This window comes from Corvus cornix, chromosome 4A (genome assembly GCF_000738735.6).
Source record: "Corvus cornix cornix isolate S_Up_H32 chromosome 4A, ASM73873v5, whole genome shotgun sequence".
Classification (NCBI taxonomy): Eukaryota; Metazoa; Chordata; class Aves; order Passeriformes; family Corvidae; genus Corvus; species Corvus cornix.
In genome coordinates, this window is record NC_047058.1 from 17,125,633 (window position 1) to 17,259,759 (window position 134,127).

A 134,127-nucleotide genomic window follows, 5' to 3' on the forward strand; every position below is an offset into this window, starting at 1 on the left:
AGTGTCCCTCTGCAGGCAAAGTGACTGTAAGATGGCATTTTCGTGTATCTGGGACTTTTTCTTTTCAAGCTGAGCTATGGACAGTTCCTTCTTCAAGTTGTTGCTTTTCAGTCGATTTAGAGCTACAGTCTCTCCTGTTCCAGCCCCGCAACCTCCCCAGCAAGGTAAGGAGCAAAGGCAGGGGGCTAAACCCTACCTGCAGATCTGCACAGGTTCTCTGCCCACATGGCTGTCCCAGCTGGGCATCTGAGAAGACTTTGGCTTTGTTTTGGAGGGATGGGGAAGTTCCATTTCCCCACACCCGTGCTAACACCCCGCAGAAAGCTGGCAGCACCTCTAACCCGGTCACTGATGGAGAAAAGGCTCCATCACAAAGAGCTTTATCCCTGCAGCTCCCAACCAGACCCAGGCAGCAACTCTGCACCAAGCTTAGGCTACCACAGGCACACCACGGGCTCACTGCAAGAGGCTCCTTGCTCTCCTCAGGCTCACCCTGCCCCACAGGCAGCAGGGCTCATGGAACTGGGGTCAGTCCCCTGCCCTCAGGGCCACCCCCACACCCTCTCGGGTCCTATCCCTCTGTTTGCACCTATTTTAAGCCACAGAGGCACAAGCCCTGCACCAGCCATACCCTGCTGTAAGCTCTGGAGGGGCCCCATAAAACCGTGGGATTTGCTTTTCTTCCCCACTAGAACTCCTTGGCCACTCACAGCTTTTGGGTTGAAAAGCCTTGGTTTCATCTCCAAAAGGAAGATCGTTTTTTAAGGACTGTTCAGCCAAAGCGTGACATAACAGGGTATCTATTTCTTGAACAGATTTGTTTCCCTGCATTTGTTTGAAGTCTGACCTGATTATTCCTGCAATTGTATTTTTAATGCTCATCAGGTACCCTTAGAGAAAATGGAGAGTCACTTTTTTTAGATCATGCATATGTAATCAGACAAACAAAATATAGCTCACCTGCCCCGTTCTTCCCCTCTACAGCAAAAAGCACATCCTTAACCATTGCTCCAGAGAAAGCAGCAGCTATTCAGATGGGACAGAGCACCAGTTTCTGACCTGCCTTGGGCACTTCTGGTGCCATCTGTCTTCGTTGTAGGGACAAATGCTGCCCTCATACTGGAATAACCGAGTCAGTCGCTCCCCTGTCACCCCTGCAGTCGCCCTGCTCATTTCATGCATACAGTGCCTTCCTCCAGTATTGCTCTCACATATTTGTGCAGGTTTAATCTAGGTTTTTAAGGCAGCAAGTTCAGCTCCATGGGCACTTGGAGTCCTGTTTATACAGTTTGATAATCACTGCCCGGCCCAGGCGGAGGCAGGGAGCATCACTCGTGGCTGGCACTTTGCAGTGGTGACCTTGCCACGAACGTGCTGCTGAGAGGAGAGGGGCACTCACTCAGCAGATGATGCAGCAGCAGGTCAGCACTTTGTGTGCTGGGCCAGCCCCTCCCTCAGGCAATTTGCTGACAAAAGCTCAGCTCAGTGTGAACCTGGGACATCGGCTCCCACCTGTGAGCACTCGACAAGTCCCTCTGGGCCGAGGCTGGGCGTGTGTCACAGTTCCAGGGCACACAAGAGCCCCTGACATCAGGAAATGCCCCCTTCCTGCTCAGCCCCAGCCCTCTGTGAGGTTTCATCTCCCAGCTTGGCTCTGGAGCAGCTGCTCCACCACAGATCAACATCCTCACCCCGCTCCTGCCGCAGCACTCCCTTCCCTGCTGTGAAACCTCCCAGCCAGGCAGGGCTGGGGTCAGCCTCAGCAAGCCTGGGCTGCAGGGCAGCTGCACACGCCCATCTCAGCAGCAAGGGCCACAGAAACCCCCTGCAGACCCCAGTCAGAGGCAGAAGGTTCGAGCTGCCATAAGCAGAAACCATGGACACGGGCAGTGTCTGCACCTCATCAATCATCAGGAGGGGGCAGAGAACCAGTCAGCACTTCATCAGTTAATTACAACTGTTAATCATATTTTCATTAACCTGAAATGAAGCTGCCAGCATTGCCCCTCTTTTCATCCCATGCCCCAAGACCCATTTCTCAGGGAGCAATTCCCTTCCAGGCGGGACACTCTGTCCTTCACATCACACATCTGGCCAGCAATTTCCAGACCCTGTTATCTTGCCTCTCTTCCACATCTCCAGCCCTTCCTCGGCCTCGATAGGCATCCACACTGCCTTTGCCGTGTAGGAAATGGGTTTAGACCCCTCGCACTCTCCCAAACCTGCTCAGGATGAGTTCCTAAGGTCCTGCAAGGTTCTGTGCTCTTGACTGCCAGACTTGCTGCCACACTGAGCATGTTGCTATAATAACATGCTCCATTTCCCCCTATTTTTTAAGATGACCTGGTCTATAAGCCTGCTCCTGTAAAGCATTTTTATCTCTCCATGTATACCTGTAAACAGAGCTGTTGATGCCAGATCTTCCATGGGACAGACAGGAGGGGCAGGAAAACCTCAGCTCTCCACAGGGCAGAAGGTCACAGTGCTCAGTGCCCCGGGGGCAGCTCTGCTCCTGCTCCCCCCATCAGCTTCCACTCCTGGCTCTCCGTGAGGAGAACGGGTGTTGATTGGTGTTAATTGAAGACTTCGGATGCTACAACTTCCCCCAGGGTACAGAGAAACAACGAGCAGCGTGATATTTGAGGTCTCCTTTGCCTCTGCTGTTGCAGGCAGGGCTGAGGGGACAGCTCACCTCTGGGGTGAGATGGGCATTCAGCATTCCCAGGCGTTATCTGCTCTCCTTCCCTGCTCCAGGCCTAGAGACCCCCTTTTCCAGGCTGAGGCATCACACCCCTCCTGTCTTTCTGTTCTTGGGACAGCGGGCCCTGAGCAGAGCCATCCCCAAGGCTGCCAGGCGCAGGGCACCAGATCCATGGAACAGCATTTACCAGAGGGTGAGGAGAGGAAGGACAGGAGAGCAAGCACCAATCTCGGTCCTTCCTGCTCATCTTGCTCTGGTTCAGCCTTGGCCCATCAGGGTCACTCCCGTTCTGAACTAGGTGGCTCAAGAGAGAGTGGTGACCACCCTGGTCCAAGCCAAGCCCTACAGGGGGAAGGAGAGCACTTCCTCAGCCTCCAGAGCTGTCCCAGACTCCTCGGCTGGAGAGGTTGCACCTCTTCCTCCATTTGCTTCAGCCCTTCATCCACTCCTAACATTCCAGAGCGAATTCAGCTCCCTGCCGGCAGCACTCCCTGCAGGTCTGGGAGGATGTCACAAAGCCAGCCAGGACCAGAGGCTTCAGGCTCTGCAGTTGCTTCTGCCTCCCTCTCCTCTCTCCCCCACCCTCCAGGAGCCTCAGATGTGCTAAGCAGCCTGTAAAGGTGTTAATGGGGAATGGATCACCCCTGCCACAATTGTGATGCACCATGGCACCCAGGACAGAAATGAGATATAAAGTATGTACTTACTCTCCCAGTGTGAAAACTGCTGGGTTAAATATAACCCAGGCTCGCTGGCTCCAGGAAGCGTGGCTGATCTCTTCATTTGATGGCAGAGTGCTTGCTTTGCCAAACAGCCCTCAATCCCCACGGAGCCAGCAATTCCCTGTGCTAAATGCGGATTTACATTGCAAGGTACGATAGAGGTGCATAAACTGCCTTCTTTCTCTGCATTTCCTTGTAAAGTGTCACAACCCAGCCTCCCACCAGCCAAGCCCGGCTTTTGTTTTGTGTCCAATTAGGTTTTTGATGGGGCAAAAGCCACACTGCTTTCTGCAGATGCAGAATTGAGTGAAGGAGGTGCAAAGAGGGGCCAAGAAACCTTCGGCACCTCCCTGGCAGCCTCAGGACAGCACAAAGCAAACAAGACATGGGATTGTTACTGGTTAGGACCTGTGGCAGCCTCGAGAATTAGCATCTGCCTTCCAGTTAGACTTTTAGCCAGATTTCCTCTCCCTTTTGTGACCTGTTGGGCCCCAGACAGAGTCTTGGAGTGATGATAAACTGCATTTGTAATACAGCATCTCCCTGACAGCACGGGCTGCTTGGCATTCACCCCAGGCCTTCCACGGGGATCATTTGTAATCCCCTGGAGTGGAGGGACAACTCTGGGCATCCTCACCAGCTCCCAGTGAGAGCTTAAATGCCAAATGAACACTCGAGGAGCTACAGACCTGCTCGCCCAGCTAAGCAACTCCCACACCTTGTGCCCCTGGTAGGACACTGCAGGTGCTCACACCATTAAAAATGAAGCTGCAAATGCAAAGCCCTCTAAATTCAGCATAAAGCTGGGTTAGTCTGACCATGGGGGATGAGAGGGGAAGAAGGTGAGAAACAAGTCTTGCTTGGAGGATGGAGAAACACTTCTCTGCCAGAAGTGACCTTCAGAGTTTGAAGTTAGCTAGGGGAAAAAAGTCACAAACCACACGTTTTTAATGGCAGGGGTAATTAAATATTGCATTGGCTGCTACTGCATTCCATGTCTGTTTGCATGGGATCTTCTGTTTACAAGAGCTCTATAAATCAAAATACAGCCCTTCTAATAAGCTGGCCAAACACCTCCTCTGCCTTCATCCAGCTGGAGTTACTGGCCTCATCAACTGAAGTGTCAACCAGCTGAAACTTCAGGATACACTAGACAGAGAAAAAAAGACTTATTCAGATTATCCCTTCTGGCCTCAAACTCCAAGAGCTCAAACCTTCTTTGAACCCTTATCAAAAGTGAAGCCATTTCTTGTACCAGCCAAGCTAACTGCCAGCAACACTGGAGCACGCCACTCACCTTAAAAAAAAAGTCAGCATTAATATTTACTAACTGAATGCAGGCTGCATAACAGCTCTTATCTGTGCTGTTTAATTGTGCCAGCTTTAAGAGCAGCCCAATAAAGGCATGTCAGCAAGGCTTCTTTTTTTAAAGAGGATGCCAAGGGATCTTGTTGTAAGTGAAGATCTTGGAGAAAAGCGAGGAGATTCATTGCATTAAGTGCACAGTCTAAAAGTGGGTTAGACAGAACTGCTCTCCCTGGGGGCCTGGCTCTGCCAGTCACCTGGGGAGAAGGATCTTTTAGACAAAAGCCAAACAGTCCTCAGTGCTATCCAATGAATTTAAGATCGTGGCCCTTTGCCAGCCCAATTTTCCTCCTCAGCAGGGAGTGCGGGGTGGGTGGGTGGGTGGCATCCTCAGCCCCCTCTGTTTTTATCACAGCTGGGTGAGGACATTCCACAATAAAAAGCTACTGTCAAGGAAGCTTTGCCATCTGACCCTTCAGATGCCACTCCTGGGGTCACATTTGCACCACCACTGTCACTGCTGGAAGCAAAGTCCCTTCCCAGGTTCCTCGTTTGACTCCTTACAGCCCACACTCTCACTGCCAGACAGTATTTTCTTGCTCACTCCACTCTGGGTTTCCCATAGCAGAGTCTCAGACATCTGGTTCCTTTAAGTGTTTTAATTGTGGCACAGCAACATAACAGCTCAACACAGGGAGGGACCCCAACAAAGCAACCCCTGGGCTTGTCTGCCCTGGCAGTCTGTGCACCCATTCCTACACACCCGTCACGTCCCATACACCTTCCTCTTGGTCCAATGGGGATATTTGGTCTGGGGTCTTCTCTGGGTTCTCCAGAGTCTCTGGGTGACTGCCACTCTCCTCAACCCCCTGGCACTACAGCTTCAGCATCACCTGCCCTCCAGCTCATCCAGGTCACGGTCTGGAGAAACCCTGAAGAGCAGCTTCTGGTACATCCCAGCCTGTTTGGACAGCAAGGCCACACAGGGAATTTCCCAGCTTTCTCATATCCATGGTGTTTTTATTTTCATTTTTTCACCCAGCACTGAGGCACGGAGCAGAGCTGGCTGCAACATCGTGCCCGTGCTGGCAGCAGCATCCCAGAGCCTGCAGACTCGCTGCTGGGAGAACTGGGAAGCAACAGAGGCTGATTAGCCTTGTTTCTCCAGGCTGAAAGAAGAGCTTTGAAGATGCAGGCAACAAAGGGGAAAGTTTCGACTCACCTGAAGCGTTTTGCTAAAAATAGCTGCTCTAGCCCCGTCACAAGCTCGCATTAGGCTGCTGTAGTATTTCAAAAGGAAGGTTATACATACAGCCTCCTCCTCGTGCCTCACTGAGTCTCTGAGCAGCAGCTGCAGCACATGCACACACACACACACTACAGCATGCACAGCACCCTGGCAACCAGGCTGCTCTCAGGGCTCAGCAAGTATTAGGTCCAGCTCAAAAGGCAAAACCCAGCATGTTTGGGGCAGTAATTGCTCAAATCCCCTCAGCACTTTGCAAAGGAATCACAAAACTCAGCAGCTCACTGCAGAAGGAAGAAGGCTAAAATAAGAGGCAGGAGCAAGAAACAATACCTAATTACATCAAAAATGAAAAAAACCCCAGGCTCTGCAGTGCCTTAGACCCATCTCTGAGGGCTGCTGACACTGAGTCCCTCATCATGGTCCAGGTAACTCTGCCCCACAGTTCCGCTGCCGGGATTGACCCAGCCCAGCCTGTGAGAGCTCCCACAGAGGCACAGCACCTATCAATCAGTAAATACACTGACTGTGTGTGCAGGTGATTACTTGCAGGTTATTTTACTGCAGTCTGTGGGGTGGATGCAGAGGCTCCCTCCAGTACCACAGGTGGCTGCTGGAGAGGAGATGGATGCTGGCAGCAGTGCCAAAGTTGCTGCTCCCAGGCCCAGATTTTGTTCCTTCTCAGGCTGGGAGTGCCCTGGGTGAGCACAGCGCTTCACCAAGGTATTCAGGGCTTAGAATAATCCCTCAGCAAACACCCCACCTGGAGAGCAAAGCCTTCCTCTCTCATGCTCTGGGAAACAAGATGTTTTTGCAGGAGGGTTTTAAAGTCATCCAGTCTGCTACAGATCACCAGTGGGAGATGATGTTTGGGCTAATGCTCAACTACATCTCTTAGGGCAAAGGCCAGTGAGAAATACTGCAGGAGAGAGGAGGAGGGAGGGAGAGGAATTCCCTGAGCAGAAATTATTTTGAGCACAGCTGCAGAGCAGCGTGGAGCGAGGCAGAAGAAATTCAGGAGAGAGAGGTGGTTGTGCTGGGGGAGACAGAAGAACAGAGGAGAGGGAAGCTCAGAAGATTGCTCTGGGGGGGGATGGAGGGGAGATGCTGCTCAGGGGGGCTGCGTGGAGGATCCCTGTCAGGAGCTGGCTGGGCTCAGCAGAGCTGCTGCCTGCAGAGGGATTCCCTGTGCCGCCCGCGATTGGCGCTGGCGCAGTGACGAGCTGCTGGAGCGGATTCCTCTTCCCTGCACACGAACCAGAGCTATGGGAAAACAGCAGCCCCATCCCCCTCCAGAGATGGGGGATTCCTCCCTCTGCCATCAGCAGCAGCAGTGCTGAGCTCTCACACAAAACCATACAACCTCTCTCCAAGGAAATCCAGGGGGATTTGTGCCTCTCTGCAAGGGTCAGGGGGAAGGTGGCTGTACCAGCAGAGCACTGAGGAAAGGACTCAAAACTCAGTCCCTGGTGAGAGCCAACACGTCAGCTGCTGTCACTGAGACAACCCCTGAGCCATGGGAAGGTCCTGTCTGTCCCCACAGATGGAGACACCCGGCCACCAGCCAGGCTTGCAGAGCAGTTGTGCTCCTGTGTGTGCAGGATGCCCAAGTGAGGCAGCCCAGGAGATGCGGGGACCTGGGTTCTTCCCACTGACCAAGTTCTTTCTGCCTTTTCAACCTCATGAGAAAAGGACACAACTGTCTCCTCTTTCAGATCACGCTCAACCACATCTGAGTGCAAAACATCAGACCCTAAACCCCTGTCTGGAGCTCACGGTGTGTTCTGGTGACAAAACTCTGATCTCTGGCATCAACCTCCATGGTGACCTCAGGACATTTCTTGTCCCTCTTGCCAAGGGAAAGGTCACCTTCACTCCTACCTTGAGGAGGGATTAGGAGCAGGAACTGGCTCATGTTCTGCCCAGCTGGGAAGCATTACAATAGAAATTGCACTGTAGGGGACTCAACTGGTACCTTCTTTCCAGAAATACCTCTGCTGGCTGCCTTCCCTCTTGGATATGAGCTGCAGGAGGATCCACAGAGAAGCAGCCCTCCTCTGTGCTGGGGAAGATATAGGTGGATATCCCATCCCCCAGGTGGGGCTGGTTGGGGCAGGTGGGGCCTGGTGATGCTCTCAGGGCTGTCACACAGCTGTAACAAAGGAAAAACTCTTCAGGGGCGGGTGCCCTGAGTGTTTCCAGGTGTCACAGGTGACACAGAGTCACTTCTCACTTTAGGCTGGTTCCTGTGGCTTGGGGAGGAGCAGCACACAGAGCCCTAGTGTGGAGCATGAGGCTCACAGAACCACTGCAGAGCTGGATGCTGCTGGAGGGGAGCCTCGGTGAGCCCCTTCATGAGACCTGAAATGCAGCCTGGAGCAATCTGCAGCCCTGGCCAGGGAGAAACTGGAACCACAGTGAAACCTCCCCTTGACATCATGCCCAGACCAAAAGCAGCAGGATGTTTGTCCTGGCAGTAGCCAGACCCGTGGGACACCGTGTGGTTGTCACACTGTCCCAAATTATGTGCAGGAGGGTAACCTGTGCCTGCCTGCTGCAGTGGGGGACAAACTCCTTTGGGTTGGGACGTCACCCCTGGAGTGAGAGCAGGGACTTCCGCAGTTGTCATTTGTGCAGGGAGTCCTGGTGTCTTCTCCAGCATCCCAGAGATCCCCTGTGGAAGCAGTGAAGGTTTTGGTCATGCAGACAAATCTGCTTTTTTAACCCCTCTGCCTCTTCACTCCCCTATGCTCCCTAAGGAACATTCTGCATGAATTCTAATGGTGAACAAGAATTACCTAATGCTTGAAAAGCCCTGGATCTTAAACCATTTTAAAAATAAAAGAGGTAACTCAGAGTTGCCCTCTCTATCCTGCAGTGGGAAGGGTAAAGTAGTCCAGAGTGTTGATGAGAAATATGGGATATCAGGGCACAAACAGAGCCTGAACCTCCTGCTGGAACCCCAGATCCCTGTCCACCGCCTGCCTTTGCCTCCACAGGGAGAGATACCGGCAGAAAATGGGGAAAAAAGTCAGGAAAAAAAGTGGTTCAACCCTCCCTGCCCCTCTCCCTGGCAGCCAGGGTACAGACCCTGCCGTTTTTCTCCCACCACAGTAACGCCGTTATTCAACTTGGCAGCACAAGGTGGAGTGAGTGAGTGAGGGAGGAGGGAGGGAAGGAGACGACGAGAGTGTGTGAGGTTGGTGTTTTTTAAATCTATCAAACATTTCTCCGCGTTGCCGACTGCAAACTCCCGCCCAGCGGTCCCTGCTCCGGCATCCCGCGTTGCCATGCCAACAGCAGCCTGCCAGCCCCTGTGTCGTGAGGGGCCACTCTGCTTTCCTGGGGGCCACGGGCTCCTGGCAGAGGAGTATGACAGAGGGATGGCTGATTCTGACTCCTAACAAGTGCATTCTTTGGTGATTTTCCCCCAGAACTTCCGGTGCTGGGAGGTGATTTACCTCTCTTCCTTGCTTTTAAGATGCCATCATCGGTGCTTGACTTAATCAGGACATCTTGGCATGAAAAACAGCCTCCTCCTGACCCCTGCACTTCCACTGCGAATTAAATTTAATAAGGCAAAGAGCCTTTGCAGTGCCCTTAAAGCCTCAAGAGTTGTGGGTGTAAATGTGAGTGGCACCACCAGCACACAACAGACGCCCTCAGGGTGTTGGCTGACTCCGTGGACAGGGGAGCAGCAGATCTGCCTGGTCCTGAGGTCACACCTTGTGCCTGGGGCAAAAAGGTGGCAGTGTGGCATCGTGGGGACGTGGCACAGGGCTTGTGCTGGGAGAGAAAACAGGAGCACATCAACCAGCACCTACCCGAGCCTGGGAAAACAGGAATCCCCTTGGATCAGGCCTGTCCCGTGCTGCTGGATGGCTCACGGTGTGAGGGGAGGTTGGGCTGGATCCCCAGAGCTCTCTTGCCACCAGTGTTTCTGGGATTAACGCCTGGGCATCACCGATTTGTTGGTTCGGTTTTCTCTGCAAGCTGGGCAGCTGCTGCTGGAAGAAATTGTGTTGGCAGTCTGGGCAACAGCTTCACAGCCAGGGGCTGGGATGGGGGACTGGGAAGCAGGCTTGGAAGCTCTTCCTTCTGCTGGGTGGTTGCTGGCTAAGGCACCTCAGGTGCAGGTTCCCCTGGGGACACAGGCATCCAGCTCTGTCTTTGCCCCTGGCCTTGCTTCTGGAGCCTGTCCCTTATGGTTTTGTCTCCCAAGTGCTTTGTCCTCTCCAAGCGTGGAAGAAAAGCCTCCCCTGCTCCAGGGAGCAGAGACTGGAGCAAGGGAACAGCAGAAATACAGGTCAGCTCACTCCAGTGAGGATGGTGGTGTGCTGCGTCCTCCTTTAAAGACGACCCAAGAAGCTGCGAAGGCCTAAATTGAGCTTGAGCTGTGGGGTTTTTAGGCTCGGCAGCTGGCTTCCCTTGGGACCCCAGGGAAGGCAGCGGGGGGGGATTTGCTTTTATTCAGTTAGAGAAACGAGCAAAAATGCATCACTGATGTCTGCAAGCCCACTGTGAGTAGCTGCTGGCTGTGGAAGACCATGACCAGCCAAACGTGTAACTCAGCCCGTGGTGTGATTCTGTGGGGCCACACTGTGCCTGCCTTTTAGCCCAGCCCCTGCTCATCTCCTACAGCATTTTGGGTTGCGGATGAGGGCCAGAAACACCAAAGCAAGCAAAGAAAAAGGTGGCGTTCCCAGGAACTGGGAGTTTAGGGTTTGCTGGGTCCCAGCACAGCCCAGCCCAGAGGTGCGAGCCCCTCCCTGCACATCCCACCGGAAAGCTGAGCGCTGTGGCCATTCCTGCTGTCCGTTCATGAGGGAAGCTGCCTTCCCGTCCTGGAGGAGGTTTGCACCCAGCAGCTTTGCAGGAGTGCTTTACACTTCTCCCTCCAGTTGCTTTGTTCTCTCGCCTCCCTGCTATTTCCTTGGAAAAGTTAATTTCCCCTATGGACTTTCTCTAGATGGAAACATTCCCCTCAATGGATTTGGTGAGCACAGAAAACATCAGTTTTGAGCCTGAACAGAAATAATTAGAAGCACCTTTTGGTGAGGAAAAAAGAGGCATGCCCTGAGAAATCTTGCACCCCTATATCCACACCTGGGGTCACTCTGTGTGAGATGTGGCCTGGATTTAGGGCAACAGCTTCCCAAAATCTCCTGTTCCAGCTTCAACTCACTCCCCACCACCTTCTGCAGCAGCTGGCACCGGCAAAAAGCAAATGTAGCATGTTAGTGAAGTGTTATGTCTCTTTATTCCCTCACTTTAGGCTGGTGCTAGCTGCAGCAGGAGGTGTTGGGTGGTGGAAAATCAGATGTTTCAGCTATTGCTTCAATTACAGATAGCTCTGCCTGGGAAAAGGCAGTGGACTGAGTGGGACAGCAGCCTGCTACGGGCATGGCTGGGAGAGGATTCACAGGGAACACGCTGCAACCTTCCTCTGTCCAGATTTTGTGAGTGTTACTCTTTAAAAGAAAACTTGATTTTCCTTGGGAAGCTGAGGCAAGGACAGCCGTGGTCAGCAGTGCAGCTGACACAGAGCCAGTGTGACCAGAGCACGTCCTGGGCTCCAGCTGCTTCACCCTGCAAGGAGCACCATCTCCCAGGAAGGAGAGCTCACCGGCTGCTCCCAGGTGCTGTGCTGAGCCTGAATTTTTAAAGAGAGAGCAAGAGAATTAATTTTCTCGGAAAACACGGTACAAAGTGGAGATGTTCTGCAGAGAGAGAATTATTTTTTCCCTCCGTACTCATGACAGAAAATTGTAATAGGCTTTGTTCTGATGAGTGTTGCAGTACTTATCAGGGTAAATTTAGTATTGCCTCCCATTATAAATGACAAGGAAGGTACAGCTAAAACAAAACTTTATCCTGACATTTCAGGAGCAGCTGTGCTTAGATAAAGTATTTTTTGCTCGTCTTTTCAAATTGGGATGAATTAACTGCTGTATTTGGAGTTTCCTGCCAGGTCAAAGTCCTGTTACAGCAGTGTTTATAGTCAGACGGGGTGAAAAAACACCAAAATGGAAAGTACCGAGGTAAAAGTTCTAATTATGAAGACTCTCGAGCTCAGCACGGGGAAATCACAGTCCATCACAACCCCACTGCTCCCTCACCGTGTGAGTGTGAACAGAATACCCTGGGTTTTGTGTCCCAGAGGAAACAGGGAAGAATTCCTCCTCCTGAGGACACTGTGGGACGGTGTGGGTAGGCTCAAACAGCAAAAGGGGAAGCCAGAGGGTGGCCAAAGGGATGGAGATGTCATTTTCTGCGATGTGCTCTGTGCAGGGGCAGTTTTGGTGCAGGGGAGTGGTGTGGAGGGTTGAGCTCAGCCTCCACCCTGATTTAGTGATGAAAATGAGCTGAAATGTGAGCAGAGAGGTCTGGGGAAACCTTGTGTGTGGGGCAAAACAGCACTTCAATAAATTTCTTGGGGATGTCTGGCAGGGGGTCCCCTCTGCTCTGGATGCAAATGCAAGGACAGATGTACAGGGAGATCTGTGGCTCTGAGAGGGATTTTGAGACCAAAAGTATTTAGTATGGATGGAAACCACCTGCTTTGCATGTCATTTGCCCTGTTCCTTCCTTCCTTCCTTCCTTCCTTCCTTCCTTCCTTCCTTCCTTCCTTCCTTCCTTCCTTCCTTCCTTCCTTCCTTCCTTCCTTCCTTCCTTCCTTCCTTCCTTCCTTCCTTCCTTCCTTCCTTCTCTTTCTCTCTCTTTTAATTTTCTTTCTTGTTTTAAAAATTCTTATTATTATTTCCAAACCACTATTATTATTTCCAGGGAAAGGAAATTAAGCTTAGATTCACAATCTCTGTGCTGACCCTGCCTGACCCCTTAGCCCAAGTTCCCCCTCAAAACAGTTTAACTGGGAGTGGGACCCTCCCAGGGATTTCTCTGGGAGCTGGTGCCATTCCCAGTGCAGCCTTGTGTGGATGATCACTGCTCAGAACAGTTCCCTCAGCCCAAATCAGTGCACTCCTCTTCCAGACTTGTCTGAGGTTGTGAGGGCAGCAGGACTGTGGGAATGAATCCCTCAGAGGTGAAGAGTCACTACAGGTGCTCAGAGGAGAACTGCATTTTCCTGCAGTTCTTTTGTCAAAGCTGGGACACACCTGAGGAGAGACAGCAGCTGTCCCTGGGAGGTGACAGCCAGGAGTCTTTGCAGCTCCTTGAGTGGCCAGATGTCCTCTCTGGGCTCTCCTTTCCCCTCCCTGACTTCTCTCTTTCTTCCTCCCCTCAGTTAGACTTCTATCTCCCTCTTGGTTCTCCGTATGTTTCTGTGACCGTGTCTTCACTCCAAGTCCCTCTCCCCCTTCCCTCAGCTCCCTGCACATGCACAGGCAGCCACCGTGCCTGGAGCTGCTGCTCCCCAGCCTGGAGAAGACCTGCCCCGTGCTCCATCACTCTCGGCCTGTTGCCAGGCAACGCAGCATCACATGGATTGCACTCCCAAGCTCCCAAACAAACTGCAGATACAGGGGATTTTTCTCCTACTCTTCCAGAGAGGGACCTCACCTGCCTCGCTGGCAGGTCTGAGGGGTCTCCAGCAGTCACTGGAGGAGCTGCAGCTCCTCTCTTCACCTCCCCATCTGCCAGTTTGGCACTTGGGAAGTCACACACTGAGTTTTGTTGGAAAGCAGTGGCTCCCTCCGGGCACAGCCCCACTTGGAGTGGTGGGAAACCCTGGTATGATCCTTGTCTCCTACAGGGAATTGTTGAACAGCTGTCCCACCCTCAGGCTGCACAGGGCTGTGTAATTACACAGGAGTTCTGTTTTCCCAGCTCCAAATGCTGAACTGGCTCCAGAAGTTGAGGCATGACCCGAGATTGCTCATTGTCAGCGGGCTGATGGACTGTCAGATCCATCTCAGGAGCAGGACACATCTCACTGTCTCCCAACCCATAATGTACAAACTGCGTTTCATGACAGCCATATAACACTCCTGAGAGCAAATTTTGGCACAATTATCACCCTTTTCAGGTCATAAAAGTCACTCAGCGCTCAGCCACCTGTTTAGAGCTGTCAGCCAAAGCCTCCTGCAACCACTGCAGTGGTTAAGCACCGTGGAAAAGCCCATGTGAATTATCCCACATGAAAAGCTGAGCTAAGGAGGGGCTGGTGTTCCCAGTGGGAATGTGTTGCAAATGCCCTGTCCTGGGCAGGAGGAGTGCTAGAGGAAGGAAGCACACCTCTCCCAGAGCTGGACATGCCTTCAGAAGGCACATTTTGCATGTGTCCTCCTGCATCTCCACACTGAAAGCTGGACTCAGCAGTGCCTCCACCACAGAAAGAAGCCTGCAAGTTGGCTTAGGTGTCCAGTCAAAACTGAGAGAGACCAAATTTGGGAAGACAGAAACCTCCCAGCTGGGAATGGGGCACTACCAGTGGGGACCTATTGATCCAGAACATGGTTAAGGGGGTCCTGATCTGCTCCAGGGAAGCAACTGAGCAGAGCAGCTCCCTGGCACCATGTGACACTGGAAGGGTATAGATTGACAGGTTAGGGGTTCCTCTTGCACCCTTTATTGGAAACGTTCATGCTCCATTAGCTCTCTGAAATGCCTGTGCACCAATGCACATGGCATGGGGGATAAACAAGAAGATTTAGAGATCTCTGTGTGGTCACAGAGCCATAATCTCATCACAGTTACAGGTCAGGGGGAACAGGAGAGGTACCTGAGGCCTGGAGAAAAGCCCAGTCACTCCAGTCCTCAAAAAGGGCACGGAGGAGGACCCAGGGAACTACAGGCCAGTCAGGCTCAGCTCCATCCCTGGAAAGGTTATGGAACAGCTCATCCTGAATGTCATCTCCACGCATGTGGAGGAAGAGAAGGTTACCAGGAGTAGTCAACATGGGTTCAGCAAGGGGAAATCATGCTTGACCAATCTGATAGCCTTCGGGGATGGAATGGCTGGGTGGATGAGGGGAGAGCAGTGGTTCCTGTCTGCCCTGACTTCAGCAGAATTTCTGACACTCTCCCACAAGATCCTCGTAGTGAGGGTGGGGAGATCGAGGGGTTGAGATTGGGCAGTGGGTTGAGAACTGGCTGAGTGGCAGAGCTCAGAGGGTTCTGATGGTGGCACAGAGTCCAGCTGGAGGCCTGTAACTGGTGCTGTTCCCCAGGGGTCACTACTGGCCCCAGTCCCGTCCAATTTAATCCATCCGTGACCTGGAGGAAGGGGCATTGCCTGTGCAGGACACACCATGAGCTTTGTCACGGGATAAACACACAGGAGGACTCCAGGAGATCTGGGCCTGACCCCCAGAGGCTGACAGAAGAATGGAGTGCAGGTGTCCCCAGGGACCCTCTCTTGTCACCTTTGCAGTGTCCCCTGGCGCAGGTGGTGGATGCTGCAGGGCTTTTGGAGGAGGCAGGTGGCACCTGCTCTGGGAACACATTGTCCCTGCAGCCAGCAGGGACCAGCAGCTGGGCTTCTCAGCTCCTCCTGCCTCCTGGGTGCTGGTGCTGAGCCCTGGCCCTCCTCGGGAGGGGAGAGCTGTGGGGACAGAGGGAGAAAGAGGAGCTGAAACCATCCTCACCTCCATGTGGTGGTCAGGAGTGGAATTTTTTACCTAGATCCTTGTAATCCATTCCGCTGCTGCTTCCAGATGTTTTTGTTGTAGCTCCATGACTCAGACCAGGAGCTCTGACTCAGAATGGGACTCTCTGCTGGCACAGGTGGGAAGGAGCATCCCTAGGAGTGAGAGGTGCTGCACCCTCTGAGATGGGAAGGCCTAATGGGGCACATGGGCCCAGCCCTCAGTGCCAGAGCAGATCCCATCACTAACAGTGATGAGCAGGGAGGCGTCTTTTGGCACTTCTTAACTGTCTGCAGGGGCCAAAGGGCCTTTTCCTTGCCTTGTGCCCTTCACACTGCCGGTCATAACATGATCAGAAGTGCCAGTCCCAAGGAGCATCACTGCTCCTCCTGAGCACCACCATGGAAGCACAAAGAGAAAATCAGCCAGGGGACCTACAGACAGACACGGATTCACAGGGCTGGGGCTCTGCATCCCTCAACCCCCAGGGGATGGATTCACACCTCAGCCCTGAGGCTGCCTTCCCCATGGCCCGCCTCGGGTGTGGCTGCAGCAGGCTGTCCTCCTGCCCCAGGCTCAGCACGGTGTCACTGTCACCCTGCAGGCTGCCTGTGCATGGCAGGAGGAGGCTGTGGCGTTGGGAGTGATGTTCTCTCATTGTAGGCACGAGAGCTAATCCTCAGCAACCACAGCTATCAACAACCACAGCCAGCACAGCACTTCTGCACTCTCAGAACCAAAGCACCTTTGCTCGGCCAGAGCACTCCTCGAGTGAAGGAAAACCCAACCTAAACATTGTCTGCAGCCTCCTAAGCTTAAAGACAGGCTGGAATGGGAGGTGGTGCATGAACTCACCTCCATGGACAATCCTTTCTCCTTTCCCACCACCCTTTCCCTGCTCCACTTAAAGAGATTTGAGCGCACAGGACACACAGGACTGCAGGCAAATTCTGCTCATCATTTCCTCCATTCACAGTTCCTAAGAATGGTCAACATTTCCTCTTCCTCTGGACCAGTCTGCACTACCTTGCAAAGTGGTGAAGGATCTTTAACTCAACAAAGACCCTGTGAGTGCACTCTGAGGCATTTCCTCAGGAATATGTAACGTCCAGCACATGGTGTGTCCAAGCAGAGAGGCATTTGTGAATCAGAGGATGCAGAGTCTCCAAAACAGGAGTCACAGCTGCCCAAGCCATTGCTGGTAGCTGTCAGCCCCACCAGTCCATGAGGGCTGTGACCTGTGGTCTTTCCTTGCCAGCACCTGGGGGAGTTTAGATGGCACTGTGGTTGATGATGGAGCGCTTGTCCTGTAGGACAACTTGAGGGAAACCTTTCCTGCAGGAACCTGGGACTGGAATTGCAAAGGCTCTTTGACCTGGTGAGCTCAGTCCTGGATGCAGCTGCAGCAGGAGACAGAGGCTGTGTGCTAGGCCAGGTGACAAAACTCCCCTGGCCTCTGCTTGTCTCTATTTCCACCTCATGAGGTGCACTTCATTTACTTTCAGGCTGTTTTCTACCTTCTACACCAAAATGCCAGCTCTAAGGCAGTATTTTCTCCTTTTCTGCAGGACTTTCATTACATCTCTGGTTTAACAAAAGTTCTTTTGCTTTCTCCACTCTTGTCCTTTTCCTGCTTTAGAAGAACAACCATCTTGTGCTGGGAATTGTTGGCTGGACAGAAGAGCCAGCTCTCCAGCTGGCTGGGAGAGGGGATGAGGGAGATTTTTCACCTTGATGGCAAGCCCTTGAGAAAAGCAGGACTTGGGGCTTGGAGTCAGCAGTGGCCACAGGATAAGAAGGGACACCAGGGTGTGGAGGTTGTGCAGCAGAGCAACAAGTAAGAGAAGAGTGAAAAGGAGTGATTTCATAGTGAAGGACAGCAAATGGCCATGAACACGATGCTCTGTGGCCTCTGCAGGGTGGTTACAGCCACAGCATGGCATCTCCAGCAGCCTCTCACAGACATTTGCAGGCTCAGAACGTGAACTTCTGAAAAACCCATCACTGGGCCCTCACTGGAGAGCAGAGAGCCCCCAGCAGGGAAGGGAGACACAGCATTTGGGGTGCTGAGATGGGCTTGAGGATGTCCATCTTCTGGGAGGCAAGGAACAATCCCCTCAGTGAGCATGGTCATGCACCACTGTGATCAGCCTTCCTGAGACCCAGCAGAGAGGGGTGACTAACTCCAGAGCAGTCCTTTATTCCAGAACGTGGCTCCAGGTGGGTTATTGAGGAGCATACAACAGCTCCTTTGGATGCATTCCCTGCCAAGCAGTCAGCTTTTCCAAAGTTTCCCGTTGTGGCTGAGTGGTCAGATAATTCGTGTGACACGGTTTCTGCTCCCGACTGGGTGAACTTGCAAGCACAAATGTCACCATTTGTGAGCATAATTTTTCCTCTTCATGTATGCCTCTGACATTTGCTTTCCACTTACCTTTCCTGCCAGTAACATCATGCAATCATAGCTGGTGGGAGGGAGCAGAGCAAAGGGGCCAGAATGGAAAGGGACCAGGCAGGGCTAAACGGGGCCTCTGGTGCCAGGAGGCAAATGCTTCTCATCTCCCCAAGAGCTCCTGCCTGGTGCCCAGCAGCTTCAATCAGAAAAAGTGCTTCAGAAAGTCACTGCTGTCGGGAGCTCTGTGGGCTGGCAGCAGCACAGGAGGTAAATGCTGGACCTGTACAACAGCCAGCACCTGATGGCACCAGGCAGCTCACCCTGGGCTCAGGGATCCTGGTGCTGCATGGGCACACGGGGACATCTTGCAGGTCCAGATCTGCTGGGCTGGTTCCTGTTCTTCAACAGGATTTTGGAGAAACTCTATTGCTTTGGCTCACCTCCCATGGACCTCTCAGCCACAGGAATCAGGGAGCCACAAACTCCTGGGGGGGGGCTGGCAAAGCATGAATTGCTTGTGACATCGGGCGTGTGGAAGCCCAGGAGCAACCTGAGGGCACAGTGGTCGGGCAGCACTGGGAGCCCAGGCAGACAGGCTCGTTCTGGGCTGTGATGCAGTGAAATACCACCAGCCACAGCTGGGTGTCCTGGTGGAGTCCCCACACCCTGGATTCCCTGTGGGAGGCCACAGTGAGTGGCCTGCAGTGAAAGTCCACACGGGCAGACACATTCACTGGCATGTGACAAGTGCCACTTACCTGCTTTGGGCTTTGACAAGGCAGTGGAGATCACTGCTCTGAGCTTAATTTGCTTAAGTCTGGACAAGCAGGGGTGGTCTGGACGCTAAACCAAGCAGAGAACCTTTTCCACCAGCCTCAGCAGCAGGTGGGAAGATCTTATCCCCTCCCATTGTAGCACAGCCTCATTGTAGATGTTAAACCTTCCCTGAGCCTTCCTTTTTCCCCACAAGCCCCACATGTTCACTGCCCCCAGGACCTCCCTGCAGCGACACCAGGACAGGACAGCACACCACTCAGCTTTTCCTTGGTTTAATGTCTCTGCAGTGCAACAGCCCAGCCTGGCCTGCAAGGGGGAAGCTCTTCAGAAAGGTCACTCGCCACCGCGCTTTTTGGGAGAAGGAGATTGGGAGCACACGATCTGTGGCGTGCCTCTGATGAGGAAACCATGTAGAGCCAAGCCAAGCATGAGGGAAAGGAGCATTAGGAGCTCCAGAGACAAGGATTCTCCCAGGCTGGGCTGGGCAGATCTCTCTGCAGGGAAGGGCAGGACAGAGGAGCTGCTCGGTGGCCGCTGGACATTGCCCTGTGCCCCTTCAGAGGCATTCTGGACCTGGTCCTGCCCAGCTGCAGTGACACATTCTGCTCCCTTGTCCCAGAGGGCTTTGGAGACACAGGTGCAAACCAGGACTTATCTGCTCAGAGGGGCTGCTCTGCGCTGCCAGGCAGCTGCAGAGGAGATCGCATCCAGGGTGGTGAGAGCTTGGATGTTTCCTCCTGGAGCCATGGCTTCTGCTCTGCATTCAAAATGCTGCTGGATCTCTTCTTTTTCCTAGGAAAAAAAAAAATCCTTCATGGTAGTACATTACTGCATGCCTGATGTCGAGTTCCTTAATTATATTACTTTTTTAAGGCCAAGATCAGAGGCTGGTGCACAGGAGACTGTGAGGATTTCAATGGCTGTTGCCATTCCAGCAGGCAAAGCCCCAGCACCAGCAGCATTTCTGGAAGTTCAGGCTCCCTTTTCCCACAAACTCCATTGTATGCATAATGCAGCATCCTTCAGGGAGAGCTAAGCATCCCTCCTGGACTGGGCTTCCCCAGCCTGGGGAAGTCTCCAGCCCCACCAGAGCCTCCAGATCTTCCCCAGCGCCCCAGGAGGAGGCCACCAGGCCACTCTGCTCTGTGGCATGGAGACATTCTGAGTAAATCCCCTTATTTTTTATCTCAGTGGCTGCAGGGGGAAGCTCAGCCTGTGCTGATGACAGTGTTTCAGGCAACCACAGCACCCATCAGCGCTCGCAGCTGAGCCACCCTTGCCCAGGCACAGCCCCTGGCTTGCCAAAATGCCATCACCTTTCCCATCATCTCCCCCCCGCCCACCTCCCTGGGGGAAAAACCCCAAAAATCCACCACAGCAAAAACGCTCATCCATCCCCTCTGCAAGCCAGCAGGGGTTAATGTTGTCAGCCATGACGTCAGGATCCCAATTTGTCCGGAGAGTCCCCCTCCCCAGCCACAAACTCCCTCTCTCCTCCCCTCCTCTTGTGACTTTGCAATGAGCAGCAAAACTCCACAGGAGCTGCGGCAACAGCGCTAGGGAGGCATCCAGCCCTCCCTGCGAGAGCAGCGCTTTCGGCAGACAGGGATTTATTTATTTGCTACACATGCATATATGTATTTTTTTGTATTATTATTTACCGGGCTGCATTTGGTTTTCCCTATTTTTTTTTTTTCAGCCTTTTCACAAAAAGCCCCAAACCTCCCAAGTGACAAGCCTGAGATTTCCCTAAAATAAAATACCTGCACAGTGGGGCTGCGTGGCTTCCCTTTCCCCCCTCGGAAAATAAAGAGGAAGGGGGAGCAAGTAGGTAAAATCCAGAATAAAACCATATTGCTCGAAAACTCACACGTCCTCCCTCTCTCTCTCTCTCTCTCTCACACACACACACACACACACACACACGCGCGCTCTTTCTCCTCCTCCTCCTCGCTGAAGGTGGGTAGCAGGAGCCATGCAACATCTGCAGAACCGGATGGCAAAAGAGCAGGAGGAAAAATAATCCAAGTGGAGTGCTCAGGGGACACTGAGTTGGTTTTTTTTCTTTTTCTTTTCTCTTTTTTTTTTTTTTTGTAATTTTTTCCTTCTTCTTCTTCTTCTTCTGCCGCGTACCTGTGAGATTCGATTTCACATTTTGCTGAGCCCATTTTGGGGGCATTTTATTTTTCTTTCTCTTGGGATTTTCTCCATTGCCAGAGGATGTCTCTTGTTGAGAGGATGCTGAAAGGAAGAAGAAACGAATTCTTTGACTGGCACTGAAGGAGTGGGGGGGTATTTTTCCCCCTCATTTTTTAGTTTTTTGTCATTATTCTTTTTCCCTAGGAAATCATTAACTGGGGGGGGGGTTGGTTTCTTTTTTCCCTCCCCCCCTTTTTTTGGAGGGGGATTTCAGAAGATCCATCTTTCCTTCCCCTCCCCTCCAAAGATTTTTTTTTTCATCCTTCGTCTTTGTGGAAATGTGGACATTTCAGGCAGACAGATTGAGTGGAATTGTCTCTGCTTTAGCAGCTCTTTGTCTCGCCTGCTGTGCGCAAAGGTAAGGATTGCGATCCCAGGCTGCAGGGACAGGGGGGCTGGCACAGCGCTTGCTTGTCTTGTTTGGGGTTTTCTCCATCGATCTGGATGTGGGAAAGGGGAGGGGGTTCTTTCCCCAAATCGCTTCCCCTGCCGTCTGCTATTGTTATTCCCCAGCTCCTGTCCTTCAGGGGGGAGGAGGGATGCTCATACATGAGATACGGAGCAGACTCTGCGGACGGAGCCCACCTCGCAGCGCGCGCGTGTGTGTGTCCCCCTCCCCAACCCAGGGGAAAATGGCCAAACGAAGGGTTTTGCTGGGGAACATGGTGCCCGCAGGAGCCGCCGGAGCCCCGGAGCTGCGCTACGCACCCGGCACAGGCTGCCTTGGCCATGCCCGAGCCTGCACACGCAGCCACGCTCTCATCCGAGCGAGCTGCGCTGTGCCACAGCCCTGGCTCTGCGGAGCTCCGGGGGCGATGCCCACGGCCGTGCCTCCGCGCAGATTTATGGCACGCAACACCCTCCTCCGTGGGTGCCATCCATCCGGATCCGTCCCTGCGTGTGCGCAGCCATCCGTGCCCGCCCGGGCGCGCCCGCCCGCGGGTCACTCCGCACCGACAGCGCGCAGCTTCACCTGCCCTGCGGGGCACCGGGGCACTGCTGGCACCCATCCCCTGCCTGCTCAGGCTGCAGCTGTTCCTGGGCCATGCCCGGAGCACTCGCAGCGCTCCGGAGGTGCGGGCGCCCATCCAGCCTGGCCAAGGTGTGCGGAGCACACCTGTTTGCTCGCTCCTCCGCTGCTCTCCCACACGGGAGCAGCGCTGCCTGCCGTGCTCGCCCTCCCTCCCTCCCTCCGCACACCTGCGGGCAGGTGCGCCTGTCCGTGCGCGCTGGCGGGGGGGAGCTGCGGCGTCTCCCTGCTCAGCCATGCACGGGGAGCAGCGCGCTCCCGACGCACACATGCAGGTCCTTGCAGGGCTGTGGATGCCCAGATTTGTGTTCCCATAGTTATAAACACGCACACGCGCAGGCGCGCGCCCACCTTGCCCACACCATTCATGCGTGGTCCCGCTGTGTGGGGACACACACGCAGGCAGCTCGGGAGGCACTGCCCAAGCAAATGTGTGACATTTAAAGCCCACGGCAACCCCCTTTGCTCAGACGTGTGCCCTTGCATGTGTGTTTGTGTGTCCAGGACTGATTTTCACCCGTAGTCTGCGTGTGGATCCGTGCACAGCTTGGAGACAAAACACTCTCCATGTGCACGAGCCTCCAGCTACTCCTACACACCCCAGCCAGCAGCACGGGGTGCTGGTATGGAGATGTTTGGCTGCAAGTGTACGTGGATATGCAAAGCACATGCCCACTGACACAGAATCAGGGACACAGCACTCCGGAATTCAGTTCACAGGCTGGCTGTACGTGCTCCCTGAGCGGATGCAGACCCACATTTGCCAGGAATAGCACTGACATGCAGCTGCTCGCCCACAGCTGGGCAAATGCACGGCTCGCCTCCTCAGTGGGAGGGATGCGGCTTTTTGGATCAAAGGGAGCACTGGGAAGCAAAAGACCTTGTCCTTAATCATGATGTCGGTTTATTCCCTCACTAGGCCAACTTGTAGCTGATGAGGAGGAAAGAGTCCCCATAGCCCTCTTCCCACTCTGCCCCTTCCTGCAGGGCCCCTGACACATTGTTTGCTGTCTCTACTTCAATTTCCCTGCCTATATTAAGGGGGTAACGCAGATTCCTGAGTTTATGCCCTGTAGGAAGCCAAACAGAGGTGTCTAAATCCCTTGAGAAATGCACAGTGTCCATATTACGACTACGGAAATCTGTGTACCTAGGAATGGCTGTCTAGAGGTGAACAAATGCTGGTGCACACTCTCAGTCCTCAGTGACAGGACTGTGTTTTGCATGCTGCAAAACCTCACACACCTGCAAGGAAATCCTCAGGCGCAAGCGGACCTTGCAAGCCTGGACACGGTGTTGTGAAAATGCCCACCTGCACACACCTCTCTGGCCTTTTCCCAGTGATCAAAGCCGTGCAAGGAGGAGCTGTACCACTCTCAGCAGCATGCTCAGGACTGGAGCTCAGCCCCCTTCCCCTGCCAGCACAAGGGCTCGTTGGTTGTCCATGCACCAGAGCCGGGCCTGAGTGCTGTCTCACATCTGCACATCCTTGTCCTGTTGAGAAATCCCTGCACATCCAGAGCCCTGAGACATGCCCAGGCTCCCAGGTGGTCCTACACACCTCCACCCACACCCCTAGGGAGAGTCTGGGCACCGGGGAACCCAGCCTCAGGCACCCACAAACGCTCACTTCTGTGTTCCTCATAAATCGTGTCCACAGCCCAGTGCCTCATCACAACCCAGCAGAGCAAGGTCTGCACCCACCATCACCTCCAGTCACCTCCAGTCACCTCCAGCCCCTGGCTGGGATGTGGTCACACACATCTGTGCACGTTCTGTAGCTGCACCCAGCGCTCTCCCGTGTCTGTGTGTCTGTGTGCACCGGCAGGGAGTCCCTACACCCTCCGTGCAGCCAGGAGAGCACGCCTGTCTGTCTGTCTGTCTCTGTGTGCAGACACACGGACATGCCAGCCCCGCTGTCCGGCCAGGCAGAGGCAGTGCCGTGGTGCAGCTTTCCAGGTTGACTTGGATGGATGTGGGAGGCGGTGTTGACAGGGAGACATGCTGTTGTGGTGGGTGACTGCAAAGAGCAGCAGTTGTCAGCGGCAGGGTCTGCATTCTCATGCAAAGCAGGGGACGAGGGTGGCACAGAGGCTGGCTATTCAGGCAGAAAACCTGATCTACCCCGCGGCACTGAATAGGTCCAATGTTTTTAGCATGCCCTGCTTTCTGGTTTCCCACCTTCAGTTTTGGTTTGGCTCTTGGGCTGATTTTAGAAGGAACTCCCTTCTCGCTGTGATGGCTGGATTGGTGTCAGGGAGGACATCTGCCCCCCTCTGTGTGCAGGTTAAAGGGTTGGGAGGGAAAGGATTGCTGCTCTGGCACACAGAGGGGAAGATGGACTCCCCTTCCCTGTCTCTGCCTCTTGATCTGCGTTGCTAAGAAGTCACGGTGATGCTGAGTGACAGAAACTGAATTTTTACACGGCAAAGATCAGCTGTATATTGAGGCCACAGGAAAAAAAGGAGCATTGTTTCCTCGTTTGCTTCAATAATCTGAAGAAACCCCTGGGTGCAGTGAGAAGCAGAGGCACTGGGGTGTGTGACAGTGCAGGGTGCCTGCTGGGGGCCCCTTGTGTAGTGGGGACCTTGGGACATGCCAGGTCTGTGCTGGGTGATGTAAGACCCAGAGCAAGAGCCCAGTGTGGCTGAGGAAGGGGAGTGAGACCTGCAAGAGAGAGGCTGCAGCTGCCCCATACACAGCCCAGGGGGACAGAAAGGACAATTTCTGCCTGTGCGTGTCTGTGCACCCCTCTGTGGGCAGGGCACAGTGAAGCCCCCCAGGTGTGTGGGTCAGTGGCCAGAGAGAGTGTGCTCATTGAGGGGGGCAGCAGGCGGACCCCTGGGGTGCCTACACCAGAGGGAGTAGCAAGGGATGGGGCTTGGGGTAGCCTGGAGTCGGGGTGAGCTGCAGAAGAGGAGCCAGAACACTGTCGACACTTCTGAGTCACCTCCCAGGATGGCTTAGGGGCCCTGGTAGGGGCCTGTGTGGGGCTTGTGGGAAGCTGGGGGGCTGAGAGCTGTGCCAAGGACAGAAAACACGAGTGAGAGAGAAAGCAGAGAGGCTCTGCCCATGGCTGAGGTGCTCTGAAGGATGCTGAGGTGCCTGGTGCCATACGGGATGACGAGGACTCTCTTCTTTTGTCTTTCAGCCCCTCCACTGGAAATATTTCTGTGGTGAAAGAGATTGTGGACAAACTGCTGAAGGGCTATGACGTCCGCCTCAGGCCTGACTTTGGAGGTACGGAGAGGGCTGGCCGCGGGCAGCGGGGCAGGGGCTGCTCTTGTGTGTCTGTGCTGGCACCTCGGCCACTCACAGCACGCACAGACCCCAGGGAGTGCTCCCACCAGACCTCTTCAACCCCAGCCCTCACGTCCTTGTTGCCTTCTCCCTCCCAGTTCTTTCACCCCTCCTGCTTTTCCTTCTCCCCTCACTGGCTCCTCTCCTTCCAGCATCACCCATCTCTGCAGACAGCTCGGGTGTCCGTGGTGTGACATTTCTGGGGATATTTTGCCACAGCAGAGACACTCAGCTCTTCCTTGACTCCAAGCTTTCCTCCATCACAGCCAACAAGTCATCCTTCCTCCATTTCTGCTCCCAATGCCACATATTTTGGCTCTTTTCCCTGCAGAGGGTCCAGGTGATTGCTGGTGGGGCTGTTGGTTGGCCTGCAAGGCTGCCCCCTCAGCAACAGTGTGGGATAAAATATTCCCTGGGGAGCTGGTGGCCTGACTGCCATTCCGTAGGAGGTGCAAGGATCTGCAATTCCTCTCTTGGCTCCTGTGAGCAAACAGGAGAACCACAAAGGCCTGGTGGAGATGAAACGTGGAAAACCTTTGGGTACTGCCATGTTCCCAGGTCTGGTTGAGGTCCATTTCTTCAGTGGAGAGGCACAGCTGACTGCACAGGGAGGGGGATTGAGGACTTCTGATCTCAACCTGCCAAGCTTGGCTGTTTTAGGTAGTTTTTGGGCAATGCTATTTCCTCCTCGTGAGGAGATGGGTGGGGTTGAGGGATGTTCGGCCCACAGGAGGACAGCTGCACACCGAGGTGTCCCTCTCCATAGGACTGATGGGAAACAGGCTCGTGCCTCTAGGAGAAGAGAGGCCAAATATTTGGTGGTTCAAAGGAGGACTTTTCACCCAACAGGGCTGATCCATAGCTCCTAGAAGCTGGGAGTGGAGGAACAGCCTCACTGATTTCATCAGGTTTTGGATGCACCCCAGTGTACTGCAGTTTCCCATGAATAAATCCACCTATCCTTGAAACCTCTGATTTCCCTGTACCTCCCCCAGACCTGCCCCATGCACTGACCACCCCGTACCCTTCAGCAGAGACTCCCTTCCATCCCCACAAACACCGTCCCCACTGTCCTCATCTCCTTGTTCTACCCTGTGGTGGAACAGGGGTTTTCAGGTGGCAGCACCAAGCACTGCCTGGGGGCACCAGGGAGGGCTCTGGGCTGGGGGAGATGATGCCCATCTCTCCGTGGTGCTCAGGAGCACCTGGAAGGTCACCCCACTGCAGTGGGGAGACACTTTGGGTGCAGCATTCTGCAGGCAAACAGGGGTTCCCCCTCTTCCCTCTCTCCTTTGAACATGGGATATGGCTGGCTTTGATTTAAAGGCTCTGAAATGTCCCTACTACCTGGCCAGCCCTGATCACAGAAATTGGTGCAGTCACATTTTATGAGGGGGAGAACTGTGGAGATGACATAAAACTGGAAGAGAACCACGGTGTAAAGCCACGGCGCTGATTATGATACAGTGAAGCAGGAGGTGAGCTGGCTCCGCAGAGCCACGGAGCAGAGGGGAGCGCTGGGCTGGGGGTCCAGCAGGTTCTGTTCCCTGATTCCAGGTCCCCAGGGCATCCAGGACAGGGCCCAGCCCTTCCTTCAGTGCGGGGCTCGGCGCAGGCGGCTCTGCTGACCCTGCCAGGTCTGTGCGGTGCTCGGGCTGGGCTCGGCAGGCGCCACGTCCTCCCGGGCTGCAGAACGGATGGGGCTGGGCAACCGTGGCGTTTTGATTTTACTCTGAATTCCCAAAGCACAAGCTGCATTTCTCCTCACTCAAGCAAAGAGACAGAATTATGACCATAAATCCCTTCCCTGTAATGGCCTCGCTGTTGCCCTTCACCCTTTCTTGTCTTTCCCTTTGCTCACGAGAGCAAGGTCCTGGTGGGGAGCACCTTTGGTGCTTGTGGTGCAGGGATGCCCAAACTATCAGCATTCCTGGCTCCCTCCCCCGGAGGACAAGCTTATCCAGGCAAAATTCCTGCAGCATTTCCAGCTGGGCTGACACAAGGGTTTGGAAGCTGGAGATCATTGGTGTTATTAGCCCAGGGGAAAGGGGTGGAAGTTTCCTTGTACCACTGCTGTACCCAGAGCTCACCAGCTCTCTGGAATTTTGGATCAAACCCATTTCTAGGAGAAATCCAGTGGGATCATGCCAGGAGGTGTCTGTGTGGCTCTCAGTTCATCCATAGTCCTGCTGTGGAGAGGGTGAAGTTCTCCCCAGTAAACTGTGTGCAGCTGGCACAGCGCTAGGACCCACAGGAACAGCCTGAGCTGTGTCAGGGGAGGCTTGGCTTGGATATTAGGAAAAGGTCCTTCCCCCAGAGGGTGACTGGGACCTGGAACAGCCTCCCCAGGAAATGGGCATGGTCCCAAGGGTGCCAGAGCTCCAGGAGCACTTGGACAACGCTCTCAAGGACAGGGTGGGATTGTTGGGTGTCCTGGGCAAGGACAGGAGTTGGATGATCCTTGTGGGTCCCTTCCAGCTCAGGATGCTCTGTGATTCTATGGAAGAGGCACGGTTTGGGCAAAGCCCTGGAACCTGTGTGTGTGCAGCCCTGCTGTCTCCCAGGGACGTGTGGGACTGGGCTGAGCTCCAGTTCCAGTATCCAGTTCTCCAGCCTTGTGCTCCACCTGGACTGTCCTGCCACCCCTCCTCTGCCTTCCAGCTGGGCAAAATGTGTGTAAGCCCTCTCTGCTGGGGGAGACAATCCCACCACCCACCTGTGCTCCCGTCCTGGGAACACCAGTTAGCACGAGCTGGGAATAGCCAAGGCAGCACCTCGGAAGGGGGGCAGGTCCTGCTGGGAGCCGTGTGCCCTGGAGGAATGTCACAGAGCTGTCTCAGGGCTGGCCAGCAGTGACCAGAGGGTCTGGCTGGACAGGCAGCTGTCTGCCCGAGTGGAGGGGACTGGAACAAAGCAGCTGCCACTCAGCTGCCCGTGAGCCAGGGTGAGCTGTGCCTCTAATGCAGAGCCTTCAGCTCTCTGTGGCTCAAGGATGAGGTGCTGGGGACAGGAAGGTCACAGCAGCCAGTGCTGGGCTCCCCAGAGGTGTGGGCACAGCAGGGTCCTTCCCAGACAGATTCCCACATGAGAAATGCAACCCACAAAAGCAATAAATCAGTCTGGCTTCTCTTCCTCCCTTCCCTGCTCTTTCCTGCTTGCTTTCCCCGTGTTTTCCTCCTGCAGCAGTGTTGTTTCCTTCTTGCCATCCTGCCCCACATCAGTGGCAGCCACCCTGCTCTGTGCCCACCCTGCCAGCCTTGAGCACAGCGTCCCACCTGCCCGTCCTGGGGCGCCTCCTCCATTCACCCGTGGCTGCTGCCTGTAGAGCAGGAGGAACTGGGTGCCTTTGGATGGGAAGGCATGTGGAAAAGCCTGTTCCCATGCACCCTTTGCCATGGTGAGGCAGTTCTTGTCCCTCACACTCTTCCTAAGAGAGCCCCAAGGCCCATCCCAGCACCCCCACCCAGCCCAGGATGCTTCCACAGCTCCAAACACAACTCATGGCTCCCCAGTCCTCTTTCTTTTTTTTTTTTTTTTTTTTTGAGAAAGAGAACTCTGCCTAATGCCAAAAGGAGGACAGACCTGCTGGGGATTGCAGTTCACTTTTTAATTTTGAGATGCCTCGTTAGCTCTGGGCTGAGCTGAGTGGCTGAGAAGCATCAGCCACTCGCTCTCCTCCCTCTCCCCCACCCCCTTGGAAACCCATTAGGCCGATGAGCAGGTCGGCTCTCGGGGGTGGTGCCGTGGCAATGAGTGCCGTGTGCTCACCTGGGGAGCTGGGCTCAGTGGGGGGACACCAAAGCGGAAAGCTGGAGCTGCATGGAGATGATGGAGAAATCTGGGAGCAACTCCAGCAGAAAGCTACCCTGGTTAGGTGGGAGCAGCCTGAGGGACAGGCCTCTCTCAGGTTTCTACATTCCCCAAGCCCTGAGTGTCACACCACGCTGGAGAGATGTGGGACGGTGCCAGGGTGGGACATGCAGGGACCACAGGGCTGATACAGGAGAGGGCCTGGGACTGAAGGGACAGGACAGAGTCATGGCAAAGCAAGTCCACAGGGTCTGGCCAGGGTTGTGGCAGGGATCTGGAACATCCTCCAGGAGGGATTTGCAGGGAGGAGCACGATGCAGCCAGGCCTCCAAGAGGGAGATCTTTGTCCTGGTACTGCAAGAGCAGCAACAACGCAGAGAGAGGCCTTTTGGTCTTTGGGACAGGACAACGTTCTGACATGAAATCACAGGTGGGAGCCATCCAGATGGCCCTGAGGGATGGACAGTCTGGGGGGTGATTTGTGTAGCACGCTAATTGCACCACGAGGCAAGCAGGATGCTCATGATTTAGGGCTGGGTGAGCAGGGGATGCTGCAGATAATGTCTGGGAATCATTGCAGAGCCACGGGTAGGGGAGGCGGGGAGCTTTCAGAGCAGCGCCCTGGCTCTTGTAAGTGCTCTTAGGCACTCACTTTCAGAAGCATTAGTTCCATAGGAGAAAAAAAGGAAGGAAAAAAAAAGCAAAAGAAAGCAAACTAAGATCATATTGCCCCAGGGTAGAGAAGGCAGTGAAGGAATGGCAGGAAGATCCCACTTGAGCTCGTGACTCAGCTGCTCGCTGTTGGTGCAACATTTCCAGCCCGAAACTTTGCAAGAGTTTCAAGCAGATGTTTCTTTATGGTTTTCCAGCATCATTTGCAGATCTTGGTAGCCAAAAGCAAGGTGAGGGCATTCTCTGCTCCGTGCTGCCAGCCCTCCTGGAGTGCAGGGTTCCTGGTGTTTCTCCTGGGGGGGTGCAAGTGTCTGGAAATGCCTGGTGAAAACAGAATGACCGTGAAGCCCTTGGGATTGCACAGTAAATCCTGGGTTTTCATGCCTGTGGGGCCAGCAGCTTTCCCTGCCCCATTTTTAATTCAAACTTCCCTAAAGAAAATTAGCACTTGAGGGGTCTTGGGTTGAAATGAGCCTGTGTCCTGCTCCTCATCGGCTCTGGTCATGGACCTGGCTTCCCAGCTCTCATCGCCCTCATTTGGGACATCCAAAACCCTCCTTAGCTGCAACATCTTGGCTTTCCTCCTTCCTGTCCCCTGCCCCTCCTGCTCTCAGCTCCTCCCTGCTCCATCACACCTCCACCCTCCTCGGGACCCAGCCCTGCTCCCATGTCCTGTTTATTCCCCAGTATTCCTCCCTCAAAGGTCACTTCAAATTCAGTGGAGCTGGGGGTGAAATCCTTAGCCTTTCCCTGTGTAACAGCATCACTTGAAATGCAGAACTGTAAAAATAAATGATTGCTGATGCATAAAGTGTTGCAGTGAAGCATCGTCAGTGGTTCAGGGCTCCAAAACTGGCGGGGCTGCGCCGGCTGGCACGGATGCAGCAGGGGATGGGGGGGCTTGTGTTATTTCCCTGGCCCACCAGCCCTGTGTGCCTGGGAAACAGCTGCTCTTAGTGGTCCTGTGCTGGAAGGAAAGGGAATTTGGTGTCTTCCATGGTCAAGGCGGGTGGTATTGGTAAAGTCTTCCCGAAAACGTCCCTGTTTCCCACTGGGTGTCGGGTGGTGGTTTTTTCCAGGCAGCTAGCTTGCTTTGGACTTTGGAAGGGGAGGGGGGGAAATCTCAGGAAAAATGATTCAGAAATTTCTGAGAACAAGCCAAGGCGTGTACATGCTGGGGTTTTTTTTTTTCCTGTCCTAAAATGTTGGAGGATGAAACTGGCGGCGCCTACAGCAGGGCTGGCCCCTGTGCATGTGGAGCAGGTGGGTCGCTGGGCCACCAGACCTGGCACAAGGGCTGCTCTGGGGTGTGAAGCAGCACCCCAGAGCAGTGATGCTGCTGCAGGAGGACCAGGGTGTGGGGCTGGAAGAGGGCAGTGGGGGCTGGTCCTGGGCTGCCTGTCTGGGGTGCCACAGGAGCTGCTCACCTGCCTTTCTAGGCTCTAGTTCTCAGCTTTCCAGCCCTCTTCCCCTCCTCTTCTGTGGCAAAAAAAAATGTTTAAATCTCAGAGCAGCCAGATTCAATTTTCCTTTTGCTTCTGAGATGCCTTGAGCCAGCTCTTTTGGGGCAGGGAATTGAGATTTAGCAGGAAAGGCTCTTGTCCTACCAGGGACAGCTCCTTCCCTACCCAAAGCTGGGCACGGGGTGAACCTGAAATGCTGCACTTCACAGAGCCTGACTCCACCAGGAAATGTCGCCCTTCTGCCCCCATAACGTGGCTGGGCAGAAGAGCAGCTCTGGGTTTGAAAGCAGAGGGGTAATCATGGATCAGGCTCGGGAAAGGATTTAATTGGAGAAGGAGAGACAGAAGCTGTCTGGAAAGTCTGTAAACCCCAGTGTCACTCAAGGCCAAAGGGAAGGTGGATACCTGCTAGGGCTGTCAGCAGTCCCCCTTTCCTTCCTGAGTAAAGAATATTGAGAAAAGGCCATTCTTGGTCAGTAAAACTGGCTGCAGCTGTGCAGCCCTCATTCCTGCCCAGTTTATGTGACTTCTGGCTCCAGACCATGGGTCACGTCCTCTCTAGGGCTAATCCAGAAGGAAGATGACAACCTCCTGCTGTTGTGTCTTACTTCATTAACTGAAGTGGCAGGAAATGAAAGGATCCCGTCCTTCTTGGGACATATGTGGATGTTAACACATTGCCACATGACGGAATTTCTATTTTTTTCACTTTGCTCTTTTTATACCAAATACATTCTGTGAAAAGGACTTGGAGGCTGTAAAGTCAGACACACAAGGCTTCAGAAAAGCCAGGACTGGGGTTTCTCCAGGGATCTGTATTTGTGAGGGTGCATCAGGAGGCAAGGTCCAACAGTTGCTTCCTCCTGAGCAGCCCTACAGAGCACATCAGAGATGCCATTTACACATGGAGCTGGTGTTTCTCATTCCCTTCATTCCAGAGGGGGACAGGCTGGGAGCATGGCAGTGGGGACAGCTGAGGTGGCCACAGCAGGTGATTAGGGTGGGTTGAGGTGATTGTCTGATGCAAACCTGTGACTGAGCAGCCAAAATCTGTCTTGGACTTGTGCTTTGCTGGCTGCTCTGTGCTCAGACCTGCTGTCCACACAGCATCAGCTGCTTTTATAACTGCTGTGAAGCACACCAGTACAGCAGGAGCATGTTCACACCTCCCCCCCAAGAAGACAAAGGTATCTCCTGCTGAGGGCTGCCCAGTGAAAATGTGATTTTCCAGGATGCTTGGCAGCACTGGAGCCAGGCTCTGCCTGGTCAAAGCACCGCTCCTGTTGATTTCAGCCACAGCTGTGAGCGCTCAGCCCCAGCTCCCCAAGAGAGACACACAGAGTTCACCGAAATCTGTGACCTTTGGGTGACTCGGGGAGGATGGAGCACACAGGAACCCTGTGACACATCCAGTCCTGAAGAACAGGGCTCAGCCACAAAAACATCTTCCCTTTCCTGTGGGCTTCCCCCTGGCTCACTGCAGGGCAGGCAGGGACCCCACTGTCAGCACTGCCCTGCTGCAAATCCAGCCTCTATCAATCAAGGGAAGAGAATGAGCAGGGATGCTGTGGACAGTTTAATTAAGAACTGGCTCCACAACATCCATTCAGCAGTGGGCATCCTTCCACCTAACCTTCATCCATTTTGTTTTCTTCACAATTTGGTTCTTGAGGGCACTAAAGTTTTAGGATATTAGACAAGTCCCTTCCTCCCGTGTGACAGAGCTTGTGAACCTCTTGCTGCACGTTGGACACACTTGTGCATTCGTGTGTGGCCACACTTATTATCCTCCTTCCGAGACAGGAATCTCTGGCACAGAGCAGTGGAGGCAGTTTTGGGAGAAGACAGCAACGGAGATGAGCTCCCCTGAGTCTCAGCCCAGAGTCAAATTGGCCTTGGGTTACTGGGCAAGCTGCGTGCCTGCCACAGAGCTCTGCCTGGTTTTCAGCATTTGGTGTTCAGTGGGGAACATGAAGTTTTGCTGTCATCCATTCCAATGTCCTTCCACTGCAACTGGAGATGTTGATTCTCATGCTTATGTCCACGCCTGTGTGGGATAAATGCATCTGGTTGCCCTTCTGCTTCCTTTTCCCCCTTGGCTGGTGCAGTGTCTCCCTGCAGCTCTGCTCAGGCCCTGACACAGCTGCTTTCCAGCCCTGCTGGAGCAGTCCATGGCAAAGATCTCTCTTAAAACCAAGATGTCATCATCGTTTTAACTAAGCTTTTATTCCAGGAATTTTGCCTCTACCCTTAGTCATAATTTTTTACAGCAAGATGCAATGCATTCGAGTAACTGATTAGACAGAATAATTCCAATACTTCTTAATTAATTAACTGCCTAAAAGCAGATTGTTATTTACAGCCAGTCTGGAGGATGTTTGCCACATCACCTGGACCCATCTTCCTCGTTGACAAACATCAACGTAACACTCACCATTTCTGAGATTACTCCTGCCAGGAAACTTGCCTTCGAGGGGCTGCCACTGAAAGCAAGATGTGAAAGGAGTGTAAAATCCATTAGTAGAAGTCCTTTTGGTTACTCAAAATATATTTCCACTGCCCTGGAGCTGTTCATCAGAGCAGCTTTACATACCTGCATCGTTCATTTCCTAAGACTCCCAGTATCCCAGTTAGGCAGAGAAATATTTTTAATCCATATAACACGAAATATAAAAGCCAAGGAACGTGCTGTAGTTTTACTGCTGTGTGAAAGAGACTCTGTGTGTGCACGTCACTTTTCTCACCTATGTCTGGTTCAAAGAAAAAAAAGTTGGAGGCTGCTACAGTGTCAGGCTGTCTGGATGTAAGAGGGTTTTTTTTGGTGGTACTGACAGTGCTTGGTTTGTAAAACCCATTCTTGCAGAGAGCTCTTGCTGGAGGTTTTTACGTCTTGATATTTCATGTGAAATATCATGCACTTGTTAAAGCATGACCAGAAAGGTGGACAAGACAAACGAGGTGCTTAATGAAGGCACAAGGTCCTTCACAGGAATTCACATCACGTGGGTGAGAAAGGGCAGTGGTGGATGGTGGAGCCCTGGAGGATGAACACAACGGTCAGCTGAACAGGTTTTCTGGAGATCCAGGGATTGATCCTGTTCCCACAAAAGGGAAGGAAGCAGAGCTCTTGTCCCTTCCCCTTGGGATGTTTGCTCTGAGCAGAGTGGGAATGTCAGGCTGGGCTGGGAAGCACTGATCCTGCTGTTCCTATAGGCTGTTTTTCTGGCTGTGGCATTTATCCTTGCTTCTGTGTCACAGCTAAAAACTCTTTTTCTCCTCTTATCTTTCCCCCCTCCCCTTCCTGTTTCTCCTGTTCTTTGCAGTCCTGCAGGAATGCTGCTGTTAAATAATTGTGCTCTCAGAGATGTCCATGCTTGTGACAGGGGTGAGCCCAACCTACCGTGTCCAGAATTCCCCTCCCTAGACCTCGGGACCTCTTAGTTCAGCTCTGGGATAGCTCCGAGTGTAGTTCTAGTAGGAAGAGAGACTCTGTAAAATTACATCTTGTTGTTCCATATTTATTCTCCCTCAGTGGTTTCCATGTCAAACTTGCTCAGTTTACCAGTCAAAACAAGATATTTCTACCTGCCAGCTCTGCCAGCTCAGCCTGGGCTCTGCAAATCAAGCTGTGCTCTCTGTGCCCTGGACATCATCACTCGCCAAAAAGGAATCTCAAATCAGGGCTGAGCGGGATGGGATGTTGATTATGCACAAATATAATTTGTTCTTGGGTGGTATTAGGGGCTCTGTGCGACAGATAGCAGCAAGGCTCCTGTGCTGTGCAAATATTGACTAACAAATCTTCCCCACCACCTGGGGGAGGATGGGCCACCACTGGGGCCATTTTACACCTCGGGGACACCAAGAGGGGGCATTTTTTTGGGAGTGATGGCAAAAACCCACAGCATGGCACTGGGAAGCTCTGCTTCCTGCTATTCTCTTTACTTGTGAGAACAGACCTAAGCACCTTCAGAGCTCTGGTCCTTTGCTTGGTCACCAAGGTGTGCCCTTTCCTGCAATGTGGTGTCCTGTGGAATCCCCACAGGGAACAGGCAGGTGAGCCCACTTGTTGGTGTGGAGAAATGCCATGGTATAGACATAGGAAAGGCTCTTAATTAATGGGCGTTAATCTTGGCCACAAATAGCTCCCCTTCTGATGGGTGAAGCAGAAGGACTTTCCTCAACACCCTCTCCCAGAACACCTGAAATTTTGTGACTTTGATCATTGGCAGAATGTTTAAAGAACCCCTTTATGTATGTGGCAGAAAATATATTTACTGTGTGTGATCATGTCATAGAGCAGGAAAACCAGGAAGGGTGCCCTGGCTATTGCACTGCTTTCAGCTTTACTCTTGTGCTCCTCTAGTGAATCCCCCACGGGCTGTCAGCAGGAAGGGACACCAGAGCCTTCCCTGTCCCCACGTGAGGCTCCACTCTGAGCCTGCAGAGCCATTTCAGCCACTAAAAGCCACGGTGGGCTTTTATCTGTGGCACAGCCCAAGAGCAGTGGAAGATGTAGGGTGACTGCCTTGGTTCCTGTGACACTTGGTCACCCCGTGCTCGCCTTTGGGACAGTCAGCTGAGCTGGGAGAGCACCAAAGTGTCCCTTCCTCTTCCACAGCTCTGTGCTGCAGAGCCAGGATGGGTTTTTCTGGCCAGCAGATCTTTCCAAGCGCATCCCCTCAGCTACCTGGAGTACTTCTTACTCTTCTCTTGCTCACAGTGAGACAATTCCCACCTCTTGAGACCACAGCAGGTGACATCTCCAGGCTGGGGGAGCCTTGTGCCATGGGAAAAGCCACGCCCAAGGGCTGCACTGGGCAGTTCAATGGGTGATGCATAAAAAGGGGCTGCCCATGGCAGTGGCAAAGCTCTGGGTGAAACATCAGAAGCTGTCAGGCCAGGAGAGGAGGCCACCCAGGTCACAGATGTCACCTGGAGAAGGAAAATCCCACTCTCCTGGCCCCTGGGGAAGGATCTCAGCTTGGCAGGAAATTTTTGGAAGTGAGGGAGAGGGAAGGCTATGAGCTGAATTTTTCCTCTTATCCTCCTTTCACAGCAAAAATAGAACATTTATCACAAGTTCCCCTACATGTTTTTCTTCCCTATTGCACACTAGCTCCTTGCTAGTATTTGACGCTCCAGAAAAAAAGGAATTGATGAGTACTCAAGTTAATAATGTGTGCTTATTGTGTTGATGAATTGCTGGAGATGAATATATATGTAAAAGCTCTGCAAGATTCGCTCATCCATGCATCCTGAGTGAAAGCAATTATTTTGGTGAGCAAATGGGACTCTAGTTTTATGTTTTAATAAAGAGGTTCTGGGGTAAAAGGCAACTTTTGTCCCAGATATTATTGCAGATCAACTCTTGCTGAAATAATGGAAACACCAGCACAGGGGGCAATCTTTCCAAAGCGGGTATCTTAGAATTATTTTTCCTACTAAACTCTTGCAATTCTTGGTCACCACTGAATTTCATAAGACCTTCCCTGTCTTCAGACAGTGGAGAAAGGGCAGGACCACCTGAACAAAGCCCATCCAAGAGCCTCAGAAACGAAGGGATGGAAAGTTATCATCCCATGGATAACATTTGGAAAGAGGGAGGCTTGTTTTTGTGTGTGTGCTTTGTTTCTTGTGATTCCAAACTCAGAGAAGAATTTACTGTGAATGTAATGATATTTTCAGGCCTGATTCACTCCATTTTTTCAATACTTGCCCTGTAAATTGTCCTGACTGCCCCTGAGTGTAAACCTTGGGCATTGTGCAAGTTTAGCCTGTCCCAACCTGGCCATCGTGTTCCTTTTGTTTTTTCCCCACATGCTGGGCATGTCCAGCTGGATTCAATCCAGGAGTTCCATGCTGTGGTATCCTTTAAAGACAACAGTCTGTAAACAGTGATGAGGAAGTGTGACTAACCCATAAAAAAAATTTGAAAACAGGGAAGAAAAAAAGAGAAAACACCTTGTTGTTGTCACTTTGATAAAAATGACAAGTCCAGGTATTTCGTTGTTGTTACAAACACTTCCAAGACAGAGAAATGGATTTGATGTGAACAGAGCAGCTTGTGTTAACCCATTTGAATTAATTTGGCTCAGCTCATTTGCAGCTAAGGGGATTAGATGGCTCAGGATTGGGTAAGGTGTGAGAGTGTTTTCCCAGACAGGTCACTCCCCATAGTCCAGGCCAGGTCTGCAGTTGCTTTGGGGGAGAATATTTCTGGTGCACATCAGAGAGAGGCTCCTCCATGGGGAAAACATTTATTGCCAGAAAAGCCCCAGCACTGAAAAGCTGGGTCAGCACCTTCGTGCCCTGAGTGGGCAGGTGAGAAGTGAGACATTCCAGTGGGCAGCTCGGGAGGAACTTCCCCAGCTGCCAGGCAGGGAAAACTGCTGAATGACCTCACCTGTGGGCCATTGTAGCCATCCCACCTCAGGGGGTGGAGTGAGGGATTGCATTATAAAGAGTGTTTTTGAGGCTGTGATGAGTCCTGGGGGTTGGTCTGCTCTGAGCTGGGGAAGCTGCCTGTGGTGAGTGTGTTCTGGTACATGGTTAAATACCCTGCTTCCTTTTGCACCCAGGGGTTCCTCCACCTGTGGAGGGAGGTGGTGGCTGCATCCTGTGGGATGTGATGGGATGGGTGTCCCACATATAGCAGCACCACCCCTGCCCGTGGGGGTGGTTTGGCTGTGAAGAGGAGGGTGGTGCTGTGGTTTCCCAGGTATTCTGCTGCACTCCTACCTCCTGGCTCTGCAAGGAGCGTCATGGTGCTGGGGGAGGGATCCCAGCGCTTTGGATTCAGCCTTAATCCTGCTTAGAAACCGGTGTGCCTCTGTTGGCCTTGTAGCACCAGAACTGGTACAGAAATTGAATGTTTTGCATTGTAAAGAGTGTTCTTGAGGCTGTGATGAGTCCTGGGGGTTGGTCTGCTCTGAGCTGAGGGTGGGGAAGCTGCCTGTGGTGAGTGTGTTCTGGTACATGGTTAAATACCCTGCTTCCTTTTGCACCCAGGGGTTCAATACTTGCACCAAGTATTTTGTGTCTGTGTGCAATCCTTTCTGAAGATCTGCCCCCTTCCAAAGCAGGGTGGCAGGCAGTGAGCTGGGGAAGGAGGAGCAGCAGGGTGCCAAAGGCTTCCGAGCCTGCCCCAGCTGGAGGAGCAGAGGCTCTGGCAGAGCCCTGGCTGGCTCTAGCCAGGGGCAAACACGAGCTCTGAGGGGCTGAGTGAAAGCAAAAGGACTGGACTGTTCCTGAGTCCACCACAGCTTCCCAGGCAGGCAGAGCTGTGCCCCAGGGCTGCACTGGCAGAGCCCCTGGGGAGATGCAGTTGCCTGCCAGGATCCTGACAGAGGTAGGAGGGAAGTCTTCTCAGGTGGAGAGGTGTGGGGGTGGCTGATCAGCGTGGGCACAATGCTTCACGCTGCTGCTGGGGAGAAGAAGCCTGGCTTGTGTTGCTTTTCTGTCAGTCTACGACAGGCACTTGTTTGGCAAGCCCTGCTGTCCTCCTGCTACTACTCTTGGTGGAGGAGAGCTGGAGGGACCTGGGATGCTCAGTGCCTCTGCTTTCCTGGGGTTTGCTCAGTGTAAACACGGGGAAACGTGGCACTTCACAATGCCTGCCCTGCAGAGGGGGATGGAACAGGGGAAAACACCAAGTGTGTGCCCTGCAGAGCCTCGGAGCTGCTCTGTGTGGGTGTCCCTGGGAGGGCAGGGCAGGTGACCCTTCCTCCAGGAGGCTGGAGCACTGCCTTCATCTCCCAAGGATCTGGTCTGGATCCACCTTCTGCGATGTCCCTGCTCCAACAAAGAATCCAAGGGCAGTGACATCCCTGCAAAGCAAGCTGGCTGTTGTCTCAGCTGGGCACTGCCAGCTCTAAGGGATGGATGGGAGCTGGCACTCCCACCTCTCAGTGAAGTTGGTCTTAAAGGGTTGATTGCTTGGACCCACTGGTCAGTGCCAAGCTGATGATGGTCAGTTCTGGTGAGGTGATGGAGTTGTGTGGCTGTAAATGAGAGCTTGGGAACTTGTTTTCCTCTTGCTTTGCTTTAACCTTACCAAGTGTGCATCACCTGGGCAAGAGATCCACAAGCAGAAGCCCTTGCAAGACTGTCTTCATCACTGAGGATGAAACAGCTTTAAAATCCATCTCCTGAATGTTGACCTAGGCCTCTTCCAAGAACAGATGAGGTTCTGAGTAGCCAGTAACTTTTTTTTTATGCTGAAAGCCCTGTGTGTGTGTACAGGTGCTCTGCTGGACTGGGTCCACTGGCAGTCCAGATGCTGTCAGGCTTGGTGTCTACTCTCTTGTTCCATTTTTAAGCCTGTACATTTGAGACCTTGTTTTTATTCAGCTTGGCTAGCTGTCTACTGACATCTTTTAAAATCAACCTTGATTTAGCTTCCTCTGTAATCCTTCAATCCCTCTGGGACAACCTTTACACTGTTTTTGCAGCCAGCTGATTGTTCTCTCTCACTTCCAAATTTCCATGGGATATTTGCAAGATCCCACTCTAATACCTACTAATCCATTAAAAATACCCATGAGATAGATTAGGTAATCCACTGTGCCTCACAGGTTGTGTTCCTTAATTCTCTGCCTCCCCTGGAACAGTCACAGAACGGGTGCTACATCTGCCCTGGGAAAGCACTGTTCCTCCAGAAGGATCCCTCAGCACTGGCTCAGGAGCAGGCACAGTTTGCTCGAGAAAATGTTCTGTGACTGTTCAGGTCCATGGGGAGAGCTTCATGTGACAACAGGCTGGGACTGTGGCTGCTGTTATCCAGGTTAACCTGTGTGTTTGCACAGAGCATCCCAGGGAGCAGTGCTGGCAGGAACAGAGGTCAGCTCTGCCTGCTCTGCAAGTGCTGTGGCTCCTGGCTCCTCGCTGAACAGGAGCCTCATTGCTTGCTTGCACCATGTTCACGTTTGGATCTTCCAAAAGTCTGCTCAAGAGCTGTGCTCTGCTTGTACCCTCCCTTAGATGTTCCATCCTGCCTGTGTCCTGTCCATGATACCACCATCCTGGTGAGAGCTTGCTCCCACTTGGCGTTTTCCTTGGGAAGTCCCAAGTATTGCCCTTTCTTAAATGAAGATTGCAAGTTCAGCCGTCTGACTGGATGAGGTGACAATGCCAGGATGCCAGGAGAGGAGAATGGCACAGGCTGGAAATCCTCATTATCCTCCTTGCACAAGGTGGTGCTGTGCCTGGTGTGGTGTAGATGGGTGGAAACCATACCAGGGTTAGGCAAAATCTCTTTCTGTGCATGGACTCAGTGGTGTAGAAAGAGGCAGGCACTGCCTAAAGGAGTGTGGGAAAATGTTGGAAACCTGTCATACCCAAGAAACCGTTTTCTGCCAGACCTACTTGGAGAGCAGCTGCAATCTCCATGGGAACTAGTGGTGGTAGATATCCTTCCTGCCCCTGCAGAACCATGAATCCTTGGGGAAGGAGCAGGCATTGGCATCCCCAGATACCCTGGAGGCCAGGGGCCCATCTTTTAGCTCCACAACCCCACTGAGAGATTCCTCAGCAGTGGCAAGTCCCTCATAAACCCTGTTTCCCCCGCCCCCCCCCCAGACAAATGCCAGATTTGCTGACTTGCCTTGAGACCATCTCTCCTTTTGGTGATGCATAACAGTGCCCAGAAGTGTAAAGCCATGGTGTGCTTTGCCCTTTTAAATCCAAGGGATTCCATGGGGTGACCTGCTGGGAGCAGAGGGAGAGCTTCAATATCAGCCTCTGAACATGTTTGATGTTTCTGGCTGTTGTGCTGAGCCTGGCAAAAGAAATGCACAACATTGGCTGTGGGTGGGGGAGGCATTGTGGAAATAGGAGTAAAAAAAAAAAAAACCAAAACCATGTGGGAAAAGGATTGGAAAGTGTTAAATGGATGTTTAAACCTAGATTTTATGGGAAAAGTTTAAGTAGGTTCTTAAGGGACCCTGCTGAACTCGGTGCTTCGAGATGTCACTGCAAATCAGAGATGCTGGATGAAAGCTGCTCCCAGAACATTTTTGCTTTCATGATACGTGGTCAACTTTTCTTGTTCCTCAAGCAATGTTAACACTAAACTGAGTTTGTGCTTGATGCTGTACATAAGTTAAAATAAAAGGAAAGGAACAGGGAAATCAGTGTTGGGAAACTTTTTTGTGATTTGGCTTGTGTAGCCTGCTGGGATGGCATCTTTTAGACATCCTCTCACTGCTGTAGCAGAGCCTGGATCCTGAGATCTGTAAGCACAGCTATTATGCAGACAGCAATTTGTGAGCTCCTCTTGCAATCTTCCTGTGTGCTGAAAAGCCAGGAGCATTTCCATTCTGCCTGCACTGGAGTGTAGTAAATTTGAATGTCCTGACAGCAGACTGGCCTCTGAGTTATCTTTTGGGTGGTTTCAAAAAAACCATGGCACAGGACTAATTAGTCCATCAGCCAAAAATGATTCAAGGCTATCTGTTTTGGGAGGGCCAGAGGGAGATTTATGCAGAGGATGAATGTTTTCATCCAGACAGCAGCTTCTCAAGCCCAGCACTGGATGTGCCTCCTTCTGCACCTCCAATTACCTGGGAGCTCTTGGCTCCTCACTAACCACGTCTGTCAGGCCTTGTGTAACCAACTCGTGGCCGCACGTAGCCGTGACGTGGGCCCTGGCTCTGAGCTGTAAACACAAAGCCAGGCTGCCCCGAGGTTCAGTGCTGGCAACAAAGCAGAGGCAGCGGCCTGGGCGAGCCATCTTCCACAGAAGGAGCGGGTAGATGCTGAACACTTTGGCCTTGTTCAGGAGCCTGGAGTGGAGGCTGAAGGGAAAAGTCCTGGCAGTGGAATGACAGGCTGTGTGCTGGTTGTGCCTGTGGCGACACTGAGAGTGTCCCAGTGCTGATCCTGTTGGGTGGGGAGTCATTGAAAATGCAAGAGCAGTCTCATGGTCCTTTATCAGCAAACCTGGCCCTTTCCATGCCTGCCTTTATCACCCTGTGTGTGCAGAAACACTTCTACCAGACAGGGCAGGGCAACCTTGCCTGGGACTGGCTGTTTTGGGGCTGGACTTCAGCTTCGGGAGGGCTGGGATTGAGGAGTAGGGTTTTGCATAGATGGATTCTCATGCCTATGGGTATTTACCATTGCAGGGTAAGGCACAGACCTGTTCTATATGTAGGTTTAGTAACTGAAGCCTCTAATTTTCTCTGGTTGGCTTTGTTTACTCAGCAGAAGACCTAAAAGCAGCTTTCCTGCTGCTGCAGGGATCTCGGAGACTGGTGATGCCACAGGCAGGGTGCAAGCTGAGGAACGCTGAGGCTCATGCACAAAGCTGTCTTGAATAATTTCTCCTCTTGTCCAGAAGAGCCAGGGCTGGGCTCCCTCCTCCTGCACATGTGATGCACTCGAATGGCAGGAGCTCAGCTGCCCCTTTGCCATCTCTAACCTCCTACACAGAGTGAGCAGCTCCCAGGATGGCTGCAGTGGGTTTGGACATGTTTCAGGAGGATTCTGTATAGGGGAGGTTGCTTTTTCTTTTGTCCGTACGAGTGTGTCATTGCTTCAGTGGCTGGTTTGTGGATACCAGGCTTGAAAATAGAGATGTAGACAAATTGGAGAAGGGCCAGAGGAGAGCAGCACTAATTGTCAGAGCTCTAGAAAACATAACCTCTGAGGAGAGGTTGGAGAAATCAGGTGCATTTAATCTAGACAAGGCAGTATTGGTGGGGGAGGGAGGGGGATGTCATGCATTCTCAGAATATAAAAGCTGTTGTTAAGGAAGGATGATTGATTTATTCTTTCACTGTTGTGGAGGGGGGGAATGACGAGACTAAACTACATTTAAACTGCAGAGAAGATTTGGTTTGGGTATCTAGGAAAAGCTTTCCCTCTGTTCAGGGAAGCTGTGAAATTTCTGACACCCTGTTAATGCCTTTGTTCCTGTAGTTCAGACTAAAGGGTAACTTTAAGGCTGATCCCTGTCCCTCAGCAGCTGCAAACCTTGGCTCTGCCAGCAGTGCCAAGTCCACGTGGTCAGGAATGCAGGAACCAGGAACCTTGAAGCCCTGGCTGTAGTTTGTGAAAATGATGTGGCTTCAGTGGATCATAAATGGAGCTCTGTTCACCTGCCCACTGGTTTGGACTCTTTTTGGCTGTGTCTGTGTTGCAGTTGGAGATCTGAAGGCACAGGAACCCAAGCTTGCTCTAGTGGTAGCTTTCTTGGGTAGAGTGAAGAGGGGAAAACTTGGCCCTTACCTCAGGGCAGTTGCCTGAGTAACCATCCCCCTGCTTCACTGAATTCTGTGCTACTGCCTTCAGTGAGCTCTGCAGGCTCAGAACCAGGCTGAGTTCTGGGAAAGATGTCCCAGTCCAGGCTGCCATCACCTCTGGCTGGAGTACAGGCACACACAGGCTCGGAAACCCAACCTTTCCTCTACACTTGCGCCATCTGAGTTATTTCTGTAGCAACGTGACTCCAGGTGCTGGGGTTTTATGCATTATGAAATAAAATGGGAAAGTAATAACTGGTTTCTGGGAAAATATTGCAGATTAGCACAACTTGTTCTCTAGCTTGACTGTGTTTATATTTGACAAGTATCACTTGCAGAAAAACTCTTTTTTATAACTCTTTTGTCTGCTTCCCTTCCAACTTCCTGAATGCATCATTCACAGGCGTCAAACTACTTTCAGAACAAAATGTTGGTGAACTCTCCAGTGGTGGTGAGAAACAGGGATGTGTGAGGGTGCCATTCACTGGTAAAAGTGGCAGAATTTCTCACACTCCCTCACTTGTGATCTTGCCTACAAATCTTTTCCAAGAAGCAGCTTTTTCTTTAAGGGGAGAAAGTCTAGTTCTTTGTACCCATTGGCAAGGCACAGCTAAAAGCACAGGCCTTTAATACCAGCTTTGCTTCTTTTGCCCTGTCTCGGATCCACAAACTCAGAGTTCTGTCTCTTCTGGACCAATTTACAGATGACATTATCCCATATTTGAAATACCCTACTTTTGCATCCCTCTTGCCTGGAGCTATTAACATTGGCAGAATTGATGTCCTTTGTTTATTTTTCTGTACTACTTAAAGTCTGCATGTTGGGCACCAGCTGGCCTGGTTTTCCATTGGGCTGCACCGAGAGTCAGGACATATTTTTGTGTTGTCTGCGTGCACGCTCCTGAACCCCTGTCCTGGGCAGACTGGGAGCCAGCCCTCACAGCAGGGCTGGAGAAGGTGAAATGGCTTCAAGATAAGAGCAGGTTAAAGGCAGGACTTGCCTGCCTTCATCTTTCATTTTCTGTAGGACAATCACACACGTAGGGTTGCACACCTCAGGGCTTGCAGGTGGGCGGTGGAGCCTCCCAAATTCCGTGAGAGATGGGGCGTGGAGGAGTTGGCAGTGCCAAGAGGAGCCCTGCTGACTCTGCAGGGAGCTGGGGGCAGCATGGCTGATCCCTCCACCCCAGAGCTGCTCCTGGAGCCGGGAGTGGGGAGGTCTGGAGCTCATCCATGGCTCTGACACTGAGTCACTGCATGACCTGGGGCGCTGGGATACCGTGGTGATGAACACAGCACAAATGTCTGGACGGATAGAATGGATTGGATGGGCTCTGGGTTTGACAAATATTCGTGTATCCCCACTGTCAGTGCTCCCCTGCTCTAAACCACCCAGCCTGCTGCTTTCAGTGGGGGACAGAACTGTGCTGGGGAAGGAGGGGATGCACAGCCACAGTGACACCAGCACCGGTGGGGACAGGCTGGAAGCCAAGCAGGCAGTGGGGCACTCTTGGAGGCAGCAGCACTGCATGGCAGGAAGGCTCTGGAGTGGGAATCTGGCTTCTCCCAGGCTCTGCTGCAGTCCTGTGCATGGCCCTGGCTCTCCTCCTGTAACTAATTAGCCTGCAAGATCCTCAGGGCAGCGCCGGCTTCCTCCTCCTGCTACAGCTTCTATCACAAGGCCCTGATTTCAGGGGAAAAAAAGACAGACTATCAAAGTGAGACTTCCTTAAAAGCTTTGCTGTGCCTCTGTCAGCCTCTGGCACAAAGGAGGCTGCAGGAGAATCATGTCTCCCTCGTGTGACTGTTGGTTATTTTCCCACCTGGCTCCCTTGTGAAGGATGAAGGTACAAGCACAGCAAAGACGTGTCTGGGAGTGTGTCTGTGGGGGGATCTTCAGAGGCTCCATGAGGTCTCCTGAGCACCCCTGCCTCGGGCACCCTGTCAGAGAGCCCGGGGTGCTGGAGCCTGCGCTGCCTCTTTAAGGAGATTTGCATAGCAGGGCCTAATTACAGTTGTTGATTCTGATGTTTTCAGTGTTGTTCATATTCCATTAAAGGATAATGCCGCTTAATTTGCAGCGGAGGGTCTCGGTGAACAGCACACCCAATCACAAGGCGCCCCTAATGACACTACTTCCCTACTTCTAGTAACACATAATTAAAAAATCACTTCATTTCCAGTTGTGTGGTTCTCCCCTCTCCCCCAATCTCCTAATTACTTTCTAAGCCATTTCATGATTATCTGTAAATATTTCAGCACTTAGATCTGTTAATGAGTACAGGGAAGAGTTAATACCTTGAGTGGCACAACTGCTTGCCTTTCCCTTTCTAGTGATGCATTGCAAGGGGTTGATTTTCCACCTTGCCTGTGTGAGGAAAGGGGCTTTTCTTGGGGTGGGTTTGGGTTTGTGCTCTGCCTTTGGGGCTGTGGGCCTGAACAGGGGAGGGGTAACATGCAAAAAGCCCATCTCCAGCTACAGGAGGGTTTTTGCTGGGTTTGCCAGTGGATGTGTATCTTGCTGTAAATTGTTTTAGGTAGCCTAAGCTCCACTGAAAGGACGGTCCTGTTCTCTAATCTGAGCTCTGCTCTGAAAAGCCACTGTACAAATGCTGCTTTTTCCCTTCATAGATCTGTTTCCTGTACTTGTCTGGTGTCTTGGGTATTAAAACTCACTTGGCATTTTCAGACTGAGTGCTCAGAGCTGACAGAGTGCTGGGGGAGTGAGCTGGAGCATCTTTCCTGCCCGTGGCTTGCATGGGCTTGGGTGCTGTGTACTTTGTGTGGTCAATCAGGACCACCTCATGCAAGCCCACTGGGAGCCTGCTGATGCTCTCTGAAGGCATTATTTGGAATAACCAGAGATAATTATGTTACTAGGGGGTAATTAACTTCCAGGAATTAAAAAAAAAAAAAAATGAAGCTTAGGCTGCACTACTCCTTGGGGTGAGTCTGGGAGTCAGAGAAATCTCATCATTTGAGCACACTCAACTCCGTGATAGTCAGGGAATGTGGGGATGCTTAAAATCAAATCCATGCACTTCTAGGCAATTCTTGTATTGCAGACAAGAGAGGAGGCCTTGAATATGGTCCTAACCCAGCCTGTTTGTGTTTCAGGTAACCCTGTCACAGTGGGAATGAGCATCCACATCTCCAGCATTGACCAGATCTCTGAAGTCAACATGGTAAGTTTGGAAAGAAAGAGGGAAAAGAAAAAGAAAGAAAGAGGAAAAAAAGCCTGATAAACTGTCATTCCATTTTCTGGTTGAGATTTACTTCCAAGGCAATGGCTCCTTGGAGGCATCTGGATCTCTGCTGGCACCTCTGGAACCTGTGGCATCTCATCCAGAGTAGATTCTCACCCCTTCTGTGCTGGTTGCACAGCCACCTCCCCAAGTCAGTAAAGCTTATGCCTTAAAGGAGTAGATGTGAATTGTATTTTCTGGTTGATACAAAGGTGGCTTTATGGTCAGCCTATCCCTGCCAAGTTAAAAGCAGTGTGTTTTCCTTCGCTGGGGGTAATTCACCATCTCCTTGGACATCTGTGCTGGAAAGAGAGGCATCTAATGGAGATCTGGTTTTGGGTGGCATTGATAGACCGGAGCTTTTCATACCACTATGAACAACAACAAAAAAATTATCTGCTCGGGTAGCAATGGTTTGGGGTGAAATCTGTGAAATTTGTTGATTACTTTGCTCATGGTTTGGGTTCACATCCAGGACTGTCCCTCAGAAGCCCTCAGCACCCAGCAGAGGACATGGATTGTGTTGTCACTGCCTAAACTTGCCTTCCTCCCTCCTGTCCAGAGGCTTTTCCTCCGGACTCTTCTCCTTTCCCAGAGGCTGAGTGGAGTGGGAGGCTGGTGGGAACCTCCTGGCAGTTCCTATCCCGTTACTCATTTCCTGACCCATGCAGGAGAATCCTGGGCCAGTTTAGAGCTCTTGCAGTTCAAGTCAATTAAAACCTTGGTCTCCCTCTGCTCCTGTCCCACTTCTCTGTCTCTGGCCTCTCCTGCCCTGTTTCCCTGGCCCACCAGCTCTTCTGCTGCTGCGTGCAGACCAGGTGACCCAACCTGACCAGTGGATTTCGTTTCCAAACTGCCTGAAAAGCCTGAATCCATGTTGGAATGGCCCAGGGGGAAGAGCCAGCCATGAACCTTCAGGTTCCTCTACGAAAGTTTCTTTTGCTGTCTCTCTGCTACCGTCCCACCATCACCTGAACTCTCTGCGTGACCTCAGCCCAGTGACACTGGGCAGTGGATGTGGCCCTAGATTCGGGTGCAGAGCTGTCTCCATGGCACTGGGTAGCTGTGCTTGAGGTTAGGCTCAGCTTAGCAGGGCCAGATGGCTTAACCTAGTTCCATCTGTCTTGCCTGTCAGGCCATAACTCAACTTTGAGTCATCATCTCCCCCGGTCTCAGCTTGGACCTGGATGTTCTGGGGTGCTGGACCAGATGTCACCCTCCTGCTAGAGCCAGCATGGACAGTTTGGGGTCTGGGCTTGTGGCTTAGGACCCCAGCTTGCACAAACAGAGCTGGGAGGAGGTAAAGGGGTTGGTTCCCAGCTTACCTGTCACAACTGCCCCTGTGAGCCTGAGCAGACCTGTCCCCAGCACAGGAAGGACAGGGACACATTGGAGCGAGTCCAGAGGAGGCACCAAGATGATCAGAGGGATGGAGCAGCTCTGCTGGGAGGAAAGGCGGAGAGAATTGGGGTTGTTCAGCCTGGAAAAGAGCCAGCTTAGGGCTGGCCTTCCAGTACCTGAAGGTGGAGAGAGACTTTTTACAAGGGCCTGGAGTGACAGGACAAGGGGGAATGGATTCAGACTAAGAGAGTAGGTTCAGATTGGATCTTAGGAAAAAATTCTTCCCTGTGAGGGTGGTGAGGCCCTGGCACAGGGTGCCCAGAGAAGCTGTGGCTGCCCCTGGATCCCTGGCATCATCCAAGGCCAGGCTGGATGGAACTCTGAGCAACCTGGGATAGTGGTGGAAGGCATCCCTGCTCATGAAACAGGATGACCTTTAAGGTCCTTTTCCACCCAAACCATTGTGTGGAGGCAGCTGAGCCCTGCAGAGGCTGATGCAGCATGAACCTCCTGCTGGAGATGTGTCCATGGGCTGAAGGGGCTGATCAAATTCTTTGTCCAGCAGGTGTGAGCAGCTGTGGCCAGGCACGCTGTGCCCCAGCCCAGTAGCCATTCTCCCAGCTGCACTTCCCAACCCTTGCCATGTAAATGTGGTGCTCTCCCCTCTCCAGTGAGCCCCTGCTTCTCTCTGCCACAGAACTGTGGGAGAAACAGCAACAATAATCCCTCTGCACAGAGATTTTCTGGCACAGACCTTCATCCCCGTGCTGCTCTGGATCCTGCAGAATTTGAGCAGCACTGTGATGGACACTGAGTGTTTTGATGGAGGTGGCAGGGCTGTGGTCAGGCTGGGCACCACTGTCCTGTGGATGTGAAGGAATGTCACTTCTGGGCTTTGGATTATCCCTCCTGGCTCTCTGTTTGACAGGAGTAATCTCCAGACTATCTTTCCTACATATATTGGGGCAGGGGGAGAGGGTGTGGAAAGGTTTGGGGATGGGAGATGAGGTGGCTGTAGGTGAGAATTCATCCAGGATCGAGATCTCTGAGCACCCATGGTGAGGCAGCTTCAAAAAGGGGTTAAAAATCAGAATCATCTTCAAGAACAAACATTCAGGAAGCAGAAGAGTTCTCATGTGATGTAAGTTTCCAGGCTGAAGGGATTTTATGTGCATCATTCTTCTGTGTGACAGATGCCCTGGGGAAAGGGCTGTGTTTTACCCCTGCTCTGGACATGGATACTGGCAAGAAAAACAAGGCATTTTTTTTGGCATCATGTGTGCTTGGGAAAGGAACTGTGCAATGAATAAATTAAAGGCACACAAGTGAAGCTGCGTTGTCATGGCGACCAAATAGCTTCTATTGTTCCACAAGGAGTGTTATTACTTACTGCCCCTTGTAGGATAATTAATTAATCCTCAGACGTCCTTTTGGGAACAATGGCCCTGGTGCTGGGATGGGGCAGGCTGAGGAGAGCCCCCGGCTCTCCCAGGCCTTTCCCTGGGACTCCTGGCGCCTGCTGGCTTCGTGGTGGTGGGGAACAAGTGCTGTCAGTGACCAGACATTGCATGCTTCCAAAAGTTGTTTTCCACAGGAGCCCAGCTGGTTGTGGTACTGTGGAGCGATCCTGCTCCATCCATGAGTGCTCCTTGCCCTCACTCCCGTGGGAACCGTGTTCCCAAAATGAAGATGTGGTGACATTTCAGTCCTGGAGGACGCAGGGCTCTCCAAAAAGGCAGCACAGTAATGTCTTTGTGCTGGGTGTTCCCAGACACTCCGACACACAGAATGCTTTGCAGCTGCCTGTAGAGGCCATGGGTGTTCTGATACCCAAGGCTGATGCACCTCCACCTCCCTGAGGGCCATGCCCAGCTCCTGTGCCACGGCAGAGTCATGCCAGGCTGCAGGGTGTTCACAGGTAACCATCTCCCAGTGATGAGAGACCAAAACTGCAGCCCTCATTTTAAAAAGTGTCACCTCCTGGTTCGTGGCAGCTGCTGCCTGTGTGTGGTCAGCCATATTTTCAAGCTCACTTTCTGGAGTGATGCTTTATTGCTGTGTGCTCCCCTTAGCATGGCTGAGCAATGCTGAGCTGCAGCCTCTGTTCTTGTCAGCGATTAGAGGGATTATTTGCTGAGCCAAGATCAATGACATCAATTGAAATGTCTGGGGAAGGAAGCCAGGGGCCAGGCCAAATAGGTGTTGGGGAGGGCACATCTGAGTGGCAGACCCTCTGGGAAGTGCTGATCCAGGAAGATGAAAGGCCTTGCTGGGGTCTTTTCATCTCCTGTACAAATTTGGGGATTTGGAGGGTGGCTGAGAGGAGGAATGTTTCCATACTGCTGTTGAGTAGCTCAGATGACCCATAAAGGACAGAAGGACAGTATCTCCTGGATAACCCACCCAGCCTTTGAGGTGACCTGGGATATGCCTTTTGGCTGCAGGTGGTTGAGTTGCAGTGAGCAGGGAACAACCTGCAGGTGTTTGTGGACTCTTGTTGGTGTGCAGGGGCACTGGGGCAGGGACATGGTCAGATCTCTTGGTGTGCTAGCAGGTTACTGAGGAGTCCAGCAGCATTTCTGAGCTGGGGAACAAAGAGCTCTGGCAGTGTGGAGCTCATGTCACGCTCAGCTGGGGCAGACTGTGGGTGTCTGTGCTTGTGCTACGTGGCCTGAACGCTGCCCTGAGTCACTCACCTTAAGGGTCTGGTTCAGGCAAGTTGCCCTGGTGGTGCAATTATGATGGTGTCCAGTACCCACAGCTTCAGAAAGAGCTGCAAGTCTTCCCCCGCTCCTGGGTGTCCCTTCAGCAGCCAGCTGAGGACTGGCCTGTTTGGGGTGTGCTGTATATTCCTGCATGGTGGGACTAGAGAAGGACTAATCCTCCCAACGTTGCCTTTTCCGTCTCTAGGTGATCTCTGGGGACGTATTTTTCTAGCACCAGGCAGTTCAGACTCCCTTGAAGTATTAATGAACTATTTCAATAAGGAAAACTACCAGAAGTTTTGTATGCATCTGAAATAAGAGGAGGTTACCCTTCATAACGCTTCAATTTTCCTGCCCCGTGATCTGTGCAGTCCTAAACCTGCTCCCTCCTGTGTCTGCACACCGTAGACAGCTCGAAGCATCCAGCCATTATAGTCATGATTTCTTTGTGGCTCCTATAATTTATTCATCCCAAGATGCTCTCCTACATCTGCAATAACATCATTTCAGTTTGTTATAGCACCAGCTTTAAAGTTTTATAAACCTGGTGACAAGTTGAAAAGTTACGAGAGGGTTGTTGCAGAGGGCTAGTGTAAGAAACAAGGCTTGCAGATAGAAATGTTTGCAGGAATGGGGCTGTGACGGGAAGGATGCCTGTGGGATTGCCAATCCCTTTTGCTGGGGGACAGCCTGCAGTGGGGATGGGTTAGGGGTTGGGGCAGAATGCTTGGCAGAGCTTTGCTTGATGCTTTGCTTCAGAGAATCCCAGAATGGTCTGGGTTGGAAGGGATTTAAAGATCATCTCATTCCATAGGCAGGGACATCTTCCACTATCCCAGGTTGCTCCAAGCCCCATCCAACCTGGTCTTGGACACTTCCAGGGATCCAGGGGCAGCCACAGCTTCTCTGGGCAACCTCTTCCAGTGCATCATTGCTCCCCAGCCCTGTGCCACTGCTGCCAGGCTGTGCCTTGTTGGAGTGACTGCTCTGGCGCTGGCACGCTGCACTGGATCTCTCAGAGGTTATGGCAGGAAGCACCGTGGCTGTTATTTCCCAACTTCTTGAAGCTTGCTTGAAAAACAAGCTGTCTGGTTTGGCAGATTTCCCTGTTCCAGAGAGATGTAAAGCATGTCTCAAGGCAACCATGAGCTGCAAGGGTTTTTAATTGGCTTTTAACCCAAGATGAAGTGGACCAGGTTTTGTGTAAGGGTGTTCTTGACCAGGACAGTTCATCCTACAACCACTTATGCCATCGTCAGTGGGGCATCACTCATTGCATCAAATTTTCCATCTCTTGGGCATCCTTGGAATAGACTTTGTGGTGGAATCTGTCCTGAGCAGGCTTTGCAGTTCTGTTTTCACTGGAATATATGTATACCTGCAGTACTGGACAAACCCGACTTTGCAGCAATATGCCCTTGAAAAGGATTTTCCATTGGTGGAGATGTCTTGAGCTTTAAAAAAGACTTTTAAGAAGAAAATTCTACTACTATGCTGTGCCTTTTAGCACCATCTACTCTCTTCAAATGTATCAATGTTTCCCTTATTCTAAATTGAAAATGTTCTGTTTTGTTGCTGTCTCTTTTCAATGCAGAAATGACACACAGACACTTCTCAGTCAGCCTCTATGTCCTTGGGTATCCAAATGCTTTTAAAAAGCAAAGGTTAAAGCACTTAAATCCCACAGTTGGAGTTTTCTGGAGTTATGTGCTGTGAGATACAAGCGTGACATGACACACCAGTGCTGCAAACGTTTCTCTGTAGCCTTGGGTATCCCCAGCCCTGTGACACTGTGGTATCTAAGCTCTCTGTGTGTGTGTGTGTGTGTGTGTACACATTACATCTTGCTATTCAAGGCTGCTGAATATGTAGGACTGCCAAAATATGGGAAAAACTAGGAGGCAGCTTTGGTGCTGAGCTGCAGATGGTGCCCTGTCATGGTGCTGCAGGGGATATAGTCCTGATGGATTGCTGGAGGCTCCTGGGATGGAAGTGGTGTAGGTAACAGAAGGTGCTGCGAAGCCTTGGTGGTGGAGAAGGACTCAAGGGGGGTTCATGTTGGATACCAGGAAAAATTTCTTGACTGAATGAGTGGTTGAGGATTTGAACAGGCTGCCCGGGGAAGTGATAAAGTCACCATCCCTGGAAGTGCTCAAAAACTGAGCAGATGTGGCATTTTGTGGTACGGTTTGGTGGTATTTGGTCAAAGGTTGGGCTGGATGACCTTGGAGGTCTTTTCCAACCCTTAGGATTCTGCAAGACTTGATCTGCTCATGGTAAGGATGGTAGATCCCTAACCTGGGGTGAGATATCCCTACAGGCACGGGCAGGTGGGGGTTATGTGCTTTTTTTATACACAAGGGGCTTCTGTGTGCTGTGATTGAAACCAGGGTATTGCAACAGGCAGCTGGGATGAAAGGTTTCTTCAGGGCTGGCAAGTGCCTGTGCTTTCCTCTGCTGGTGGTGCCTCAGCACAGCTGGGGTCACGCAGCTCTTGTTGCCTCAGCTCCTGCTGCGTGGGGCTGCAGTGCACGGGATGCCTGGAAATCCAACAGTGCTGGTTCTGTACACGTGAACCAGCATTTTCCTGAAGGAGACAGTGACCAGAGAGCCAAAGGTCCATGTGCACATTGCCATTACTCCCACAGTCACCCTGGGGACCTGCTCGCTTTGCTTCTCCAGTAGGAAGCAGGGCACACACGACCACTTGGCTGGCTGAGGGAAAGCAGCAGCACACTGATGCTTTTTCCTGCTGCTAGAGGGATGTTTGGAGGAATAAAAGATGGCTGTGGCAGGGTGGAGAGCAACCTCCAAACCACTCTGGACTTGGCAGCTTTGAGATGCTCTTGTTTGCATGCAGGAGGGAGAACTGCCTGTTCTGTGGCTTGTCTGGAGAGAGGGCAAGAGTGGAAATCCACTGAGCTCTAGAGACACCTCTGCAAAGCTGATGTCAGGGACCCACCTCACCTGCCATCATTAGATTTGTGGTGAGGATTTTTTTTCATCCTTGCAGCAGCAATATCCTGGGAGTGCTGACGCTCAGGATGACTTTCACCAGCACTGATACTGCCTAGAAAGTCAAGGATCAGAGGTGGATACCTGCTCACACCACACGATGCCTTTCTTTAGCAGAATTCCCACCGCTTGTGCTGAAAGACCCCTTGGACTGAGGTAGTGTGTGAGGACAAGGAAAGCATCTGGCATCAGGGGTGCTCTGCAGGGTGGTGGTGGGGGGATTGGGTGCTCAGGCTTAAAGAAGGAGTGGTCCCCTATCTTCCTGAAAGACAGGGATGGTTCTCCCACAAGGGGTTGCATAAAATAGTCAAGAACAAAGTGAACTCGTGAAGGGGCCTGAAGTGCTCCCCATTCATTGCTTCTGAAATCAGTTGCACAGAGATTGTCCTGGCTTAAAAGCTAGAAAATAGGTCAGTGTGACTCATATGTCAATATTTACTGCATTTATGGCAACTTGTAGAAGGGAAAAATCTTGCCTGCCTTCCATAATACTTCACAAGTTATCCCATTCCCGTGACAGAGCTCTCCCCGTGCCCTTGGTCCTGGTACTGCTTCGACTGCAGTGACAGCCCAGTAAATTCGCTACTACTTAGAGTCCAGTTGCTAAGTAACAAGCCAAAGATCACCATGCAGTCTCTTCCAAATGCCGTGGCCAGCTGGAAGCTGGATCTGCACAAAGCCCCAGGAATTCCTTTGGAGACAGAGGTCTCAAGGACTCAGTGCCTGTGGAGCAGCAGTCCTGCCACCAGACAGCCTGAGGCTCTCCTCGTGTGAGGGCACAGCTCCATTGCTTCCTCAAAAAGGGTCCCCTGTTCTTGTGCTGGTGGGCTTTGATTTCTTCAACGTTAACGATGGCCCTGAATTGCGGGAGGTCTGTGTGTCTTTGTTCCTCATTGCTACATTGAATTAACAATTTTGTTGGCCAAATGGCATGATTCTGCCCAAAGTAGGAGGTGAACTGTGGGAACCTTGCTGGAGCAAGCTCTCCATTGAGGAAGGACTGAACTGCTGGACAAGGGAATGATTCTCTCTTGCCCCTGAATCTTCCTATTCTACTCTGCTTGTTTCTTCCTGGGGATCTTTCAGCCTTCACCTGATATCTTAATGGGAGAGTGTGCAGAAGGCTCTTTGTCTGCATAATGGGAAATTCTGGGTTATGGGAATGCTGTGGGGTGAGCTGGCCGATTCCCAGCCCAGACCTCGGGGTTTGCCGCACAAATAAAACCTGGTGGCACCGCTTGTTGTGAGCGATGCCCCACTGTGCATCTTTCCACGGTGCTGGTCTCCCTGAGGAGCAGCTCCACGAGTCCTCCAGTACAAGTTCAAGCCTCAGGAGGGCTGAGTCAATCCTGCCCCAGCGCTCAGAACCAGAGCTGGCATGTTTTGCTCACTAGGCAGTTTCCCAAACGGGGCCGTTTGGGTGCACTCCCAGAAAAGGCCAAGTTCACTGTGCACTTGGGAGGTGACTCCACCCCACGCCGGGAGAGGAGTCGTGTTGGGGAGGAGGAGAGGCTGTGGCTGGATGGTTTGCAGCGTGCTTTCAGCTGAACAGGGCTATGCATTGCAGTGCTCCATCTGTTCCTGTAGCAGCCGAGTTATCTTTAGCTCTGAACATGTCAGTGTTGTATGGTGCTGGTATGAACCACTTCAGCTTGCACCCCAGCATTCCTGTAGTAGTTAGAATCCCTACTGCAGAAAACTGCCTGGGATAACTACTTTTTTTTCCCCCCTGCCTGCTTAAATTTTTATTCATGTTTTTACATGGGCAAAACTCCCGCAGCATGCATATATATATATATATATATATATATATTCTATATGTATTGAGAAGCTGGCTGTGTTTGAGAGCAATGTTCCAAACTGCCACCTGTTTCAACAGCAATGTTGCAGCACTGGAGAGGATTACTGCAGAATGCTAAAGTAGCTTTCCCCCCAAGTGAAAGCTTCATCTGATTTGATTGAAAACCAAATTAGACCTTGAGAATCTGACCCTCTGACATCCTGTCATATATACATTTAAAGCACCCAGCAACAGAGAATGTATTTGTGCAAGAGTGCCAGTACCTCAATATAGAACCTAAATCCAAATACAAGTGCTTGCGTGTCGTGCTGCTATTTGAATATGTAAATAAATGGAGCTATAAATAGCTCTACATGTTATGTACATGTTAAGTGAAGGTGGCAGATCCGACAGCTGAATGGCTCTGCCGTTTCTGAATGCTGGGAGAAGCTCTCTGCACGCTCCCCACATCTCTCATGTTTGCTCCTACCCCTCTCAGCCTCTCTGCTATCACATTTTTTGGGCCTCTGGAGAAGATTGTGTGTGGGGACAGGAGCTGTTAATATTCTGAGTCTGTGCTGAGTTGCTAGGCTACAGAGAAAAAGGAACATTCAAGGAAAAGGGATGGTAGAAGGAAGAGGATCTGCTGAGCCGTTTGGAGATCCAGAAAGGTCCTCTAGTCAGAGGAAGAGATCATTTTGGGGAAGGAGGGTGTGCACGCATGTGGGATGAGCTGTGGGTAGTCCCTGCTGCCCTGGCACAAACAGAATCTCAAGCCAGCCCCAGATAGGAAAAAAAATGGCAGAGGAGGGAGTAAAAGGCAAGATCCACTGGCCCCTTCCATGTCACTGCTTGCCAGGTGTGCACAGCTGGTCTCCTCCTGCCTGTGCCAGGCTGTGCTGGGTCACCAGGCTGATCGTGCCATTTCATACATCCTTGCCTGTGTTTCCCAAGGTGTGCTGAGCTCCCATCTGAGGCTCTGGTGAAGAGGGAAGCAAACCCAAAACATGCTCACTACTTACAGGTTGGATCTCACCTCCTTTTCCCTCTACAGACACCCCAGTGTCTCCTGTAACTTCAGCGTGGCTGCAGGGGAAGGCAGCCTGTGGCTTGTATGGCCCTGACCGCCCCCTTTGATGCTTTCCTGGGTCACTGACACACGAAGCATTGACCCTTTTATCCACCAAGGATTTGGAGCTAGGATTGCAGGGGACTTGAGGTTTTACAATACAGAAGCTCCTGTCTGAGCCTCGTTATCCTGAGTCCCAGCTGCTACCCCCAAAAAAGAGTGTCAGGTATTTAGCTGTACCAGCTGTGAGCCATCAGACCTTTCAGGCTCTGTGTTCCACTCTTCTGGAGGGTTGGGTTTGCCCTGCACTTCTCTCTGTATCAGATCCCTCAGAAAAAAAATCGAACAGTGCTTTTGGGTATTTTTATTATCTGGATACTTTATTTACTGAGCTCACGTGGGCTCCCTGCCAGCTCTGCAAATAGAGCTCCTTGGCTCCAGGACTGTTGGTCCTGGTGCTGCAGCAAGCACTCAGCGTGGACAGGGACTGCAGCTTGTTCTCCCCATCCAGTTGGCTGTGAAGGCAAAGTCTGCTCTGCTTGTGGACCTCCAAAGCCTGCTGAAACCTCTTCTTTTGTTTTTCCTTCATGCATCCTGTGATAAGCTTGACGTGTTCAGCAGAATCAGGAGTGTTTGGCACAGCTGCAGTGTGAATGCTGTTTTCAGTGTTGCCAGTACCCACTCATCAGGTCTGTGATCCTGCAGCCAGGATTTGGATGGATGCAGTGGGAGAGGGGCAGCGGGGTCCATGTGGTGGGCACTGCTGCTGGCCTCAGCCTGGGCTGCTTCCCTTGGCTTGAGCCTGGAATAACCATGGGCAGACCAGCCCATGGCTGGAGGAGGAGGTATCTGTCATCAATCCATCATGATTGCTGCTTTCAGTAACCTTGGCAGTAGAAATCCTTTCCTAGAACAGATCCATTGATACCCCTGCCCTTCCTTGCTGTCCCAGCATGACTGGGCAGTGCTCTGTCCACTCTTCAGCTGATAAAGCTGATTGCTGGCCCTTTTCTCCAACAACTCCCCCTCTCACTGAGCTTGCCACCTGAGGGGCCACAGATAGAGAATATTCATGTGCAGAAAGTCACCCCAGATACAGAGCTGGGTCTCTGGGTGCAGGAGTCTTGAGGTTTGCAAGTGAAATTGTTTGAATCCACTTTGCTTGGGCCCGTTGAAAGGCAGGCCTTGTTTTTCCAACCCCAGGGCTGCCATCTTCTGTGCTGAGGAGCCTGGCCTAGCTGAACCCCCCTGCCAGAAATATGTTCTGCTCTTCACCATCCACGCTGCTGACTCCCAGTCATCCTTCCTGTGCGATCAAACTTTGCTTTCTACAGGAAACAAACACCATTCTAAGTTTTTGGTCAAGCCAATCTGTTCTAGCCTAGCTGAGGTGATAGTTTCACTCAGGAGGTGCTAGTTGTCTTAAATGATTTAATGATTTGTTTGCCTCTGGCTAACTCCTGGGAGATGACATCTTTCTGGCAATTTTCAGAACCTGGAGCAGGAAACCTTCCTTCCCTAAGTTAAAACAATGTCTTGAAAGCCCTCGTGGTTTCACTGCTCAGAGCTGGATATAAAGCATTTTATTTTGCCATGTAAAGTAATAATATTGTTTTATTTATAACATTAATCCCTACCTCTGCAGCCCCAATCTGCACTGGTGGTCTTGACTACACAGGGAATTATAAGATCTAATTTTTTTCCTCAGGGAGGAAAAAATAATTTCTGTGTTTACACACTTAGCACTTGCCCAGAGATGTGGGGGAAAGGTTTAGGAAGCATCACTCATCTTCCAGCATCAACTTTCCCTTGACATAATCCAGTTTTCTTCCTCGGTCCTTCTGAGAGCTTTAGAAACTGATATCTTCACTAGTCACCGCTCGAACGTCTCACTCAGATTTAATTTACTCTAATAGGCTGGTTGTTGCATGTTTAATTAAATAGGAAGTGATTATTAAAAGCGTTTTTGAGCTTTCATGGCTGTGTATTAGATGTGCCAATATGTGTGTACAGGAGGACACTGGCAGCGCAGGCTGTGAGGCAGGAAAGGCAGTGCCAGGAGGGTGAGGAGAGGAGAGAGGTGGGATGCAGCACCAGCACTGTGGAAGGCTGTGGTACAGAGGGCTGGATGAGTGCAGGCCAACACTGGAAGATGAAGATGGCCCTGAAAAGCACCAGTTCTTCTGTGGTGGTTCAGCATAATCCGTTCTAAATCACCAAGAACTTCAAACCAAAAAGTATCTTGTAATAAAAGCAGGTCCTTGGACTCCCTTTCCCAGCTCTGCAATGCCTGATCATAATTCTTCTCTGAGATAGGGCATTAGTGCTTGTGTGGCCCACACTGTGGGAATGGGTGGCCTTGTGCACGTCTAGGGAGAGGTTAAGAGAGTTAACAAAAGGGGCTAAGTTAAGATTTTGTGCGTAAGTAAATATGGTAAGGGGAAGAAGGGATTTGGGAAGGCTCGGGGCAGCCATTTGGAGACATCTGACGCTCCAGCAAAACACAAATATGAGTTCCCTATCAGCTCCCAGCCCAACCAAGACTAGAAGACAGTGTTAACAGCTTCCCCTTCTGCCCCAAAAATGGTCAAATTCATTCACTGCCTTTCCTGAACTTCATGTATGGCCTTGCTCCTCTGCCCTTAGGTGGGTGTCTGGCCAAAGCTTGCCCTGCTGTGCTGGTTTGCCATGGGAAGCTAGAGGAAACAAAAATGTGTTTGACCTTTTCTCGTTAAGTGGCTACTCTCTGGAAGGACAATATCTCAGGCTATGGTGGGTTTTGAGAGCAAGCTGGCTGGTGGTGCAGAAACAGGACAACTGGGGGTAGAAAGGGCTCTGGGTTTTGCCTGGCTGCTGGCACCTGGGGGCCAGAGTGAGGAGAGCAGCCTAGCAGGAATGGTGTGCATCAGCTCACAGATTTCATGGCTCAAGGATAGAAAGTGCCTGGCGTTGTTTCCAGAGCGCTTGCCTGAGGAAGATGTTGTGCCGCAGGTGGTGATTTTGGGATTGCTGCCTGTAACTCTGAGCGAGTTTGCAGTTCTGCCTGTGCTCACAGAGCAGGTGACACTCGTCCCCGTGCCCATCAGTTCTGGCTCTTTCCTCTTGACCTCTTCCTTCCAGCAGGACTGGGGCTGTTCAGCAGGCGACACGTGCTGCTGCCTCCTGCTCAGACAAGGCACTGAGCTACAGGCTCAGGACTCTGAAGGCCTTGTCACAGCAGATCCCTTTGGCTCAGGACCCAGCTATGTCCTCTAGCTGACACCTGCAGGGCCAGCACCATTCCAGGTGCTGCAGGGATAGGGCCAGGCAGGAGAGAAATAGGGCAACAAAGCCACGCTTTCCCCGCACACCCTGAGTTGTTGAGGATATTGCCGACACCTGTCCCAGTTTCTGGTCGTGCATTCAGCAATTAAACACATGCAAATTACTACAAAAGTAGATCAGATTAGTGAGGGGAAGGTATCCATGCAAAGTACTTCTCGGGTTCTGAAGAAAATGAGTTCAAGAGCACACAGACCTGCAGCACAGAAGGGCATAGAATATATCCTAGAAGCCAACCCTTCCTTGCACTTCTGGCAGAGAGGGTGCAGGTGGGAAGTGCTCTTCCTGGTTCCCAGTCAGTGCTGACATCTGGCTATTCAAAAAGAGGGAAAGAGGAAAAAGATTGTCTCTTTCCTACCTGCTGAGCTGAAGTCTAGGGAGAAGGGCAGTATCTGAAGTATTTGTCACTTTATGTATAACAGCTGTCATGCAGAACTTCAGACTTGTAAGCTGGGCTTACACTGGGCACTGGCACTTGCACCAAAAGAGAAATTAAAAGCAGCATTTTGGCAGGATGCTCTCCCCATGGAAAGTACAGCAAGTACAAAAGCTGCTGCCTCCTGCCTCAAGCAAAGGTGAGAGTCTGAACAGACTCTGTGCTGTCTCAGGGCTGCAAAGGCTGCTGGCAGGTATTTACTTGTGGCAGTTAAATGGTGCACGTTGAGGTCTGGGATGTCTTGATTTATCTGTTTGGAGACGGACAATCCCCTGGGAGGGCAAAGTAGTTTTCTTTGACAAGCTTGCTGAGGAAGGACTGTGGCCATTGTGCTCTGTCCTTCTTGTATATTCCTGTACATTTTACACTGTTCCAATTCCTTGCAACTGACTGCAGGCAGATCCTGTCTTCTCCCCTTCAAAACAATTCCTCTTATTTCTCCTATGCCCTCCTTCAAATGAAACATATTTGAGGACTACTTTGTCCTTTAATTTCTTTCCCAAGAATGACAGGAACAGGAGCCGGTGTTTAATCATCAAAGAAGTTGAAGCCAGCAAACTGTTCATTAGTCTCTGGCAGTGGCAGCTTGGTTTTTACTAAGTCAGATGTTCCATTTTTCTCCCTCTTTCTGGAGCATCTTGGCTTTCCTAATGTTCTTTTGTGATCTTGGACAAGGAGACCATATGTCATTTGCTTATATAGGGAAGGACTTTTATTTGGTTGCTTCTCCAAAAGGAGGTTCTTTATCAAAGTCAGGGGGGGAAAAAGTCAAGCGGTACAGCCAGAGCTAGAGGTGAGTTGCAAAACCTCCTTTATCCCTCATGCCCAGAGCCCTGCAGCAGCAGAAGAGCAGTGCATTCTCTCCCCTGCAGAAAAGTTATTGCTCCCAGTACCTTACAAGTGCTTGGTGGAACAGCCTCCAGTAGCAGCCTGGAATAGCCACCCTTACTTTCAAAGCCCCACTGAAAGGTATCCAACCCATTTGTCACCCACAGAAATGGACCGGGCACAGGCAGCGTCCGTCTTGCCAGAAGTGCTGAATTCTGAGCAAATATTTGACCTTTTCACACACATTATTCTTTCAGTTTCTGATCCTGGTGCCTGAGTCTAGTGGAGCCCCTAAAGAGCCTGCACGCTTGTGCCTCTGGACTAGTTCAGTGCTGGGGGTTCTCTAGGTCCCAGCACGAAGGAAAATGATCTAACCCAGCCTGCCCATGGCCCACATCTCTTAGGAGCTGTGCCAGGGGTTTAGGGAGCAGCTGTCTGGGAGTTCTGTTCAAATATGGAAGCAGTTGGAAGATGGAGCCTTGCAACAGCAGGCTCAGCATCCTTGAGCTGTTCTTTCCTGTGAGTTCCTTTCTGTAACAACTTGAATTTATTTTCCATATTAATTCCTAGACCTTCCAAAATACTCTTACGCTCCCGACTTCGTGCTTTTGTAACATTTAATTGCACCAGATCTGTGGAAAGTTATTTCCATTACCTTGCCTTCAGCCTATTCTTGTGCAACAACCCATTGCTGAACGTCAGACACTGCCATCCTCCAGCTCTGCTCTGCGCTTAACCCGTGCAACAGCTCTCCCTGCCTTGCTGCCTCCTGCCTCTATCAGAGCCTCTCAACTACTTCTGAGAGTGTTCACAGCTGTTTGTGCTCTGATGAGTAACCCTGAAGTGTCTAAAAGGAGGTGGGACCCCGTGAGCCTGAGAGCACAAGGTTGTGGTTGTTTACTGGCTTAATACAAGCACTACAGGGAGATGGAGAAGAGCAAACCTGGCTTGTACCTGTTTTAAGGTGACGTGCAGATAGTGAAGAACTCAGCTGTGGAACTCATGGCCACAAGATTGCAGGTTCCTAAGGTTGAATATTCTGAGAAGTAAGATAAGCTCTCCTAAGAGAAACTGAGTATCTTCAATTAAGAAGGTACCAGCTCTGAGTGAGATCCTTAAATCTTGAAAAGCTGCAGGATTAAGTATCACAACAAAAACCTTTTTTTACTTATACTTTTCCCTGCTATTCTCTTTCCTGTTACTGAAGACAGGATCACAGAATCACAGAATGAACTGGGTTGGAAAAGACCTTTGAGATCATCAAGTCCAACCTATGACTTAACCCAACACCTCCTCATCAACTAAACCATGGCACTGAGTGCCACATCCAGTCTTTTCTTAAACACATCCAGGGATGGTGACTCCATCACCACCCTGGGCAGACAATTCCAGTGCCCAGTGACTCTTTCAGTGAAGAATTTTTTTTTAGTGAAGAATTTTTTCCTGATATCTAAAGGATACGACTGTATAAAGCCTTTTGGTCTGACACAGTACGCTTCTGTCTCCAAAACCAGCACAAACACATTTGTAGAACTCCGCTTGGGACCCAGGCCATGTTTGTGTTCTGCATGCTGAGTGAGACTGCAGGAGAAGAGGAGCTCCTTAATTTTGTATCCCTCCTCTCACTGCAGTGACAGAAAGGGACACACAGTGCCCTGTGGTGCCTTAACTACTCCTGCTCCACCCCTTGCTGGTCTTGGATCCCTTGCCAAGGGAGTTCAGGTTCCCACCCTGAGCTGACTCCCTGAAGTGCTGTGTCCCTTGGTGGTCTGGGCACATCCCTGCACACCATTCAAGGGCCATGGCTGGCCCACAGCCAACTGTTCTGTGTCCTCACTGAGTTGTGGTGGGTTCAGATAATATCTGCTACCTCCAAGCTTCAGCTTCCTGCTGCCCTCCAGTCTGTTGCTGCTTCAGCAGCAACCAGCCTGTGCTCCCTGCAGCAGGAGTGGCTCCTCTGCTGTATTAGTCCCCTCCCCTGGATTCACAACTCCTCTCCCTGCCTTGGCCCCCCAAACTTTGCCTTCCTCTGCACAAGTGTGTTCGTTCCTATGCTCACATCTGGCATCCTAACCTGGGACACTTCTCCAAGGGGCAGCATTGCTCTCATGTGACAGTGGGTTCATTTCTGCTCCCAGGATGCACTGAGCCAGCACAAGTGGGGAGGGGTCCAGGGCAAGTCCAGGTTTGCTTCTTAAGGAGCATTGAGCTCCCAAAAGGGGCTCTGTGAAGTGGAGGAGGAGAAGCAGCTTATAGGATAGATGTTAATAAAGGTGTTTGGAATATGAGCCAGTGGAAATTCATTCTTGAATTCATACCAATAGTGCCAGCTTATTTCCCTTTTTGCTGTGCCTCAGCTGCTGTTCCCTTAGACTTCTCTGCCCTGTCCTCTGAGAGTCTGGGGAATCCCTGTGCATGCTTGGCTGAGTTTGTTGCCTCTGGGGTTTTGCAGGAAATACCTTCCTCCATTCATGCCCCTGCCGTGTCAACATTCCAGCCGTTCACAGTGTACACCATCTTTGGTCTCGGGGTCTCAGCTGAGCCTCAGGAAAGGCTGTAATTATCAGTAAGCTCTCATCTGGAGATGGATTTTAGCACCCCTGTCCTCAGCAGCTGACAGGACACCCCATCATTCCAACACGTGGGGCAATGCAAGTAGCCTTCTCTTCCTTTTGCAGCATTTTTGTGTCCCTTTGTGGATGAACTCTGCACCGTGAGTGTCTGCCAGCTCTCGCCTCTGCCTTGTGTGCAGGAAGGAGGAGAGAGGAAGAGAGCAAAGCCTTTGGACAGCCTTGGGCAAACCTTTGGCGCTTTGGGGGGCTGGTGCTGGCAGCTCGCACGGAGCTGCTCAGTGGAGCACACCGAGCCAGGCATGTGCAGGGGTCCCTCAGGGACGGCCAGCCTCAGCAGTTCTCCAGCTTTCCAACAGGCTCAGGTGCCATCCGAGCTCCGGGAGGGGCTGGAGGGGAGCTGTGGTGCCCAGAGCCATCCCACACACAGCTGGGACGGGAGGGCAGCTCAGGGATGCTGCTGAGGGGGCTTCAAGGGCCGGGAGCATTGCTGGAGCTCTGCAGGTTGTGAGCCACTGGGGACCAGATTTCGGGGACAAACCGAGGGGTCTGGCCACTGCTGGGCTGGCAGAGATGGAGAAGAGGCTTGTTTTGAAACATGCAAGCCCTTTTAGCACAGGGGGCCTCGGCAGGGCTGAAACAGCTTTCCCCTGGTCAGAGCTGTTGACTGTGGCATTTCAGTCTCCCACAGTGGGATGCTGGTCAGGGCAGGGACAGCAGGGACATGGCCAGTTGAGCTCTGGTAGCAAAGCCCAGCTGGACAGAGTTTGCAGGTGTCTTTGTTTTTCCTTGGGATGGAAAAAGGGAGAACAAGTGGGAACACGCCATTTCTGGTCATATCCACCCCTCAAAAGCCCCCTTTGCTTTGTCTCAGCCTTTGTTTTTTTAAAAACCGAATTCCAGGTTCATGCTGAACAGTTTCCAAAGTGTGGTGCAACCTGCACGGAGTTTCTGATGAGGAGTGGTATCTCTCTTCCTCCAGCCTCGTCCCTCCTCCCCCAGGAGCCACCAGATGCAGCAGGAGGCTGCCCAGGGTGGTTTGGTACACGTGTGCTCCCTCCAGTGTGGGCCCTGCCTTCTATCCCAGTGCAGCAGGTGAATTTGGCAGGGCGAGCTGGGAGCTCCCCACAACGCTCCTCCATCCTTGCCCCAGCTCTGATGGCCATGGCCAGACTCTGGCCCTGCCTGAGCATTTTATGGTGCTCCACAAAGACCCAGTGGGACCCATCATTTGGAAGTGCTTTTGTGGCTGCTGGAGCTGCACTGGTGCAGGATGGAGAGGGTCCAGGCTGCCGGTTTAGAGGCAAGTGGAAAATCAGATTTGCCTGCACCTCTCGTTTGCTCCTCCAGCAGCACCCATGGAGAACTCTGCTTACTGGGTGTGTGTGCAGAGGGAAAACCCCTCACTTATGCCTTGCACAGGCAGCAGGGAAATCCAGCTGCGTTGTCTCACCAAAGCACCTCATTGGCGAGGTGGAAGGAAGAGCTGGAGGGGTGTGTGGGCTCCAGGTGTGTTTGAATTCAAAGTTCTTCACTGAACCTGGTAAATTGGCCAACTTCCTGTCAGCTGGTGATTCTAGGAAAGCCAGCTTGTGTAATATCTGTGGCATCAGCAGGCTTGTGAGTGTCATGGATTAGTGGGAGGTTTGGGAAAGCCTCATATTAGCCCAATGACAGATAAAACCCCACAACAAAGGCATCGTCATCCAAGGCTTGGAGGAGAATCAGGCTCATTACTTCTGATTCCTGAACCTATGAACCACTGCATGCCTTGGCTCCATCTGGTCGTCCTGCTGCTGCAGAACACTGTCACCCTTGGCCATTATTGCATGTGCCTTTGAAAGAAAGGCCGTGATTAAGATCTCAGCAGCTCTGGAGCCTGGCCAGGATGTGGTGTGAGGGTGGCACATGGATACTTCATAACTGCCTGACCAGGACAGGGGGTATGAAGGGGAAAGCAAGCTCACAGCTTGTTCTTCTGGGTTCTGGCCCCTCTCACTTGCTGTATCAGTGCTGCCTCCAGCCCATGCTCTGTGCCTGCCCTATCCCTCTTCCCATAGCTTGGTTCTGCGCCCATCCTATGCCAGTGGCACTTGTCCTCCCAGGGAGACTGACCTCTGTGGGGTGGACACCTGCCCTGCTCTTCCTTCTGCCCAAAAATCCTCCCTGCTGTTCAACAATGTGATGAGAGCAGCAGAACAAGAAGTGGAGCACAGGAATCAGCAGAGAGAGAGGCTGAGGGAAACCTGAGGCACTGCATGAACCGTGATTATCAAGTGCTCAACACCTCCGTGATGCTGCCCAAAGAAATCTGTTGTGCCAAGAAACCCGGGAAGGTTGGAGAACAGAGCTCAGCCTTGGGCTGGGCTGGTTTTCTTCCCCTCTGCACCTGAAGAACATCATCGAGCTGATGGCTAGGGCGTGGGCTTTTCTTTCTGCACCCCTCCAAGTTTGTTCCCATCAATCCTGGGAATACAGAGGATGTGTTTAGAAGGTGCATTGTTCACTTTGTAAGCAACTTGCCCTTTTTTGTCTTCTGGAGATCAGTGACACCTCTTGCCTGCTGCTGCCTGAAGGCTGGCAGGAGCCTGCAGTGACAGCAGGGTGGCCTGGTTAGGGGTGAGGTGTTGCAGGGCTCTGTCAAGGATCAGGAAAACGCAGGTCAGTGAAGCAGCTTGCCGAGATGCGTGGGTGGAGCTCTCAAAGGGGGGAATAGAAATGATGCCTCTGTAGCCAAGTGTCCCACAGGAAGGGGATGAGTCTGTTTCTAACAGGAGTAAGAGGCTCTAGGAATTTGGGTGCCCTGCTCCGCTGTGCTCTCACTGCAGTGCAGCCCCAGGCATCCTGGGAGGGGTTCTGGGGACAGCACCTTCCTTTGCAGGGTCCTGCCCAAAATGAGAATGTTTGTGCCTCTGAGAGATGGACTGTGAGGTTTCTGAGGCAGTCCTTTCAAAAGCAAAGTGCATCAGTTCCTTGGCCAGAAGGCTGTCACTGTGTTTTTGTTCTTTTCAAGGCAGCACAGACAGTGACAGATACAGCTCTGTATCTGCTGTACACCGCGGAGTTACTCCGTGACCTTTCGGACATGCATGTGGGTCTGGATTTCTGAATCGTAGTTAGATACCCAAAAGCTGGCATTATTGGTGATGTGGGGTTATTTGAGCTTGTTTTCAGAGGTGTAATCAAACCTGGCTTTGAATGAAGTCTGTGGGAGAAGACAGGCAGGCAGATGCCTCAGTGCTCAGCCCAGATGTCGGTGCATGAGCAAGCTCCTCTCCAGCCCCTCGCACAGAGCTGGGATTTGCAGAGCAGAAACTCTCATCCTGCAAATCCCTGGGGTCAGGAGGATTCCTGTGGCACTGTAGGTACTGCTTGGGAAGTGACAATGTGTCTGTGATGCCACCTGTTCTAGATCATTTGCAAAAATGCTTTTTATTTAAGGACTTGGGGAAAAATCTCTGACTTCTGTTAGGTCACTGTCAACAGGACTTGTGCCCATTTCCTAATCAACATCCTATTATTTTAATGCTATCTAGTTTACCCCAAAAATCTCGTCTCCCAGCCTATTTAAGACCTGTTGTGAGAATGTTTCCTGAGAATGTTTCCTGTCATTGGTGTGTACAAGACTCCTTCCTGTACTGCTTGTTTACCTGAGAAGAAGAAACTGTTCCTCTATTATGTGGCACCATACCGTGCCCCTGAACAGGCTGATCGGAGGCCTCTGGATGTCCCCTGGATGTGCCCAGCAATGAGTGTGGTTTCTGCAGAGCTGCAGCCACCAAGCAGCTCACGCTCCCTTCCATAAAACTCTTGTGTTAGCAACAGTTTTAAGTGTCAGCTTTTCACCATTGGACAGGAGGGGAGCAGGAGATGTATGGTGCTGTGCTAGCTGGGGATGGTTTGGGAATCACAGAATTACTTAGGCTGGAAAAGACCTCCAGGACTGAGTTCCACCTGTGACTGACCTCTGCTCTGTCAGCCAGACCACGGCATGAGTGCCATGTCCAGTCGTCCCTTGGACACCTCCAGGGATGGAGACTCCACCGCCTTCCTAGGCACTGCATTCCTGTGTTTAACAACCCTTTCCATGAAGAAATTCCTCCTGATGTCCAAATTTATGGGGAATTTTTCAGTAAACTGCCCCTTTTCCAGTGGATCATGCTCCACTGATGACAGATTTCCTCCCCATATGTCCCTTCCTGAGAACCAGGATGAAATCCCAACTTAGCTCCTATAACGAGGCAAGTGCTGAGATCTTGTCACAGCTGGCCTGGCTCAACCTTGAAACCTTGGCCTCGAGGTGAGGTTCTCCCTGTACCCTTTGGAATGGCCTCAGCTTCTGCTGAAAACAGAATTGGCTTTTACCAACTGCGTGGTAACGAGCAGTGCCTGGACATGGGTGGATGGTGTTTGTGTCACATTTGTGTGATCAGTGGGAGAACAACCCTGGAAGTCTTTGCTGTGTAGCCACTGTTGGTTGACACCCTTTAGCCTGAACTGCTGCCGGTTGTGACAAGCTCTCAGCAGGCTGGGACAGCAGGAGTGGGATGCAGTTTTGCTTGACTGGAGTCAAGCATTTTGGCATTTTGTCCCCTGTAAATCTCAGGCTCACTCCCATTTTCACAGAACAAATCATGGCACACATCCCTCAAAAAAACAAAAACGAAAAAAACAACCAAAAAAACAAAAACAAAAAAAACCCAACACCCAAGTGTTGGAGGTGTGGACACAAACATTTGGGTGCCAAGGAATTCGGAGAGGTGTCGGCAGTGGCCCCACACTGACGCGTGCCCGTTTCTCTCCCAGGATTACACCATCACCATGTACTTCCAGCAGAGCTGGCGGGACAAACGCCTGGCCTACAATGACCTTCCCCTCAACCTGACCCTGGACAACCGGGTGGCTGACCAGCTGTGGCTGCCTGACACCTACTTCCTGAACGACAAGAAGTCCTTTCTGCACGGGGTGACGGTGAAGAACCGCATGATTCGGCTCCATCCTGACGGGACCGTCCTGTATGGCCTGAGGTGAGCCCAAGGGTTTGCTTTTATGAGTTGCTGTTGAAAATGACACCTCATTTAAACTTCTCCCATTTCCAAAAATGTTCTGGCGAGGCGAGGATACTCAAGATACTCAAGTGTTACAGGGCTTTGTGTCTCTGTTCTTTCTCCAAGCTGGAAATGGCTGTTTCTTTCAGGCCTCCAACATTTCCTGTGCTGCTATAGATGGATGTTGGAGAGGGGAATAGTCTGCTCTGGGCGTTTCAGGTCACTGTCATTCATGTTGCATAACACTTCCATTTGAAACACTCATTTTCAGTTGCTTATAATTTTCTGCAAGTTTGGGCTATGGAGATGAGCCTTTGTTGCTTTGGTATCTAAGGCTGAATTTCTGGAGCCTTTGAGTCAATCCACTCCAGTCATTTTTTCGCGTTCAAGATAGGTTTTTGCACAGCTATAAAAATGTCTGTTTACTAGAACAATTCTGAAGATTGAGGCTTGAAAATTGATATCTGGTAGGAGAATGGTCATCAGTGAGGACACTTTTTGTGGTGTCTGGAACAAATTGACACAGGCAAGTCCAAGGCCTTTGAAATTGCTGTACTTGTGTGAAGTGGAGGGAGAAAAGGTTGATCTTACTGTGCTATCTGGGTATGTGAAGGGGCCAGGGTAGGTAATAAAGTTGAGTGGAGAGGCAGAGGGCTAAAAGGCAAATTTGCAGCTGCAGGATGCTGTAGCTGAAATCAAGGCAACAATTTTTCCAACCCTGTATTTGTTCGCTTCATTCCTAGTATTTGTTTTTTTTTTTGGTTGGGGTTGTTGTTGTTGTTGTTGTTGAGTTTGTTTGGTGAGGGGTTTTTATTTTTCTTGTGGGTTTGTTTCCCTTTTCAATTACCAAAATTCAGAGCTGGCTCTTTTGACCTGCCTCCACAAATATCTGTGATAGCATCTCTGGGCTTATATCCCAGTGCAGCAAAGAGGGAGGAAAGACCTTTACCCTTCTGATTTGCAGTATCAACTGTCATTCTGTGTCATGTTTTGTGGCAAAGTGTGACTTGTAGGATTACTTTACACCTCTCTGAGCAGCAGGGCTGTTTGAGGGAGGGTAGGGCTGGGTGTAGGCATGGTAAAGCAAGAGGCCGCCCAGAACATCATCCTGCCAAGGCAGCAAGGTGGTTGTGCCCTATGCTCTCCCTACAGCAGAGTCCTGGGGTCCCTGGGGTCATGTCTGTGCTGGTTTTTCCTTTCAGTTAATGAACATCTTCTGCTCCAGGTTCAAAGACTGCAAAAGGTGCAACAAACCCAGCTTTGTGACCCTGTTCCTGTTGTGCCTCTCCCTTCCCAGGACAGGTACATCCACCCCTCTCCCTTGGGCCAGTGATGTTGTTTGGCTGAAACTGTCAGAGAGCCCTGAGCTGGCTTTACTGACCCACCAGAAAGACTGCAGCAGTCCCCAGTTGACTCCCCCAGATTTTCTCATTGTATTAAAACAGGAGTGAAGGCCAGGCAAGAAGATGCTTTGGCTTGGGGCAAGTAGGAGTATAAATTCAGGAAGGAGGGGGCAGAGTGCTGCTGAGCTCAGGCTGCTCTTTGCTGCTGAGCCAGCCCACCTGAGCGCAGAGCTGCCTCCCCCAGGCTGGTGGGCAATCTCTGCACACACCTGCACAGCAGAAGCACAAGTGCTGGTGTATTTTTATCAGCTGCCATTTAGTCAGCGCAAAGAACGAGCAGCGTGGACCCAGCAGCACTGGTGCCAGGCAGTGGAAGTCCTTGGAGGATTTGCACTCGAGCTGGCTGGACACTGTGCCAGCTCCTCGTGCACTGTCCCTTCCCTTCCCCTCCCATGGGGAAGGGAGCTCAGCTCCCTGGAATGACCTGTGCAAACGGGAGAGAGAAGGAAAATTGCAGCCAGGCCAATGAAAGAAGACGACAGCTGTCTGCCTGCCATTTCCAGGGCCTCAGAAAGAGCTGCCTGTGTTGGTTTAATTTTTGGCTGGTTTTCCTGGAAGCTGCTCCCTTGACCCCAGAGAAAATGACAGCTGCAAAAGTGAAGCTCTGAGCCACGGCAGCCCCTGCTCCCCAGCTGTACCTCAGGTCAGGATGGCTGGCTGAAAGCACTGGGGGTACAAGCCAGGTGCCCTGAATGCTTGAAGTCCCTCTAGCTTCGCTCACAGTGGTATGAAAAAGGATTTCTTTAGGGCTGCTTTCTATAGTGACTCCTGCACCTGCAATTTTGCTGAAAACAGGAGCACTAGGTCCAGTTTTGCAGGTGCAAATAACAGTGATACTACTCAAAAACACACAGCCGGTGTAAGCAAGCAAGAAAAAGCCCCTGAATATTCACCTGTGTTCCCCTCCCCTCTGTAAACGTGCAGCCAGGCTTGCCCTGCCAACAGGAGGGGATGTACAAGTCCACCCTGGGTTTTGAAGCCTGTTCTTGTCTTGTGTCGTATTTTGTGGAAGAATTTATGAAATGGAGTCGCCCTGATGGCAGAAGGCCAAAGGAGGCAATACCTGCTTCTTGTCCTTTGTTAGCCTGTTTTCCTCCGAGCGAGATCCCACATCCCCGCTCCTCTCCTGCCACCTTCTCGCCAGTTGCTTCCCCCTCCTCTGAGCTGATCCTGTAGCAAAGTGACTCAATCATGCTATTTGTGGCACAACAGTCATTTTTTCTCCAGCAGGCTCTGATGTCAGAGAGCAGGGAAGGATGACATCCTGGCAGGCCTCTGTCTTTAGCAAGTGCTCCAGCAACCAGCAGGACCAGGCTCAATCCCCAGACCAGACCCCAGGGTCCAAGTTAAGGCACACCCAAGTCACGAGTAGTTTCTGACCTCAGTGAGAACAAGACCAGGCTCCAGATAACTTGTTTGCACGAGTAAATGAAGCCCTGCAATCCACTGTGAAAGCTGGGTGTCAGAAAAGCACATTCTTCTTGTTTTTGGTGGAATTAGCAAATTAACGGATGAAGGGAGCGCGGTGCAGCTCCATCTCAGGGAAGCGTTCGATACAAAAGCTTACTCCAAAATTAATTCCCATCGGGCTCAGATTAAAAGCTGGTTGCCAGGTCTCCAACAAAAGGAATGAATAAACAGCAGCAGCAATGCTGGGATGCAGGACTGGTGCTCCCTACCCCCATCCCCAACCAGTTACCAGATGGCACAAATCCCAGAAGGCCAAATAGAGCCCCGAGCCAGCCCAGAGGGCACTCTCAGCTCGGCAAACACCCAGTGGCATGGGAGGATGCAGGAGGTGTAACCTGGCACGGTGGTTCCTGGACTCACCTGGCCCCTGAACACCTTGCTGGAGTGAAAAGTGCCTGTGAAGCACAGGAGGGGTGTTCACCCACGGCATGAAACAGGGGAGTGCTGAAACGATGTGGAAATTCTGCGCCAGAAAGGGAGGCTTGAAGGTGCTACCCACAAAGACAAAGCTGCTGGGTGGTGGAAGGAGGTTGATAACACAGTGAGGAAAAGCTGGATAGCACTGGCTGAATTTAATATATTTTTCCACCTAATGCCTTTTTTTTTGGTCAGAAATTGCATTGGTTTTGTCAAATTTTAAACAAAAAAAATTAGGGAGAAATTTTTTCATTTCAGAAAAACCCTTTCAGAGAATGTTGATGTTTCACTTAGGTCGATATTTCCCTCACTCTTTCAAGCTGCTTTACAACCACTATTGATGTTTGAGTAACAGAATTACCAAGGCTTTCTCTGGACCTCCAGACGCTGTCTGGAGCCCTGCCCCAACATTCAATAAGCTTTACATTATCACACATTCAAGCCATACATTGGTCTGAGATTTTTATTTCCTTTCGCAGCTCATGCAGCATCCATTTGGTAGTGAAACAAGTCGACACTTGTCAAGTGCTGATGTCACCAGCATTTTGCTGTCTGTTTTCAGAGACCTAAAAATAGCTACCACTGTAACAATGCTGAAATTCTCGTACGGTAATTGGGGAATCGTATTTGAAACCAGCTTTAAAACATCCTTCAAGGAAATCTTGAGGCTGTTTGGTTTCATTCTAATTAGAGACAGAACTGGATTTTGGCAGCACAGGTGATTTGGGGAGGCCAGGCTGCATCCCTGGACTCGTGGGGGATCTGGGATGTTGGGAAGCAGGCAAGGAGCAGCGTGGACAAGCGAGCGGGATGCGATGCCTGGCTGGCGAGGAGCCCAGGCAGTGTAAACTGAGCAACTGGAGAACTGCAGAGGAATTTGGTGGCGGAGGCTAAATCCTGTGCGGAGGGAAGGAGGGATCTCCTCCTGAGAAGGTGGGAGTGGTGGTGGGGAACGTGTGCATGTGTGAGGTGGGGGTTTTTATTCCTGGCCGTGGTGATGTAAGGAGGTGTGTTTGAGGGATGAGTCAGTTCAGGAGCACGCAGAGGTGCCAAGGCATGGTGGAGCTCCCAGCCCAGGGAATGCTCTCCTGGGGAGGCAGAACCCTCTCATCAGTGTACAAAATCCCTTAAAGCAAGAGGGAGAGGATTGCTGTGCTTCAAACGTCTCGAAATTTGCGTGTTTGAGCTGAGAGGTGCTGGGTGTGTCTGCTTCGGCACCACTTCGTTTCTGCTTTCTGTGGTGAGTTCTCACTGGTCAGCTGCTCCTGGGGGACACCAGCCCTCTCATTTCTGACCCAGCTGTGGACCAGACCTCGCTGCTGGACAAGGCAGCAGTCAGAACAATCCCTTCTGGCTCAGCTGGCACAGGGGAGCAGTGCAGGTGATGTCAAACACCCCGTCTGATGGCCCATGCAGCCTTGGTGACAGTCAGAGCCCCTCATGCCACCCCAGAGCCTGCCCTGCCTGCTCCCCATGGCTGGGGCTCCTCCTGGGGGCTTCTCCATAGCCCCCATCCCCAACCTGCCCCTTGATCAGGATCCAGCCCTGTCAGTGTTACATTCCCCAGGTCCCAGGCTGGGATTATTTAGCTCTTCAGCCAACAGAAAGGTTTCTTCTGCTCGTGTCTCCCTTGGACCCTGCTGTCTGCAGCCATATCCATGTTTTCTCCATGGGTGTTCGTTGATTTTCTGCAGAAAATATGGCCTGATGGGTTAAGACAGGAGTTTTTAACACTGAGGAGCTTTTTTCTGTACAGAGACCACTGAGCAATTTTCTTCTCCCATCTCACAGGCCAGAAGGGAAGAAATCCACTATTTTTGCTTCCCTTTCCCTCCCTGAGAGAGGTTTCTCTGGAAATGTGAGAGATGATTCAGGCTTTACCCTGTCTCTGGGAGCTCTGCCTGCTCCCTCCGCAGGTTAGGCAAAGGCAACAGAAATCTCTCCCGTGGCAGCTTGGGTGCAGAAATCTGGACTCCTCTCCATCCATCCACCCCCTTGGAGCTGGTCCTGAAGCCTTGTCCTGCTCCCACCCCCAGGCTCTGCCTTCGGCCAGCTCCTTAGCACGAAGATGTGGAGGTTGGAGAAGAGTTCGTTAGGTGGGTGAGGGGAAATCGGGGTTAATGAAGAGCTCAGCTCCCCATTTGAGGTTAAGGATAGATCCTCTCCTGCATTTTTGCCTCCTAGGGTTGGGACGATGGATTTAAGAGGAAACACTTGAAGAAAGTTTAATACTATGAAATTTCTCAGTAATCTTAAAAGCCATGGAAGAAACTGGAGCTCACTCAAACAGGACAAAGCGGCAAAGCCAGAGCTGCTTTTCCATCCTTAATGTTCCGAGAACAAAGGCAAGCACCATCCTGGCTGGAATTGCTGCTTGTGCTACACCTCCTATGAGTCTGACTTGTTCATCAGCAGAAACAGAGGTCAAGGAGCAACCACTGTCTCTGACAGATCCCTGAGGCACCTGGTGTGCCCTGAACCCCCAGCTCACCCTGGCAGCACCTCTTCATCTTCCTGCTTGTCCTCTCCCAGCCACCGCTCTTGAGCCTGTCCCTGGGCTTTGCCTGTTCTTTGCCACCTCTTGCAGGTTTGTAATGCTGGTTTTTTAATGCAACTCGTGCCAGCCTGATGCTCTTGAAGGGAGACACCTCTGTTAAGTGCAGGTCACTGATATCTGAACCCACTGCACCAAAAGAACCTTTTTAAAGGTGTTCCACCACTCCCTTGTCCCCCAGTTCACCTGGCCAAATGCACGAGGCATTTGGGATAGAATAAAGGGGCAGAAAAACCAAACCTTGCAGTCAAGGCAGCCCAGCTTTCTACTCTCCCAGGGTGGAAAAATGGCTGGTTAAGATGAGTGGTACCCCGTGTGCTGGTTTAGAAGAGCTTCCTTTTCCTCTCCCATCTGAGTGCAGCGCACACTGTTATTTATCAAAGGATGCCTATGAAAGCACAGATGCTTTTGGAAACAGAGTGACCTTAGAAGGATTGTGCCAAGGCTTGTGGAGTCAGTTTTAGGCAAAGAGACACAAGGGGGAAATATTCCATATCCTTGCCTTGCTCTTGGTTCAGTTGTGACCTCCAGGAGTTTGCAAAGATCAGACTGTGTTAAAAGAATGGCAAAATTCACCACGGGTTTATAAATCCCTCCAGGCCCTTGGAAGTTTGTGCTTACTGCCAGGCAGAAGGTGACATTTGCCAGCATGTTTTTATGACTGACTTTGAGAATGTACAGAATAAGAACTCAGTTTTGGTTTTATTCCCATGTTTAGCAAAACAGCAATTTTGCCTCTCTTTCTACTCTTAGTCACCAGAATTCCCGTAGGAGTCTGACTTGCCCCGTGGGGCGAGCCTGAATAAGTCCTGCAGAACCTGAGCTTCCATCCCTTCTTATTGCTGCAAACTGTCGTGAGCTTTGGGAGTCTGCATCCCGAGGGGACGGGAGCATCTTGAGCTTCTCGGGAGATCTGGAACCCAAAAATTTGCAACCGGCAACTTAAATGTTTGTCTTTGGATGTGAGAGTGTTTGTGTTAGTCCCTGCATAATGGCACTTCATCCATAGCTGGGGAACACGGTGAGGTGCTCGCTGGCTGTGTCTCCCCTGGGATTAGAAAGGCTTTGGTGGGGGGATTTGTGCTGTTGCCCTCCTGTTCTCAGCTGAGTTTTAGTCAGCGTCCTTTCCAAGCCAAAGGTGGCAGGGAATATTCCTGGACACTTTGCATCAGTGTCCTCTGCAGTCAGTTTGTTTCCTGGCTTTGCTCTGTGTCCATAAACAGTCCCTTGGGCATTCCCCAGCTAGAGCCCAGCAGAGGCTGGTGCCCGTTCCCAACAGGCTTTTTGCATGCAGCCAGACCTGTTTCTGTGGGGTGAGAATCAAGTGTAGACCAAGGCTGTTCCATGCCAGTTGACACTGGCCTCAGAAACCAGTGCCAGGCATTTTTAATTTGCTGGGACAGACACAGTCGTGATGCTGAAGTTTATTTTGTGAGGGTGAGCTTTAAGGGGAAAGGCCCCCCACTCACTTTAGGAATGTCTCAAAGGTAACAGTCTTCTCCTCTCTCCCACTCAATCCTCCTTAGGAAGCCTGGACTTGCCCCTTTTGCAACCAGGCCGCATTTTGGGGAAGTAATCTTTTACCCCTCACTCTTGTGGCTGGTGAGCTCAGCTCTCCCAACACACTGGAGATGATGCAGAGGATGGATGGGTGGCCAAGGGCTTTCAGAGCCTGCAGGAGAGGGAGATCTGGCTGGGGCAGGAGCTGAATGGGCAGATATCCTGATGGTGGCCAGCACCAGGGTAAGGACGAGGTGGAAAGGAGACACTGGATCAGGGTTTCATGGCAGGTTGGAGCTCTATGCTGCTCTATGCCTGTGCACTTATATAATCACTCTAAATAAGACAGAAGAAGCCATTAATAAGTAAACAGTGATGAGGAGGATCAGAGGGGGAATGAAATGGCTGGTGGTGTTGTTGTCAGAGAACTGAAATATTTGTGGAGAACTGATGGTTCGCAGCAACCTGAGTGTTCCCTTTTGAGCTGCAGCTGTGGTGGGGCCGTGCTCTGCTGCTGCCAGGCTCGGTGCAGAGCAGGCAGCGGTGCAGGGGCAGCAGTCGAGGCTGCACCACCCTGCCCATGCCAGCATCTGCTTTGGCCATACAAGCTTCAAGTGGGCAAAGCTTTCCTCATTGTAACAGAGAGCCAGCACCAACCCTTGTGGGACTTAGAGCTCCATGGATGTTTTTCTATAGGTGGTCTCTACCTCTCCTGGGGATGAGGGCCCTCTCCAGGGCGAGGTATCCATGTTGCTTTGGTTTCTGCTTGATCCACTCGATGCTGGCAGAGAAGGGGATCTCCATCAGCCAACAGCCTGCCCGAGCTGCTCAACATTTCATCCATGTCCTTTTTTATCTGTTTTCCTTTTTGCTCTGTGAGATGCATGGTGCTTTCTCCATAGCACAGGCTCCCCCCAGATGAACTGTGTTTGCCTGCCAGCTGTGCAGTGGAGTAGCAGGGCACCGAGGCCCTGGCTACTTTGATCACACAACTGCCTACAGACTTCAGGAGAAACAATTAGGGGCAAGGGCATGAATGCCTTTTTTTTTTTGTGGGGAAGGAGCTGTTAAGGTTGTGAACGTGAGGGGCTGAGCCAGAGGCCTGTGAGGTGGGCAGGGATTGAGGGAGGAAAGGGGAGCTGGAGGGTGGTGGTGGTGGTGGCCGGGCTCGGTGTGGAAGGCGCCGGACGCTTCATTGAGCGCACGGCGCGGGAGAGCCGCTCCCCTCCACGGGCAGTGTCTCTGTGAATCGCCGTCAAAGCAGATGAAATTTCACACCACACAAATTTCTGAATTTAAAAGGGGAGGGAGGTGGGTAGAGAAGCGGGAGAGGAGGAGGGGGAGGGAGAAGATGCAGGCTGGCCGGGCGCCAGCGCCTCATGCTAACGCCACGGGGAAGGTGGCATCCTTCCCTGGCGTTCCCTCTGGTCCCCGCGCTCCCTGCTTCCTTTCACTGTGCTCGCATCTTCTGGAGGCAGTGTGCTCTGTCTAGAGCTGTTTACAGGATGGTGGTTTGTTCCCTGTCTCCTCATCTCCCTGCTCACAGAGTGAGTATCCGCTCCTTTGCTTTCCCTCTTTTAACCTCTCCTTCTCCTCCATCTCTCCCTCCCCAGGCTGCTTTACCTGATCCCCCTCCTCTCTTCCTTTACCCTGCTGGTCTGTCCTGTACTCTCTGCTCTCCTTTCTGTCATCTCCACTCCTGCCTTCCCTAGTTGTGCTCATGCCATCATCTCTCCTCATTTTTCCACCTCTTACTTTCCTTCCACCTTGATTTTCTCTTAAGTCTCTTGAGACAGGAGCTCCTGGGTGTCCATCCCCACCTCCATCTCCCCATCCAGTCCTCCCCATGCAGTCTGCCATGTGCCAAGCAAACCCATCTCTTCACACAAAGCCCAGAACGTATCAAGGTAATACATTTATACCCATAAGAATGATGCAAAGGTTGGTCCTGTGGCCTTCTGGACAACCATAGGTGGCATGTGCTGTGACCCCAAAAGGTCACTGGGGTGACTGAATTTTGTTTATGTTCCCCTTTGACTGCGAGAGGTGCATGAAGCCTCTCCTCCCTCCATGAGTCCCACCTGCACATAGCACACAGCCACCAAAGCAGCTGGAGAAATCTCTCCTTGGCCCTTCTAGGAGCAGGTGAATGTTGAGTCTTCAAGCAGGGTGTATCAAAGGGAAATTGGTGTCCAGGATATTTCTTAAGATATGAAATCTAAACAATTACACACCCCCATCCTCTCTGGGATACATCACTTACTTTATCCCAAGTTGGGTTGGTTTATCAGGGTTTAGGAAGCCCAGAGGCAGGACCTGAGCTGGACCTGGTGCCCCAGACCAGCTGCCTCTTGAATCTTGTTCCACGTCAGGCCCCCACATCTGGGTGCTCCTGTGGTGCTGGTGTCCCTGGGCTGGCCAGGCACTGCAGATGAAACACGCTGGACGAGCAGGTGGCTACAGCTGTGGATGGCTGTGCCACCTCTGCTCAAAAACTACAACAAAACCTGACATGATTCCAATTTTACCTGCCCAAACATCAGTACGTGGGCAGATCACCCGGAATTTGGGATCTGCATCTAACTGCGCTATCTCTGGAGGATGCTGAGCTACACAGTGTGGATATATACCTGCCCTTTAATTGGAGGGAAAGGGAAATTATCTGGCTTTTTGAGGACAAATGTCCTCTCAGTCTTGTTTTTCTCCTTTCTGTCCTACCTGTCCCTTCCTTTTGAATCAACAGGGCTAAATTCTGCCCTGATGTAAATCTCTGCTGATACAAATCGGTGTGATCTTGCAAAAATCATCGGAGTGGCTGTGGATTTACGCCAGCTGCCAGCGTGAGCAGGCTTTGGTGCATGGAGTGTGGTAGCCATATCTCACTGTGTCACGCTCTGCATTTCCAACCAGCACTGCAGGTGATAAGCAAATCCTGGCGAGAGGGTCCCTCTCGGAGCAGAGCAGGCGGGAGCTGGATGTCCTTTGCGCAGCCGACTCAGCCAGCCAGGCTGCGATTTTGGGATGGACCCTGTGCAAAGGTTTTAGCCCGCGGGGCTCCACAAATGGGGTGGAAAATTTTCATTTAATACAGTTTTTTTGCATCTCACACTTTAGGGAAAACAGGAAAGCGCATTTGTAGCCGCGATTTCCCAGGGGTGCAGTATAATCCGGAGAGTGGATGCTGTGTGCGGCGCAGGGGGATGAGTCATCCCCGTGCACGACTCCTTGGTCCCAGCGCCCAGCCACGATGGACTCTGCACCTCCCACCTTGGCCTTTCCTGCCGAGGTTGCAGCTCCCCTTTTTATTCGCCCCCAGCACCACCACTACAATGCCCAGTTACCCCAGTGCAGGAGGATTAGGGTGGGGCAGGCGTTGTGTCTCCAGCTTGCCCTGCCAAGCTGGGAGGCTGTAAAAGCAATCCGTGCAATGGCAAAGCCGTGGTGGTAATTTTTTAAGCGGTTCCTGTCCTGTTGTCCTTCTCTCCCCTCTGGTCTTTCTCCTCCACCCCAAGTGTATTACAGATAAAAGGGTTAAGAGCTCGCCTGGGCCCCCTGCTCGGAGAGAGGGCAGTTGCAGTGTTGTATCTAGACCCAGTGAGGATATATATAAATTCCCTTCGTCTCTTCGGATCTATTTATAGCACGGCAGGCAGTGGCAAAGGCTCTCCTCAAGGCTTCATCTCCTACAAACAGACTTCACAGACAGCAGAGAGGATAAATTTAGCACACGAGATTTCTTAAAGAGCCAGCAGCTCTGCGGGGCTGCCAGCCTGCCCTGCCACAGCCCCTGCCCTGATACCCCCACTGGGGCAGCCCTCTTCCATGGGTGCTTATCCCCCCATCTTCTTCCCCCCTCTTCCCCATTTCCAATTTTATGTCCAGCTTCACCCATAATCTCCCCTTTTCTGGTCTCTTTTTCTACCATTGATGGTTTTTTACTTTTTTTTTTCCTTCTCTTTCACTGCTTCGCCATCTCATCCTCCCTGCTTTCTTGTTTTCCTTTTTTTTCCTCGCCTTTCTCTCTCCCAGGCCACAGGGCTCAGAAGAAAAAGCTTTCTAGTTAACAGTTCACTGGTTATGCCTACATAGTAAAAAAAAAAAAAAAAAGTGTAGCTTGATTAATGCCTTCCAGATGGTTAATTGAAAAAATAGGGGGAGAATGCAGCAATCTCCCCCCCGCCCCTCCAGCACTCTGCACACATCCATCGCACGGGAAGAAGACTGCATTAAAGGGTGAGGGGAGCAATATATTTGAGAAATAGGGGCAGCGCTGTTGCCATGCTGAGGTGTTAACTCAATCCCTGCCTCATGCCCTCATCTATCCCACCCCAAAATCCCCCACCCCAGAGATGTAAAATGTTCCTTACAACGTGTAACACACGCAGACCCCGCTGGCAGCCTCAGCTGAACCTCAGCACGGGCACCGCGCTGCTTCGAGTCCTCCCCGTGCTCCAACACCCCCAAAGCAGCACCCACTCTCATCCTCTCCCCATGTTCACTTTTTGGGGGATGTACACGCTCCCACACACACGCCCCACGTGTCTTCGATGACCACGCAATCATTTGCGCACGAGTGACTCCGTTACCGGGGCCGGGGAGCGGGAGGGCTCTGCCAGAGGGGTTTGGGCTTTTGGGTTTGGCCAAAGTGGGCAAGATGGAGGGGCATGAGGATGGGGGGGCTGTAATTAGGGGATTCGAAGCAACTCGTGAGGGGAGGGGGGTGATAACGTGGTCAGCAATAGGTCACTGCTGGGTGATTGGATCAATCCATCCTCGGCCTCATGGACACGTGCGGGCTGTCTCCCTGTTCCACGCTGCAGCCTCTCCTCTTCCCCCCCAAGCCGGAGCTGTGCCCGGGTTCTTTGTCTCTCTGAAGGGAGACAGAGGAGGAACGCAGCTCGCTCCCCACCCCGTTAATAGAGATGCTGCCTTGCTGACGTGAGTCACGGAGGGTTTGTGCCGTGCCAGTGGGGGTGAGCCGCATCAGCCCCCCGCCCTGCACACCTCCCACCCCGGATCTCCCTGGTTTCCAGGGAAACAGCGGCCCCAAATGCTGCCTGACTTTCACTTCTGCCTTTCATTTCTCCGTTTTTTTTTTTTTTTTTTTTTTTTTTTTTTTGGGTAAGAGAAAAGCAGACACAACTGATTTTTTTAAACTACTGTTTTTTCTTTTGTCTCTCTTCCCCTTTCAGGATCACCACCACGGCCGCCTGCATGATGGACCTGCGGAGGTACCCCCTGGACCAGCAGAACTGCACGCTGGAGATTGAGAGCTGTGCGTATGCCTCGGGCACATCGCCTGCCACGCGGTGCCACCTGATGCCACCCGCCCCGGCCACAGCTTCCCGCTCGTGGGATGCCTCCCAGGGCTGCTACAGCACCAGGCTCCATCACCCTGAGGGCACCTCACGGGGGAAATTCCCAGGAAAACAGAGCTCTAGCAGCAGGCTGGGCATTAAGATCAGTCTCAGGAGGGTGGTGGAAGGCTCCCTTAGCCTTAAGGAAGCCCTGGGAAGCTGTCCTCACTCGTGGCTGACTCCACTCTGTGTGGGAGGTGGCACCCAAGCCCTCCCACCGTCCTTCCCCGCCTGGATGTTCCCTGGATTCCTATGGAAATCCTCTTCCAGCTGTGCTGGCAGAGGAGGTCCGGCTCTCCCTCATAAAAATGCACTGCAGTGTCCCTCTGGGGCTGGGCCAGAGCAGCAGAGCTCCCAGCAGAGCTGATGCAGCCTCGCTGGTGATTATCAGGGAATTGCTCTTTCCATCAGGGAGCACCCATGGCTGGGGAGCTGCTGTCCCCATCCCGCCTGGGTCCCGGGATGTGCGGGGTAACAGGATGGGAATGAGGTCCTGCTGGAGGCACGAATGGCAGATTGTCATTCTTCTGCCACTCCTCAGCAGTTTGAGAATAGTTTACAGTAGAACCAAGGAAACAGAAGGCAGGGAATTACCCACAGTTCCCCGTGTTGTGATTTTGCTCTTAATGGGTCATGCCAAGCCAATTTGTTCATCAGAGCTACATTTCTTCACAATATTCCAAAGACCCAGGCAGAGATGAAGAGATCCAATTGTTTCCTTCCTCAGAGCTTTTGTCTTTCACGCGCTTGTATGGTTGAAATCTGCAGGGCTCCATTTTCTTTGCTTCCACACGACTCTGGAATATCAGTCCTTTTAGGGCTGGATTATAGAACCAAAGTATTTTAAAGCACAAAATCAAGCCAAACCTCAGAGAGAAAAAGCCCTTTTCTGATGCAGGAGTGCTGGGTTTGGGAAACAGCAGAAGGCATATGGGGTCCCCTGCCCCACAGCAGCTCGGGGCTCTTACCTGTGTGAGATAAGCACTGCCTGTTGATCCCATCCCTTCACCCCAAAAATAACCCTCCCCACGTATACCCCTGCCTGTCTGTGTGCCAGGATCCAACAAAAACCTGATGAGGCAGGCTACAAACAGGCTGCTAATCTGACATTTTAAGACGTCACATCAATACTTTTCGATATTTCAGATGGAAATGAGTTGCCTTTGTGAAAGTTTGTTTACTTTTTAGAAGTAAAATGGAAATTTGGTTTTCTCTTTAAAGCTAGAAATCAAAGCAAAGCATTTATTTTTAGACCAAGCAACCTTTCCCTTTAGAAACACTTTTAAAAAATGGCTTCATGAAAAGCATGCTCGATTTCATATTGCATAATGCCATGATAAAAAAATAAAAATACAAAAATTGGTACCCAACACCAGCAGGTCATAGAATAAATGGAATAGAACTAGTTAACTGTGAGATCTCCTAAAATTAGTTACCGTAATTTGACATTTTCATTGCTGATCAGGAAGTAAATTTGAAGTCACTGCTGTTAAATTTGTGGATGATGAAGATAGCAGCGTGCGGAGCTTTGCTCGCTACGCATTTGAATCCTTCCCAATCTGAATCCATCCGGAAGGGGTTTGAAAACAGCCAAATGCAGAGCTCTGTGCCTGTGTGTGGGATTGCAGGGCCATCCCGAGGGGCCTGGACCCACACGGGGAGGTGAGGAAGGGGTGGCAGCCCCGGGCACGGCAGCTGGAGGTTCTGTGGCTCTGACAGAATGGGCTGGAGCGAGCCCTGTTATATAAACCAGGGGAGCCGTGAGTCAGAGCTCGGAATTGATCGGCCTCTGAACATGTCACTGAGATGGGGAAAGGGGCTCTGTCTATGTTTGGGTTCCAAAATTTAGGGAGGATGCTGAGGAATTGGAAGAGGCTGAGGAAAGATGCTAAAAAGCAGTTCAAGGGCTGGGGCAGATGTGCAGTGAGAAACCTCAATAGCTCAGTCTGGTTTGTTTACTGCAAAGGAGGTGGAGAGGTGAATTGTTTACAGGCTGGGTGCACCTCTGCAGAGGGGGAGCACTGGGGGTAAAGGGCTCAGGAACCTCCTGGAGACATTGGGAACAGCCACGGGAGCCTGGGAGTCTGAGCCAGATGAATTCAAATGTGAAATCGTTCACAATGTTTCTGAGCCGTGAGGGCGTTGGAGCTGCTGGAACCAGCTACCAGCAGGAGTGGGGGGGACTTGGATGTTTCTTACATCCAAGAACGTGGAGTTCCAGCGCCGCGGCTGAGTGATGCAAACACCAGGTCCTGTGCACGAAGCTGGGGCGTGAGGAGGATGACCCAAGGGTCCTGAAGCCCTCTGGGCTCGAAGGTGTGAGGGCTTTACCACTCTGGGAGCAGGAATATGCCAGCTGGGGGAGGAGGTGGAGCCCTGGCTTAGCTGATTTCCATCAGAAGCAGATGTGGCATGGCATTTGGAAGAATGGGTTTATATGTTAGCACCCATAAACAAGCACAGTAATGACTGAGAGTGCAGGATGTGGGCTCAGAGACTGCACAGTCATCAAATAATTCAGTTTGGGAAGAGACCTCGGGGTGTCTCTAGTCCAGCCTGCAGCTCAAAGCAGGGTCAGCTGTGAGATCAGACCAGACTGCTGAGCCCTTTGTCCACTCAGCAGCTTCAGGATGACGCTGGCCTCAAAGGTTCATCTCTGCTCTGGGGTAACCCTTAGCCACCAAAGCAGGAGGAGAAGAATTTCTCCTCCGTCGTGCATTCAACAGCTCTTCATTGCCCTGATCCCACTGATGCCCTGGTGCTGGGTTTGGTGGCACTCTCCTGAGTGGCTGTGAGCCTTGCATGGAAAACCAGCTGCCTGTGCTGCGAGGGTGGGTGCCTAAGCCAGGCTGCTGTGCTGCAGTGCAGGTGCTGAGCACGAGCTGTCTGTGGGCACAGGTGAGGCTCACGCTCTCAAGGCAGCCTTGCCCCGAGCTGTACCAAAGCCTGGCCATATCTTACTGCTCCTGTGAAGCTTTACTTAGACTCTGAGGCCACCCTTGTGCAGCAACAGCCAAAGGGCTTCAAAACACGCAAGCACTGTTAATTTTCAAGGTGTGATGAATCCTTGCCACAAGGGAAGGGCAGGGCAGGGCTGTGAACGTCGCAGTGGTGGGTGAGGGATTTCGTGGTTTCATCCCCTGGGCCTCATTCCCCACGAGTCCAGAGCACTTGGGGGTCTCATTTGCAGCCCGTGCAGCTCTGTCTGTCTGGGGTTAAAGCAAGAAGCTTCACCCTTGGCTGAGTTAACAAGCCCATTACCCTGAAATGTGAGGGATGAATATTTGTTATGAGTCTGCTTCCTTTTCCCCTCTTCTCTCATTACTGCTCTTCTCAGCCAGTGCTTGGTAAAAGCAGCCCCCAGCCTCAGAGACTCTGTTCACTTCTTGGATCTGAATTTTGACTGAGAGTACTTAGAAAAGGGAGGTGCTCTGGTTGTCAAAGTTCTTTTCAACTGCTCCTGGAGATCTTTTCCTCTCTGGGAATTTTTAATACTCAGCTGCCCTGTTTACCCAGTCCCACCAGTCTGCACTGTGTGGTCTCCCCCTCCTGGTAAAAGGAGGCAGTTTTTGAAAAGCAAAATGCTGTGTTTGGTGCATTTGACAGAGGCTTCTGGTGCACAAGTCCCTGTCATGTCAGCCATGGAGATTACGTAGTGCAAGTCAAGGCTAGATGGGCCACACCTCGCCTTTTTCTCCTGAATTCTAGCCAGAAGTGGGAGTTCTGGCCAATTTTTCCTCTTCTCCTGGGGACTGTACTGCCAAGCTCAGCTGAAGAAGGAAAGTACCTCAGCAGAGAGAGGCTTGGCTCGGTGTGGGCTTTCCTTTGGGTCCTTTTCCAGATCACCTTAGTGCAAATGGAGGTGTCACCTGGTCCAGTTTGTCAGCTCAGCTCTCCCTGTGTGCTCCTTCCTCCCTGCAGATGGTTACACGGTGGATGACATTGTCTTCTTCTGGCAAGGGAACGACTCGGCTGTCACGGGGATGGAGGTGCTGGAGCTGCCCCAGTTCACCATCATCGAGCAGAGGCTGGTCAGCAGGGAGGTGGTCTTCACCACTGGTGAGTCTGGTGAAGGGCTGCGTGCAATGGGCAAAGCTGCTGCTGATCCATTGGCTGTCCCTCTGATTCACATGCTGGGGCACTAACTTAGGATCTAGGCTTCAGCTTGGGGTTCCTCTAAGAAAAAGGTGAAAGGTGTCTTCTGCACCCACCAGCTTTGCTTTTTTTATTTTTTATTTTTTTTTGTCTGCTTCTCTTCAGAGACTTTCAGGATCATTTTCTTTGCTGCAATTATTTCTGTTTCTTAGTCAAAATAATGACTGAGCTCAGAACCTCTTTAGAAGGTTCTCAGCCTTCATCTAATTTTTATGTGGTTCACATCTGGGTCTCAAAGCTAATGTAGGTGCAATAGTAAGGAGAAAATATATCCACTGAGAAGCAAGTGGGCTATGAAATGATGCCAACCCACCTGCACATGGTAATAAGAAGATTTGCAGAGAATACCTGGGACCACTCAGATGCTGCCAGCTGGAAAGTTGGAGGGGGTTGGATTTTGGTTGCTGTCTTCACTTTGATCTGAGGTGGAGGTCACTGCCAAAACAGCACAGCACACACCTGTCAAAAATAGACTGGTGAAATACTGTGTTCAAGCCATAAAAGTGGCCCACAGTGGTGAGGGAACAATCCCTCCTTTATCCCAGTCTACATCCTTGATGGCTAAAAACTGTTCTTTTCTTGTTACTTACCTGCCAGCCAGGATTACACCCATGTTTCAGGCTCCTGTGCTGCCTCAGGGACAGAGGTGGGAAGGAGGAATGACTTGGACTTTGTCCCACAGCAATGAAAGAGGCACTGCTTTGTCCCTGTCAAAATTAGCCTGCTCCAGTGGAAGGACTGTAAAAGTACTTATTGTCCTCACTATCCTCATTAGGTTTGCTAAAAGATTAGGAGGAAGTTGCAATAACTTGAAAATAATAAAAAAGAGACCTTCAGATTAACTAACAGTACTCTATTTGCATATGAATTTGCCCAGTCTGACCATAACCCATTTTTAGAACAGCATGGGAAAAATATGATTCAGATCTTCATTGCTGTTTGGAGGCAGAGCTGGCACAGGAAACATTGGAAAATCATCTCATGGCACCCAGATATAGGGTTAAAGTCTCCTGTGTAAGCCTCCATCATATTGGCTGGCACCGTAATAGCAATTCCAGCACTGAACAGCCATTCTCCCACGATGGCTGATATAATAATGTGACTTATGTAGAGTTTCCATTCTTCTTAATACTCTGGGACAACTGAGCAGATTCTGAAGAGACCCCTTTCAAAATCCGATGAGTCTGCAAAACCAGCTGCAGAAAACAGGGGAGTTCTCATTATTCCTGCCTCTCGAGAACATTTTCCAAGTAAAATTTCAGTTCCTGACCTAAGCTCCTAGCACAAATGCAGCCTTGCCCTCCTCTCAAACCCCATCCTCTTTTAATGTCTCACTGGCAGGTTCGTATCTGCGCCTATCCCTGAGTTTCCGGATTAAGAGGAACATTGGTTACTTCATCCTGCAGACCTACATGCCATCCATCCTCATCACCATCCTGTCCTGGGTCTCCTTCTGGATCAATTACGATGCTTCTGCTGCACGAGTGGCACTGGGTATGGAACTTCTTCATTGTATTTTGGAGGTGTTTTCTTGAGGGAGATCAGCTGTAACGAGGAAAATCCCTTTTCTTTATGAGGTAGTAATTAAGCAAGTCTGTCAAAATTGTCATCCCAAATGGACATTACTTTGTTTCTGAGAACAAACTTTAAATTCTCAGTCAGAACAGTTACATTTTTTTGGTTGGTTGGTTGGTTATTAGTACTTCCCAGACTGGAGTCTGTTTTATTTGAATCAGTAAAAGTCCTACCAAAAATTTTCTGGGTGTGAGTTTAAACTCTCTAAACAAAAATGTAAATATTCTCAGGTACGTGAGACCCTGACATGCCATGAGTTCCTCCATTCTGGTTTGCACTGGTTTTCTTAAGAAGAGATATCTGGGCACCTCTTGGTCAACAGGTGTGCCAGGAGGGGTCAGCTGGGTGATAAATTCCGAGGCTGAGTGGCCAAAGAGTTGTATGGGAATGGTTAAAAGCTGAAAGAAATAAAGGAAGGGGCATTGCACATTTTCCTGATAGTTCAGGTCCCATACAGACACTCTCTGCAGCTTCATGGCCAAGGCAAATGTGGGACAGTAGTTAAAGCCCAAGTTCTTCTTTGGCTCATGCTCCCTTAAATAGGAATGTTTTCCTATAAGAGGGGGAAAAAATGAGGTCTTTTAAGCAACAGAAGGGAAGTGGGGGTGGATGGCAGATGAGGGTTTTGAAGGAGGAACACGAGAAAGGGGGGATGGCTGGCGTATGAGAATGGGGCTGTGCAACATGAGGGAAATTTCAGAGGCAATAGGAGAGGTAAGGAGAGAGCAGGGTTGGATCTGTGAGTGAGACAAGGCTCAGAGAGGCAGTGCAGCTGGATCTGACAGCAAAGGTTGGGGGCTCCAAGTAGCTCTAGGAGAAAGAACTTGAGAAGACTCAGAGGAGGGGTGGGTTGAACAAAGATATAAAAGAGGTAATTTGGCTGTGCTTGCTTGAGGAGGCTGGAGCAGAGAGACAGGGAGGGAAGGAGAAGAACTTGGTAAATTAAAAGGTTAAGTTGCATTGACAGGAGCCATAATCAGAGAGAGGAGAATAAGAAACATTGTGAAAGCCCAAGCAAAAGGGTGGAGGTGAGATGCACAGCTGTTGAATTTCTGCTGACATCTGGACTCAAAGGAGAAAAGAGAAGAAAAACACTCTAGATCAGAACTGCAACAGCTCTCCCTAAACTATTCCTGACAGTTCTCTAACTTATCCTTAAAAAGCTCCAAAAAAATAAACTCCACAGCCTCCTCTGGTCACTTTATATCCAGATTTACCTGCTCATACAGTCAAAAAGGTCCTCTTTGCCTCTGCCCAAAGACTCTATTGCAATTTGTCCAGTTCTTAATGGAGACATGGAGAACATTCTATTCTCCCTTTCTTTGCCTCAGATTTCTGTATATTTAGACTACTGCCTAAATATAGACCATATTGTGTGTACCTAAACATATCTCCCTTCTGTTTACCCAACTGAAGGCTAATAGTTCTTTCAGTCTTTTATCAGGAATGACACTAAAGACACAGCGAGGGTGAAGGGGAAGCAGGACAAGCAAAGGTTCAGGGTGCACAGAGAGCTTTGAGAGCCATCGCTGTAGAGGTGGGGCTGAAACCACAGGAGAAAATTAAGGTCATGGAGATTATTAGAGCTGCCACCAGAGAGATAAGGAGGAAAAAGAAGAAAAGAAGATCAGCAAGGCAGTAAGAACAGCTAGAGAAGCAAAGGAAGAGTAGGTTGAAGAGGAAGAGTTACCACCCCCAAAAGAAGTATGAAGGTTCATTGCCATCTTTTTGGAGCTGGCAGAAGACTGTCAAAGAGGCAGGTCTGAGGCCACTCTGACAGTCCAGAGAAGGGAAGAGTCTGAGAAGAAGCTGAAGAAGAGATCTGAAGCTGTGAGAGTAATCATAGTGAATCAGGCTTCTGGAACTGAGTAGATGGGGACAAAAGTGTTCACAAAATGCTTATTTAAGATGCAAGAAATGTGAGGAGGCCTAAAAAGGAGAGTGTGAGAACCATGGGAGGAATGTGTACAAGTGATAATTGATGTAATGAATGGTAAAGCTGGTGAGAGGAAGGTGGGAACTGATAGGGTCAAGGACAGAAGCCTACGAGGCAGGCAAAAAAAAGAGAGTGCCATGAAGAGGAAATCTCTTCGCTCTTTCTCCACTTCATGGCATTGGGAAGACATGGCAGGTTATACACTCATGCCAAGATGCTGAGGCATTCAGTAGCACACAGTGAAGCCTGATGAGTTCATGAAGGAGAAAAAAGGGAGGTGAAGAGGGTAAAAAAGACAGAGCAAAACTGAATATTTCCTACCACAATGAGAGAAAGAGGGAAGATCAGCGGGACTTAAAGAAACAAAGTCCAGAGGATGCTGATCCCCATCATGCTGATGATACTTAGACATTTTCTCCCACTGTTTGCTGCTGGTTCATTTTCTTCACCAATATGTACTGGGCATGCAGGCTTAGAAAAATGACAGTTTCCTTCCCAGTTGCACTGCTCCCATCCCTCCTGAGGCTGTCCAGCTGGAAGGAGGGATGTGGGAGCCGAGAATGGCATCTCAGAAAACCATCCCACATTGGTAACAGAGCACCTGCCCTCTCCTGACAGGGGTCACCACGGTGCTTACCATGACAACCATCAACACCCACCTGCGGGAGACTCTCCCCAAGATCCCCTACGTCAAGGCTATTGATGTTTATCTCATGGGCTGCTTCGTCTTCGTGTTCCTGGCACTCCTGGAATATGCTTTTGTCAACTACATATTCTTCGGGCGAGGGCCCCGGCAGCAGAAGAAGCAGAGCGAGCGCATCAGCAAGGCCAACAACGAGCGCCACCGCTACGAGGAGAAGAGGGTGAGAGAGCAGGTTTGTCCTCTCCTTTCGTTGTGGCAGGAGGATTCAGGCTCTCCACTGGGTGAGCTGAGGAGCAGCCTTTGTGCTCATCACGAGAGGTGAACCCCAGTTTCCCTTGTGTGGTGATTACTGGGAATTTTTCCTCCTTGTTCATTTTGTCATCATCCTCTAACCAGTCTCATCAGAAATCTCTTGTGTGGGGTAGGTGTACCCAAAAGTCCCTCAGTGGCCTTTGGTCCTCCTGTGTTGGCAGAATCACACTTCCCCCACTCAAATTTTGCTGCAAGCACAGGTGGCTGCTCCTTCTACCCCAGCAGCAGTGGGCAACCCTCAAATGCAGCATGTTCAGAGCTCACAAATGACCCCATCATGGGTATTGTCACCAAACTCTGGGGAAGAAAAGAAACTCTCCAACACCATCTTTTAGGTATTAACAAGTCAGGCATTACTTTATTCTGGCCAGGATGTGCAGTGGAAATCATTTCAACCACATGTGATTCTTTACTGGAATATGGAATATTCACATATTTATATATTAAAAAAACCAAATTTTCATTCATTGGTTCTGCATTACACAATTCTTAATATTTGATCTCCTATTTGTTATTGATCCCTTCACCTTCAATGCTATTTTTGGTCCTTGTTCTTTGGCTCTCTTATCAATCTTTTCCCAGACTGGGTATCTCCAACCCTGCTGGGGGGTTAATATCTGTCAACATCTGTTTATCTCCTCTGTATCTTCTGGCCACTCCCAATCTGTAGATGCTCAGCTCTCAGAGTTTAGGAATCTTCTTTTTGTTGATTGAGGCCTCACCCAGTGAAACTCAAACCCTCAGTGGACAGAATCTTTTAAAGGGAAACCTCCATTCCCCTCCTCCTTGGCAAAGGCGAACCAACCCATGACTAAAGTCACTTTAAACATTCCAGAAGTTATATAATTCCCAACAGCACTGTTACTCAGAAGTCCCTTCAGAACCACCCCCGATGGTGTGTGCATCCTGCCCAGAACACCCCACTACCTCTGTGTCTGTGTTCCCCGTTCCAGGTTGACCCTTACGGTAACATCCTCCTCAGCACTCTGGAGATGAACAACGAGCTGCTGGCCACGGACATGATGAGCAGCGTGGGCGACTCTCGAAACTCTGTCATGTCCTTCGAAGGCTCAGGAATCCAGTTCCGCAAGCCGCTGGCCTCTCGGGATGGCTTTGGCCACCACCCCACCCTGGACCGCCACGTCCCGCTGACCCACCACGCTGCCGCCCGCAACCGCGCCAACTGCCGCCTGCGCCGGCGGTCGTCCAAGCTGAAGCTCAAAATCCCAGACCTGACAGACGTCAGCACCATTGACAAGTGGTCACGGATCATTTTTCCAATCACTTTTGGATTCTTCAACCTTGTTTACTGGTTGTACTATGTAAATTGATGCCTGCGGCCTCTGAGAGAGATAATAGGGACAGACACTCAGACAATGACAACACAGGAGTGTTGTGGTCTTTTGGGTTTGGGTTTTACTCTTTACTATCATTGTCATTTATTCCTATGGTTCATTAGATTTATTCTAAGCTTACTCTTCTCTTTTCAGCACATGTAGAACCACGGAGTGTGGGGTGGGGTAAAGGGAGAGAAAGGTACGGGAGGGGGTTTGGTTTCAGGGAGGGATGTGTTCGTCCTGATTTTGGTTTCCTGCTGAAGGACTTAAACCATTGTAAAAAAACAAAAAACCAAAAAAACTGACAAAAAACAACAAAAACCAAAAAAAAAAAAGAAAGAAAAAACAGAAAAAAAGACGGGAAAAAAAAGAAAAAACACACAAAAAAACCCCAAAACTGAGAAAAGTTTAAAAAAAAAAAAAAGAGGGGGGAGATTTAGAGAAATTGAGTCAACAACTGGTGGGGGCGATAGGTTACTTTGGCTGTGCTCACTAATGCTCTATCCTCACTTCCATTTCACTACTGAATTTCATCTTTCACTTTTCAGTCTTATTATATATATTTTTAATCTTTCTTCTGTCACTGCTCTTAACCCCTTCATGTTTATTCTTTCATGGATTCATGAGATGATGGGGTTTCATTCTCACACTATGAGATTTTTCTTTTCTTTTTCTCTCTCTCCCTCTCTCTTGCTTACAAGCCTAAAAGAATCTTTTAAACCAACAAATAAAAAGAATATTTATTTTGGAAGAGCTGGGAAGGGGGGGGAGGACGAGGCAATTATTTGGGAGGGAAGGGGCAACGTGGGGTTATGGGAGGGGGGGAGGAGGGAACTTATCAAAACCAAGGCACATTTGCAAGATGCCTTTTTCCACCTTCAGGAGTTTGCAAGCTGTTTTTCCTGTGTGAATGTGCGTGTGTGGAGCATCTGTGTGTGTGTGTGGGCACGTGTGTCCATGGATGTGTGTGTGCAAGCATGTTTTCTGGGGAGGGGGGCCGGGGAGGGGGGTTTTGTAATATCTTTTGTAGAAAGAGAACACAGATGACATTTAACTGGCAGTGTGTTTGGGGGGGGGGGGGAATAGCAGGGGTTTGTTTGCTCATTGCAGCTTCACCAGGTTGGAGGTCGGGGTCCCAGCTCCAGAGGCAGAGCTGGGGAGGCAGAGTGTGCAAATTGGCACTTGCTGAGGGAAGAGAGGGATTTGGGGATCAGCAATAGGACAGTGCTGCTGTTCACTATTGGCATCTGATCTCGAGGAGACTAAGTTGATTCAGTCCTTAAAGGAGGGGTTGTTCCTAGTTATTCCCACCCTGCATCTTCCTTACGGAGTCTGGAGATAAAAGCAGTTGCAGGACTCTAGAAACTTAATCCTTCCCCCCTCTCCTTGTTCCTTGTGCCAGACAATGGATCCACACTCCAGCCCTCTGAGTGACCACAGCCTACATCAAGGTGCAGGAAAGGCTGGATGTCATTTAACTTTGTTTCAGGATGAAAAAAATAGGGAAATGATAATGATCCCCTTTCCTAATGGTGGGCTGGCAGGCTCTGATCTGTACTGCTTCTACCAGGCCTTGCTTTATGTCTATTAAGACAAACAGAGGGTAGAGGAAAGCACCCTGTGCCCTTCCTTGCAGATGATGAAGCTGAGGATGAGGTAGAGTTCCATGGAGCATCATCCCTCTGGAAGATGATGGTCTCCAAAGGCTGGGCAGGGTGAAGGTTGCAATCTAAATGCTGAGCTTGGTGCTTGTGGAAGCCCCTGAGTCTCCAGCAGCTTCCATCCACAGGCATTCCTTAGGAAGGTACAGAAGGGGAACTTGGCCTTGGACAGCAAGGTCAGCCTTTTCCAAAGGAGCCAGTGATGTTCAGGAAAATCACTGAATTATTGGCCTCTTTGGCAATCACAGATGATTGATAATCTCCCTGATAATATTAATAAAAGCCATGAAAATGTTAAATTCACAAGTGCAAAACTTTAACCCCAGGGTCATTCTGCCATTCCTGGAGTAATGATGAGAACCTTGTCCTTACCTGATGGAGTTTTTTTCCTGTCAGACCCACAGACACCCACATTGCCCTTTATCCAACCATCCTTTTATTTCCCTGCTAGCATTCTCCTCCCTTTTCCTTGATTCCCATTGCTTGGGAGAACAGAGTGATCCTCTGAGACCAGGGAAACTCCTGTTTTTCAGATGGCAGATGAACCTGATGCACATCTTTCATTCACTAATTTATGTCTGTACAGTACTATGAAAATGTGAATCACTACAGGCCTGACCTAGTAACACTGAAGTCAGGGAAAGTTTTGCCTGGACTTGGCTGAAGCAAGATCAGGCCTCATCAGAGTAATTATTGTTATTTTTATATCAGTCATGTGTCTTATGCAGAATCTGAAGCATAAGAGTAGAGCATCCCCGTTCCCCATCACCCCGTGTCTGTCTCCCTCTCTCATGTTCATGCATGCACACTTTTGGTCCAGGCCTCCCTGGATTCACCAAGGTTTTAGCACAATTGTTAAATCAGACTTAGATTCTGCCCTGCCCTGCAGAGCAGTCTCCTGCTGGTTTCCCCATCCAGAAGCAATGCTGCTGCAGATGGGTTTTCCCCAGACTGCTGCAGTTCATGGCCTGTATGGGTCTGTATAGGAATAAGAGTCTGGAGAGTGGCTGGAGGATCAGGTAGTTTTGTCTACCTGACATGAAGGAAGTTAAAGCTTGGCCAGTGGAGAAAGCTACACTTTCTAGTGTGATTCTATTCAGAAATATCTTTTAAATGCTTTAATGGAAGTCATAAAGTTGTGTTTTATGACAGCAGCAGTATAATGTTGGTGGATATCAGCATGCCACAGCTGCAGCTCCCACACGGAGACTGCCTATCAGCAGGTCCACTTTTCAAGGGGAGCCTAACCAGATGATTGATGATTAAATCTAATGTCTAAACGCTTACCCTTTCTATATGTGATTGCAATGTAAAGGGTGAACAGAACGATAAAAGTGGGGAGAAAAAGAGGCAGTTATAAGAAGCCTATTAAGATTGGAGGGAAAACAAATGGCTGGGTGGTAAGAAATTCTGAAGCTGAGGGAGATGACTCAGGAACTCCAGTAATCTGATAGTTGTAGTAAAAAGCCTGACAAATGTGTGGCATGAGCTAGGCACCTGAGAGCTCTCTGAGCTGGCCCCAAAGGCTGGCAGGGGCAGCAGCACACAGATGATGCAAACCCCACCGATGCTCTTTGCTTCTCGGGTGCTGAGCCCCACACAGGGTGGGGTCCTGAGTGACCAGTGCCCTTCAGGTACAGCCTCCAGAAACCAGAGATCAGGCATGGGGAGGCTGTGTCTAATATTTGATGCTTCAATCCAAGATTGAGCCCAGTGACAATCCAAAAGCTTTCCAGGGAAAAAAAGCACTGCTTAGCAGATTTCTTCGCCTGCTGGGACTGGGAGCCAGACTCCTTTGCTGTGGCCTCGGTTCTCTGTTGGCTGGGTTCTCTTTTTTATCAGAAGTCATCCTAGTTTCTCTCTTTGAATGTTTCTAACTTGGTATTACCAGGTCAGTGGTACTTCACGGAGTCAGTACATCCAGACTCCTGGACTTTTGGGTCCGACACAATAATCTTTGCCAAAGAGTGTGGGGTCAGGACTTGTCACAGTTCAGGAGCTGCCTTACACTTGCTGATGATGGGGCAGAGTGCTGGAGAACAACAGAGTGTCCTGGGAGTGGGATGAGCAACAGGAAATGTGAGGGAAGGATGCTGAAGGCCTTTAAAAATGCTCTCCTCCCAAAGAGAGGTGACACCTCCATGTCCCCCCTCCTCAGCTGTCTGCATCCACCCCCTAAGGAAGGCAACAAACCCCTGTCTTGTTTTGAGGTCCACTAATCCAGGAAGGAGATAGTGAAGGGAAACCAAGGCGTTTTAGTGATACTCAAGGCTCAGAGGTTTCAAGCCATCGCAAGCATGAGTGTTACCAGAAAGGTGGAGGGGATTTCCATGCTGCATCTCGTGTGCCCACTGCTGCCCTCCTCTTCTTCACAAAGGGGAAAGGGGGAGGAAAGGGTTTGTGAGTGCTCTTCCAAAGTGGAGCTGCTCCTGGCTTTTGCTGCAGTGGTGCAGAAGGCAATGCTCAGGGCTGGGTTTGTTGGCAGCTTGGGGCAGGATTGCTGCTTGCTGGGTTGTGCTTTTTAGCATTTGAACAGGAGGGATGTTCCAGGCTGCCTGAGGGAGCCGGGCTGGGGGAGGATGTTTTGCACCTTTTCCATGTGTAACTGCCTAAGGAAGGCATGTGGAAGAGGAGAAGGAAGAGCAGAAATAGAAATGAAATCTCTCTCAGGACATACATGGCCAACACAACTCTATTGCTTCATTTTCTGATACTGTATAGTGCTGTCACTCAGGGACCTTTAGTGACTGGGACCTTGGGACTGTAATTCTTCTACCTGTCCCCTTCCTATCCCCCCTTTGCCTTGAGTATTGAGAAATGAAAAGACAATGACAGAAAGTGCAGAAGAGGGGAACGAGAGCCCTGCTAGCAAACCCTTGCTATTCCATGGGTGAAAGAAAAGCTTTGGTTACTAGGGTCAAAGGAAAATGTAAACCTTTATATTCATGTCTTCGAGCATAAACCAGCCATTAGTGTATATAGGATAAATTCACAGTGCATGAAACAAACAGGACTGTAGGTTTTAACTGGCATCCAACTCTCTTGCATGCACATCTGACGCCACGCCAGCAGCTTATGTCTTGCAAATAAGTAGGGAACCTGCCAAGGCTTGGCACTTCCTCTGACCAATGGACAGCACATCCACTTCCCAGAAACAGAGCCAGGAAGAGAACTGATCTGGCCAGTCTGTTTGACCAGATCTGCTCCAGAGGCTCTGGCAGGAGGAGATAAGGGGTGGGGAAGGGAGCTGGTTTTGTTTTCTTTATTGTGGGGAGGGGGAAGGAGTTTAAATCTCTGAGTTGTTTTCAGACAGAAGAGAAGCCTCTGGAGCTGCAGACCAAAGGACAGTGGCTTTAGGGAAGGTGGTTACTGGAATCCTGATGGAGAGGATGGGTTGAGGAAAAGGTGGTTGGTGGGAGAGAGCTGTAACTTCAGAAGCAGAGCAAACAGGAGAGAGCTTTTGAAAATGTATGTGCAATACAACAGGTTTGCAGGGACTGGAGCACTGGGGACATCCCTGAGTCAGACAGGCTGGGTACAGCTGCAGGCAGCACTCCAGGAAGCCCAGCCATGGCAGCAGTCCCTGGTGGGCAGAGCCTGTGCGCTCTGGGGGACAGGAAGGTCAGGAACAGGGAAAAGAGGGAGACTCAGGATGTGTGGCCATCAGCAGAGCTCAGTCCCTGGGGACAGGGACAATCAGTTGCATGCAGGCAAAGTTGCAGGAGCTGGACTGAGATGTGCAGGGGAGTGACAGCTGTGCCAGGCTGGGGCACGGCTGAGCCCTACCCTGGTGTCAAACCAGAGACAACGAGGCAAGAAACGTCCTGCTGGTTACCAAATGCTTTCTTGGAGAGGAGACTGGGCTTACCAAGCAGGGTGGGACGTCTCTACAGTAGATGTGAAAGTTGGGTTGGGGGCATGGGTTGGGTGAGAGATGTGAAACCAATGTGTTGGAAGCAGGACCTAACGCAGATGCTGGGAGGGAGGGAGGGTGGGAGGGTGGAAGGGTGGGAGGGAGGGGAGCAGAGGCTGGGCAAGAGAAGATGTATATAGTGTTGGGTTTTATTTTTCATTTCCTCTTTTTTTCTTTTTTTAAAGAAAAGAAAAAAAAGTTGTTTGATTTCTAATGTCTTGATGTAAACCAAATAAAAATGGTTCTGTACATTCAGAAGTAAAGAACAGCTGAAAGGTGACAAGTATAATAAAGAAGCACTGACCTTCAGGCTATTATAACCATTTCCCCAGACTTTTCCCACAGGGCTGGAGGGCAGACCTGTGCCTGTGCCTGCACAGAGGTGCTGGGATGGTGACCTTGGGGCTGGCTCCCTGATCCACCTCCGAGCACAGGACAGAAGAGGTGGGCAGTAGAGGTGGAAGTGATGGTATGTAAGTAACTTTTCAGTGTTTGATCCCACCACCCCTGAGGCCAGCGGGAGCCGGCTGTGTGTTAAATAAATCCCAATCTCTTGTGCACAGGGTCTCTTCCCAGAGCCAGCCTGCATCATGCCTTACTGTAGCTTGAGATGTAGTGAGGAGGGGAGGATGGTATCAGCTATCTCTTGGATAAATGAGGTAATGCAGATGGAGTAAAGGCAGTGGGAGCCTGAACTGTCCTTGAGAAGCTCTTGATAATGCTGTGGCTTCCTCCCTGTGTCTTAGTCTGGGGTGACAAGTGCTAGGGTGTGCCCAGGTGCTCAGAAGATGTACAAAGCAAGGGCTCCATGCAAAAAGATTTATCTTAAAGCCCTTTGCAATCCAGTATAACCTCACCTGTGGGTTCATGACTGTCTGTGAAGGATGAATATGGAAGAGAATGCAAACAGGGACCTTGTGTTCAGCTTATCTGTTGGAGTGGCCATTGTCCTTGCAGAGACAAATCCTTCAGCAGAAGTACAGAAGGTCAGAAGTACAAATGAGTGGGCTCAAGTGTAGGGCAGTGTTTGAACGTGAACTGAGGCTCACCTGGTTACCATGTTAGCAGAAATGAGTGACGGGGGATGCCAAGGAGGATGGTGCTGGTGGGTCTGAGGCATACGGGTAACCCTCTCTGCTACAATCCTGGGTGAAAAGCAGGATGAGAAATTGCCTGTCTTGTGTTTAGTGCTTTGAAAAAGCAGAGGACAGTCTTGCCTCCATGGGGCAGAAGTGTGGCTTCTCTCAGCTGGGCCAATAAATGTCCTGTTGTTTGTGTTACTGCAGCAAGACTAAAAGGGAAAAAACAAAGCAAACCCACATTTTATGTGGAAGGCAGACCTAAGGGGAGTCGCAATCCTCTTAGGAAAGGGCATTCTTCAGCAGAAAGGCTGGAGTGCATCAGTGTGGGGCAGCCCCAGAGCCTGCCCTCAGCCCTTTCTGCTGATGACCAGGCCACCAGGACTGGTGGGGAGCCAAGGGCAGGTGCTTTGCTGGGACAAAGCAGTGGGGAGTTGTGTGAGCACGAGCTCCTGCGCTGCACTGTGCTCTGCCACAAACTGCAGTCCCTTGCTCCCAGAATCTGGGAGGGTCACCACAGACCTCTGGAGACCATGGAGCCAAAGCATCCCGAAGCTGCCCTCCTCAGCTCCATGCCATGGGCTGCCTGCTCCCATCTAAGACAGCCAGAACTTGCCAGTGCCAGGGCCAGAAAGCACCCACTGAATAATACTGAGTATGTGTATGACAAAGTGAGGGGAGGAGACGTGATAGACCCATTTATGATCCAGGGATGCACATTTTGTCATTTTCACAGGCTGAGCTTGGCATTTATGCTGGCAGATTTTCCCCCAGAAAGGATGAAACACTATAGCAGTGAGTAACGTCATTTTTTTGAAGGGGATGGTAATTTCTCTTCCAGTATGTGTTTCAAACAGTAGATCCGTGTTGGTTCGCCTTCTGTGCAGCCTAATGCCTCCCAGCTCTCAGTGCTCTGATGTGGGGAAGCACCAGAGTTAATTGTTTTACTTAATTAGATGCTGGGTCCATGATTTTTTGGGAACCTTGCTGGCTGTCTGATGGACAGTGTCCAGCCAAGAAGGCCAAAGATCTTTTCCTTGGCTTTCCCAGCCCTTTGGACATACCTTAACCACCATGTGCTTTTCTGGATGTGCCATCATGTGGCTCACGGTGCCCAGCAGCACAGACAGCCCTGGTGCCTGGCAGGGAGGGTTTGGGGAGCCACGGGCTGGGAGAAGCCAGGCCAGCAAGGAAGGAAACTGTGATTACCATTGTTGTGATGCTGATTCCCCTTGGGGACTCAGACAAGGGCAGTGGCCGGGTTTGCAGCATCAGGAACAGCTTGTCTCAGGTTAGCAGAGGCTTTTCTCCCTGTGGCTGATCTCTTGCCTGCAGAGAAGGGAGCTGGCACTGCCTCTGCACTGACAGATGCTCTGCTCCACGCTGGGATGAGCTTGTTTGTCTTGACTCTGGCCTTGAGGGAGTCCTCTCTGTTCACCTGCAGGGGATGGTGCATTTGGCTGGGCTTTTCTCTCTCACCACCATCCCCTGGCTGTGGCCAGGGCTATGGAGCCTGTGCTGGAGCAGCACCAAGCCCTGCCAAGGCAATGGCCACTCCCAGAGGGTCTCAGTGGTGAGTGCAAACAGGGAACTCCTGTCACACAATATCATGACATGTCAGGTGGGAGCCCAAAGAAGAGCTGCACCTCATTGAGAGAGCTGGTGCTGGCATAACTGGTGATGCTTTAACCTCTTTTCTCCACAGACAGTGTCCCACAGAACTTGAAAGTCTGGGGACCACTGTGCTACCTGCCTCAGGGACATCTGGGGACCCAGGGGGGCTGTTTTGAGCAGGAATAGGTCTTCTGCTAGTGCAGCTTTCAGGCTTTTGTTAGAGATCTTGTGCCCCTTGACTTTTGAGGCAGAGAGAAGGAAGACATGTCCCAGAGCCTCTCACAAGCAGACTGGGCACAATTCCTTGAGTTTCAGCCCCTGCCAAGGCTAGGAAGGTCAGCAAGGGAATTGGCAACCTTTCCCTCTCCCGTTTCAATTGCACTGAAGCAAGAAAGGGGTGGGCAAAGCAGAGATTAAACCCACACAGTCCCTGCCCGGCAAAGCCCCGTGTCTTGCTCAGGTCTGAGCACAGGAGCAGACCTGACAACTGCACATCTTAAAATTCTGCCTGGATCTGACAGCTTCACTGGGCTGGGGCCAATGTGCTTGGCAGGCCAAAAGGGAAAATTTTGAGTGAGCAAACCCCTAGAAAGATTCAGCAGTTGTCACAGAGAAGGGTTTCTAATATCTGGGAGGATGAGTAGCCAGGTGCTAGAGGAGGAAATGGAAACACTGAGGATAAAGGAAAGCCTCAGGAGTTACCCAGAAATATCCCAACCTCTGTCAAATCCACACGACCTTGGTGGCAGGACTGTGCCACAGGTTTGTGGGGTGGGTTGTTTTGATTTTTATTTTTTTCCCTATTGCCTGGCATGTCATAATATTGTGTGTTTGTGTGAAATCACATCCCCTTCCAAAAGAGAACCCGGCTCCTGAAGGGCGAACGCCCTTCCACGGTGTGCTCACTACAGGGATGTTGCACCAAAAAGACACGAAAGCAAAGCTGGGGCATCCTTCCCAGGAAAATCTATTCCATCTGTGGCTCATCCTCTCAAGCTGCACCCATCCATCTCCCTCCCAAAGACGAAGAAGCCGCAGCGTCTTCTCTAACGGGGGACAATTGATGTGGCCTGAAATCCAAACAGCTGAACAACAGTGACAAGAGGACAGGAAGATCAATGTCAGTGTCAATGTGTGCTATCAAAGGGGCTGCTGTGAACCATCTTAACATACTCTGAGTGGCTGCGTTGCATCCTGTACAGCGTTATAAAAAAGAAAAAAAAAGAAAAAACAAACAAACAAAAAAAAACCAACAAAAAAACCAACCCAGAACAAACCACTCATTTTTATGATCTTTAATTTGCATTTTCTGCATGAAATAAGACCTTGATCCTTGTCTTTTTTCACAAAAGCAGATTCTGCTTTAAGTAATGTAAAAAGAAAAAAAAAAAGGAAAGAAAAATAATGTTTCTAGCAAAGTGATTTAGATGTAGAAATTTTTGTAAGAAAACAACAAAAAAAAAAAAAAAGGGAAAAAACCAACAAAGAAATAAAATTAAATGACCTAAAGAGCCATCTTTGTCTACTCTAGAGGTGGGAAGGTGTGACTGGTGGGTGGCACTTTCTGCTGTGCCCGTGGGAGAGGTGCCAGAGCCCACGGCAGCCAGGAGGGCTCCAGGAAGGACGTGGTCACCAACTGCTGCCAGGTGCTTTCAAAAACTGTCTCCTTCACCTTCTTTTAGGGACAGTGGGTAGGAGGGCAGGGGGAACGGTGGGGAGGGGCAAGGAGAGTTGCCTTGATTTTCTTTCGGGGTTTTGTTTGGGGTGTTTCTGCTCCTGTAGTGACAGTTTTTGAAAGGTGACGATGAACAAAAGTGAAAAAAACAACAAACTCGAAAATAGTTTACAATTTTGTACAAACATTATAAATACTAACAGCAAATGTTTTTAAAAATGGTCCATACCAGTGCCAAAATAATGTAATGTGTACATTAATTTATTCTCTCTCTTTTTTCTTCTTCTTCTTTTTTTTTTTTTGAGAAAAGGTGTTAAAACACACACAAAAAAATTTCTTTTTTAACAAATGCTGTATGTGGACATAAATGTACTTGAACACTGTTGGTTATTAACTGGTTAGGAATCTTTCTTGGGCTTTTGGGTTTGCGCTTTTTTTTTCCTACCCAGAACAAAAGTTAACACTGATAAAATACAGCCTTTGAAGGTGAAACAACCAACTCCTTCTCTGCTGGTTTGAATGTTCTACGTGTTTCCATTTTCAAGGCACTGTCTTTAGGCCAAGTCTGTACCTTGCCATAGAGAGGACTCAAACTTGTCCTGAACTTTAAACACAGCTGTGTTAAATCCATCTGAAGTGTGTGTCCAAGGGACTTTGCTAAGACCTAAGCAAAGTTTTCTGCATGTCCAAGCGTTCTGCTGGCTTGAACCAAGAGCTGGAATATGCCCAAGCTCCATGACACTGCCTAGAGCAGAGGGGAAAATCAGAATAAATTCCCAGTCTTGTTTTTCCACCACAAGGTGAGTGACTTACCCTAGAGCTGAGGTGCAAAGATCAGAATTTTGCCACTTTTGAGGGCTCTTCTGTCCTATTTCCAAAAGCAAATGGAATACTCAAGCCCTTGTAGACTTTGCCGTGCTGAACAAAAGTGAATCAGACAGGGCCGTTTTCAGAAATGACTGATGCACTTTAGCAAGGTATGGAGGTATTTAATGATCAGACTTAGGCTCCCAAATCGATTTTCAAAAGTTTAAAAGGCCATCTAGAGGTCTTTGGATGTGCAAATGAGGCTGCCTGTCCAGCCAGGGGAGTGGGGGACACTGCTGAGTTGAGGTGTCACCCATCAAGGGACTGCGGGGACACGGGGGATGCTGCCAGGGCTGGGATTGTGGTCAGTGATGGTGGCAGTAAAAGGAGGGAGCTGGCCTTGAATCCCAGCTTTCCAGGGGTGCAAAGTGATGTTACCAGCCCACAGGCCATTCCCCACCCAAGCTGTGCTCTCCAGCTCGGTCTGCTCCGCACCTCTGTGGCTCTGCACTGTGAACAGAAAGGTGAGGATTAAAAATACAGGGAAAACGAGTTCAGGGATGCTGGTGGGACGCTGGGAGTGTACTTGCCACTGATGGGGCCATCCTTGCACCCCTGAAGCAGAAAGGTGCTGCCTCCCCCACCCTCAGGCAGGAAAGCAGGAATATTGACACGGCCTGACGTGCTCTAGCTGGGCATTCCGGTGTGTAGAGGTCTTCTCAGCTGGGACCTACAGCCAGTGGCATCAGTGTGGCTGCTGGATGAAAAGCAGGGATGGAAATCATGCTAGGAACTGCATTCAGCACCCAACAGGTGAAATCCAGTCCTTGCTCCCCTCTCCAGCACTGGCTGAAGTCACCACCCGCTCAGCAAACCAACTACATGGTATTTGGCAGGTAATGGGGAGGAAGGTTTCCTTTTTTTGTCTTTACGTTTTATTTTCTTTCACTGAAGTCTATATATAACACAAAACCGTTTGCTTCTTTTCTTCAAATATGCCAATTCAACTTTTCTTTCTCCTCACTAGCCATTAGGACAGTTCTTGTCTCTAAAAGCCCCGAAGCCCTGCTGAGCTCAGAGGGGAAGCCACAGCAGTGCAGAAGCCCTGGGAGCATCACTGCCCTCTCTTCTTGCCTTTTTCTTCCCTGAAAAACTTCAGCTTTAAGCAAATGTGGGATCAGCGGGAAGCACTGACTCCATGTTTGCTCAAAGGTGAATTTATTTGAAACCTGACATGGGAGCCGGACATCTGGTCCTCAGTCTTGGATGTCCAAACTCTTGAGGGTCTCATCCTCCCCAAAATCATAGATGAAAGCTAAAGAATTTGCTCCCCAACAGAGACAGAAAAAGACAATTATTAATGATCATTAATGGTGCTAGGAAACTCATTGAATATCCAAACAGTGGTAGAGCTCCACATTTTCACAAGTCCTTAAGTGGTTAAAGCAGCCAGGTTCCTCTGACTTCTCAATGGTTTGGGCATTTAAGTTGCACAATAATAACAATATCCAAAGTGACATGCAAAGGTTGTAAAAACATTAAAGCATATTCAGACTGGTTTATCCTGGAAATTCTCTTGAGGCTGGAAAGAAGAAATCCTCAAGATCACTTTGTATAATAGCATGGAAGAATGTCAGTACAAACCCTCCTAACTCCATCTGCAGGAAATGCCACTGCAGATCAACCTCCAAAAGTTTGGAAGGGAGAAACAAGGCAGAGTTTAGTGCATTGCTCTGCCAGCTATCATGCATTAAAGCCAATATAAGGCCTCTTCAATATGGGAGAGAGTAGAGATTCTAAAAAAAAAAAGGAAGTTATTTGGAAATTTCAAAGTGGTATCTTTAATGCATGTGAAATCTTCGATGTCAAAAAGATTTCATTTTTCCTTGGTATGTCTTCAGAGCATTTTGTCTTCAAGAATAAATTGCCTTTTTATCTGTATCAACAACATTTTCCTTGTCTAATTTCAGGCAGGCAAAAGCAGAAGGATGGAAATTCAGAAAGAAAAAAAATTGAGAGCAGAGTTGATACTAAAATGAAATAAAGTCTGTCATTTCAACGCAGCTGAAGAGCATTTCCTTTGAATCACCACAACTTGACTTTTTTTTTTTTTTTACAGTTTTTTGACAAAATGCAGATTTTTGACAAAATGCAGATTTTTGAAGTGGAAAAAAAAAAAAAAAAAGAACAGCAAACACTATCCAGCCAGTTGTCTTGTGAAGTGTCATCTGACAGACTCTGTGCTGCAAAGTCCTTGCAAGCCACTGTCAGCCTGGAGAGCAGAAGCAGTCAACTCGACCCAGCTGCAGCACCAGTGCCTGGTTTGGGGAAGCCTCGGCATTCTGTGCTGGCAGCTTGGTTTGGATGCTGCAGCTTTCCCCCAGACAATAGATTTCTCCAAAGGAGGGTGGTGCTGAAGCAGCTGCCTCCATCGGGCTCTGCGTCAACAGTTTAAATATTAACAGTTCCATGTGTTCTCACCAGCCCCTGGGAAATGCAGGATCAGCCAGAGGATTTCGCCTCCAGTCCCATTCATGGATTTTTCACCCCAAAAAGAGCTGTGCAGTCACAAACAGCCTGGAGAGAGCCCACATTGCCTTCCAAAAGCCAGCTCTGATATCCATTTCTCACACCAAAAGGCTGTGTAGGTAGACAGGGCTTTTCCACAGCTCCAGGGTCTGCTTGGACAGGCAGCTCCAAACACACTCAGCATCCCAGGGTGTGTCTGATGAAGGGAGGAAGGCTCCTTCTCCATCAAACTGAAGAACTAATACCTCCAAAAAAGGGGCCGTTTGGCCCAAAAAACTCCAAACCCCTGCTTCATACAAAGTTAATGTGCTCAGGGTCAAACAACCCAGCAACAGATATTGTTGAGAAGCTTTGTGTCAGGGAAAATGGGCTTGCTTAAGTCTTGACACCACACTGAGCACAGTGAAGGAGTCTGGCCTTGCAACAATGAAGGCACAAATTATAATAGCAAGGTCTGTAGCTGGAAAAAGAGTCTCTAGAGAAGACTGGTTAAAAAATGTGATTTATGTCAGCAGCTTTGTATGATCATCTCAGCTCTGGGATCAAAACTTCACCTCTGTAGCCTATATGTGAACTATCACTCTCATTTGTGTGCTGTGTATTTACAGGGCAGCTCCTAGACCAGGATTTAGAAGACCTCCCTAAAGGTCATTATACCTTGTCAAGGAAAGGTCTGACTTCAGCCAGGATCCTATACTCTATGGAAAAAGGATCCACCCATCCCTTTCCCCTGTCCTTGCACTGTGGGACAATAGAAGAGGTCATCTCCAGCAGTCTCTGAGGTGAGAGGATTCAGGTAAACGTGGAAGAGCAAGTAGAAAGTGCAAGCCACTGAAATAAGAAGCAGTACCAGCAGACAAGGCAGACACGAGACTGCTCTTCATCCACCACATCCAAAACCTGTGCTGCACAAGCCCTGAGGGCAGAGCTTTGTGCAGAAAATCCAGCATTTCCGTGGTGTGATCCAGAGCTCGGAGCGGCACTGCTTGGAAAGCGCCCAGGTACCAATCCGCGATCCCACGGGGCAGATCCGTCCTCACCCACCCACAGCCTCACGCTGTGCATGCTCTCACTCTGTGGGTTTGCTGGGGAACGATGAGCACATTTTCAGCTGGATTCCTCTCCCCGTTGCCATGGGGAGACAGACGCACCATCCCCGGGGCGCTGCGAGCGGCACAGCGGGAGCGGCTGCTGGGCTTGGCCAAATTCTGAGTTTAAAGGTGTGTGCTGCAGGTTGAGCTTGTTTTTAGGGCAGGGCAGGAGGTCAGCACTGTGCTGAGCAGCACTGACCACGCTCCTGCTGGGGCAGGAACTGCTGTGGCATTTCAGCTCTGCAGCTACACACCACTGTTGGCTGGCAAAGACATCCCTCACCTGCTGTGCACCTGCTGGCAAGGTGGTTCTTCTGCTTAATACTGGAGGATACACAAATATTATTATCATTTCATATTTTTATTCGTAGTTGCTGTTCCTTTTCCCAAGACAAATTCTCTTTTTTTTCTTTTCTTTTTTTTTTTATTCTAAACTTTGAGCAAAATCCGTTCTGCCATTTTGAAGTCAGATGGGTGAAAATGAGCCAACTTTAAATCACAGTTGCCAACTGGTTTAATTTAATTTGGTGAATTAATCATGAGCCTAGTTCTAAGTCCTTCTTCAAAAAAAAACCCCACAACAACATGTTCTTAGATTCATGGGAATATATCCAGGGCTGTGTTTGCATTTAAAAACAAAAAGTAAGTTTCTGTCATGGAGACAAACTCTCATAAATGCGACTGCTGGAGCCTGCTACCAGAAGATAAATTAAAGGCATCTGTCATTAAATGATTATTACTGAGGTAATAAGTTTCAAGTCAAAAACAAGGTTTTGGAGAAGCAGAAAGGCAAATAACTCGTGGTTACTGAATATTTGTGTCTAACAGTTTTCTGTACCTGGTCCAAAACCTCCTGAGGTCCCTTTCTCTGCAACATAAATATAACTGTCCACCCCCAAATCCCCACAGGAGAATAGAACTGTCTCCTCTTGGACTCTCCCGCCACAGTGCTTCTGACCAGCTTTGCTGGACAAAGGAAAAAGTGTAATTAATGCAGTATAAGCCAGGGTGGCACAGAAGTACAGGGCTGCTCATTTTTACATTTTTGGTGGGTAAAGTTTCCACCTGGCTTCATGTTATGAAACAGTGACGATGATTCACACTCCTGGAACGTGAATGCCTCAGGACAAGCATGAGCAGAGCAAGAGTGACCACCCAAAGATGGTATAAACAGGAAAAACAGAAATGTGGAGTTCAGGTCTGCAGATCCCCTGGTGCAGATCCAATTCCACTGGAGCATGGAGGAATCAGACCGTTTGTGGTGTTGGTGGGGAATGTACCAGGATTCCTGCTGGAAGGAAGAGTTTGCTCTGGTAATGGTTCAAAAAGAGGAGATAGGGTTGTCATCGCAATGAGACAACATTATTTACTGTCCAGATGGAGTAGTGGCAAGCACTGGAATCCTTGGAGGCAGGAGAAGGTATCTGCTGTGCAAATTAGGGAGAAACTCCCACAGCCCATTATGGCAATGTGAGTGCTACGCTGACAGAAGCTGTTGTGCACCTTAGGTCACCCTAATTGTGTGAAAAGGGTGTCCACAGGAGGGTGTCAGGAAGGATAACTGATTTAAAGTTTAAACTTTCAGGAATCCTTCCCTATGAGGGTGGTGAGGCCCTGGCACAGGGTGCCCAGAGAAGCTGTGGCTGCCCCATCCCTGGAAGTGTTCAAGAGCAGATTTAGATGGGGCTTGAAGCAATCTGGGATGCTGGAATGTGTCCCTGCCCATGGCAGGGGGTGGAAAAAGATGGGCCCTTCCAATAGAAACCATCCTGGGACTCTATGATCAAACAGAAGGGGATGTTTCACCACCACCTCACCACCCTACATATTTGCACACAAATTGTCCTACTTGCCACTATGCAAAGTTCCCAGTTCCTGTTGAGGTGCTAAGTGAAAGTCATCTTCAAGACCTTCGAGGTGAGTGGACAGTGTCTTACAGAAGAGGATCCTTTCCCGGAAAATATCTTCAGACCAGCACTTCATGCTCATTCTTTATGTCAGAGGAGGGATTGACGTGTAGACAGGCGAAAGGAAGATGACATTCTCACCACTGAGGGAGTCTTTTGCAATTTCCCCTCAAACCTGTGCCTGGTATCTTTTCTTAAAGAAGGTCATTCACAAGAAAATCCCCTTCCATATGCAACTCCCTCCAGAGCTAACTAGATGTTCTTGTACGGCTTATAAATCATAGAGGCAGCTGTTCCCATCAGCATTTTCCTTCTCCCTTGAAGTACTAACAGCCCCAGCAGCTGCTGAGTCTGAAGGTAATTTCACAAATTAACCTGAGAGCAGCCCACAGTCCCAGGACAGCAACCCCACCTGCTCCATGCATCTTCCTGGGAGGGACAGAGCTTGCAGCCTCAGCACTTCTGTAAGCTTTCCGGGAGGATGGGGAAGTCTTAGGAGGGGGAAACCTCAGCTGGATAAGTGTTTCAGCCAGAAGGCAAACAGAGAAGGCAGCATGGATGCATTGTACAAAGGCAAAGTACAGAGCAGAAATAAAAATGAGAGGGGGGAAAAGGGCTCCGAAGAGCCTGGATGGAATGAAGGACATGCACAGCTATCAGCTATACTGAGAAAATGAATAAACAGGAGTAAGCCTGGAGCTGGAAGAACTTGGCCAGGTCACAGGAGCCAGAGTCCTTGGTAGGACTTGAACACCTTTGTTTTGTTTAATATTCTGTCAATTTTTTCAATACCACGGTGTACTGACACCCCAAATTTGCCCACAGAGATTTGTCTTTGCTCTTTTGTGTCTCTGGGGTGTGAAAGCTTCTTGTGAACTCAGCCCCAGCTCTCCCCATTTCAGCTGAGCCATGAGTTCATTTCTGTGCTGCTCAGGTGAGCACTAAACGTGCTCCATGGTACCCAGAACTTCGGAGTTTGGGTTTGCACAGGGTAATATGGAAACTGGTGAGCTCTGCTGCCTTCTTGCTCAGGAGCTGCTGGAAAATGGGGCTTTGTTAAATCCCCTGCATGCCTCCTGCAGGCACTGCAGCTGGGGGCCAGGGCCTGGAATGGCAGGCAAAGGCGTTTGCTAATGGAGATGAATGAATGGTGAGCTCCAGTGATGGATTTGGGTTTCTGTCCCTAGAAATCCAATGCCTACATTGGGGTTTCTATTTCCCCTTTCAGGCTGATTAATTAAATGATTTATTGCTGTAAGTACAGAGCAAGAGAGAAGGAAGGTGACTGTCGCAAGCAGAGCAGGTTCCCTTCGATGGCCAGAGGATGCCTGATTTCCTCACCCCAGCTGTGCCCAGGGGAGTCCTGTCCTCCTGCCTGATCAGCAGCTGAGGGATCAATATTGCCAAGCATCTGGGTTGTTCCTCAGCTCTTTGTAGATAATTGCTCTTCTTGGGGACCTTGGCAGAGAGGCTTGAGGAGTTGTCCCTTGGATGTGGTGACCTTGTAGTGAGTGTGGTGAGAGTGCGCATGACTCCGTGAGCAGAGCTGGGCTGGCTCCAGCTGGTCTGGGGAGAGAGAGATCTGAGCAGGAAATGGGGCCTTTTCCTGAGCACCCGGGTCCTTCACTGCACTCAGCAGGGAGAAGGGGAGAGCTGTGCAGGTGCTCTCCTGTCCTCCTTGATCAGCAAGTTCCTTTGGCCAGGACCTTTTCCCTACAGTGCACGGGGCTGTCTCATGATGTTCCCACAGGTGAGGAACATCCCTGAACACAGCCAAAAAGGCCCTGAAGGCAGCCAGTGGAATAGCAGAGGGGGTATGGAGCCTGCCTACCTCCTACCACTTCCCAATCCCTTCCTAGGCACAGGGTCAAACCCACTCCCCACTTGCTGCTGGAGAACATGTTCTGGGGATGCAGCCCCTGCCTCCTGTGACCAATCTGTCCCTCATGGAAACTGGAGAGCCATGGAAATGGGAGGGCTGGAGCAGCCTGCTGTGCCCTGCTCACCCCAGAGATGTGGGAGCTGCTGCTTCCAACCCCTTTGGGCAGAGGAGGGAGCTGGGTGTGACTAACTGCAGAGCCTGTGTTGGGATCAGGATTTTTCCTTCCGCCCCAGTTCCGTGAGACTACTCAGTTTCTTCATTTCTTTTCTTCCTATGGGTCTAAAAAAAGAATTAAGCCTTCTGTATGAAATATCTGATTCAGTGTAAAGCCATACAGTCCTCATCTCCCACCCTTCTGTGAGAATTGCTTATTCACTTTGACTAACAAAAAATAGTGTGTTTGCGTGAGCACAGCCCTACTTACAGGAGGAAATGAAAGTCCAGCACTGCCAACACTTTGGGGCTTTGATGTCCTTGAGCACATTGTCCTAAGCAAAAAGAGTTCCAGCTATCCCACATCCAGAAGGGGGATGGATGTGTTTGAAGCGTGTTTGACTATGCCAGGCCTGTTCCTGAGGCTGCTGAGCACCTGCAGGATGGGAAGTGGCAGACTCCAGGTGACATTGGGCATCCCTTGTCCTCCTGAGGAGCAAGGACCAGGAATGTGCTTCTCCCTCAGCTGCAGCACCAGAGAGGGATGTGTGCTAGGGGAGAGCACAGCCCTCACATCCACTTGTACTTCTGCTTCTGATAATTGTTCCTTTATAAGGAGCACTTTCATTAAAGGAACTAATTTACAAAGCAACAATAAGCAAAGAAAACCCTTGTGTGAGCTCTCTGCAACACCCACAGCACCTCATTGCTTCTAAGCTCTAAAGACCAACTTGACATTTCATTCCAGCTCCTGTGCAGAAGCAACAGGGACAATGGGCACCACAGAGGTCATCAAACCCTCAGTCCTCTGGCTCCTTCAACAACCAGCTCCTCCTGTGCAGGGTCATGATCACCCCAAAGCAACATCTTGTCAGGAAGCCGTGGGGTCCCAGGCATTCTGCCCCTCAGATTCCACTTCAGGAGGAGTTTCCTGTGTAATGTCACGTTAGACTTACACCTCCTGCCTGCTTCTCTGCTGCTTCACTTAATTAACGTGTTCCAGGGCTCTGTACTGGCCTCACACAGTTTTCACAGCTCTTTTTCTTCCCAGTGCCTGTCCCAGCTTTCTCAGCCAGGACCTTCAAAAAGAACTGCTGGTCTCACAATTAGAGGTTCACACCTTGATCCTGCTCTTACATGTGATGTCCCCTGACAGCTTGTTGGCCAGGAAAGCTGTGGACGCCACATCCCTGGAAGTGTTCAAGGCCAGGTTGGATGGGGCTCTGAGCAGTCTGGTCTAGTGAAAGAGTCACTGTTTTTACAGGGGTTTAAAGGTTGCATTATATTGTGCAGGGGGTGGGAAAGGTGGACTGACCATCTCAGAAGATCTAACACTGTGCCCACACTGAATACTGGAAAGAGAAGCCTCTTCTGGGGACAGCTGCTTCTTGAGAATCTTCTCTCTTGGTGTATGTAGCTCCACATGTCTGGACCTGGAGCTCAGTCCCCAGAAAGTTTGTTTTTGTGACTTGGTTTGGGTCCGTTGTTCTCCAAGCTGAGGCTCTGCACCGTGTCCTGCTTTTCATAGAGGATTGAGGGCTCTCTTCTTGGGTCTGTGTACTTCCTTTCTCATTTAATTTGGTCCTAATTAATTTTCACAGTAAGAGGATGGGAGGCAGAATTGCAACAGAAGAAGTTCTATTAGAGAAAAGGAGAACATTTCCATAGTGAAGGCAGTTAGCCAGCAAATCACAGGCCCAGGTCAGCAGTGGGCTCTCTCTAATTGGAGATACTCATTATTTGACAAAACAGAACTGAAGACCCAAGTTAACGTCAAAGATGGTCAGAGCTTCAGTGTTGGGGATGCCCCTGGCACCACAGGACCCCCAAGGACGTGGTCCAGACCAGGGGAAAGAGCTCAGATCTGCAAAAGGCCTCTGGAATAGGATTCAGTGAAGCAAACTGATTTGGGTGGAGGAGAGTAAAAACAAAGCACTGCCTTTATCAGTGGGGCTGTGTCCAGAGGCCAAGAATTAAACCAGAAACACACAGAAGCGTTGGGATGCGGAGTTATTTAATCGGCTGGAATTAGCTGTGGGGTTTGTCACTTCAGCTTTTCGTGTTTGGACCGACTGCAATTAAAATGCAAAGTTCTGACTGTTTAAGTGCTCTGTGCTAATTGGGGGATCAGTGGGCTGTCTTTTCCCTTTCTCTTCCAATTTCTTTTATGGCTTTGTTTCCAGCGCTGAAGGTGTGGCAATCCCAGGGATTTGAAATGAGGCAGAGAGGTGGGAAATGCCAAATAAAACCTGTGTGGGCAATTCCTCCAAAGCTGAGGAGGGAGGGAGGCAGGGGTCTTTCCTGGACAGGGAACAAACCTTTGCAAAGGGATATGATAATCCTGCTTTCCTCTCCCCTGGTTGCTTTTGGCCCAACAGCTGTGGGGTTCAATTGAATGAGTTGGTTGGTCAAGAGTTTGCTTGTTTTTGCAAGTTGTTTTTGTGTGGTGAAAGAATTGCCACTCGGAGCAACCCTTTTCTTCACCAGTGGCTGCTTTCCCAAGGAGAGGCCTGGTTTTTGGAGGGGGTGGCTGAAGGGCTATCACAGCAGCCTTCTCCACACCCCCATCCAAGCAACAGCATGGTTTGCAGTCCTGAGGCAGATGTGGGCAGCAATTATCACACCCACGTAGCTGCCCCCATCAGCAAGATGCTTCTTGTGCCTGGAAAAGGGAAAATCCCGCTTGGATTACTTGAGTGAGCAGTGAAAGGGAACAATCTAAGGCCTCCAACAAGCAAAACATCAGACTGGAGATTCCTTCATGCACAAATAGTGTCTGGGGAAGACTCTTGAGCATGGTGTCACCACAGCTGGTGGTGGGGCCAGGCTGCAATTGCAGCCAGAGGATTCCTGCTCCTGGTGCCAGCTCTACTTTGGGCCACGCTTCAGCACCCAGCAGGGAGCAGCTCTGTGGTGGGGTCAGCGTTCAGGGGCATTGAGGCAGCAGCACCACAAAAAGAAAAGCATCGACTGCCAGGATGAGCAAACGTTGCTGTTCCCACCCAAAATTTACACTGTCAGCTCTGCTTCACAGAGAGCTGTGGTCAGCAGTGATGGGCAGCTGGGCAGAATCGCTTCCATCTGCTGAAATCATCTTTTAAGCAGCTGAATGTTCCTTATGCTTGCGCCTACCCCAGGCTGTTGACAAGGTGATGTGTTACCCCTTCCTTTTTGATGGAGAGCCGAGGCCCAGAGCGCAGCTGAAATCCACCCAGGTGATGCCAGCAGGGAGCAGAGCTGGCACAAAGCCGGGTAATTGTGTCAGAGGGGTTTGCAGAGCCCAGGGAGGAGCAGCCTATAGGAGAAAGGTTCACAAAGGATGTCTGGACTTCAGGCAGCTCTCTCGAAAGCTGTTTATTGCATAGGCCAAGTCCCAGCATTTCAGGGAGTGGGTATCCAGAGCCAGCCCCACAGCTGTCAGCCACAGCTTGTAGGCATAACTGAAGCCACTTTCTGTTCAAGTTACAAAGCATTTTATACTTTTCTTTGCAGAGTATCTTAATACATAACAACCAATAAGCTCCATACACAATACCTTTACATTTGCCTACAGCCTATCATAGCTACTACCATCACCATATTATAGTCATTATTATCCAATCACAAGAGTAAGTTACAATTTAAGCTTACAGTGGAAAATTCTCAGACCTCTCTTCTTCTTCCTACATCGACATTTCTTGTTTGCCTGCGATATCTCTCTTTTTGGTAAAAACATGTTTTCTATTTACTTATGCTCTTCTTGAGACTTATTTACTTGGTGAAAAACATGTCTTTGTTTGTAGCCACATACCTTTGTCCTATTCATAAAAATCTCCTTCCAACTCATCTCCAACCTTTGCCTTCTCAGCTATTCAGTGGTCAGTGTTTCAGCAAAACATCTTTTACTCTCTATCAAAACTTGCTTCCATTTCTATCCCATCCTCAGTTTCTACATTCAGAGATCTTTCTGCCAAGCCTACATACCTGTGAAACTTCCTTACCAAACTTTCATCCTCTCCAACACCAACCAAGTGAGAGCCAGGGGTGCAGCGAGTCACAGGAGGGCACATGGACCTGGAAAGCCCCTCCTGAGGGAAGTGTTGCAGCAATTCCCCCCAAACTCCGTGGCAGGAGCTGGAGGAGGGCAGGCATTCCACAGCTCCTCACCAGCAGCAGCTGCAGCACTTCAATTGAATAAAAACTCAGGCTCTGCATCCTGAATCCCCCTTCCCAGGACGGGCTACCAGGGTGCTGCAGGGCTGGGGTGGGTGACAGGGAAGTGTCCACCTCCATCTGGGGACCAGGGATGGCTCTGGAAGGGTTGAGAGGAGGTGAACCCCTCCTCAGAGACACAGAGGAGAGCGAGTGAAGAGTGAGCTGCCTCCACCCCGGCCAGGGCCTGCAGGAGGCCCCTAATGAACCTTCTCATGCCCAGCCAAGCACATCAGCAGAGCATCCCCATCCCCAGGGAAGGGGAGGAGGGGACCCAGGGGCTCTGCCACAGAGCACCCCCTGATGCAGCTCCTGCTCTCGCTCCAGTGGGCTCCAGAGATGGGCAGCTATGTGTGAAATGCATTCAACTTATGGCTTTTTTTTTCATGAATTCAGCAAGATTTACCACCAGAAAGAGGGGAGGGAGAAAGGAAAATATCTTCTGATCCTGGTGGGGGGTGCAGGGACGTGGCGTTGAGGAGGGAGAGGAGAGAGGGGGCAACTGAGGAAGCCTGTAGGTGTGGGAGCAGAGGTACTGTGAATGCACTGCCGTTGTTGGGATGGTTTATCCTCATCCATGAGTCTCCCAGTTCCCCCAAAGGCAGAGCTTCCCTCACACGTGCTCTCATCCCCCCAAATCCTGAGCCCAGAGGAAGCTGTGGCAGGGGATGGCTCTCTGTCTGAGGTTCCCCTGGCTGAGCACAAGGACCATGTCCAGAACCAGGTCCAGGCGTGTCTCTCCCCATTCCCCCTCCTGGGCTGGGTTCTGTGTGTCAGCACGGCCCGTGTGAGCTGGGGGCAGTACTGGCTGTCCATGTACTTCATACCAATCCCACTCCTGCCTCTCCCCGTGCTGCTGCTGCTCAGCAGACCCTAATTCAGGCTTGGGGGCAGGCTGGGTGAGGCCAGAGCTTCCCAAAGAGCTGGGAATTTGGCTTGAAACAAGAGCCAAAGGTTGAGATCCAAGTCCTTGAAGCAGGTTGCCCTCATTGAGTAGCCCACAAGCCACCTCCTTGTGCTTCTGAAGGTGTGAGCTGAGCTGCAGGGCTGGCTGCTGGTCCCCAGGTCCTCCTGAGGACAGCTGCCCGGTCACACAGGCATGCAGCAATTGTGAGCAGCAATTTCCACTGGGGTGGGTGTCTCAGCTGGAGGTTCCCTGGCCTGGCTCCCTCTGGGGTGCAGATGTGTTCGGGGTGCTGCTGCCAAAAAAAGTGGGAAGAACTGGAGCAAGAAACCACGTTTGGTGGGGGAGGGATTACGATACACACAGCTCTCATTTTCCTGTAGTCTCCAGAGCAGGAGGGAGATATTTAATGGGAATGTGCTTGGACTGGCAGGGAAGGAATTTTTTTTTAACATCTCAATTCAAAGTGCTGTAAAATGAGGTGTTGCTGAAGCAGACTCTAAACTAAAGGACATGAGGGTTTCCAACTTGTCTTCCTGAAGGAAAGCTCAGAGGCAGAGAAAGCAAACCATCCTTGCCTAAGAGCCCTGGATTTTTCTTTTTCCCCACTTCAAGCACCCAAAAGGAAGCACAGAGGGAAAGATCAGCAGCATTATCAAGTCACCTGCTGGAAAACAGCTGTGGGTGGCAAAGGGACTTTCCAGAAACCACAGGGAGAACAGGGACCAAACCCAGTGCTAGGATCACCCTGGGCTCTGTGGGAACTTGGTGTGTACAATGTGGGAAGGCAGGAGGGCAGAGCTGGGATGAGGAGGAGACACCGGGGTCATTCTCATGGTCTAGAGCAATGTACAGCTGGGGGGTTCTCCTGGATGTGCCCCAGCTCTGGAGCACCAAGCACCTGAAGGTGCTTGTAAGGGAAAACCTCTTGTGCCAGCTCCTAAAGGCCAGTCTGATAAGATCCCAGCTTGCACAAAAGCAGAGAAAATTGCATTCAGAGATGACACTTTTTGCAAAGTGGGAAGGACCATTTATGGCTGTTTTCCTAAGTGAGGGGAGGAGAAGAGAGAGGGAGCCACTGGCCCCAAAAAGAAGGTGAAACTGGAACTCAGCAACTCAGAAACTGTCTTCTGACCACAGCAGGCCGGTGAGACTTTTCCTTGTGTGGGCTGGCCCTCACCCCAAAAATAATTGGGGCAGAAGGATGGGGTTGGCCTCTTTTATCTCACTGCTCTCCAGTGAAACCCTCAAATTGAGCCACCAGCACTGGGTTGAGTTGGAAAGAATTTGGGAGCATCCCCTGGAGCCAAACAGTGCCTCTGTTGCAAGGCCTTGGGCTCTGTTATTGGTGGCACTGAGATGTTTCTGCAGCCAGGAGGCACAGAAAGAGCTGCTCCAAGCAAAGGTTTGTGCTCTTGTTCTCCCAACAAAGGCGTTTAAATGGAACCAGGACTGCAAGCAGAGCTGATAACAGCTGTGCTATTTTCATCCCTCCGTGTCTCCCCCGCCTCAGCATCAGCATCAAAGGCAGCCCAGCCAGGAAAGACCCTGGGAAGGGCTCTGGGAGCTGCCAGGGCCACAGGAGGATTGCAGTGCTGTCCTGTCACTGCTCACTGGCCCCGTGCCCCTGGATGGCCTCCCCAGCCGAGCACAAACCGTGGGCAGGAAGTTTCCTCCTGCAGGAACAAATCCCAAACCCACAGAAGTCCTGATTAAAAAAATAAATAAATAAGGCTCCATGCTCCACTCCCGGATGCTGCTGCGGAAATCCAGAATAAGTTCAGTGGATGAATTCCAAATGGACCAGTGTCAGGGAGAGACGGATTTAGCCTGAATGGCAGCGCTGGGAAATGAGATGCTTTTTGCTCACTGCATTGAAGCATAAACATAATTTCCCTTGTGAAGTTTTTGAGTGATCCTCTGGAATGTAACAAAGGGGAGCTGTGGCTCCTCAGCATCGTTGCTTTCTTTAGCTGCCCTTTGCTTGTTGTCCCAGCAGCAGCACCACCTGTGTGTCTGAGGGGCAGAGGAGCACATCTTTGGGATTGTTGGAGCCCAGCGTGTCCCAGGTGGGCTCTCTGATATCAGGGATGCTTGTCATTGCACAGGGAACAGCAAGCTCAGACACCCACCCTGACCCACTCCCTTCTGCCCAAGTTTGAACCCCATCTCTGGGGCTACCGGAGCAAAATCTCTCCTTTGCCACGAATCAGGGCAAAGCTCTCCTGGATCTTTGGGTGAAGCACATGAAAATTGTAAGAAAGGCTGACATAATGTGGTAATTTTTCTTCTTCAGCTTTTTTTTTCCCCTTGTAACATACGTCATTCCGTTTCCAAGCTGATTTTTTTGAGCTCAACTATATTTCCTCTTGTCCCCCCCAAGATAAAGCAGAAGGTTGTGTAAAAGAATAAAGAAACAGCCCTAAATGAAAGCCTGCAAGCAACACAAAACAAAACCAAACCAAAAAAGCAAAAGAGTGTCTTTGTAACCAAATTGATGTCAGCATCTGTGGAACTGAAATATTTAGCCCAGGATTCAGTGCTTATCCTCCTGGTGTCAGCTCTAATCCGAGCCGCCACTTCAGAAAATGAGCAAGCAAACAAAAAATAGCCCAGCCTTTTCCCTGACGATGCCAGTTCCAAAGCTGTGGACGCGGTGCTCGGGATTCACCCGAGCCAGTTCCCGGGCTGCTCGGGGCACCTCGCCGTGTCCCACCACGGCTCCTGCGGCTCAGCTGCAGCGTTTCCTCCCTCCCCTCCCTGCCCCCAGCCGTGCTCATCCTGATCCCAAATGCCAGTGCTGACAGCACCCCAGAGGGACACCAGCAGCTTTGGGGAGGGCACTGAGGTTTTTAAATTGTTTTGTTATTTTCTCTCACTGCTGCTCCAGCACTCTCTGCTGTGCTGGGCACTTGTGCCTCTCCAAACCCATGCCAAGCTCCAGGCTAGGTGTCCTTAACACAATAATCCACCTTGCAAGGACCCTTTAAACCGACCTTTAAACAATCCCTAAAGGGATTCTGTTTGGGGATTTGGGTTTGGTTTATTTTTGGAAGCAGGAACAACAAAAACTCAAATCATATTTTTAGCTTTGGACACCCCAGGAGCACCAACAAATCCAAAAATATTCCTGAAAAGCAAGACAGCAGTGGTCTGCTTTAACCATAAATACCACAAAAATAGTAGCCCCAGGAGAAGCTTTGTTGGTTTTTTTTCCAATGCTAAAAGCAAATACTTTTTCAGCCAAAATAGCAGTTGATGTAACAGATTTGACCTTTCTTGCTGTCAGCTGTCAACCCAGCACCACCACCATGTTCACCATGTCCTCAAGTGCCACATCCACGTGGTTTTCGAACACTTCCAAGCGTGGTGACTCCACCACTGCTCTGGGCAGCCCGTTCCAGTGCTTTACAACCCTTTCAGTTAAAGAATTTTCCCTAATATCCAATCTAAACCTGCCCTGGCATAACTTGAGGTCATTTTCTCTTACCTTGTCATTTCTTACCTGGGAGAAGAGACTGACACCCCCCCTCACTGCCACCTCCTTTCAGGGTGTTCTAGAGAGCAATAATGTGCTTTTCCTCCAGCTGAGGGTCTTGCACTGATTATTTACGTTTCAGGGACTGATGATTTTATCTTTCCCTTGCCTCCAGACTATGCTGGACTCCTCACCTGGAGTCTGGTCTGGAGAGTGTCTTCACCTTGGTCCAAACAGGTCAATTGTCCCCACTTCAGGAAAGTTTTGAACTCTCTGGAGGGCTGCCAGCTGTCCCCTTATCCCTCTGCACGATGTTGATGCTGAGAGCCAGTGCTGTGTTGCCTTTTAATGACCACAGCAATGTTCTCAGAGCAGAGCAGCCTGCATGTGTTTAAAGCAGCAAAATTAAGCTCCCCCTGGCCCCCATCCCCAGCCAAAAATGAAAAGTACAGCAAGGTTGGAGGGGAAATGGCCCAGCTGGGTGTTCTGCCTGCCTGCCTTCAGCAGAGCCATGAGCTGGCTGTCTCTCAAGGAGTTTCCTTCCCTGTCAGCCCAGTCCTGTCTCTCAGGGATGAGGAAGGAAAAGGTGCAGGGAGGACTGGCAGCAATCAGTCAGTCTTGATCAATCTTTTTTCCATAAATTTATGTCCATTCGTAGCTCAAAACACATGGCATTGAAATGATCAACAGTGAAACGAAACGTGAAAATTAGCAGGACAAGGTTTCAGCAGCTCAAAGGTTCTTATTTGGCCTGTTCCAGGACTTATTTTTCCATTTGAAATTTTCCTCCTCTTTTAGGCTGAAAAAAAAATGCACATGAAACATGGAAGCCACACCTGAACTGGAAAAAATATTTCCCTCTGCTTTTGAATGGTTCCTTTCCCAGGCTGCCAGCCACCCACCCAGCTCTTTGCAAAGTCCCTTTGGGCACGAGCAGTCTGCCAGCAGCTCATTTCTGCATTCCCAGCCCTGCAAAATGCTGCTGTTGTTCCCACAAAGGCCTGATCTCACAGTGGGGTGCCCCAAGAAGCTCCTTTGTGATAAGGCAGTGTTGGCCAGAGGGCTGGAGGGCTCTGCAGAGGGATCTGGACAGGCTGGGTCCATGGGCTGAGGCCAGTTGTACGAGGGTCAACCAGGCCAAGTGCTGAGTCCTGCCCCTGGGTCACAACAACCCCCTGCAGCTCCAGGCTGGGGCAGAGGGGCTGGAAAGTGTCCGGTGGGAAAGGCCCTGGGGGTGCTGGTCAAGGTGGGCAAGAGGCCAATGGCACCTGGCCTGTCCCAGCCATGGTGTGACCAGCAGCACCAGGACAGTGACCGTCCCCCTGACTGGGCACTGGTGAGGCCACTCCTCAAGTGCTGGGGTCAGTTTTGGGCAAGAAAGACACTGAGGGGCTGGAGCATCGCTTTATCCACCCAGCAGAACACACCAGGGAAAGCTTCTGGAGCGCTTCCCCTGAGTGTGAAAGGAAAAAGATTCAGTCAGGACCTGTGTCCTGTGTCCTGCTGACCAAGGAGTGTGAAGGAGGGACACAGAGCAGCCATTCCCTGTCCTGGGGCTAGCTATGAAGCCCTGAGGCTGCCAGTGCTGTCACCCAGGAGCAGCTTTAGATGCTGAAAGTTGGCAGAAAGGGTGCACCAGAAGAGGGTTTGTGCAGGTGTCTGTCTTGGCTGCAACTCTGTGTTACGTAAAACTGATGCAGTTTTCTGTGCAGACAAAGCCTTTCCTGGCTAGAAAGGGGATATGAGAGATGCAGGTTTGGGAGAGCACCAGGGACAGGAAGGGGAGGGTTGGGATCTCTGATTCAGCCCTCGTCACTCTGGGAATTTCAGCAGCTGCAAAAACCTCCTGAATCTTGTGGAGCAGTGACTTAAAGCTCCCCACAGCCACTATGGCAATTCCTAGCTGCAGCTGCAGCAAGTGAATGTGCTGTTCTGAGCCCTGGACATCTCTCTCTCCCATGGGATGTGTTACTCTTCATGCCAACCTCAGCTGCTCCTTCCCAGCCTCCTTGAGGAAAGCAAACCATTTCCTCACCCCCTGCTTTCCCTACAGAGCAGAAGGTGAAGCCCACCTTAGATTATCCTCTGTTCAAGTTGGACACCAGGAAGACACTCCTGGATAAGGCCAATCCCTGTATTTCTGCTTCCTGTAGTCAGCTGCTGACCAGGATTGTGGAAGATTTTGGGCCAGATGAAACAGATGAGACCCTCCACAGGGTCACTGTGGAGAACAAAGCACCTCCACACAGCTGCACCAGTTACCTGAACTGGCAGCTTATTCAGGTGAACAGTGCCAGTGTGGGAGCCCTCCATTTGGGTTAAGAAGTGTTTATTTTGGAGTTATGGGAGTTAATGATGATGTTTTCCTCAGACTAATTCAGAAAAGGGAATTACAGCATCCTCGTGGTATTTGCCTGTGTCTAATGAAATGCACTTAAAAGCCTTGCACTTAAATCACTTGTTGATTTTTCGGGAGGTTTGGTTTAATTATACTGGTTTAGAAAACAAGGTCTTAAGCATGTTGGATGCTGCTGTAAAAAATTTACTCTTTGTCTAGTTATTTCAGCAGAATTATGCTGGTACAAACACTCCACTAAAAATAGAGGAAAAAAGAACAAGAAATGGCCAAGAGAAGTAACCTAGACCCGATGAAGCAATCGTCTGCTCAAACTCCTCCGGAATTTATGAATGTGTTTTTATTATTTTTATTAATTATATTGTTTATATGAATGCACTTGTGCTGCTGGTCAAGGGTGGGGAGGCCCTGGCACAGGGTGCCCAGAGAAGCTGTGGCTGCCCCATCCCTGGAAGTGTCCAAGGCCAGGTTGGATGGGACTCGGAGCAACCTGGGATAGTGGAAGGTGGCCCTGACCATGGCAGGGGGTGGAAAAAAAGTCCTTTCCAACCCAAAACTTTCTGTCATTGTCTGGTTCTCTGCAGTCAGCCCAAAACAGCACGGGGTGTCCAAACTGCATTGGGAAACTGCAGTGTGATCCTCACCTGGTCTCCCCAGCTGGGGTGCAACCTCCAGAGAACACCATGAGCAAGTTCCAGGGGTCATTTTGGTCCCTGTCAGCACTGGCCAAACCTTAGAACCTCAGACACCCATGAACGTATTAAGCAGTGGGCATGTGAAGACAGCAAGTTAATTCAGTTGTATTACAGCTGAGGTAGATTTAGATCTCTACAAAGTCTGGCACTGGCTCCTATTTTTCACCCAAAATGTTCTCTTCAATCTTAAAAATGGCTTTGATATGTGCTGAGTACCAGAGAGGCTGTGATCAATTTGTTAGAATGAGTTTATTAAAGACGAGAGTCCTCAGAAGAAGAAATTGGGAACATGGCACCTGTAATTATCTCTGTCAATTGAGATGGATTCTGAAAACCTGAGCTTCCCCTCTCCAGCTTTGCTGCAGCTCTGATCTTTCACACACACACTGCAGCTCTGAGCTCTGCTGGTTGATCTGCTTTTCTCCCCTGAGCACTGGGAGATTCCTTCCTCTCCCTCCCCACTGTGCCATAAATAATCAAAACAAATATGCCAAATTGATGAAAATTTTCCTCTTTCAAGTAGAACCAACCTGTGTGCAAGTTTGTGTCTAATCTCACAATCAGCTTCAGCCAAAAGTATGCAGGATTGGTTTTGACATCGGGTGAAATGTTTTGAAATAGCCTTTCCTAAACTTTTGACACTGAGGCGAATTTTGTTTAGCCTAACATTAAAAACCAGAGTAGAATATAAAGGACATTTTTCTCTTCCTGTTGAAGGAACCACTTAGGCCTGACTTCGTTTTGCCAAAGTGGTTGACCCAAATTCCCTCTGCTTTCTTTGGGTTCAGCCACTCACATGAAAAACAGCCTGTTCAGCCCACTGTAATTCACAATATCTGCTGGTTTCTTACCCTCTGCCCTGGCTTTCCTCCTGCAAGGTCTCTTGCCTCCTTTCCCCACCCAGTCTGGTGCCAGCCCCCACTAAATCCCCCCTTGTTTGTGACACAGCCCCTTCTCTCAAGGCTGTTCCTCTGTGGAGGGCCATTTAAGTGTTTGGCATAATTCCCTTATTATTCAGCATGGCAGATGTACGTACACATCACAGGAATGAATAATGGATGCTAATAATGCACAATTAATTCATGAGAGGTGTGTGTTATAACGTCAGCATCAGAAGTGGGATGGGCAGAGGGAATTCCCCATCCCCCTCTCGGGCTCCTGAGGAGGGGTTTGACAAGACCTGAGCACAGCATGAGTCAAGGTGCCTCCCACAAGAGCCAGGGAGGGTCTGGGGGCAGGAGGAGACACTGTCCCTGTGCTCTCAGAGCACAGGGAAGGGCTGGAAACTGCAGAGCCACAAGCTGAGTTACTCCCACGTGGCACTGCATGAAACTGGGCAGGGGATCAGTTCCTCCCCTACCTCCTCCTCATCCTCCCCAACCCAGGACAGGACATCAGATCAACAGCAGCTGTTCTCCAAACTCCTACTGCTGCCAGGGAAGGTCCTGGGCAGAGCCTTATCCCTCCTGCTTAATCACATTTGTTCCCTGTGTCACCATCAGTCAGGCTGGCACTCACACATGACAGCTTTGATCTTCCCAGCCGTGCTGCAGGAAGCCTGGCAGGGCCAGGGCTGCCTGCTGGGGACCATTAAAGCCCACTTGTTAATGTACCTGATGTCTGAGGCTCTTTGCACCGTGTCCAAGAGGCAGGATTAGCTTTGGCCACGAGCAGGAGTGGGTTCCCACAGCCCCCAGCACCTGTGCTGCCATCCAGGGAGCACCCACGCCTCCTCCACCTCTTCTCTTTTCCACTGAGCTTTAGCAAAGCCACAGATGGACTCTGGCTGGGACCAGCCAGAAGGATGTGGTGGGAAAGGAGTATCCAGAACAAAGCTGTTTCATCTTTCTGAGTGCCACTGCCCATCCCCAGTTAACAATTCCTGCCCGTGGGAACAGGGGGAATGTCCCTCTGTGCTTCACAGGCTCTGCTGGTGTGGGGAGCATGGACCCCACGTGTGTCCAGCAGAGTCCTCCTGTGTTCCCTGACAAGCAGGCAGAGCAGTGTTCTGTTCTAGGTGGGCTGTGGGCATGGCTGAGACCCCAATTCCCTGCTCAGCCCTTGCATCCTTGTCACATCTGGTAGAATGAGAGATGTGATGAAACACAGATCATCTGAGTTACGGCACATAAAGGGGCTTGGGCAGGCTCTGACCTCAGTCACAGGCACGGGGAACCCAGAACCACCAACTTCTGAGAGCAATCATCAGAATCTACGCCCCACATCTTGGAAAACTCTGCTCCCACCCCATTTCCACCGCTGCAGCCAGCCTTACAAGGGTCAGGGACTAATAACAGCTTGAAATATCCTCACAACAGCACCAGCAGAGCAAGTGCTGAGCAACCAGAGAGAGCTGAGTTGTTCAGCAACTCCTCTGCTCTTGACTTTCCCCTGACCCTGCTTTTCACACGTCCCCGTTTGCAGCTTGGCCGATGCCAAAGCTCACAAGCCACTGCAATGCTGCTGCTCTCCATTGCTGTTCCTTCTGCTCCTCCTTCGTGTTTGGCTCCACACTCCTTTCCACTTGTCATCACTGACAGGGGAGCAGCTGCTATCAGCCAAACCCTTCCTTAAGGAGAAAAAAGTTTAAATTGCTCCAACAGGGACTCTTCTGAAGATGGGCTGAGAGAATGTGAGTTTCTTAAACCAAGTCTTCAAACCAGGGAGCCCTTGCATGCTGTGAAGGGAGAAAGCAGAAGAAATTCCCTACAAGAGGGACCTGACCCCGAGTTAAGCTGAGGATCTCACACTTTTCCTGTGCCAACCTGCAAACCCACCGTGAGGGAGCACTGCTGGCCCCAGAGATGCTGGCAGTGCCACCAGCACAGTTTGTCCCACACTTTCCCAAGCCAGGACTCACAGCACAGCCCCACCATGGCAAACTGCTCCCTTCCCAACCTTGGCATGTGCTGCCTGCACAATTCCTGCCTCGAGGTGACGTGGAGCAGCAGCAGCACGCGAAAGGTCAGCTTTCCATTCTGGGCAATTTAAGTTCTATCAAACTCAGGAAAAGCTCATGGTTCTGCATCACATAAAAACATGGTAAAATTGCAGAAATGTGTTTGACAATTCCATCAAGTTACATCAACAGAGAGCCTGGTGTTTCTGGATCTCTCCATGCACGCTATGGAAAGCAGTGGGAGTTTGCCAGAGGCTTTCACCAGAGCTGAGCTGCACCTTGGAAATGCAGCTCTTCACAAGATCATCACTTGTTCACAGCCAAGCACAGAAGCTGTGGGGTCTCATCCCCTCCATCTTTTTGAAGGGCTGTGCAAGGGACAGGAAAAACTGTGGTTCATTGTATTCCCCTCCTGAAAAGTGACTTATTTCTTTAATTTCTGGATTTGCCTGCTGCAAACTGCCACCAGCCTTTGCTGTTTATCCAGTGACAGTCTGAGCACGGGGGCAGGTTTTTCTCCTCTCACCCTCCCTTTCCCATCTTGTCTACCCATGAAAACTGTCAGGAAAGGAAAGCCAAGGAAAGGAAAACCAAGCTGGGAACAGAGGGTGACCACTGTGACAGCAGTACCCTGACCAGCCAGGGTGCAACCTCACCACGTTGAAAAAGGTGAGCATGTGTCACCATCAGGAAAAGGAAGATGTTACCAGTTAAGTCAGGAATAGTTGAGAACAAAGCCAGAAACCACGTCAGAGCTGAAGTGTAGCTCTTGAACTGATGGTTGACACTGGGGAGGGTCCCAGATGAGGCTGATCCAGGCAACTAAAGATTATTAATGCGCACAGAGGCATGAAAAAAGCCCTTTCATTTCCCTTTCTGGTGTAGTACGTGTCATTTTTCCTTTATCAGACTGTCTGATCATCACACACATTAGTTGTTCTCCCAAGAGAGATAAATGCTACAAAAAACCCACAGTACCAAGGGAAAAGCAAGGATGCTGGCAGTGCTCCAGGTGGAAAAACCACACAGGTACTTGGGTGAAACAAGTCCCACCCCCACCCACAAAACACACCAGGAACCATTCAGTGAGGGGAAGGCTTGGAGAAATCTGGGAAGGAGGAAAATGGAGGTGTCAGGGTCAGCCCTGAGCCAGAATGTGCCCCTTATGCCAAGGAAGAAGGGGGCTGAAGTCACCAGTGGTCACCTGGCTGCCACCATGCCATCGTTCCCCTCTGCAGGGGGGTTACAGCAGCCCCAGCCCTGCCGTTTCTGCAGCTCTTTTCTTGCTCTGCCAGGGGAATGAAATGGTGTGCAAAGGGTGACAGGCTGGCATCTGAGAAGAGACAGCTCTGCAAAGGTCTGCCTGGGGAGAGGGAGGATTCCTTCAGGCAGCTGGGCTGGTGCAGCACAGGCAGCCTGGCCTCATACAGGAGCCTCAGAGTTTATCTTTCATCTTCCAGGATAAAGTCAGGAGCTGTTCCAAGCAAATATTTAAGGAAAGGGCAGCCTAATTTATGGAGCTGAGTGAGAAGGTGTGAAGGCCTGACTGGGCATAAAATTAAGCCTCAGTGTTTGCTACTTCTCCTCCCTGCCAGGTGTCCAAATCTCTGCTTGGATAAAACTGGTTGTGCTGCCAGTCCTGAACTGTCCTGCCTGGAAATTCTCCACTGGAGTCTTCCCTGGAGTCACTGTAGTCTAGGGTAGGTGGGAATTACACTGCTCACTTAGAGAAACCTGTGGCCATCTGGCCAGGGATGATAGCAAAGCATTATTTTATGTGAAGTGTGTGCAGGGGGAAGGTCAGCATCAGAACATCTTGACAAGAAAACACATTATTTTCCTTCAAGCAGGGCATTGCATCTGTTTCCCTTGCTTGAATCACTTGGGTATCACATTGGATTATATTGTACCCAAACTAATCCACCGCATCTACCAATCCATCTGCTTATGCTAAGAATTCCCAGGATGTGAACATGTCTTCAAGTGTTTGTTTAAAGTGTTTGGCCTTGCTGAAGACTTCATATGAATGCTCTGGAAATGAAGAGTGTTGCTCTTGGTGCTGCAGTTTGTGGAGGGATGTGTGATTTTCTAAGCCACAGAATGGGCAGATGGGGTGGGGGAAATGGAGGGTGGACTAAGGATAGGATGGCAAACAGCTTTGACATCTCACAAATTAGGAACTGTTGTTGCTAGGACTGTGTCCCAGACCCCACGTGATTTAAATCCTGAGAGCAAGCAGCAGGAGGAGCTTTGGTTTATGCTACCTGCAGACCACAGAGAAATCATGGAATTGTTAAGGTTGGGAAAAGCCTTTAAGAATGTCAACTCCAACTTGGCACCACCACCATGCTCACCACTAAACCCTGTCCTCAAGTGCCACATCCACACCTCTTTTGAACACTTCCAGGGATGGTGACTCCATCACTTCACTGTTCTAATCTCTGACAATCCTTTCCATGAAGAAATTTTTCCTAATATTCAATCCAATCCTCCCCTGACATAACTTGGGGCCATTTTCTCTGGCCCTGAACACTTTGCAGAGAAGCACCAAGTGCTGTAGTGCTGCTATATGAACAATGCTTTCTAAAAAGGCAGTAACTTCTCCCTGACTTCCTGAAATCTTAAATTTGGAGGGGGAAAAGAGGTGGTGTTTGATTGCCCACCCTTCCTTCCTATGGAGCGCCTTATCTCAGAAGAATTGGTGCTCACACTCAAGAGAGCTGCCCATCAGCAGCCCAGCTCAGCCAGTCCTGCCTGCCACAGGGGTTTAGAGTGAGAGCTAAAAGGGGCAAAGCCCAGCAGGAGAGGGCTGGTTTGGGGGAAGGGTTGGGCTGGTGGTGGAGTTGGGAGAGATGGTTTTGGTTGTATGCTTTGAGGGGTGCTGTGTGGTGCTACTGGTTAGGGGCTGGGTCAAGCAGGAGGATTCTGCAGAAGGGTGTGGAGATGTGGATCTGCTGCTAAAGATTTGCCTGAGACTTTGGTGGTGAGGAGGAGGAGGAGCAAGAAAAATCAGGTAAGAAAAGCCAAAATGATGAGGGACTTCTGAAGCAGAAAAGCTGGCTTTGGCTCTATCTTAGGTCTGGAGCTCTGAGCTTGGGCTGATTTAATTTTCTCCTCTGGTGCTCAGGATGTGCTGCTGAGGGGACACAGGGTGGTACAGCAGTGATGTCCAGCAGGGCAGGTGGCAGAGGGTTTGCTGCATGCCTGGGTACCAGCTTTTGGCCCAGCAGGTTTTGAGCTCTTCAGGGGAAGGTCAGGCTCAGAGCTGTGTCTTGTGTGAGCCTGTACCCTCCTGGGTCATGCTGCAGCCTTGTGGACCCACACTGCCTCTTTTCTCAGGGGAAAAACTGGATTTCCATGGCTGTGTGGGGCTAGAAGTGGGAGGAGTGTCTTGCTTGGCTGTGTTCATGGAGTACCAGCCCTGCCCAAGCCTGACCTGGCAGTGCCCGTGGAGCTTGTGGTCTTCTCCCTCACACAGAGCAATCTCTGCTGCTGCTGCAGTTTGATTTGTCTGATGCTCTGTTGACAGTTAATGATTGCTACAATTTTTTTGGTTTTTTTAAAGTTATTTACCAATTTTCTTTCCCGTGGAGCTGAAAATAATAGCAAAATCAATCTAAACTACCTAACACTAAGAAAACAAATAGATTATCCAGATGACCAAATTAAGCTGCTCACAGAACTCATGGTGGTTCTACTCAGTTGCAGCTGTGGGACTCCAAAATAATTATTGCCAGCAGCCAAATGTGTGATGGGCTGGGTCTTTGGGGGGGGGAGGGTTGGGTTTTCAGTGAGGGTTGTGGGAAGGGAAGTACAAACACCCCACAGAGTGGAACACATGAAGGTAACTGCTGGTATCCCATAGGTTTAATAACATTTGGTATTGGCTTTTTTTTACTGCTCAAAAGAAGCACATAGATAATAGCAGTGCTGAGAATCTGCATTTCACCTTGGGAAGAAGCAAAGCAAATTCAGTTCGTGAGTAAGGTTGTCTGGCAGCAATGTGGCGAGCCTCTTTTCTCTGGCTGTGTGGGGCAGTGGGGAACCTACAGAAACCTAGAAAAAAACCCAGCATCTTTTAGGAGGGAAAACAAAGGAAAGGTGAGAAAAAGAATCAGAGTTGGGGGTTTTTTTGGGGGGGGGAATGTTTTTGTTGTTTGGGGTTTTTTTGCTGGCTGTGTCCCTGGTTCTACCCATGGCACAGTCAGGGTGCTGATAGGATTTTCCTATCTATTTCTGCTTTTAATGAGGTATTTCTAGTTTATGGTGTTAAAGACCCAGCTGAGATGCAACAGCAGGTTGCATGCAGCATGGTGGGTGGTGGATTAGCAGGAGAGAGGATTCTAATCCCAGAAAAAACGTTTTCTTTCTTTGGAGAGTGACATATCTGGCATAGCTGCGGTATTGGACTGTCGCCTCTGAAGGAAGGCTCCTGGAAAGGAAGAAGCAAAGGCAAAGAGAAGGCAGGAGAGAGGCAGAGCAAATGTTCTGAGCAGAGAGCTGCAGACAGAGCAAGGACCAAGGGGACAGTCCCCAGGGGACCATTTGTGCCTGTGCTGAGCCTGGGGAGAGGAGTTCTGTAGATGTCAACAGACAAAAGGGTTTGGAGCACGGGCTGTGCTTTCCTACCCAAAACGCAGCAGCAATCAGCATTTCTACTTCCATTTGCTCAGGGCTTTTTTGGGGTTGGTTTTTTTTTGAGTTGGTTTTTTTTGCTTTTTGCTTTATCTTTACAAATACTCACATGACTTCTCGGTGAGGTTATACCTCCCCTGGTCTGTGTGCTCAGTGCAGACTCAGACCCGAGTCCCCGTTCCCAGCGAGTTCTGGTTGCCCATCTCTGCTGTATGGCAGCAGCTTCACCCTGGGAGCACTTTGCCAGATGTGCAGGCACAGCTTCCTGGTTGGATGGCCTGTCCAGATGTTGGCTGCCTTTGCACTGCTTGTGATTCAGCTGGCTGAAACTCCACCTCATGCTGGCGAATGCTCATTTTTTGTGAGCAGTTTGAGGCCTCCTGTCAGCCTTAACCCAGCCATGGGGGTCCTTCAAGTTGGCAAAACAGCTGGGGTTGAAGGTGGGAAGAGCTGCTGGTCCCATTCCACATCTGGGATCACTGGAGGACACTGACACCACAGAGGATTGTAGTAAAAGTAGGAGGTTGAAGCTTGTCTTCAAGGAAAAATTACAGGGAAAGCTGCATAAACTGATTCATGGAGGCTTTATTTGCTCACCAACAATTACTCCTAAGCTTATACAACTTTCTCCTCCAGTGAAAACTAAAACACAGCTCTCCTTTCCCTGTGGCACTGTCTAAATCTGATGTGGTCCCACCTGTGCTTAATTTGGCTTTTTATTACCCATGCCCTTTTTTAAAAAGAAAGAAAGAAAGAAATACCTAAATTTAGTAACATCAGGGATTTCCTTGCCTAAAGACACAGCCTGAGGAACTGATGCAAATTTGCTGATTAACTTCAGCTGAGGGAAGGAAAGAAAAAGTTGAAAGGTTTCCCTTGGAAAGCAGCAGATGTGAAGACCTGGACACTTCAGTGTGAAGTGGCTTTTTGATTTTTAAATTGGCTTTTTTTTTTTTTTTTAAGTTGATAAGAAACTCAGAGAAAAATTGAGTTATCAGGTAGGAATACTACCCTGAGTGAGTGCTGATACTGCAAACTACTCGTCCTGATCATGGGAAGCTGCCCAGCTTTCTCCCTTTGAGATGGATGCAGGTGTCTCTTGCTTTTAATTTTTACAGACTCCCCAATGCAGAAGAAACTGCTTTTGGAAATCATCTGCCTTGTGACAACAAGGCTCCTGTAGTTTGAGGCTGGGTTTAGTGTTATTCTGTGTAATTAAGTGGAGCAAGAGGGGCTTCTGCAACCGGTGATGCTCCCTCAAATGTGGAGTACACTTAAAACAGGATTAGCCAACAAGCTGATTTAGGGGATGGAGTTAGACAATGCAATCCTCCCAAATCTGGCTTTGCATATGGAAAAGGAGCTTGAGGAAGGTCTGCTGAGGGCAGACCTGCTGCCTGGCTGGCAACACCATCCCTCCCCCGCTGTCCCAGGCTCACCTGGAGGAAAAGGATGGGGGTTGGCTGGGGAGGTGTTCTGTGATCCTGTGATACAAGGAAAAAGTGTGTTTATCCACAGCTCAGATTATAATTCCAGGAGGCTAGAAGGGAGCAGCACTTGGAAATTAAAATGAGATTTAAAGGAGTAATTAAGGGTTCTGCCACTGAACAACACCGATGAACTGGCTGGGAATAAATCAGATTTCACTTGAAGGAAGTGACCTGGAAATAGATTATTGCCTGTCCCTTAGCCAAACTTCCTCACCATGGGGTGTTATTGAATATGGAGCGTGAGGTCACCCTGGTTGGAGCTGGAGAGGGCTCAGCTGGGGAGTGAAACCTCCTGGGCAGAGGCTTGGAAGCCTCTAAGGTGGCTTTTGTTCCAGACCATGGAAATCTCAGCTCCGAGTAGACCAGCCCTCATTGGTACAATTTTGCCTCTTGAAAATGCACACAAAATCTTTTATTAAAAACCCTGCAGATGAGTTAACAGCTGGGAGAAGCTGGAATATGATTAATGTCTCGTGAATTAGCCCTGGAGGTACTTTATGGAAATAAGATTTACAGCACTATTACATGCAGTCCTGAATGTGCTTTACATTTTTAAATGAGGGGAATGAATGTTTCTCTCTGCTCTGCTCCCTCCTCCCTCGGGCCCTTGCAGAGGTACAGGAAGAGGATCCCAGCAGATCTGGGATGGGAGGATTTGGTGCTTGGGGAGGTATTGGACTGTGCAGTTAATTGAATGATCTTACTGGCCCCAGTGCTGTATCAAGCAAGGAACCAAAATATGTCCTGACATGTAGGATGCAATTACAAGTCATTAACAGAGCAATTAGGGATGCCAGGATGGAAAGAAGGGGTCTGTCAAGCTGTTTTGTCCATCCTCTCTGCCAAAGCATCATTGCTCCTGACAGCCCATGCTTGGGTGTTTCTGGAGTAATTTAGCTCCTGAAACCTTTGGAGCTCTGTGGTGCTTTGAGAAGTCCCATTTATTCCAGTATTTTAAATGTTCTAGTTAAAATTCTCCTTCTGGACCACACAGGCCTTGCTGCAGGGAGATGGCAATCCCTGTGGAGTGGCAGGAGGTGAAGGCCCTGCCTGGGCATGTGAGGGGATGCTCTGTGGACAGGAAAGGGGACTGTCCCCTCCTGGGAGCCCTCTGCAGCTGGCACCAGGTTACCCTGGCTTTGCCTCATGGCAAGAAATGCTATTAATGACCCTGTTTGGCCATGGAAAAACTCTGCCAATCCTTATGCCTGTCACAGAGGTCTTTTCCAATCGCAGCAATTCCTTAATCAACCGAGCACCGCCACAATGTTCCCCTCTAAACCACCTCCTCAGGTGCCTCAGCCACACCTTTTTTGAACACTCTCAGGGATGGTGACTCCACCACTTCCCTGAGCAGCCTGTTCCGATGTTTGACAACCCTTTCCATGGAGAAATCTTTCCTGATATCTCATCTAACTATCACCTTGCATCTGAAGGGAAGCTGAGCTCCTGGAGCTGGGTGACCACCTCGTACAACACAGACCACGGGTTCCCTCTCCTAGAGAGAGCAGGGAAGGTGAGAAGTGGGCAGCTGAGTGTCTCAGCCTGGTGGTCCTACTGAAGGAAGGCCAAAAGGAATGTGAAGGAAAGAGAAATCCCAGGAATGGACAGATAAGCAATGAACTCCACATTCCCATCACCAGGAGCGACCACAGGAGATGAGGCCAAACTAATTCATGTAACTCAGGGTAATTAACTTGGTGGAAAGATGATCTTTGGGGGAAGGTGACGAAGCAGGTGCATCCACTTGGTTGTCTCTACTAAAGCACTGGTTTTAGTGGGGGCTAGATGATGAAAGAAGAGCTCTGAACGGGCTTTGAGCTCATGCTGGTTTTTTTTTCCCCAAATCCAGTAGTTTTCCATGAGTACCTGGTGTTTTTAAAAGCTCTGTTTAGGAGGAGACTGTTTTGCTAGACCAACCTTGCCATCCATAGGCATCCCTAGGCTTAGCAGTGAGCTGTTCTGCTGAAACCTCTGTCCCAGGCTATCTCAGGTAATCTTGGACGCCAAAATGATGCCAATCAGACCTGCCTCGATGTCTGACACGATGTCTGCTCCAGACAAGCTGAACGCTACAATTATCCACTGATTTACTGTGTATTTTTCGGAAGATTTTAGCAATCTGAGATAAACTGGGATCAGAAAGTGAGGGTGGCTTATCTGCCCTTCACCCTAAATGCAGTGATGGAGTGGGATATCTGATCCACAGGCAGGCTTGTAAGGGACTACTGTGACACAAAGCTTTTCTCTGACACATCCAGGAAAAAACTTGCTTTTCTCTCCGAGCTGCACTCCGGGAAGCCCAGCTCCATTGGGAGCGGAGTGCAGAGCACGGATTGCTCCTGGGAAGGTGGATGCCTGCAAGAACGTGGGGCAGGGACTCCCTAAAGCTCCTGGGTGGCTCGTGGCCAGGGACTGTACCTGGGGCTGGCTCTGCCCTGTGCCCGCAGCAGCATCAGGTGCCACTGCGAAATGAGCTCCTCTGGCACGGCTGAAGAGCCCAGCTGCTGCTGGGTGCTGTGGTCGCTTCGTGTCGTTCTGCTGGGCTTTCAAGGGACCAGTGCCTCCCTTCTGGCCTCGCTGGCTGTGGTGTGGAGCTGGGAAACTCCTGCGGCTACGCTTGGCAGCGATGCTCAAGCCAAGCATCTCTTGACTCTTGGTTTGGTTTTTATTCCCATCTAGCGGCAGGCCTTGGGAACGGAACGTTTAAATCAGAATGAGCGCTGCCCCAAAGGTCGCGTGATGTAATCTCATGGCCCCTTGCTCTCCCTTTAATGTATTGCCCTCACCAGTTCTGTCTTTCAGTCGGGATTATATTTCAGGTTAATTGGTGCCTTCCCACAAGCCCTGAATCCCCGTGTGAAAAATATTCTTGTTTTGCAGCCTGTGTCTACCTCAGTGCTTCATTCTCCTGCAAAGTGTAGCTTTAGGGCACCAAAATCCTGGCAGTGACAGGAGTTGCACAGGAATGTTCCTTCTGTGTCCTTACTGAAGGCTGTGTACTGGTTTGAGTGAAAAGCACTGAATCTGCAATTAGGAAAACCAATAGTGCAGTGTAACAGATAAGCACCTGCACTGAACTTTGTTTTTAACTTGATTGCCAATCTGGGTAGATAGCTAAGCATCTCTGAGGTGCAAGTCTTCTCTGTCTATTTTCCTAAGACAAGCTAAACCCCAAAAGAAACTGTTTTGGATTAAAATAGTGCTGTCCTCAAATACCAGATGCCTTTGGACAGATCACCTGCAGGCTTGCTAAGCTGTCACTAACATGAAGTTCATAAATCTTTAATCTGAAATTGAAATCTTCCAAGAATCCCTATCTGAAACGACATGAAAGCCACCAGGCAGAGACCTGAACTTCTACCACAGAGATAAATAATCCTAGAGTTGTACTTTTATAAACTCTGCATGATCTTCTGTATGTCACTGCTGTTCTCTTGGAGAAATTATTCTAGGCAGAAGGGCTGTGTTCCTGCTGCTTGTCCTAAAGTAATGGAAAAGGGTGGTTATGACAGTATTCTCAAATAATTATAAACCTATTATTTCATGCTTTGGGATCAAAGACTGGGGATCTTTTTCTCATGATTATGTAAATACTGTTTGGTGGGTCCTGGTTTACGTGCAAAGGACCTTCTGGGGCTGAACACTCTTCTCCTGTGGCTGACTCAGTTGTCCACCAAAAAAAGTTCTGATTGGTGCAATGCAGTTTGATTTATCTGGTAGATGGTTTTGTTGATG

At 50.5% G+C, this 134,127-nt stretch overlaps 1 protein-coding gene and 1 long non-coding RNA gene across 3 annotated transcripts; one reads left to right on the plus strand and one right to left on the minus strand.

Annotated features, from left to right (window-relative positions):
- Positions 1-18,950: 18,950 nt before the first annotated feature.
- On the minus strand, positions 18,951-21,044 carry LOC109145138. Its single transcript, XR_002046401.3, has 2 exons — positions 20,828-21,044; positions 18,951-19,486 (listed from the first exon to the last, which is right to left on the minus strand). It is a non-coding gene; the product is annotated as an uncharacterized LOC109145138 (long non-coding RNA).
- LOC104691627 (gamma-aminobutyric acid receptor subunit beta-4) lies at positions 20,954-91,765 on the plus strand. 2 transcript variants are annotated; one of them, XM_010403211.3, is made up of 9 exons: positions 20,954-21,251; positions 25,075-25,163; positions 46,531-46,598; positions 68,530-68,750; positions 81,308-81,390; positions 85,394-85,531; positions 86,969-87,121; positions 89,757-90,013; positions 91,047-91,765. In XM_010403211.3, exons 1-9 carry the CDS (start codon positions 21,172-21,174, stop codon positions 91,422-91,424), a joined length of 1,467 nt encoding a protein of 488 aa, XP_010401513.1. In that variant the 5' UTR covers positions 20,954-21,171; the 3' UTR covers positions 91,425-91,765. The 2 variants fall into 2 exon arrangements, with proteins under 2 accessions (XP_010401513.1, XP_010401514.1); XM_010403212.2 differs by having other exon boundaries at positions 89,757-90,001; positions 91,047-91,499.
- Positions 91,766-134,127: the final 42,362 nt, after the last annotated feature.

Coding starts and splice junctions, on each gene's coding strand:
- LOC104691627 (XM_010403211.3), top strand. CDS start 21,172: ATGTGGACATTTCAGGCAGACAGATTGAGTGGAATTGTCTCTGCTTTA. Junction 25,164..46,530: donor CCTCAGGCCTGACTTTGGAG/GTACGGAGAGGG, acceptor TTTGTGTTTCAG/GTAACCCTGTCACAGTGGGA. Junction 46,599..68,529: donor AGATCTCTGAAGTCAACATG/GTAAGTTTGGAA, acceptor TTTCTCTCCCAG/GATTACACCATCACCATGTA.